We start from the raw sequence: 144,179 nt of genomic DNA on the forward strand, positions 1-144,179 counted from the left end.
GGTTGGGATTCCTCTGTTTATCCTATGATTGCCATTTTCTGCTGGTGGTGGGGAGAAGAGTAATTGTTCTCATTTTCTTGTCTACGTCAAACCAACATATCTGGGGGGCTTCCAAGCTAACATGGGAATTTTGCCCTTAAAAGCCTCAATGAAAAACCAAACAGCTAAGAATTGGCATGAATCTTTTCAAAGGCAAGTAATAGAGAAAGCCCTTTTTAGCTGGAGGCAGAATATCTCACCTCTGTTCTGAAGGCAATTTTCCCCTCCTTCAGATAGGGCAGTCTTTGGAGGTGCTGGAAGCTCACCCTGCCTACACATGCGAAAACTTCCTTCCTTTGAGATAATGTCTACAGACTTTACTTGGATATGCATGGGGATATCTGCTCTTGCACTTGTGCCAGTGGAAGTGGGACCCTCAAAATTTCAAGTTTTAAGAACTTACAAAAGCAGGAGAATGATGACCTAGGTCTATAATCTCTAGAGTTTAGAAGAATGAGGTGATCTCGTTGAAGCATACAAAATTCTTAAGGGGCTTGACAAGGTAGATGCTAGGGCCATGTTTCCCCTGGTTGGAGAGTTTAGGTTTAGGAGTAGGAATTCTCTACTGCAACAGATTTTTTGATAAGGAATCAGGTAATATGGAGAATGTGCAAAGATGTAGCTGAAGAGTTGCTGTTTGTTATCAACTGGGCATTCACAGCTTTCTGCAGTCTGCCCAAAACACAACAAAAAGCTGGGCAATTAAATCATAACATATGTATCTGTAATGCTGCATTCCTAATTGTTATTTGAAGCTGTATAAATTACTACAGTCAAGCATCAGCTTGATTGTACCTTAAAAAAAAATCCATCTTTGGGAGGTGCAGCTACAAGGCCAAAATAGGTACAGACTACTGCCAGAGGTGGTTGGGACTTCACATTTCCCCTGGAGAACAGGTGTGACATTGGCAGGGTTAGCTTCTTGCTGTTTCTTGTGGAAATCACACACAAAATAGAGTAAAATAAGTCAGAAAATTGGATTTGACTTCCAGTAGAAACTATTATTTTACTAATTATGGCAATGGGGTTGTCTGCTGTATCATACTATGAACCTGTAATTCCTGTATTCAACACTTCCTTTCTTGGTCAGTCACCAGCATTTCATGGCTCTCCCACCTTCAGCTTCTATCACCACCTTCGGAATGCAAATGTGTGGTGGGTTGTCTTGATACACATTAATAGGTGCTGGAAATGCATACCTGCTGTGAGGCTCTGAGGTCAATTTATGCAAAGCTGAATAAAGGAATACTTACACTGCAGGCCCATGAACATTGGAAAGGTGTTTCATACTACAAAAGTACTATTTACAATTAAAATCCTCGTTGAGAACAGATACTGCTGAGCAATCCAGCCACCAATCCTTGTCATGCCTGAAAATGGGCAATATTCTGTTCCAATCACTATCCTTTCAAATGTTCATGTCAAAACAAAACAAGTTCAAAAATTTAAGGTCACGTTAAAATTCAAGTTTTTTTATTGTTATAATTGCACCAACAGCTCACCACACTGGTGTATAGTAAAAGTAGATATAAAACTGGCAGCTTTTGAAAAATGATAGCTTTAATTTTTACAGTATAAATTATCACAGTAGTTTGTTTTAATCAACCAGAGTTGTTTAAATATGTCTCCATACAGTACATAGAAATCCTGAAATGTAAAAGCAGCTGCCCATGTTTTCAACTGAGGCAGTTTAATTTTCATGGAATTTCCATCTCTCTCTCTATACCAACATATTTAAGGGCATCAGCTTGACTGTACCTAAAAAAGAACAAAAAAATGAAATGATTTGTAACTGCGATCTGTTAAAGTCTAGCCATTAAATGTAACAGCACAGGATTCCAATTTGGCCAAATCTGCAACAGCAATTTTTTGAGCCCAATCTTGGTGCCTCTCCCATTAATATTCCTTTCCTTTAATTTTTTTTCAAACAACTGTTCATTTTCCTTTTGAAGTACTCATGGACTCTACTGCAATACCCCCTTTGATTTTGTGATCATAAATTTGTGACCCTTTGGTGTTATTTCACCAACCAGTGGAAATACTTGCCGTTTATCATAAGCCTTCATAGGAGAATAGGAATTGCTAGATCAAAAAAAACCCTGTTCCATCAGGTCATCACATGACACAATAATAAAGCTATTGACTAATCACAGAGTACTGTATAGGATTTTGGTCCCCTTATCCAAGGAGGGGTACAAAAGTTCACTAGATTGATTCCTGGAATAAGGGAGTCATCCTATGAGCAGAGATTGAGCATCAAGACCCTATATTCTTTGGCATTAAGAATGAGGGGTGTTCTCATTGAAATGTACAAAATTCTGAGGGGGCTGGATGGGGTAGATGTTGAGGTGTAGTTTCTCCTGCTTGAAGAACAAGAAATCAGTCTTAGGATTGGCTATTGAGGACGGAGGAAAACTTAGCTAACTAAGTTGAATTCTCTACACTGGAAGGTTGTGAATGTTCAGTCATTGGGTATATTCAAAACTGAGTGATAGAATATTGGGCAGTAAGGGAAAGAAATGAGTTGTGGTAAAAGATCATCTCGCTGAATGGTAGGACAGGCCTGAGGGGTCATAAGGCCTACACATATTTATGTAAAATGTTCTAGTCAGTTTGTGTGCAAGGGATGAGAAAAATGATAGTGAGAGCATACACGTCAGTTCAAATGGAGGAGCATCAAATCAACAATAACTCAATGTTTGAAGAGTTAAATCTTTACTTTGATACTTACCTCCCCTAGCAGCAGCCCATCCCCACCTAGAAGTTATCACCCTTCCCAAGGTATTACATTTCTACCTGCCCAAATGTAACACCTCTTAAAGAAGAGGAAGTCAGAAAGCAGGAAACTAGACCAGTTAGTCTAACATCTGTCATTGGGAAAATACTGGAATCCATTAAGGAAATAGTTGCAGGAAAATTTAGAAATTTCTGATTTTCTAAATGTCTATTTAAAATTTAATAAAACCATATTGACTCTGCTTGATTGTATGAAAGTGAAATCATGTTAGACAAATTTGTTCTTTAAAGATGCAACAAGCAAGGTGGATAAAGGGGAACCAGAAGATGTGGTGTACTTGGATTTCCAAAAGGCATTTTATAAGGTGCCACACCAAAGGTGACTACATAGAGTAAGAGCTCATGGTGTTGGGGGGGTAATACCTGTAATTGGCAGGTTTGTCTTGAGGAAAGGTTGGACAGGCAAGGCTTGTATCTGCTGGATTTTAGAAGAGTAAGAGACAATTTGATTGAAACATACAAAGGTCCTGAGGGATCATAACAGGGTGGATGTGGAAAGGATTGTTTCCTCTTGTGGGAGAATCTAGAACTAGGGGTTACTGTTTAAAAATAAGGTGCCGCCCATTTAGAAAAGAAATTAGGTGAATTTTTTTGTCCCAGAGAGTCGTGAGTCTTTGGAAACCTCTTCCCGAAAAGGTGGTGGAAGCAGAGTCTGAAAATTTTTAAGGCAGAGGTGGCCAGATTCTTGATAAGCAATGTGGTGATTCAGAGTAAGCGGAATGCAGTTTTGAGGTTACTATCAGTTCAGCCATGATCTTATTAAATGGTGGAGCAGGCTCAAGGGGCCAAACGGCCTACTCCTGCTCCTTGTTCGTCGGTTATATAGTAGCATGAATAGAGGATTGGTTAACTGACAAGAACAGAGGTTAGGATTAAATGGGTCTTTTTCAGGGTGGCAAACTAACTAGTGGGGTGCCAACTATTTCCAGTCTTTATGAATGACTTGGACGTAGAGCGCGAGTGCATTGTAGCCAAATTCCTGACAATACAAAAGATAAGTAGGAAAGCAAGTTGTGAGGAGGACAGAGTCTGCAAAGGGGTGGACAAAAATTTGTCAGTTGGAGTATAATGTGGGGAAATGCAAGGTTATCCACTGGTGACAAGAATAGAAAAGGTTATTATTTAAGTAGGCTGCAGAAAGCTGCGGTACAGAGGGATGTGTGTGTCCTTGTATATAAATCAAAGTTAGCATGCATGTACAGCAAGTAATTAGTAACACAAATGGTGTGTTAGACTTTATTGCAAATGGGATGGAATATAAAAGTAATGAAGTGTTGCTACAACTGTACATGGCATTTGAGAGACTACACCTAGTTAAGGAGGGATATACTTGCAGTGGAAGGGTTTAGAATAATGAGAAGTGATCTTATTGAAAGATAGAAGATTCTGAGGGGGACTTGACATGGGAGGTGCTGAAAGATATTTCCCTCATGGGGGAATCTAGAATTAGGTGCAGTTTCAAAATAAGGCGTCTCCCACTTAAGATTGAGCCGAGGAGAAATTTCTTCTGAGAGTCATTGATCTTTGGAATTCTCGACCCGAGAGAGCAGTGGTGCTCCATCTTTGAATATATTCAAGGCTGAGTTAGACTGATTTTTGATCTACAAGGGAGTCAAGGGTTATGGTGGGCAGGTAGGAAAACAGAGCTGAAGCCACATTCAAAGAATGGGGTTGAGAAACTTATCAGCCATGATTGAATGGCGGAGCAGATTCGATGGGCTGAATGGCCTAATCCTGATGTTCTTAAACAGCCAGCATAGCTGCAGCAATACCTCTGGGATTACTCAGTTCTATCCTTGGCCTCCTTCATTTGCTTCATGCTCACGATCAGCTTCCATATTTACCCTGATGGCATGCAGCTCCATTTATCAACACTATCTCTTTGCTATTTGACCTCCTGATTAAAAAAGGGAATATTTCCTCTAACTGATTAGGAGGTTCAGAACAACCATTTTCAGCTTCAGTCAGAAACTTTGCTGCTGATTCCATCCTTCTCAGGAATATGCTCAAGTTTTGTTTGTTCGAGAGTCAGGTTTCAAACCCCTTAGCCTATTATTCATAACCAAAGAGTGCTTAATTTTACCTCAACAATTCTGCCCACCTCTGCCTCACCTACTCGTCCTACAGATACCATGCTCTAAGAGAGCATTGGCGACCATGGATTTCCATTGGATTGGTCCATGATTAGACCTGACAAAATTACTACCTTCTGCAGCCTCACCTACAGGGGTGCCAAAATCCTAATCCACCATAGTCACTTATAGATTCCTCACGATCATTCAGTAAAAATAATACCAATGATTTTTTAAATTGATATGAACTGTATGCTGGATCCCTCAATAAAATGCAACTAGTTCGAAACTTAGTTACTCCTGTCTTGCTCATCTGCCACCCCTGTCTCCAACAACCTATACTTATGTCCCTCAGTACAATCAATTTAAAATTGGGGCCTGTCTCTTTAAATCTCTTGTTGGCATTGCCCTCTTTTTACCTTGCATTCCACCTGTGGTTCTTCCAACTATGGCTTTGTGTACCCATCCTGCCCTTTGTCTGCAACTGGAAGCAGAGCCTTCTGCTACCTCAATCACCATTCTTCAACTTATCTCTCTACCTGAAAAGATGTTAAGTTTTCAGTCTCCTCTACCAACTCTTCCTTCATGGCTCAGCAGCTATTTTTAAAAAAATTTTCCCTGAAAGCACCATAGGATATTTTTCTCAATTAAAGGCACCTTTATAACAAAAAAATAGCTTACATTTAAAGGTTTTAAACCACACTAGACAGATCTGGGCTGAATCATTCAAAAACCACTGAAAGTTTGATTATATTCAAAAAGACCTAACTTTACTGCAGCAATATTTGTGCCTTTAAGTACAACAGGGTTGGTGGTTCAGTCATTACTTATCATATTAAAAACTTTAGGTTTGGGTTTTATTTTTGCCTGGTATAAATTTATTGCAACATTTACATCAATAACACTTAGACACCTTGTAAGTTCGGATTCATGAAGCTCCTCCCTCAAGCAAAATAGTGTCTGATGTAAAATGGATAATCTAAGCAGTTCTATTACTAAGACACAAATAAAAATTTGCATAATTACAAAAGCAGCTATGCCATTGTGACAGAAAAGCTCAATAAAGAACATTTTCAATAAAGGGGCCTGAATTTTCCTCAGTGTGGAGTTGAGAATTTCTATGAAGGTAGATTCCAACCACCAGGCTGAGCCTTTTATAACCTTGCCTGCCTGATTTTTATGGTTGGCATGGGGGTATAAATGTGTACAAAGGGCAGGTCCTCGTACCAATAGCATTACTCATTAGCAGTATGCCTCTCAATGGGGAGGAAATCAAGAGCAGCTGGAGCATTTCAGGGTGAAATGAGTTAAATCAGTATCTGACACTGCAAAAAAAAATGTTGATGGGCAGGGCTGGAAGAAGAAAAGCCCAGCCAAAACAAAAAGAAATTGAGGTTATGAAGGATTTTTTTTTCCTGCCCAGCAATCATGAACTTCAGCAGAAATGAAGGATTCCAGATAAACCCTGTCCTACTCATTTTCATGTAGCAGGGCAACATTGGGCATGCAGTGAGACCAGGAAACAGTTGTGGAGATTCAGAGGTCATTTTCAGAATGGCCTCACAGCATTCCATTACCCACATTAGGAGTACTGACAATATTTATAAGGTTTCTGCAGCTCTTCCAGAGTTACTGCTGATATGCGTGATCATCCCTGGGTTGAATTACATTATTTCTAGTTGACCATTTTCAAAGGGAAACTTGAGAAAAAAATCAAATGGTCACATCTGTGAAGAAAGTGCATTTAAAATTTCAGGTGACAATGGTTAGAAAGGCACTGAACCCAACAGATGGTTTAAGCTCAACCATTTTGATGCATGATTCAAATTAAGATTTAACTATTCAGGTTACTAGCTCTTTAAAAAATGACAAGCTATTTAGCATTGAGTGATAGTACCGCAACATAATTGTTTTCTGCCCCCCCAAAGTAGAGGGATTTTACAAGAAAAATTCTGTTTCAAGTTGCTAATTTATTCCTACCTTTAGATGTCACTTATAAATGCAATAGTAATACCTATGTCACGATGAAGAAATTTTAAGAAATATTGCAAAAACTAAATTTACAGTGATTTATCTATTTCAAAATTTATTTCATGTCAACACTTACACATTAATCATTACTTCTAATTGGATGATTTTAGCAATGGTTTAACAAAATGTGAAATACAAACATAAAGATGTACATCAAAACATTATTTCTAAAACATATGAAAAAGAAGTCTTATTCTCCCAAACACTCATGTTACAAAATAGAGGTGATCATACCTGTAGTCAAAGAATAATTCCTCTCCAGTCTGGATCGCTCTTTTGGCAAAGATGCCAATTCTATGGTCTCCATTAACCATCATTACTAAAATCCAAGAGAAAAATATTAAACTACTTTGCTTATATTCCAGTTATACTGCCAGTCGTGGCTCAGCTGGTGACACTCTTAGCTCTGAATCACAAAGTTCCAGGTTCAAGGCCCACTCCAGGGTTTGAGCACAAAAATCGAGGCTGACACTCCTGTGCAGTAATGAGTGAGTGCTGCATTGTCAAAGGTGCTATCTTTCAGATGACATGTTAAACTGAGGCTAGCCTCTCAGGTGGACATAAAAGATTCCATGATAGTATTTTGAACAGCAGCGGGGGGAGCTAGAGCTATCCCTGATGTCCTGGCCAATATATATACCTCAATTCACATACCCACTGCAATGTGGTCAATTCTTAAGTGCCCTCTAAAATTGCCTAGCAAGTCACTCAGTTGTACTAAACCACTACAGAAAAGTCAAAAAGGAAGAAAACTCAAGAAATAAAACTGGATGGACCATCTGGCTTCGAATTAAGCACCGCAAATTACAACAGCACACCCAGCCCTCTCGACCCTGCAAAGTCCTCTTTATTAATATCTTGGTTGGGGCGGAGGGGGGAGAGAAAAGAGAGAGAGAGAGAGAGAGGGGTTTGTGCCAAAATTGGGAGAGCTGCCCCATGGACTAGGTAAGCAACAGCCTGATACAGTCATACTCACAAATCATACCATATAACTGATGCCCCTAACACCTACACCAACCCTGGGTATGTCCTGTTCCAGCAGGACAGACCCAGCAGTACAAGTACTACACAGTTGGGAGGGAGTTGCTCTGGGAATCCTCAACATTGAATCTAGACCCATGGCATGAAGTCAAACATGGGCAAGGAAACTGTTGTGAATGATAGTGGACAATTAAACAACAGAAGGAGGAGGTTCCACATGTATCCCAATGATGGGGGGCCCTGCACATCAGTGCAAAAGACAAGGCTGAAACATATGCAACTGCCTTCAGCCAGAACTGCTGAATAGATGGTCCACTTTGGTCTCCTGAGGTCCCCAGAATCACAGATGCCATGGCAACTTGATGATCTATCTCTGCTTCTTGCTGAGGTCCCCAGGGTCACAGATGCCAGTCTTCAGTCAATTCGATTCACTCCAAGTGAAGGCACTGGATACTGCAAAGGCTATGGGCCCTGACAACATCCCAGCAATAGTACTTTAGAACTAGCTGCACCTCTAGCCAAGTTGTTCCAGTACAGCTACAACACTGGCACCTAACCTGACAATATGGAAAGTGCTCAGGTTTGCCTGGTCCACAACAAGCAGGACAAGTCCAATCCAGCCAATTACCACCCATTAGCCCTCTCTTGACCATCAGTGACATGATGGAAGGTGTTGTTCACAGCACTGTCAAGCAGCACCTATACAGCAATAACCTGCTCACTAATGCTCAGTTTGGGTTTGCCAGACCACTCAGCTCCTGATCTCATTAGAGCCTTGGTTCAACATGGACAGGCCAGGTGAGAGTGATTGCCCTTGACACCACGGCAGTATTTGACTGAGTTTGGCATCAAGGGACCCTGACAAAATTGAAGTCAATGGGAATCAGGGGAAAACTCTCCGCTGGTTGGAGTCATACCTAGCAGAAAGGAAGATGGTTGTGGTTATTGGGAAGTCAATCAGCTCAGTCCAAGGATATTACAGCAGGAGTTCCTCAGGGTAGTGTCCAAGGCCCAACCATCTTCAGCTGCTTCATCAATGACCTTCCTTCCATCAGGTGGTCAGAAATGAGGTGGTTCGCTGATGACTGCACAAATTTCAGTGCCATTTGCACCACTTGGATACTGAAGCAGTCTGTGCCATATGCAGCAAGACTTGGACAACATTCAGACTTAGGCTGACTAGTAGCAAGCAACATTCGCACCACACACACAGCGGAGTTCTATGTTCAGATACTTAGAAGGGAGTGCATGCATCTTGCTTTAACTGTCACAATCACACAAAAAAAAGGTTTGTATGTTTCAGTGGGCACAACTTCTTTTCATAAGCTTAAAAGAAAGCAACATGATACCTTTGGCATAACAGTTAGGATTGACGGAATGGTTTGCAAAACGTATTTTGTTACCCTTGCGCGTTGCATCAACAACAAAGTCTGAAAAAGATGAAGAAACATTATAAATAACGGTTTCTACATTATCACAACTCTTTGAACGCACTTTTATTTATTCAGGTCACCTAAACTGAGAATGTTCATACATACCATTGTTCAGGTTGAAAAGGAAGCTACACATATATTTGTCGTAAACTTTGCCACGACGATCAGCTTCATCCTGAGATATAATCTGGAAAACAGCTTGGATTAATTAATACGTCACCTACATATTACAAAATGAAATGCTGCTTCCTCATTTGTTAGATGTTGCTGGGCATCACATCTGTGGCCTAAGATAGCTCAAATGCATGTCTAAAGTATAAAAAATACAACATAGAAAATTAACAACATTTAAAGTGGATTTTTTTAGCAAAGTCACATGCTACACCCTCCATACTTAACTGTTCCATTTCCAACTGTTTTACCATTTTCCTCCCAGTTCTATAGGAATAGCAACATTGTCACTTATGACCATTAAAATTACAGTGTATAACTAGAATATATTCATCTTCAGAAATGTCAGACTTAAATGTCCAAAGAAGTTATACCAGTACTTAGGAAAGGACAACAAATACTGAAATTGAGTATTTAAGTTGTTTTGTTACTTGAGTAAGAATTTTTTTCAAAATTTGTTCAATACTGGTTTTCAGCTTTCCAAAGATCTACTATAGCTGCCAGAAAGACTAAAGAATTGTACCCGAAATTCAATGCAATGAATAAATGTAATAAAACTTGATATGAGCTTTGATCTTTTTTTTTCAACACAGGAAAGACTATGAATTAAACAAGATCCTGACCCCAAAAGTGAACCAATTGTGTCTAAAAAACAGGCCCCACGTATATACAAAATCAAGACCACTAACACAAATTAATGTTGGATCCCTCATACAAAGAACAAGACCACCAGAGGCGAAAGTGGCACAGACCCTATATCTATTTTAACAAAAAGCAGGATTCCAAAAAAAAAATCAAAATCTAACTCTCCATACAAAGTGAGATCCCCCCTCCACCCTGCCTAACATACACAAAAGGAATCCCACCAGAACCTTACACACCCTAAAATGAGGCCATGTAGAAAAACATCCTTCCAATATACTTTTCCCTCCAATGCCCAATTAAGGGCCTCATCATGCCTCCACTCCGATATAACAGACAGTGCGAGAGGCCTGCACCCAACATGCAGCCCAGTAGATTTGACCCTGCCAGCTGCTGGTCAGTGAAAGGGGGGTGGGGTGGGGTGCCTCCTTCCTGGGCTACCTACACCAATCAGAGCCCCCTGCCCACAGGTTTACCTTCCAAAGTCCACCTTACCCTCCTGTCCTATCCAACATACCCCCACTCCTCCTTGCTGTGGCCTGTCAGCCTGGTCCTGGAGTGGTCTCAGACTCACTCAGCCCTCAGGTCCACTGCTGAGTGCCATCTCCTGCCCGACCTGCAGCACCAGCAGTGCGACCAATCCTACTAGGCCAGCAGCTCTGAGGCAGGACTTCCTCCTGGAGACAGAGGGAAATCCTGCTTCATACTAATTAAAGAGCCACTGCCTGAAAAATTAAAGCAGGGTGAGCTGGCTAAGTAGAGGGGGGCTTACCCATGACATTTAAGCTGGGGTGCAGGGAACCCACTGTTAGTATAGTATCAGTAAAATCCAGCACCACATGTTTTAGAAATAAAAGTTTTAAGTTGTGGATTGAAGTTTTTAGAAGTATGAAAATGGGAGAAAACCTAGGCTTAAGACACTGGTAAACACCTGTAAGATAATTACCATACAAAGGATGGCCCATGTTTATTTAAAAGGGGTTAGAGTTAGAAGTGTGAAAACAATAAACAATAGACGGTCCTCTCATAGCTTTGGAATGGAGCCAGTAAATTTGGTAGGATTGAAGTTGCCCCCGCTGGCGCTATAAATTACTAAAATGAGTTCCAGATAAAACAAGGAAAAATCTTAAAGTATCCATCTGATTTTTAGATCAAAGGTCAGATTTAAAATTGAAGTTAATTAATTTAAATTTCTATCTGGGACATCCCAGGTGTACCACATTGCGGTGGGAATAGGTTTCAGTGAACAACCCTTTTGTGTTGGGTTTATCTGTGTGTTGCCTCACAGAAACCATTAATTAGCTTGGAAGGCATGGAGGCATTAGGAACCAGAGAATCACTAAGCAGGAATTGCAAATGGGGCCCATGCTTGGAATGCAAAATCCAAATTCATAGGCAATTAAAATTGTCACATCTGCCTGGTGGAAGAGATTGGCAATGGAATCCTCAGAGTGAGAGAGAAGTCTGGAAGTCTAAGTGCCAGATAGGAAAACAGCAGAGAGTCAAAGTGAACGCCTGAGATCTGTGGCACACCTTCATTTGATCCCAGGGGAAGTGAAGGAACTCTCATGATCCTGTGACGTATAGGGAAACTACTGAGTAGAAATGAAAATAAGAAAAGGAATATCCTGTTGAGATTTTCAGGCTTAAAATTGAAGGCTTACTAAATATATTGGTGGTAGATGGGAATGTGGAACTCGAAACACATACAGATCAGCCGTGATCTTATTGAATGGCGGAGCAGGCATGAGGGGCTGAATGGCCTACTTCTGCTCCTATTTCGTATGTTCGTGTGTAAAGCCCGAAAATCTGGAAGCTTCAGACCTCAAAATTCTTGGGCCCGAAGGACTGATAAATATTGCTCCCTGAATGGTCAAAAGCCATCAATGAGTAGGCTTCTCCAGTCCTCCAAGCCTAGGAACTAAAACAGGCTGAAATCCAAAGACGCTGAAGATGGCTTTGTGTGTGGGACCAGTGAAAGTTACGTAAGACAGATCAAAGCAGCTTACATGCTGCATTCCGCTTTTGAGCCAGAAAAAGAGTCACCTCTAGGCTATGAGATAGATAGTAAAGTGTTGGGGTAAAAAGATGCTTTTCTCGGCAGAAGAGTGGCTTGCTGCAGGCAACTGTGCTGTGATTTCATTTTCTGTTTCTTTAAATTGATTTGGCCATAGGCAAAAGGAGAATGAAAGTTTTCTGAAAATACAAAATGTAGGGACATGAATGGAAATAGTATGCAGAGAAACCAACACATTTCCTTTCCTCTCAAGTCCTTGAATGTACTGTCACCTCCCAAATTCATTCCCATCTTTCCCAGAAGTCCCATGTTTGAATCCTTCTAATCAGGTTTCCCTACTCTGCCACAGCACTGAAACAATTCTTATCAAGTCACAAATCTGCTTGGCAAGGTTAAACTTTCCCTTCCCATTCTTCAAAACCTTTGACACTGTTGACCATGCCATCCTCCTCCAACGTCTCTCCACTGTCATCCAGCTAGGCAGGGCTATTCTCACCTGGTTCCATTCTTATCTAATTGTAGCCAGAGTATCACTTGCAATGGTTTCTCTTCCTACTCTGACAGGCCCCCAAGGATCTATATTTGGCCTTCCCTATTTCTCAGCCACATGCTGCCCCAAAGTGACATCATCCAAAAGCACATGTACTTTTTCACATGTAAACTGATACTATCCAGCTCTACCTTAACATCACCTCTCTAGACTCCTCCACTGTTGCAAAATTATCAAACTGCATATCACCATCCAGTGCTTGGTGAGCAGGAATTTCCTCCAATTAAATATTACAAAGACTGAAGCTATGCTTTTGGTCCCTGCTCCAAGCTCTGTTCCCTAGCTACTCACCCTCTCCCTCTCACTGCAACATCCGAGATCCAACCTTGGTGTCACATTTGACCCTGACCTACCGACCTGACATTCGCAGCATCATTGAGACCACCTGTTTCAGCGTCAGTAACGTCACCTGACTTTGTCCATCTCGGCTCATGCTGAAACTCATGCTGAAACCCTCATCCATGCCTTTGTTCATTTTAGACTTGACTATTCCAATGCACTCCTGGCTGGTCTTCCACATTTTGCTCTCTACAAACTTGGGATCAAGCAAAACTCTGCTGCCATTTCTTAACTTGCACTAAGTCACACTCACCTATCACACCCCTGTTGTCGCCGACTTACACTGGCTCCGAGTAAAGCAACGCCTCAATTTTGAAATTCTCGTCCTTCCTTTCAAATCCCACGATGGCCTTGTCCCTCCCTCTCTCCATAATGTGCCTTTGCCTGGTCTGGATACATGTGACTCCAGACTCTCAACAATGTGGTTAACTCTTAAATGCCCTCTGAAATGGCCTAGCAAGGCACTGTTATAACAAACAGCTACAAAGTCACAGAAAAGGAATGAAACTGCAGACACCCGGCATTGACTTAGGCACTAGAAACGACAAAGGCAATCGCAGCCCTGTCGACACTGCAAAGTCCTCCTAACTAACATCTGGGGGCTAGTGCCAAAATTGGGAAAGCTGTCTCACAGACTAGTCAAGCAACAGCCTGACATAGTCATCCTCGTGGAATCATACCTTACAGAAAATGTCCCAGACTCCACCATCACCATCCCTGGGTATGTCCTGTCCTGTCAGCAGGACAGGCCCAGCAGAGGTGGCGGTAGTGGTATACAGTTGGGAGGGAGTTGCCCTGGGAGTCCTCAACATCGGCTCCAGACGCCATGAAGTTTTGTGGCATCAGGTCAAACATGGGCAAGGAAGCCTCCTGCTGATTACCATGTACCACCCTCCCTCAACTGATGAATCAGTGCTCCTCCATGTTGAACACTACTTGGAGGATGCACCAAGGGTGGCAAGGGCGCAGAATGTACTCTGGGTGGGGGACTTCAATGTCCATTACCAAGAGTGGGTCGGTAGCACCACTACTGACCGAGGTGGCTGAGTCTAGGAACAGGTCTAGGAACTCAAGACTGGGCATCCATGAGGCATTGTGGGCCATCAGCAGCAGCAGAATTGTGCTCAACCAAAATCTGTAACTTCATGGCACAGCATATCCCCCACTCTATCGTTACCATCAAGCCAGGGGATCAATCCTGGTTCAACGAAGAGTGCAGGGGAGCATGTCAGGAGAAGCACCAGGCATACCTAAAAATGAGGTGTCAACCTGGTGAAACTATAACACAGGACTACTTGCGTGCCAAACAGCATAAGCAGCAAGTGATAGACAGAGCTAAGTGATCCCACAACCAACGGCTCAGATCTAAGCTCTGCAGTTTTGCCACATCCAGTCGTGAATGGTGGTGGACAATTAAACAACTCACTGGAGGTGGCGGCTCCACGAATATCCCCATTCTCAATGTTGGAAGAGCCCGGCACATCATTCAAAAAGATAAGGCTGAAACATTCACAACAATCTTCAGCCAGAAGTGCCGTGTAGATGATCCATCTCGGTCTCCTCCAGAGATCCCCAGCATCACAGATGCCAGTCTTCAGCCAATTCGATTCACTTCACGTGATATCAAGAAACGGCTGAAGGCACTGGATACTGCAGAGGATATGGGCCCTGACAATATTCTGGCATTAGTACTGAAGAGCTGTGCTCCAGAACTTGCCGCACCCCTAGCCTAGCTGTTCCAGCACAGCTAAAACATTGGCATCAACCCGGTTAAGGGGAAAGTTGCTCAGGTATGTCCCGTACACAAAATGCAGGACAAATCCAACCCGGCCAATTACCGCCCCATCAGTCTGCTCTCGACCAAGAGAAAGTAATGGGGAAAAAAAGGGGGTCATCAACAGTGCTATCAAGTGGCACTTGCTTAGCAATAACCTGCTCACTGACACCCAGTTTGGGTTACGCCAGGGCCACTCAGCTCCTGACCTCATTACAGCATTAGTTCAAACATAGACAAAACTCCCGAGGTGTGGTGAGAATGACTGCCCTTGACACCAAGGCAGCATTTGATTAAGAGCGGCATCAAGGAGCCCTAGCAAAACTGAAGTCAATGGGAAAACTGTCCGCTGGTTTGAGGCATACCAAGCAGAAAGGAAGATGAATGTGGTTGCCTGAGGTCAGTTATGTCAGCTCCAGGACATCACTGCAGGAGTTCCTCAGGGTAGTGTCTTCAGCCCAACCATGTTCAGCTGCTTCATGAATGACCTTTCTTCCGTCATAAGTTCAGAAGTGGGGATGTTCGCTGATGATTGCACAATGTTCAGCACCATTCATGACTTCTCAGATACTGAAACAGTCCTTGTCCAAACATAGCAAGACCTGGACAAAATCCAGGCTTGGGCTGACAAGTGGCAAATAACATTCACACTACACAAGTGTCAGGCAACGGCCATCTCCAACAAGAAAGAATCCAACCATTGGCCCTTGATGTTCAATGGCATAGCCATCTTTGAATCCCCCACTATCAACATCCTGGGGGTTACCATTGACCAAAAACTGAACTGGAATAGCCATATAAATACTATGGCTGCAAGAGCAGGTCAGAGGCTAGGAATCATGTGACAAGTAACTCACCTCCTGGCTACCCAAATCCTGTCCATCATCTACATGGCAAAAGCCAGGAGTGTGATGGAATACTCCCCACTTACCTGGATGAGTGCAGCTCCCACAATGCTCAGGAAGCTTCATACCATCCAGGACAAAGCAGCCAACTTGATTGGCACCACATCCACAAACATTCACTCCCTCCACTACCGATGCACAGTAGCAGCATTGTTTACCATCTACAAGATGCATTTGAGGAATTCACCAAGGCTCCTTAGACAGCACCTTCCAAACCCACGACCACTAACATGTAGAAGGGCAAGGGCAGCAGATAGATGGGAACACCACCACCTGGAAGTTCCCCTCCAAGTCATTCACCATCCTGACTTGGAGATATATTGCCATTCCTTCACTGTCACTGGATCAAAATCCTGGAACTCCCTTCCTAACAGCACTGTAAGTGTACCTAAAGCAAATGCACTGCTGCAGTTCAAAAAGGCAGCTCACTGCCACCTTCTCAACTAGGGATGGGCAATAAGTGCTGGCCCAGCCAGCAAAGCCCACATACCATGAATGAAATAAAATTTAAAAAATCTCCTCCAGCCCCATTTCCTTAAATTGTGGTTCGAGCACCCCCCCAGTTTAAAATTGTTCCACCATTGTGACCAGATGTTCAGTTGCCTGGGCCCTAAGCTCTGGAACATCCTCTCTATGCCTCACCAACTTGCTTTCCTTCTTTAAGGCACTTCATAAAGTTTATCTCTCTGACCAAGCTTTCAATCATCTGACCTAACAGCTCCTTAAGGCTGTGTCATATTTTATTTTATAGAGCTCCAGTGAAGCGACTTGGGACATTTTATCATGTTAAAGGCACTATATGAATATTAGCTGTTAACAGAGTGGGCAGATAGGTAGGTGCAGGGGAAGCCGGTGACATAGTGGTAACGTAACCAGAATAGTAATCCAGAGACGCAGGTTAATGCTCTGGGGGCACAGGTTCGAATCCCACCATGGCAGCTGGTGGAATTTAATTAATATATCTGGAATTTTAAGGAAAACTCTGTAATAGTGACTATGAAACCATTGTCAATTGTCATAAAAACTCATCTGGTTCACTAATACCCTTTAGGGAAAGAAATCTGCTGCCTTGCCTACATGTGACGCCAGACCCACAGTAATCTGATTGGACTCTTAAATGCCCTCTGAAATAGCTTAGCAAGCCACTCAGTTGTATCAAACCACTACAAAATCTACAAAGAGGAATGAAACCAGATGGAACACCCAGCATCGACATAAGCACCAGAAACTACAAAGACAAACCCAGCCAGATCGACCCTGCAAAGTCCTCCTAACCAACGTCTGGGGGCTTGGGTCAAAATTGGGAGAGCTGTCTCACACAGACTAGTCAAGTAACAACCTGACATAGTCAAATTCACGGAATCATACCTTACAATGTCCCAGACACTACGACCACCATCCCTGGGTATGTCCTGTCACACTGACGGGACAGACCCACTAGAAGTGGCAGCACAGTGATATCTAGTCATAAGGGAATTGCCTTGGGAGTTGTCAACATCAACTCTGGACGCCATGAAGTCTCATGGCATCAGGTCAAACTTAGGCAGGGAAACTTACTGCTGATGACGATCTACCGTCACCCCTCAGCTGATGAATCGTTACCCTATGTTGAACAACAATTGGAAGTTCGGAACAGCACAGAATATACTCTGGTTGTGGGATTTTAAATGTTCATCACCAAGGGTGGCTCAGTAGCACTAGTAAGACCATAAGACCGTAATACATAAGAGCAGAAATTAGACCATTCGGCCCATCAAGTCTGCTCCGCCATTCAATCATGGCTGATAAGTTTCTCAACCCCACTCTCCCGCCTTCTCCCCGTAACCTTTGATCCCCTTACCAATCAAGAACCTACCTATCTCAGTCTTAAATACACTCAATGACCTGGCCTCCTCAGCCTTCCGTGACAATGAATTCCATAGATTCACCACTCTGGCTAAAGAACTTTCTCCTCATCTCTGTTCTAAAAGGTCTTCCCTTTACTCTGAGGCTGTGCCCTCGGGTCCTAGTCTCTCCTACTAATGGAAACATCTTCCCCACGTCCACTCTATCCAGGCCTTTCAGTATTCTGTAAGTTTCAATCAGATCCCCCCTCATCCTACTAAACTCCATTGAGTATAGGGCTAGGGTCGTCAAACGCTCCCCATAGTTAAGCCTTTCATTCCTGGGATCATTCTCGTGAACCTTCTCTGGACCCTCTCCAGGGCCAGCACATCCTTCCTGAGATACGGGGCCAAAAATTGCTCACAATATTCTAAATGTGGTCTGACCAGAGCCTTATAAAGCCTCAGCAGCACATCCCTGCTTTTATATTCTAGTCCTCTCGAAATAAATGCCAACATTGCATTTGCTTTCCTAACTACCGATTCAACCTGCAAGTTAACCTTAAGTGAATCCTGGACTAGGACTCCCAAGTCCCTTCGCACTCCAGATTTCTGAATTCTCTCCCCATTTAGAAAATAGTCTATGCCTCTATTCTTCCTACCAAAGTGTATGACCTCATGCTTCCCCACGTTGTATTCCACCTGCCACATCTTTGCCCATTCTCCTAACCTGTCCAAATCCTTCGGCAGCCTCCCCACCTCCTCAATACTACCTGTCCCTCCACCTATCTTTGTATCATCTGCAAACTTAGCCAGGATGCCCTCAGTTCCTTCATCTAGATCATTAATGTATAAAGTGAAAAGTTGCGGTCCCAACACTGACCCCTGCGGAACTCCACTAGTCACCGGCCGCCATCCTGAGAAGGACAACCTTAACCCCACTCTCTGCCTCCTGCCAGACAGCCAATCTTCTATCCATGCTAGTACCTTGCCTCTAACACCATGGGCTCTTATCTTACTGAGCAGCCTCCTGTGTGGCACCTTGTCAAAGGCCTTCTGGAAGTCCAAGTGGATAACATTCATGGGCTCTCCTTTGTCTAACCGGGCTCTCCTTTGTCTAACCTACACGTTACCTCCTCAAAGAATTCTAACAGATTTGTCAGGCATGAGCTCCCCTTGATGAAACCATGCTGACTTTGCCCTATTTTACCATGCACTTCCAAGTATTCTGAAATCTCATCCTTAATAATGGACTCTAAAATCTTACCAACCACCGAGGTCAGGCTAATCGGCCTGTAATTTCCCGTCTTTTCCCACACTCCCTTCTTAAACAGGGGGATTACGTTAGCAATTTTCCAGTCCTCTGGGACCCTCCCTGACTCCAGTGATTCCTGAAAGATCACCACTAACGCTTCCACTACCTCTTCAGCTATCTCCTTCAGAACTCTGGGGTGTAATCCATCTGGTCCAGGTGATTTATCCACCTTCAGACTTTTCAGTTTTCCTAGCACCTTCTCCTTGGTAATGACCACCATACTCACCTCTGCCCCCCGACTCTCTTGAATTTTGGGGATGTTACTCGTGTCTTCCACCCTGAAGGCTGACGTAAAGTACCTATTCAGTTCCTCCGCCATTTCTTTGTTCCCCACTACTACTTCTCCAGCGTCATTTTCCAGTGGCCCAATGTCCACTTTTGCTTCTCTCTTACCCTTTATATATCTAAAAAAACTCTTCCAATCTTCTTTTATATTACTGGCTAGTTTACCCTCATATTTAATCTTCTCCCTCCTTAATTCTTTTTTAGTTGTCCTCTGTTAGTCTTTGTAGGCTCCCCAATCCCCTTGTTTCCCACTGCTCTTCGCCACATTGTATGCTTTCTCTTTAGCTTTTATGCAGTCCCTGACTTCCCTTGTCAGCCTTGGTTGCCTCATCCTCCCTTTAGTATGCTTCTTCTTCCTGGGGATGAAATTTTGCTGTGTCTCCCAAATTACTCCCAGAAACACCTGCCATTGCTGTTCCACTGTCTTTCCTGCTAGGCTCATCTCCCAGTCAATTCTGGCCAGCTCCTCCCTCATGCCTCTGTAGTTGCCTTTATTCAACTGTAATACCGTTACATCTGATTCCAGCTTTTTCCTCTCAAATTGCAGGGTAAATTCTATCATATTATGGTCACTTCCTCCTAAGGGTTCCTTCACCTTAAGCTCCCTTATCAAATCTGCCTCATTACACTCACTAAGTCTAGAATTGCCTGTTTCCTAGTGGGCTCCACCACAAGCTGCTCCAAAAAGCCATCTCGTAGATATTCCACAAATTCCTTTTCTTGGGATCCACTACCAACCTGATTTTCCCAGTCTACCTGCATATTGAAACCCCCCATGATCACTGTAACCTTGCCTTTCTTACACACCTTTTCTACCTCCTGGTGTATCTTGTGCCCCACATCCTGACTACTGTTCGGAGGCCTGTACATAACTCCCATGATGGTTTTTTTACCTTTGCGGTTCCTCAACTCTACCCACACAGATTCTACATCATCTGACCCTACATCATTTCTTGCTATCGATTTTAGTTCATTTCTTACTAACAAAGCAACCCCACCCCCTCTGCCAACCTGCCTATCTTTTCGATAGGATGTATATCCTTGGATATTTAGCTCCCAATCCTGATCCCCTTGCAGCCATGTCTCTGTGATGCCCACCACATCATAACCTGCCAATTTCAATCTGCACCACAAGCTCATTTACTTTACATCATATACTGCGTGCATTCAGATACAACACTTTCAGTCCTGTATTTCCCGTCCCCCTTCTCACTGTCGTCCCTTTATCTGATGTGCTTGAAGTTAGATTCCTGGCCCTTTCCAAACACTCTGTCCTATTTTGTGTTCTGGGGACTTTAATAGCCTCTCCTGGGCTTTCCTTTCTCTTCATTTTTTTCATAATTTTCCATGAAGTTGAATCCACCCCCCCCCAGATGCTAAGCTGCTGCTTTGTTTCCCCATTAGTCATACTTGGAGTTTTACAATTCCCTCCCCCCCCCACTTTCTAGTTTAAAGTCCTGTTGACTACCCAATTTACCCTTATCGCTAGAACATTGGTCCCAGATCGGTTCAGATGGAGACCATCCCAATGGTACAGATCCGTCCTGTTCCAATACTGGTGCCAGTGCCCCATGAAATGGAACCCCTCTTTCCCGCATCACTCCTTTAGCCACGTGTTTACTTCCCTTATTCTCGCGTCCCTATGCCAATTTTCATGCGGCTCGGGTAGTAATCCGGAGATTATAACCCTTGAGGACCTGTTCATTAATTTAGTTCCTAGTTCCTGATAATCCCCAAACAGGTCCTCTTTCCTAGTCTTACCTATGTTATTTGTCCCGACATGGACCACAACAACTGGATCGTCCCCCTCCCTCTCCAATATCCTTTCAAGCCGGTCAGAGATTTCCCTCACCCTGGCGCCGGGCAGGCAACATACCATGCGGGACTCTCGATCCTGCTTACAAAGGATGCTATCAATTCCCCTAATTATAGAATCCCCTACAACTACCACTTGTCTTTTTGCTCCCCCCTCTTGAATGGCCTCCTGTGCCACGGTGCCGTGGTCAGCTGGCTCATCCTCCCTACAGCCCTGTTCCTCATCCACGTAGGGAACAAGTAACTCGTACCTGTTGGACAAGGTCAAGAGCTGAGGCTCCTCTGTTCCTGAGCACAGGATCCCTCTACCTGCCTCACTTGCAGTCACACCCTGCTGACCCTGACCACTGACCGAACTTGAGGTACTTAATCTACCGGGTATGACCGCCTCCTGAAACAAAGCGTCCAGGTAACTCTCCGCCTCCCAGATGTGCCGCAGCGTCCGGAGCTCGGACTCCCGCTCATCAATTCTGAGCCGGAGTTCCTCTAGCAACCAACACTTGCTGCAGATGTGGTCACTGCGGCTCGCAATGGGATCTGCCAGCTCCCACATCATACAGCTACAGTACATCACCTGCCCAGTCATCTCGACTTAGATAATTAATTTATTAATTAGCTTGGCAGTGTTTCTTTTTTCAAATTTGGTGCAGATTTCCTACCAACCAATCAGGTCTCAGCTTTCCTGTGATATCACTTTTTCAGTTTTGGCTTCAGTTACTCTGTGCCCCGAGGTCACCGCTCCGGTGCTCCTCCCAGAATTTACTCACCAATCAGCTGCTTTTTCTTTAAAATCGACTTTCAGAAGAGTGTCCCTCGCAGGTCTGGTGCACTCCTGAAGGCACTGCCTCTTCCTCTTTTTTTTTAAGGTTTGAGGAGGGAGGGAGGGATGGAAACACTACAGCAATGTAATATTTGAGGTTATTCTGTTCTTTGACAGTGGGTCCTCCTCAATTCCCTCCTGATTTGTGGTGTCTGCAGTGACTTCTCCCAGAATGCTTCAGTCACTTCTCACCAGCACCCTCTGTTGGATGCTCTTCCTCCTGTTGAGTGCAAGAGTCCTTCTCCTCGATTCCCTCCTGAGTCGCGATGGCTGCAGTGACTTCTCCCAGGATGCTTCAGTCACTTCTCACCAGCGCCCTCTGTTGGATGACCAGGCTGGCCGAGTCCTAAAGAATATAGCTACTAGGCTGGGTCTGTGGCAGGTGCTGAGGGAACCAACAAGAGGGTCACTCACCAACCTGACTTGGAAAGATATCACTGTTCCTTCACTGTCGCTGGGTCAAAATCCTGGAACTCCCTCCCTAACAGCACTGTGGGTGTACCTACAGTACATGCATTGCAGTGGTTCAAGAAGGCAGCTCCCCACCACCTTCTCAAGGGCAATTAGGAATGGGCAGTAAATGCTGGCCCAGCCAGTGATGCCCAGATCCCAAGAATGAATAAAAAAAGAAAAAGAAATGCAGTCATGATTGGTTTTGGACAATTAAGGGGGCGGCTCTACAAATATCCCTATCCTCAAATGAAGGGAGAGCCCAGCACATCAATGCAAAAGAAAAGGTTTAAGCATTTGCAACAATCTTCAGGCAGAACTGCCAACTGAATGATCTATCCCAGCCTCCTCCTGAGGTGTCCAACCTCAGAGATGCCAGTCTTCAGCCAATTTGACTCACACTACATGATATCAAGAAACAGCTGAAGGTACAGTACATTGCAAAGGCTATGGGCCCCGATAACATTCCAGCAATAGTATTGAAGACGTGTTCTAGAATTAGCTGCGCCCTTAGCCAAGCTGTTTCAGTACAGTCACGACACTGGCATCCTACCCAGCAACATGGCAAAGTACGTCCTGTCCACAAAAGCAGGACAAATTCAACCCATCAGTCTACTCTCGATCATCAGCAAAGTGATGGAAGGGGTCGGTGACAGGGCTATCAAGCGGCATTTACTCAAACAACCTGCTCACTGACAGTCAGTTTGGGTTCTGCCAGGGCCACTCAGCTTCTGACCTCATTACGGTCTGAGTCCAAACATAGACAAAAGAGCAGAGGTGATGCGAGAGTGACTGCCCTTGACATAAAGGCTACATTTGACTGAGTGTGGCATCAAGGAGCCCTGGCAAAACTGGAGTCAATGGGAATCAGAGGGAAAGCTCTCCACTGGTTGGAGTCATACTTAGCACAAAGGAAGATGGTTATGATTGCTGGAGGTCATTCATCTCAGCCCCAGGGCAGTGCTACAGGAGTACCTCAGGGTTGTGTCCTAGGCCCAACCATCTTCAGCTGTTTCATCAATGACCTCCCCCCCCCATCACAAGGTCAGAAGTGAGGATGCTCACTGATGATTGCACAATGTTCAGCACCATTCATGACTCCTCAGTTACTGAAGCATTCCAAGCCCAATTGCAGCAAGACCTAGATAACATCCAGGCTTGGGCTGATAAGTGGCAAATAACATTACATACAAACTAGGAGGAATAGGCCGCTTGACCCCTCGAGCCTGCTCCACCATTCAATAAGGTCATGGCTGATCTGATTGCAATCTCAACTCCACATTCCCACCTACCCCTGATAACCTTTCACCCGCTTGTTGCTCATCAAGAATCACCCGCTTGTTGCTTATCAAGAATCTATCTAGGTCTGCCTTAAAAATACGCAATGATCCTGCTTCCACTACCTTTTAAGGAAGAGAGTTCTAAAGACTCACGATCCTCAGAGAAAAAGTTTCTCATCTCTGTCCTAAATGGCCACCCTCTCATTTTAAGCAGTGACCCCTAGTTCTAGACTCTTCCACATTGACCCTGTCAAAACCCCTCAGAGCAACCTGTCCATTCCAGGTATTCGCCTAGTAAACCTTCTTTGAGCCGCTTCTAATGCATTTACATCCTTCCTTAAATAAGACAACCAATACTATACAGAGCACTCGAGATACAGGTGCCCTGTATGACTGAAGCATAACGTCCCTACTTTTGCATTCAATTCCCCTCACAATAAACAATAACATTCTATTACTGTACCTGCACACTAAAATTTTGCAATTCATGAACTATGACATCCAGATTCCTCTGACCATTTAGATAACATGCTTCTATTTTTATTCTTCCTGCCAAAATGGTCAATTTCACATTTTTCCACATTATACTCCATTTGCCCACTCACTTAATCTACCCACATCCCTTTGTAGCCACCTTATGTCCTCTTCACAACTTAGTTTCTGACCTACCTTTATATCATCAGCAAATTTAGCAACCATTCCTTTGGTCCCTTCATCCAAGTCATTTGTATAAATTGTAAAAAGTTGAGGCCCCAGCACTGATCCCTGTGGCACACCCCTCGTTACATCTGGCCAACTAAAAATGACCCATTTATGCCTACTGTTTCCTGTTAGCTAGCCAATCTTCTAACCATCTCAATATGTTAACCCCTACAACATGAGATTTTATTTTCCACTATAACCTTTGATGCGGCACCTTATCAAATGCTTTCTAGAAAACTAATTACAGAACATCCACCCTTAATCCACAACACATCTTACTTCTTCAAGAAACTTCAATAAATTGGTTAAACATGATTTCCCACTAACAAAACCATGTTGACTCTGTCTGATTACTTTGAATTTGTCTAAGTGCCCTGCTATAATGTATTTATTAATAGCTTCTAACATTTTCCCTATGATAGATGTTAAACTAACTGGCCTGTAGCTTCCTGCTTTCTGTCTCTCTCTCTTTGAACAAAGGAGTTACATTTGCTATTTTCCAATCTAATGGAACCTTCCCTGAATCTAGGGAGCTTTGGAAAATTAAGACCAACACATCAACTATCCACTTCTTTTTAAACCCCAGGTTGAAGCCCATCAGGACCCAGGCGCTTGTTACTAAGCAAAATGTTGCAGCTGCGAGCTGACACTTCCCTGGTAATTGTACTTTTCTTGAGTTTGTCCCTCCCTTCCACTTCCTGATTCACAGCTGCTTCTGGGGTGTTATTTGTATCCTCTATAGTGAAGACTGGTGCAAAATACCTATTCAATTCATCTGTCATCTCCTTATTATCCATCAATTCCTCAGACTCGCATGCCATAGAATCGACACTCACTTTGCTAACTCTAGCTAGCTTTCTCTTGATCTAATTTTTCTCTCCTTATTAGTCTTTTAGTCATTCTCTGCTGTTTTTGTGTATTCTGTCCAATCTTCTGACCTGCCACCCATCCTTGCACAATTATATGCTTTTTCTTCAAGTTTGATACTAACTTATAACTTTTTTTAGTTAACAACGTATGGTGGGTCCTCCCTCTGGGTTTTTCCTCTGGAAATGTATCTGTGTGTATTCCGAAACATACCCTTGAATGTCTGCCACCGCATCTCGTTTGACTTATCAATCAACCTAATTTGCCAGTTCACTTTAGCTAGCTCTGCTTTCATGCCCACATAATTGCCCTTGTTTAAACTTAAAACACTAGTCTTAGACCCACTCTTCTTTTCCTCAAACAATGTAAAATTCAATATTATGATCGTTGCTACCTAGAGGCACCTTCACTATGAGGTCATTAATCAATCCTCTCACGCTGCACAATACCAGGTCTGCTCTCTGGTTGGCTCCAGAACGCGGTGTTCTAAGAAATTATCCTGAAAACATTCTATGAACTACTCAGCTAGGCTACCTTTTCCTATCCTTTTTCCAGTCTATATGTTAATTAAAATCCCCCATGATTCACGCCACACAAGTGCCAGGCAATGACCATCTCCAATAATAGAGAATCCAACCAACTCTCCCTGACATTACCATCGCTGAAACCCCCACTATCAACATCCTGGGGTTACCATTGACCAGAAATTGAACTGAACTAGCCATCTAAATACTGTGGCTACAAGAGCAGGTCAAAGGCTGGGAATTCCATACAGGGCAACTCACTTCCTGATTCCCTAAAGTCTGTTCACCATCAACAAGGCATAAGTCAGGAGTATGATGGAATACTCTCCACTTGCCTGGATGAGTGCAGCTCCAACACCACTCAAGGAGCTCAACACCTTTCAGGACAAAGCAGCCCACTTGATTGGTATACCATCCAGCACCTTAATAATCTACTCCATCCACTACAGTGGCAGCAGTGTGTAATATCTACAAGATATACTGCAGATACTCACCAAGGACCCTTTGACAGCACCTTCCAATCCACGACCTCAACCACCTAGAAGAACAAGGGCAGTGGATGCATGGGACCACTACCACCTGCAAATTCCCCTCCAAGCCACACACCATCCTGACTAGGAACTAGATCACCATTCGTTCACTGTTGCTGGATAAAAATCCTGGAACTCCCCCCTAACAGCACTGTGGGTGTATCTACACCACATGAATTGCAATGGTTCAAAAAGCCAGCTCACCACCACCTTCTCAAGGGCAATTAGGGATGGGCAATGCCTAGCCAGCAATGTCCATGTGCCATGAAAGAATTTAAAAATTGTAGAGAAACTGTAAAATATTCTGAACAGCAAGTAGAGGAACAGATCAATTTCTCCATTTTTTTCTTTCATGGACTGTAAAATCCATATAAGCCTATTGTCTTACTCTGCCATTTGTACTTGTGAGCATGGGCCCAGATTGTTTGAATGGTGTTGCATTTTTCTGATTTCTTTTAGCTCAGAAATAATTTCAGCAAACTTACTCATTCTTTGTTTAACCTAAAAAAAACATGTCTGAGTAATTCTCTGCAACCTCTGCACATAAATATTTGGACACTTAGAGAATTGGCAAAACACATCCTCTCTAAGTTCCTTAAAAAAAAACCTTTGTTACAGTCAAATGAGGAGTGGGAGACTAGGGAACTCATTTCACCCCTCCTCACCTGGTCATAACAGCAGTGAGTTAAGATCTAGAATGCACTGCCTGAGAGCATGGTGGAGGCAGGTTCAATCAAGGCATTCAAGAGGAAAATGGATTATTATCTGAATAGGAAGATTGTATAGGGTTACAGGGAGAAGGCACAGTAATGGCATTAGGTGCATTGTTTACCTAGAGAGCTGGCACAAACATGATGTGCCACATGGCCTCATTCTGTGCTGTAAAAATCTGTGATTTAGTCACCATTCAGCAATTCAATCATCAAGTGCCACCTAATTCTGTGGTAGTTACATTCATTAATCCTGGAAGCAACTTGAACAGAGAATGCAGGAAAATAGAGTGGGTTCAGCATGCATTTATTTCAGCTTTGGCAGTTGTACTGAAATCCAGCCACATCTACTGAGATGAATCTTTTCTAGATCTATTGTCAATAGTTCTGAATATTGTGAAGCAACCCAATTCCTAGTTGGTATCAGTCAACAGCATGATTTGAACAAACTGGTAACTGCTCAGAGGCCTAAGGTTGGGTGGTGTACAGCAGAGATCCCTCAAAAAAAGTTTATACCTGCCTCAGTCAAATTTAATAATCTCTCTAAATTAATTCCATCAATTAGATGATCAACACTTCATGTAAACACAAGTGGTTAAAAAAAAGATAAAAAAGTTAACATCTCATATTTGTAACCAAGTTTCATAAGCATAATTGCATTTATTTGAGACTTCTAGCATTTTATGCTAAAAGCTGCCACACATCCCACACAAAATTATCCAAAAATGTGCATGTTATGCTCCAATTCAAACATATTATAAATCTGAACAAAAAGATATAAACCTAGTTAAGCCCATTTTAAAATGTGGCTGGAAGTATGCAATCATTTGACAAAGCCAATTAACAAACAGTTAAACTTTTCTCACTGCCACAGAAAATTCCAATACTTGACCACCAAAGTGCATGCAACATTACAACTAACCTCTCCACAATATTCAGAGATGAATTCATTTTTCTGCACTGGCTCTTTGATGAAGATGCCCCATCCTGCAACGTCAGATGGTGCTAGTAGTAAGTGCTATTTTATAGGAGAAAAAAAAGTTAGAACAGAAATATTTCAGTTTGGTGTATAAAATGACTTATAATTCAAGTGGAACAATGAATGAAACATATTAAATTGTCCATTCAGCAATGCTCACAATATCCAAAACTAACAGCGGCAGTGGAAGCAATAAATTTGTGGTGGAGAGCTAGATGTAGTTAGGATAATTGTAACATCGCTATATAAAAAACAGGACTGGCAATTAAGTGTTTCAGGACATAACGTTTCAAAAGGAAAGTGAGGAAGGTGCAGAGGTTGATGGGTTAGCTGCACTAGTAGAGATAACAATTCTAGTAGAAAAAGAGACAAATAACAGTCAGATAGAAATATCCATAAGGGTCAAGGTAAAGGATAAGAAGAGATCAATCATACTATTAGGGATATTCGAGAGACCATTAAAATTGGAAGGGAAAAAATAGATTCACGTATTTCATCTATGAAATGAGTAAGAGAGAATAATCATAGAAGATTTCAATTACTCCCAAATAAAAAGGCTAAAAGAAAGGGAATTGGAGTTTTAAACAATGCATTCAGGATTCTTTGCTCATCTGGTATGCAAGAAGCCCAAAGAAATTAATCACTCTTGGATCCAGTATTGGAAATGAACCAGTGCAGATAAGAGAAATAAAATATGGGGGAGCATCTAAACAATGATGATCACGAGGTAATAAGATTTAAATAGCAACTGAGGAAGACTTCAGACAAGTAATAGACTGGGGTAAGAAACTAATTGTGGTGAGATGAAAATAGAAACAGGGAAGGTAAACTGGGGGGGGGGGAGGAAATTGACAAAGAAAACAAGTGGAAAATATTCTTTAAAAAGATGATCGTGAGTGTTCAGGAAAAATATATTTTGCTAAAAGGCAAAAATGACTATTCAATAATCAAACACCAAGGGCGATTAAAGGGATCAGGGTAAAACTGAAGCTAAAAAATAAGCTCATAGAAGTACCGATCATAATTTTTCAAACATAATATGCACCCAAATATGCACTCTGATTTTCATGAACATTGCATATTATACACAGCATAGTCTTTTGCAATACTGCAGTCAGTGACCCCTTTATTGAGAAAAAGTAGTGAGAAAATCCGACTATGCTAAAGGCTCCTTTCCCTAGTTTGTTGAGTGACCAGCTCCTACACCCATGCAAGATGCAATACTCAAGCAGACTGAAGTAACCAAAAAGAGTCTATCAATTGATCAAACAAAGCAAGTGACAAACAGACAAGTTTCTCAAAGGTGGGATTCTTCTTACTAACATTTTGAATTAAAAATTTAAACTGTTAACACGGCAGAGGAAAGAGCAAGTTACACGGCAGCTGCCTAAACTAACCGAGGATAGTGACTCAGACACAGCATTTGAAGATTTTACTGAAAACGATTTGTGGCTTTGAATATTAAATGTAATGGTAACTAGCTTTTATTTCTGAACATTTTTAAGTGTGCTATATATGTAAATAAACGTAAAAAAATTTCAAGAAGTTTATAAATGCCTAAAATGAATGAAAACAAGATGATTCTCATTTATGGCTTAAAAACAGGCATTCAGAAAATATGCCACAGAAACATAATGTTTCTAGTAGGTATGCATTATCATTCATAACATGCCTGGAAAAGATACTCGTCACCAGCTGCAAAATAAAATCATTTTCATTTGTTGCCATGTGTAAATACCCTAACTTCTAGATACACTTTTAGGGAAACACATGGGAATTATAATTGGAAAATTACAGTAGGCACTAAAATCAGGGACAGGGCCACTAAGGGATGCACAAGGTGAACTCTCGGATAGTGACAGAGAAATGGTAGAAATACTGAAGCTATTTTGCCTCAGTATTTCCCAGGGAGGCCAAAACGTGAACACATCATTTAAAGAGGAAGATGTTGGAAATAGATAAACTAATCAAAAATGGAGGGGCTAAAATCCCTGGTCTGTATGCTTGAATATGAAGGAACCGCGGGTTGCTTGCAATGGAATTTTTTGCTTGTTTAAACCCAACTGAACTAATGTCCAAAGGAGAAATGAATTAACAGAATGGTGCTGTATGAAATGGAGGCAGAAGGTCATTGCATATTCTGTTCAAGATACCAAACTCTCAATGTGTATTTCATGGCTCTTTGCATTTTGTTGACAGCTTATTTATTTGTGCTTGAAGGTTGATTGAAGGAGAAAATATAATTATGGGCTCAAGTTTCTAGAAAAAATGCTTACAAAAATGGCGTTTATATGGAAAACATTTTAAAAACAATCCTACAGAGCAATGAGTTTAAATATAACCTGAATAAACATGCTAACAGACTTTACAGAGGTGTAAGTAACAATGTAAAATGGTAGAAACTGTTGATAATCACCTTTTTGGATCCTCTCTGGATGCTGCAGTTTTTGCAGGACACATTCTTACTATCCCAGTGATCAGCAGCTCCACAGGTTTGGCACAAATCAGGATCACATTCACGCACAGCAAGGTAACAAGGACATTGCTTAGTGTTGCATTGGGCTTTGCAACGACAACCGGGAAATCTGTTCTGACCTAATGGAGGAAGATTTTGCTGAATGAAGTATAACTGTAGTATTTAAAGCTCATAAACACCATATTTTGGATGCTCTCTCATCTTAATAGCTTCATTGTGCATTAATTTGTCATACCAAGGTGGTCAAATGATTAAATAAAGGATTAGTTACTCTACTTCAGCATACAAATAAAATCCAAATTGAAATCCTACACCAGTCAGGATGCACTAATTTCCCATTGTGAGCAATCAAAGTAATTCAATCAATATTCATAGGATTTCAATTTCAGGGCAGCAACCAATAAATAAAATGAAAACAGATATATACTGATAAGTATGCATGTATAATCCATCACAAATGGCATATAACTGCGGTAGATTCTTGCAAAAAGGGCATTGGTTATTCTAAATTATTTTATTTATTAACTTGATTCACTGAACATGAATTCTACACCATCTTAAGAAAATTTCAAGTCAACATTTTGCTATTTCATAATCAGATTCAAATTTTATTGTACTCAATTTGTTACACAATCCGCAATCTGCTATTAGATTGTCTTATAGCGAAGGTGGAATTCCTGCAGATCCATTATTGTTGGCGAGCTACAGACTGAATGCTGGATGGAAACGAGCTAAAAGCACTAAACGCTACAAGATTGTAAATTAGATAGACTTATTTTATTATTTATTTGATTTCCTCTCCCACTAATGTAATTACAATGATATACTTTTTTCTGGTACAGAAAATACCCATGATCAGTTTGAAATAGTGGAGGAACTAATCTGGTTTATTAATATTCTTTTGGGGAGGAAATCTACTGTCCTTACTTGGTCTGGCCCATATGTGACTCCAGATTCACCACAATGTGGTTGACTCTCAACTGCCCCCTGAAATGGCCCAGCAAGTCACTCAGTTGCAGCAAACTGCTACAGAAAAGTCAAAAAAGAATAAAACTGGATGGACCACCCAGCATTGGCATTTGGCACTGGAAACAACAAAAGGTACACCCCTGCCAGTCCCTCTCACTAATATCTGGAGACTTGTGCCAAAATTGGGAGAGCTGTCCCACAGACAAGTCAAACAACAGCCTGACAGTCATTCTCGCCAAATCACTTCTGTGAGAAGGCGGGACTTTGCCTCCACAAGGACTGTGCAGTGGTTACTCTTGTTAATTCTGTCATAGATGGTGCATCTGTGACAGGTGGAGAGGTGAGGATGAATAGGCTTTTCTGCCAACATCCCAGTCACCAACAGCACATTCCCCCAGAGTATGTCCTGTCCCAGTGGCAAGATAGACCCAGCAGAGGCAGTGGCATAGTGGTATGCAGTTGGGAGGGAGTAGTCCTAGGAGTACACAACCTTGACTCTGGACCCCATGAAGCCTTGTGACATCAGATTGAACATGATCAAGGAACGATTCTGCTGATTACCACCTAATGCCTTTTTACTGCCTATGAATATGTCCTCCTCCATGTTGAGCACCGCTACTAAGCTGGCGGAGTCCTAAAGGACATTTCTGCCAGACTAGGCCCGTGGCAGGTGGTGAGAGAACCAACAGGAGGGGAAAAGCCTATTCATCCTCACCTCTCCACCTGTCGCAGATGCACCATCTATGACAGAATTAATAAGAGTAACCACTGCACAGTCCTTGTGGAGGCAAAGTCCCACCTTCTCAGAGGACACCCGTCATTGTGTTGTATGGCACGACCAATGTGTTATGTGGGATAGACTCAGAACAGATCTAGCTTGCTCAAAACTGACCATCCAAGGGCCACTGTGGGCCATCAGCAGCAGCACTGCATTTAACCACAATCTGTAACCTCATGGTCCAGCATATCTTGTACCCTATCATTGCCATCTAGCCAGGGCATCAACCCTAGTTCAATGAAGTGTGCAGAAGACCATGCCAGAACAGCACCAGGCATACCTAAAATGAGGGGCAACCTGGTGAAGTTACAACACAGGATGGCATGCATGCTAAAAAGCAGAAGCAGCGTGCAACAGACAGAAATGAGTGATCCCACAGCCAAGGGATCAGATCAAAGCCCTGCAGACCTGCCACATCCAGTTGTGAATGGTGGTGAATAATTAAACAGCTCCAGAAGGAGGCTCCAGAAACATCTCCATCCTCAACGATGGAGGAGCCCAGCATGTCAGGTGTAAAAGGCAAGGATGAAACATTTGTCATCATCTTCAGCCAGAAGTGCCAAGTGGATAATCTTTCTCTGCCTCTCCTGAAGTCCCCACCATCATTGATGCAGGTCTTAAGACAATTCTATTCATTCCACATGATAAAGAATCAACTGAAAGTATTAGATACAGCAAAGACTACCATCCCTAACAGTAAGCTGGCTGTAGTACTGGCGAAGTGAAGGCTGGTGCTCTAGACTAACCGTGCAATTAGCTGTTCCAGTACAGCAAAAGCACAGGCATTTACCCAATAACGTGGAAAATTGCCCAGGTATGTCCTGTACAAAAAAAGGACCCACCAGTCTACACTCAGTCATCAGCAAAATGACATACGGTGCAGCCAACAGTGCTATTTGCTGCACTTAGCCAGTACCAACCTGCTCAGCAATGCTGTTTGGGTTCCACCAGGGCCACTCAGCTCCAAACCTCAAAGTCTAGGGCCAAACATTGACAAAAGAGCCGAATTCTGGAGGCAAGGTGTGAGCGACTGCCTTTGACATCAAGGCAGCATTTGACCAAGTGCGACATGAAGAAGCCATAGCAAAATTGAAGTCAGTGAGAATCTATGGGAAATTCTCCATATCTAAAACAAAAACAGAATTACCTGGAAAAACCCAGCAGGTCTGGCAGCATCGGCGGAGAAGAGTTGACGTTTCGAGTCCTCATGACCCTTCGGCAAAACTGAGTGAAGTTAGGAGAGGGGTGAAATATATGATACTACCTTCAAAAACAGTTCCTCTGACATGTCCTCCTTCTTCCTTAACCGAGGTTTTCCACTCACGGTCGTTGACAGGGCCCTCAACCGTGTCCGGCCAATCTCCCGCGCATCCGCCCTCACGCCTTCTCCTCCCCCCCAGAAACATGATAGGGTCCCCCTTGTCCTCACTTATCACCCCACCAGCCTCCGCATTCAAAGGATCATCCTCCGCCATTTCCACCAACTCCAGCATGATGCCACCACCAAACACATCTTCCCTTCACCCTCCCTGGTGGCATTCCGTAGGGTTCATTCCCTCCGGGACACCCTGGTCCACTCCTCCATCACCCCCTACTCCTCAACCCCCACCTATGGCACCTCCCCATGCCCACGCAGAAGATGCAACACCTGCCCCTTCACTTCCTCTCTCCTCACCGTCCAAGGGCCCAAACACTCCTTTCAAGTGAAGCAGCATTTCACTTGCATTTCCTCTAACTTAGTCTACTGCATTTGTTGCTCCCAATGCAGTCTCCTCTACATTGGAGAGACCAAACGCAAACTGGGCGACCGCTTTGCAGAACACCTGCGGTCGGTCCGCAAGAAAGACCCAAACCTCCCTGTCGCTTGCCATTTTAACACTCCACCCTGCTCTCTTGTCCACATGTCTGACCTTGGCTTGCTGCATTGTTCCAGTGAAGCCCAACGCAAACTGGAGGAACAGCACCTCATCTTCCGACTAGGCACTTTACAGCCTTCCAGGCTGAATATTGAATTCAACAACTTTGGATCTTAAACTCCCTCCCCCATCCCCACCCCCTTTCCGTTTCTTCCCCCTCCATTTTGTTTTTTCCAATAATTTATATAGATTTTTCTTTTCCCACCTATTTCCATTATTTTTAAATCTATAACTATAATACCCTGTCAGTATTTCCACCCCACCCCACTAGAGCTGTACTTTGAGTGTCCTGTCATCCATTCTTAATTAGCACATTCTCTTAGATAATATCGCCACCTTTAACACCTCCCTGTTCCTTTGTCTGTAACATCTTTTGATTATCTGCTCCTATCACTGCTTGCTTGCCCATACAACACCCCCCCCCACACCGACCTTAAACCAGCTTATATTTCACCCCTCTCCTAACTTCACTCAGTTCTGCTGAAGGGTCATGAGGACTCGAAACGTCAACTCTTTTCTTCTCCGCCGATGCTGCCAGACCTGCTGAGTTTTTCCAGGTAATTCTGTTTTTGTTTTGGATTTCCAGCATCCGCAGTAGTTTTTTGTTTTTACCTCCATATCTACCCTGTCACACTTATCACAAAAGGAAAAAATGTTGTGGTTTTTGGAGACCAATCATCTTAGTCCAGGACATTATTGCAGAAATTCCTCAGGGCCATGCCTAAGATCCAACCATCTTCAGTTACTTCATGAATGACCTTCCCTCCAACAGAAAGTCAGAGTGGGGGTGTTTGCTAGTGATTGCAGAGTGCTCTGTATCACTCTCAATTCCTCAGTTAATGATGCAGTTCATGCCTGCATGTTGCAATACCTGGACAACATTTAGGGCTGATAAGTGGCAAGTAACGTGCAAGCAACATATGTGCCAAGCAATGACCATCTCCAACAAGATAGAATCCAACCATTTCCCATGACGTTCAATGACAATTGCTGAATTTCCCCATCAGGAACATCCTGGGGGTTACCATTGACCAAAAACTTATCCAAACTAGCCATATAAATATGTGGAATGGAAAATAAAAGTAAGGAAGTCTTGCTACAACTGTACAGGACATTGGTGACACCGCATCTAGAGAACTGTATACAGTTTTGATCTCTTGGACATTGGTGACACCGCATCTAGAGAACTGTATACAGTTTTGATCTCCTTACTTAAGGAGAGATATACATGCATTGGAAGCAGTTTAAAAATAAGGTGCCTCCCATTCAAGACAGAGAAGAGGAGGAGTTTCTTCTCTCAGAGGATCATTAATCTTTGGAATTCTCCCCAGAGAACAGTGGAGACTGGGTCATAGAATACAATCAAGGCGGAGTTAGAGATTTTTGATCGACAAGGGAGTCAAGGGTTATGGGGGACAGGCAAGAAAGGAGTTAAGTCCACAATCAGGTCAGCATGATCTTATGGAATGGCGGAGCAGGTTCGAGGGGAAAAATAGCCTACTCCTGCTCCTACTTCTTACGTTCCACGGCCTCACCACTTCCATATCAACCTCTTCTAGCTCTAAAAGCCTTCAATATCTCTGCACTTCTACAATTCTGGCCTCTTGCACATCTCCAATTTTAATCATTTCATCATTGGCAGCTTTGCCTTCATCTGCTTCGGCCTTATACTTAGCAACTCTCTCCCTAAAGCACCCTGCCTATCTATTTCCCTCTCGGGTTTTAAGACACTTAAAAATGAAATCTGTCTAACCTTTCGGTAATTTACCCTCTTATCTCCTTGAGCAGCTTAGTGTCAAACTTATGTTTGATATCACCTCCTTGAAGTGCCTGTGACATTTTATTACAATAAAGACACCTTATAAATGCAAGTTGCTGTTGTAAATAAACACTGGGTTAATTACAGTGGTCAATTAAAAAGGTTGGAGTGTACTTGATTCTAATATGTTCTACAGCTGGAGAGTTTGCACATTTCAAATGACTGCTTAACTTCCTCTACATTTCTTTATTCTATTCAAGACAGGAGGGAGGGGGAATTCAGGAAACTACAGGCCAGTTAGTCTGACATCATGCGTTAAGAAAATGCTGGAATCTATTATTAATAAAATGATAATAGGGCACTTGGAAAAATATATTAGGCAGAGTTGATATGGTTTTATGAAACGGAAAATCATTTTTGGCCCATCTATTAGTCTTTTGAGCACGTAACTCGCAGGATAGATAAAAGGGAACCAGTGGATGTAACATATTTGGTGTTTCAAAAGGCAGTTAACAAGGTGCCACAAAAAGGATTGTTGCATGAGAAAAGAGCTCATGAAGTTCAGGGTAATGTATTTGCATGGATAGAGGATTGATTAAAGGGCAGGAATAAATGAATAATTTTCAGGTATGAGCTTTTCCTGGTGAGTTGCAAAAATTAAGTGTTGGGGTTCAGCTATTTACAATCTATATCGCTGATTTAGATGAGGGAGCAGAATGTAACATATTCAAGTTTGCTGATGATACAAAGATATGAGGGAAAGTAAGCTGGAAGGAGAATGCAGCAAACTGAAATGGGATATAAACAGGTTAAGTAAGTGGGCAGAAAGGTGGCAGATGGAGTACAACATGGGTAGCCAGGAGGTGAGTTACTCGTCACATGATTCCTGGCCTCTGACCTGCTCTTGTAGCTACATTATTTATATGGCTAGTCCAGTTCAGTTTCTGCTCAATTGTAAACCCCAGGATGTTGATAATGGGGGACTCATTTAGGACTGAACTGAGGAGAAAATTTTTTTCATTCAGCAGATTGTGAATCTTTGGAATTCACTACCCCAGAGGGCTATGAATGCTCTGTTGAGTATATTCAAGACTGAGGTCAATAGATGTTGGGCACTAAGGGAATTAGGAATGAGGATAGGGCAGGGAAGCAGAGTTGGTGTAGAATTTCAGCCATGACTGAGGAGGCTTGAGGTGCCACATGACCTACTCATGTTCTTATTTCTTATGCTTTTTATACTGCTGCATCATATAACAAATTTCTGTCAGAAGGTGACATCAGACAGGCTTGGAGGTGAAATTGGATAGTAGGCTGCTAGTCGAGGGAACGATCCTGTACGATAGCAGATGGCACCGTGTTGTGCTCTACAGTGGACTTTGGGCCTTATTTAAACATTGTAGTGGAGTGGGGGACAATGCTGATGAGGGAGGAGTGAAGTGAGAGAACTTCTGCTTCTTCCAGGTCTACATTCAGTTAAGTTCATTTTTATAACTCACTTTTTTGGTGGAGGCCTTCAGTAGACTCAGTAAGAATTGCTGTTTAAGGCAGCATGTACACTTCATTATCCTGAATACAGTAGGCCCACTAAATTCAACGGAGCCCAATTTTGGAAAAGGGTCCTGAAACAAGCATTAAAACACATGCAAAGGACCTACCACCTGTTTCAGGTGCAAGCCCTACATGCCTGTACTTTACCAATAAGGTGGGCAGAACAGTTTTAGTGCAGAATGCCCACCAGATACTGCTTTCTGCCTGTAAAATGAGTTTGAGTGAATTTCTGGACTCTGAAGTGTGACACAAAAAAGAAAAAAGCTGGAGAAAGGGAGATAAGATTTAAAGTAACTATTGGCCTCTCAGGGAATCAAGGGATATGGGAACAGGCAGGAAAGTGGAGTTGAAGCTGGAGATCAGGCATGATCATATTTAATGGCAGGGCAGGAACAACAGACCACATAATCTACTCCTACTACTATTTCTTGTGTTCTTGTGTAACATGACAGAAACGTATTAGTTGGATAGTTGCATATGACAAAATAAAGGCAAAATATAGTGCACGCTATATGCAACACACACAGCCTCTCCCGATACAGATATGATGCAATCACAAACACCATTTGCTGACTACTTAATCTCACCCCCAGGTATGGCAAAAAAAATCCCTGGAAAAATCTCTACACACAGGCCCCTATTCAGTGAGCAGGAGTTAATCAATATAAAGGGTGCCCCTTCCAAACTAAATGGGATGCAACACCAGTGAACAGGTTACATGTCAATTGAAAGAACTTTCCATGAAATTCTGGTTCACTTTAGTTTGTCACAACTACCTTCACATGCTGCCCCTGATCAGTAGTTGCACTAGAGCTAAGAGACCACTTCTGCTGTGATTTCACCAATGGCCATAGGTGCATTAGGAATATGCAGTTGCGTTTTTTTCCTTTCAAGTCCATGTGTTGAAGCTGATCTGATCAGCCATTTAGAAATCAGATCTGCATTATCAGTGATCTGATGAGCATTCTCCTATAAAAGTATCTCCTGTCTCAACAACAAATACAGATGTATGGACAGCTGGTCAGATCAGTTGGCTCCTACAGTGAAGAGTTCAATACAAGTACAGTGCTGAAAATTACATTTTATCAGTGTTTTAGCAATTGGTATACCCTTCGGCTTTTTAAAATTAAATTTGACCACTTTCCTGTTACTTTCAGGGGTGATGTCCAAGCAACAACAAAAATTGCCATGCAAAATTTGAAAAATCAGATTGATAATAATAGTCATAACATCATTTTACCTAGACATCATGGTCATTACTAGCCATGTGGAAGGCAGTTGCACTGGATGGAGGGATTTGGAAAAAACCCACAAAACTGTCATCCAAAATGATGTTATTTCTATATGTTATACTTACATTCAGAACTGCATTGACAGAACTTTTCACAGAAGTTTTGAGCCATGACACAAGGACAGGAACTGTCACAGGGCTGACGTGGGTGGTCACAGGGCTGGTAGTTGTAAACATGATTGGATGAACCATCTAGGTAAAACAACCAAAAAGGCAGTCAGCAAACTGTCAAAGGGAAAAATGCAGATTGCTCTGGGTTTTCTTTATGTAAGAGGAAGTTTTGCGTATAAAGATATTAATTACAGATTACTAACCTTTCTTTAGTTGTATTTTTCTACAGTGTGCAGCCCACAACCTGAAACAAACAGAAACAACCTTTTGATTGATATATATATATATATATATATACACATATACATACACACATGTATATACATACATACACACACACATTTATAGCAGTAAATAATGCCCACAATATCATCCATCTTGTTCACTCCCAAACATGACATATACTACTTAGTTGTTTAAATGTTGGTAAACAAATTTCCCAATGTTTTCTACTAAATGAAGCATTTTTCTACGTTGGCTACAAAATATAACTGCATTGTCAGCTTTGATAAAAATACTTCCATTCTTATTCTGGAAGTATGCTGTGACCAACTAAAAGAAAATTCAGCAGTTTAGAGACTAACGAAGCAAAAAAAACATAAAACACACTATCTGAGGACTACCTTATACAAATGCCAAACCACAGAAAAGATAATAATGGTAATGAGAACTAAGTTGAAATATAATAGTATATTAAATATTAATAAGTTGAATTGAAATAATCAGTTTGGCAATTTGGTCAAGAGAGAAAAAAAATTGCATTTATATCGCACCTTTCACAACCCAAGTGCTTTCCAGCCAATTAAGTTCTTTTAAAGCGTAGCCTGTGTTGTAATGTAGGAAACACGGCAGTTTGCATACAGAATAGTCCCAATTACAATAAGATAAATGACCAAATAATTTGTTTGAGAGATAAATACTGGGCAAGACACTGGAAAAAGCCCCCGCTCATCTTTGAAATACTGTCATAGGATCTTCTATGTCCACTAGGGAAGGCAGACAGGGCCTCAGTTTGATGCCTCATAGGAAAGAAGGCACCTTCAACAATGCAGCACTCCCTTAGTACAGCAGTGGAGCGTCAGCCTATATTTGTACTCAAAATCTCTGAATTAGAGCTTAAACACACTCAAGAGGCTAGAGCTACCTACTCAGCCACATAAGAACATACAGAATATATATTAGTTGCTTTTCTGCAAATAACTTTCATGAACCCATATAACAATCAACTCAAATTCCTGCAAGTAATAATGTAACAACAGCCACATAACAGTGAAATAAATTATTATGGTTCCAAAACGCTGAAGGAAGTGAGAGCAGCTTCGATACCAAGCACATCAGTTATCCTGGCACTAAAGGACAAACCAATTGTTTTGATGTAGCTTATTGTGATGCCAATAATGTATCTACGATCAAAGAGAAACCCTTGCAGTTAGGCCTGTCTCTCTGATGGGTTAAGCCATGAAATTAAAAGTAAGGAGCACTGTGTCACATCTGACTCACCGTCTGTGACAACAGGTCCTGTTTAAGGTTGGCCAACACTCAACGTTTAATGGGTCTGAGAACCAAGTCTTCCTCAGCCAGTGTAGGGTTTTAAGGATTACGGTCATCTCCTGCGCTTGAATCTTGCAAATGATCCCAGCTATAAAAAGGAAACAGTGGGAATGACAATTTATTTGCACTGCTTTTTGCTGCAAAATTACAGCAGCTGTTTTGAAACTTTCCAGTGAGATTTATCTGTGGATAATCACACATTACCTCATATTTCTTTAGGCGATGGCCCATTGCTGAGATAGTATCCTGTTCAGCCAGACCCTTGCATTCATGCCAACCAATTGTGCTTGACAGGGACAGTCAGCATTTTATGAGCATTATGCACTTGTCTGCAGATAAAACCAGCAGCACTCTTGGGCTATCTCCACAGAAATACTTTGCAATTCTCACCTCCTGTTGCTATTGACTGTGAATGCTGCTGCACAGTTGGGAACTCTTGCAAGAATCAGGTCCCACCAGCGAACAGCAACATTCAAAACTAGAACAGCAACAGCCAGCAGAAATCCCCCAGACTGCTTAGCAAAGAGTTCAAGAGCAGCACTCGAGGGGGAAAGAAGGTGGAAGGCAGTGTGGCCCTTCTGGGTGGAGGTTTTGGGCACAAAAACAGTGTGGAAGTGGAGTTCAAGAGCAACCCTGGGAAAGTGGGAGCCACAGAACTATGCTGACCAGTTGTAAGATGAGGAATGTGCAAATGTGAACTGGGTAGAGACAAAAGAGTGGCAACATAAATTAAGGACTGGGGAGGGTGCAGGAAAGGGAGATGAGGACTAGCATGAACTGGTTGGGTTAAAGGAAGGAAAGAATGACTCTGAACTGAATAAAGGGAGCAGCTGGAGTGAGTGTTTCTCTAAACCGGAGCAGCAATAGGCTAGAAGCCAGTGAGACTATGAACTGAAATGCATCATATTTAATTTTTTTCCTTTAATATAAAATTTAAAAATTCTTAAGAAACAGTTGAGGTTGTTGATTTTGACCACCACCAGTACCAATACATTGAAATCCTTACACTTGCCTATGCCAAGCAATTCTGAACATGCCATGAATGTACCACTGACTGGCAGTAGTCAACAGTTGATACTAGTTGTCAGATTTAGCATTTTAATTTGTTGGTCCATCTTTGGTAACATTTCTATTAGAGGCAAAATCTATGTGGGTTCCAGAGTCTGTGGATTGCAGCAAGGAACATCCAGCTGGGCCTTTGGATATATTGCATCAAAAACAGTGAAGTTAATTTTAGCATGGTAACAAGCAAGTCCCAGGTTCATCCAAGGATCAAGAATGCTTAACTAAGTACCCTTACCTATGCTTTCTCTTCTTTTTTCTAGGGGGTGTATCAGCATCCTCCGCAGGGACACGGGCCATGATATTAGATTCTTTCACTGCAAACTCATACACCTGAACAAGACAATAGCCAGCCTCAAAGCTTTACTCATTAAATGCAGTACTAAATTAAACATGCTGATACTTAGATCCTAAGAAACCCAGCAGGCATGAATAATGAATACCTGGAGAAAATTTATGGCAAAAATATAAATTTACTGTTTCAGGCAATACTGAATCAAAATAAATTCCGACTGGCTTACAATAGCAATCAGAATGTCCCTAAATTAACAGTCCGCCTTTGGATAGCCTTCCTTGTTACCTTTGTAATTTTATTTCCATTTGCAAAAAGACACCATGCTCAGTTTTGGATCCATTTTCTCTTCTGAAACATCAGTTCACTCAATGCCCTTGGTACATGGTTGCTGTATTAATGACTGCTTATGTAATCAAATGCAGATGCAAGGAAAATTTCTAATCACGTAAAAATATTTGGAGAATCAGTAATTGTTCTTAAACATGGCTGAAAAGGAATTCTAAGAATTTGTAGCATTTGTAAAGGGACCAATTATAATTTTTGGATCGTAAGAAATACTGATCCATGTGAAAGGGCAACCCATAACCTTGAAGCAGTACCAGAAAGGAAGTTAAAATATGGGGGCCATGTGGCTGGCAGACAAGAACAGAAAGACCAAGAGAAGAGAGGAGCTGAGAGTTGAGAAGGTTTCGGAAAGATTTGTGCAACTGCATGGAAGATTGCATGAACGGAACCTTGTCTACACAAACACTGCTCCCTGTGAAGAATTGGCTATGTCCTTGAAGGAAAAGGAATGGAATTCTGTTTGGAAGAACTGTGTTGCTGAAACTGGGCCCATACAGGCAGAATAGACTGCCTACTATTTCTTTCTTTCTTGTATCTGCTATTTCATGGACCTTCACTTCATTTATCATCAAGAAGCTGATAGGAACTGGGCCTGCCCTGGAGCACCTAAAATCGGGAGCCTTCAGGAGTCAGTGTGCGCTGACCAAGTATAAGAAAAGTAAAATCAAACAGTGACATCACAGGAAAGCCACAAGTTGATTTGTTGGTGAGTAACTGCCATTAGGGATAATCTCTGGATTATTATCTGAGCCAAGAGCAAATTGTCATTGAGCAAATAAAACTAGGGAGTTGAATATATGGCTCAAAGATTAGTATGGGAAGAATGGGTTTCAATTCATGGGGCACTGGCACCAATACTGGAGAAAGTGGGAGCTGTACCATTGAGACATGCTTCATCTGAAGCGTGCTGGGACCAGTTTTCTGGTGAGCCATGTAACTAGGGTGGTAGGGAGGACTTTAAACTAAATAGTGGGAGGGATCCTGTAAGGGAAGATGTGGTAAATTAAAGGGGAAAGGACAAACACTAGAGCAATATAGCAATAAGAGTAATGATAATCAGAGTGGCAGGAAGGGATGGAGCATACAAACTCAAGGATGCGCCAGCAGATAAGGCCAGTTTGCAAAAATAGTAAAAAGACAGAACTAAAGGCTTTGTACCTGAATGTGCATAGCACTCACAATAAAACGGATTAATTGTCAGCACAAACAGAAATAAACATGAAATAGAAACAGAAAATGCTGGAACTCAGCAGGTCTGGCAGCATCTGTGGAGAGAGAAAGTTAATGTTTCAAATGGACTCTAAAATGTTTACTCTGTTTCTCTCTCCACAGCTGCTGCCAGACCTGCTGAGTTCTTCCGGCATTTTCCATTTTTATTTCAGATTTCCAACAACCACAGTATTTTGCTTTAAGAAATAAACATGTTTGGCCTGGTAGCCATTACAGAGACGTGGCTGCAAGGTGATGAACCAATGCTGGGACCTGTAAAATCAAGGGAACTATTTCAGGAGAGGAAGCTAGGAAAAGATGGCGGGGCAGCTCTGTTAATTAAGGATGGCATTAGTACAATAGTGAGAAATGATCTTAGTTCTAAAGATCAAGACGTAGAATCAATTTGGGTAGTGATAAGAACTAGCAACGGTAAGAAGTCACTTGTGGGAGTATTTTATAGGTCCCCCTAACAATAGCTACACACTAGGACAGTGTATACAGGAAGGAATAATGGGAGATGCAAGAAAGGTGCTGCAATATTCATGGGTGATTTTAATCTATGTATAGATTTGACAAATCAGATTGGCAAAGGTAAGCTTGTAAGATGAGTTCATGGAGTGTATTTGGGATAATTTCTTAGAGCAGCACATTCTAGAGCCATCCAGAGAGCAGGCTATTCTAGACCTGGTAAAGTGCAATGAGACAGGATTAAGTAATGACTACATAATAAAGGAGCATCTAGGTAGCAGTGATCATAACATGATTGAATTTCACGGTCATTTGAGGCTGAGAAGTGTGGGTAAGACCAGTTTGCCAAAAGTATAATAATTTTCATAGTATTTTTCTGGTTCATTGTGAAGTAGGTTTATGGAGTAAGTATAGTTGGGTTGTTCTGTGCGATTTAGTTACATTTGGAGTGAAGTAGACAGCAAGCTTGAAATCATCAAAAGCAGCTAGGTGCTTGACATGGTAATGAGTAAACATGGATGCTGGCTTAGCATGTAAAGTGTGAAGGGAATTTGCATTTTTAGATTTAAAAATTGGAGATTTGGATTTCAAAGGGATCTTAGTCTGTTTACAAGTAGCCAGATAAACGAGGCCAAGGAGTGTACTTATTTTTCCCCAAAGGTTACTAACAATATTGGCAATATGGAAGTTTTTATATTATGAGGAAGATACAGGTTCAAAGACATATGGAGCAATAGAATTTACATATTAAAAAAATAGAAACATATATAAAGGAGAATGAAAGGCTATGTGGGAGAAGGCCATGTAAGATCTAACAGGGGTATGTAGAATAGCCTTAATGAAGCCTCCAGCCATTTGTGCATATGTCTGCTTTATAGCGAAACTTAAGTTGGGGAAAAGCCTTTTGGAATTCCACTGTCAAGTCGGTATTGTGTTAACTTGCTGGTTCTGTTTTAAATCTAAAATCTATTTTTGGACTGTTGCCTTAAAGGGGGTGTAATTGGGAGTCAGGTTAATTAGGAATTTTAATAAGTAATTGTAGTCTTATGTATGTGCTTGAAATCTTTTATTTTGTTAATAAATGTTTGAATTTAATTTTTAAAATGTCTAAAGGTCTTGGTTGATTTATTACTTCTGAATTCAATGCACATCTTCTCCTAATAAACACAAATTGCAAAACTGTTGTGATAGCACAACCAAATTTCCCTTGTGGATTTGGTTCGCCTGGCACACATCATCTGCCACATCATAACGCCAGTGTCTTAAATATAAAGAAAGGTAATTACAAGGGTATGAAGGCAGAGCTGGTTAAAGTGAACTGGGAAATTAGGTTAAAGGGTAGGACAGTAGAAATGTAATGGCGGACAATTAAGGAGATATTTCATAAACACAAAAATATAAGACACAATTTTACTTCCTGCAGGCAGGCGCATGCCCGACCCGATCGGGCGTAAAATCGAGAGAGATGATGTCAGGTGAGCATCCCAATGTCATTGCGCACTCGCGTGATATTTTGCTATGCAGGAAAAAGTTGGAAGCACACCCGTCAACAATTAAGTGGGCAATTAAGCCCATTAACGGTGCAGCTGTCTGTGATTTTTCATGGCCTGTCCAACCTTACAGTTGTTGGACAGGCCAATCGACCAGACGGCTTTTACATTTTTCATCAAACCTCATCCAAGGTTGGGAAGAAATTTCAGTTAGGAAAAAAAAAGATCGATCTGGGGGCAGCACTTTTATGAGGTATGCTTTCAGGTGCTTGATTGCGATGAATGAACATTCTTTTGCAGCTTTTTACAGATTTCATTTTTTGTAGGTCTTCAGCTCCCCGAGGCAGTTGTCTGCCTTCAGGGAACTCGCGAGTAATGCTCATCCGTGCCCATGTCATCGCCTGCCCTCTTCCCACCCCCACCCCGGCAGCGCTGAGCTTTTCAGCATGCATTTCAAGCTGGCTGGCTGCTAAATGGCCAGCCAGTATGAAATCGTGGTTAGGGGTCCATTTCCCAGCCGCTCCCAGGCACGCCTAGCAACCGAAAAACTCAGGCCATAGTCTTTCTTTCTCACTTGAATGCGAGAAGAACACACCATCCATGGCTAACTAAGGAAGTTAAGGATAGTATCAAATTGAAAGAAAAACATACAATTCTGTGAAAATTAGCAGTATATTAGGAAATAGAGATAGTTTAAGTAAGTTATATTTGTATTTGTGGGTGTTAGGAATAAATTTTAGTTTTAATATTTAAGTTTGATTTGTACATCTGTATGTGTGTGTTCAGAAAAGGTCAAATTGAGTTTTAGTTTCACTTTAAAAGGTGCCTGCATTTCTAATGAGAGTTTTACGCCTGTTGAAGCTAAGTTAAACAAACAAGAGTAGAGAAACTGGGCTGTTGCCTAGCAACAAGGGTCCAGAGAGGCAGGTCCCTCCCACAGACACACAAAGAAGAAACTAGAAACACCAGTTTGATTTGGAAGCTGGTTGAGTTCAGTTGATTTTGAAAGTAGCTGCCAGGAGAGACTGGAGAAAAAGAGACAGATAGCCAGTCCCAAGCTAAAGGAAAGGTCCCAAAATCCAGGGGAGTTGAACAGGAGAAAGTCCCAAGTCCCAGGAAGGACAGGAACCTGAAAAAGGTCCTGTTAAGTGAAGAGTGAGGGGCAGAGAGAAAGGCACCAAGCTTCAGATCTAAAGAGACAAAAGCAAGATCTGCTTACAAGAGGCCAGAAGGTCCAAAGAGACAGCTGAAGGTCTGTAACTCTTTGCTAAGGGCATGTGAAGCAGTGGTGTACTGTTGATGGCCGAGTCAGTGAGAGTGCGTGGAAAGTAGCTTGAATGCATGCGGTGACCCAGGGGTGGGGGGAAGAGTTGAGGAGAGATCCATAGCATCTGGCTGAGGTGGCATCTGTCACTTGGTTTCAGAGCGTGGTGTATCTGAACACAGGTTGCCTTACTTACGGTGTACTTACTGTGAACATTAGAGCATAAAGATAGTTTTTGTAACTTGTGTTATCCTTACAAATCTGTATATATGTCAAGGTATAGTCGTGGGTGAAGGAATGTTGTAATATAGTTCATCTTTTCTTGTTTAATAAAATGTTTTGTGCTTTTGTTAAAAGTTCCTTAGCTGACTCTAGTGATTCTGTTCAGTAGCCCCTCTCCACCTATCTAAACAAACAAATTAGAAGTTAGGATCTATCAAGCGGGGTTCCACTCTGAGATCAGTGGTAACATAAACTGGGGATTATAACAGGTAGGCTAAAAGATTGGACAGAATTAAAAGACCCAACGAAGAATGACAAAAAAAATTAATGAGCGAGAAATTAGAGTAGGAGCCAAAACTAGCTAGAAATGCAAAAGCAGATAGTATTTAAAAAAGGAAAAAAAAGTAAAGTGAGCTTTGGTCCTCTAGAGTGTGCCTGGGAAATTAATAATTTGAAATAAGAAAATGGAAGACACACTGAATAGGTACTTTGTGTCTTTCTTCGCTGTAGAAGATTGCATCAGATCAAAGGAAGTGGCTTGTAAGGTTACCAGAAAAAGTGGTAAGCCCGAGGATTGGGAGCAATTTAGAATCCAGCAAAGGAGGACCAAGAAACTGATAAAGGGAAGAGAGAATATGAATGCAAGCTAGCGAGTAACATAATGGCGGACTGTAAAAGCTTCTTTAGGCATGTAAAAATTAGCAAAGACAAAAGTGGGTTCATTAGAAGTGGACACAAGAGAATTTATAATAGAGGATAAGGAAGTGGCAGAGAAAATAAACAATTACTTAATAAAGGAGAACCAACGGATATGGTGTATTTGGATTTTCATGAGGCTTTCGATAAGGACCCACTCAGGGGCTTAATAAACAAAATTAGAGCACATGAGATTGGGGGTAATAGACTGCTATGGATGGAGAATTAGTTAACAGACAGAAAACCGAGAATAGGATTAAACGGGTCATTCGCAAGATGGCAGGCTGTTACTAGTGGGGTCCCACAAGGATCAGTGCTTGGGCCCAAGCTATTCACGATCTATATAAATGATCTGATGTGGGGACCAAATGTAATAATTCCAAATTTGCTGATAACACAAACGAGGTGGGAATGCAAGTTGAGAAGGATTTAGATATGCTAAGTGAATGGGCAAGAACACGGCAGATAGAATATGTGAATAAGCGTTACCCACTTGTTGAAAAACAGAAAGGCAGAGTATTTCTTAAATGGTGAGAGGTAGGGAAGTGTCGATGTGCAAAGGGACCAGGCTGTCCTTGTTCATGGGTCACTAAAAACTAAGCATGCAGGTTCAGCAAGCATTGAGGAAGGTAAATGGTATGTTGGCCTTCATCGCAAGGGGATATGAATACAAGAGTCTTGCTGCAATTGTATAAAACCTTGGTGAGACCACGACTGGAGTATTGTGTATAGTTTTGGTCTCCTTATCTAGGAAGGGTGTACTTGCCATAGACAGAGTGCAACAGAGGTTTACCAGACTAATTCCTGGGATGGTGGGATTGTCTTATTAGGAGAGATTGAAGAAACTGGGCCCAAGTTGAGGGATGAGAGGTGATCACATTGAAACTTACAAAATTCTTACAGGACATGACCAGGTAGATGTGGATAGGATACTTTCCTTCGCCCGTGAGTCTAGAACCACGGGAAACAAACAGTCTCAGGATAAGAGGCAGGCCATTTAAGGCTGAGGCGAGGAAGAATTTCTTCACTCAGAGTGGCGAATCTGTGGAATTTATATCCCAGAGGACTTTGGAAGCCCAATCATTGAGCGCGTTCAAGACAGAAATCGATAAGATTACTGGATACTAATGGCATCATGGGATAGTGGGGGAAAGTGGCGTAAAAGGTAGATGATCACTCATGATCTGTTTGAATAGTGCAGCATGCTCCATGGGCCAAATGCTCCTATTTCCTATGATCCCAGAAGATACAAATAACTTCCCAGAAATACTTGTAAATCAAGAGGTGAAAGGGAGGGAGGAACAGAAAACAATTATAATCATCAATGAAAAGGTACTGAGAAAACTATTAGAACTAAAGGTTAACAAGTCCCCCAGGACCTGATGGACCTAGGGTTTTAACAGAAGTGGCTCCTGAGATAGTAGTCCCATTGTAATTTTCCAAAATTCCATTGGTTATGGAAAGGTCCCAACAGATTGGAAAAAAGTGAATGTCGCTCCTCTATTCAAGAAAGGAAGGAGGCAGAAAGCAGAAACTACAGGCCAGTTAGCCTAACATCTGCTATAGGGAAAATGCTACGATCCATTATTAAAGCGGTTATAACAGGACAAAACTCAATGTGATCATGCATAGTCAACATGGTCTTGTGAAAGGGAAACAGTATTTGACTAACTTTAAGGGTTCTTAGAGGAAGTAACAAGCAAGATGGATAAAGGAAAGCCTGTAGATGTGGTGTATTTGGATTTCCAAAAGGCATTTGTTAAGGTGACACATCAAAAGTTACCACACAGAATAAGAGCTCATGGTATAGGGGCTAGCATATTAGCATGGATAAAGGATTGGTTAGCCAACAGTAGGGATAAATGGGCCATTTTCAGGTTGGCAAGTTGTTACCAGTGGAGTACCATAGGGATCACTGCTGTGCCCTCAACTATTTACAGTCCATATCAATTACTTGGATGAAGGGACCAAACGTATAGTTGCTAAATTTTCTGATGATACAAGGATGGGTAGGAGAGTAATTGCGAAGAGGACAAGAGTCTAGTAAGGTTCAGAGAGTAGACAAAAAATTTAGCAGATGGAGTATAATGTGGGAAGATGTGAACTTGTCCACAGGAAGAATAGAAAAGTGGTATATTATTTAAATGGAACGAGACAGAAGAACTCTGTACAGGGGGATCTGGGTGTCCTGGTGCACGAATCACAAAAAGTAAACATATCAATACAGCAAGTGATTAGGAAGACAAATGAAATATTGGCATTTATTACAAAGGGAACAGAGTACAAAAGTAGGGGCGTGTTATTACAGCTGTATAGAGCCTTAGTGGGGCCACATCTGGTATACTCAGTACAGCTTTGGTCTCCTTAAGGATATAATGCCATTAAAAGCAGTTCAGAGAAGATTTATTCGACTGATTCCTGGGACAAAGAGCTTATTTTATGAGAAAGGTTGGATAGCTTGGACCTGGAGTTTAGAAAAATGAGGTGATCTTATTGAGACATAAGATCCTGAGCGGATTTGGACAGGGTGGATGTTGAGAAGGTGTTTCCCCTTGTGGGAGAGATTAGAACAAGGGAATATAGTTTAAAAACAAGAGGTCTCCCTTTTAAGACAGGTTTGGAGAGAAATTTTTTCTCTCAAGAGGGCTGTTAGCCTGTGGAATTCTCTTGCCCAGACAGCAGCGGAAGGCAGGGTCATTGACTCCCTTACCAATCAAGAATTTATCTAACTCAGCCTTAAAAATACTGAAAGGTTATAGGGGGTAGACAGGAAAGTAGAATTGAGGTCACAATCAGATCAGCCATGATCTTATCAAATGCTGGAGCAGGGTCGAGGGGCCAACTGCCCTACTTCTATTCTGAATTTTTGTGTATAGTTCATACTGAATAAGATTTGCTTGTTAATTCATGGTTAATTTGTGTTGTTTCCGATCCATATTAAAGTGATTCTGATTCATGTTAAAGTAAAGTTACAAATTGTGAAATCTTGTCTGGCAATTTCTTCATTCGGGGTAGTTCAGTAAATATGGTTATTTTGGTTAACAGATCCCCACGTGCATAGCCTTCACGCCTGAAACTCCAACACAGTTTAAATACTTATAAAAAAAACAGACAATTTGATTATCAATTGTAGGTATTGTGTAAACTATAATTAGTGCAAGCACTCCTAAAATTTCGGCCATTCAAGTAGTATACACACTGGTTCGATGCCTTCCAAAAATAGTATTTTCTGAAAAAGAATATGTCTTTTTTACTTTAAGGGCATTATGCATCTTTGGGAATATTTTTCCAAAGTGCAGAATAAGTCCCTCATCTAGTTTTACTGACTTTGCAATGAATTATTGATTTTTACCTGTCCACATGTTTTGGTTCCCAATAACTTAGCTATAGCACAGAAGTTATTGTAGTAAGTGCCATGTAGAACTCGGAACAGCGAGGCTTCAGCTCCACTCCACTCCACATCAGAAAGATCAGATGTCAACTTCATCTTAACAGGGGTTTGACATCTGGAGTTTGCCTCTGGATGAAAATAGTAAAAGCTTATAATCAGAAAAAAGGTTTTGTATTGAAAATTTAATAAACCGCAGACTAGTGGGATGTGAAAAAAAAATAGCGATCTTATATATTCAGATTTAGCTTTTGCTTCAAATGTTATGGTAGGCAAAGGTCAAAAAAAGGCCCAATATTTGTTCATCTATTCTTACTGATGAACACATTACTAAATCAAACTGGGGGCTGTAATTAATTAAGCCATTCATTTTGAAAGGGGTGCACAATGCATTTTTAAGATCCACATCATAATTTATATGTGACAGGTGGGACAAAGTAAAGTTAAGGTCAGCACAAGCTTCATAGGCCTTCATAAATATTAAACATGGAAGAAGCAGAATATATTAACCCAGTAAAAATCAAACTTATAAAGTTTGAGGGCGCATTAGATTGCCTTCTCATCTGGCTTCAAAGAAGCTGAAAACAGTCTGAGCATTACTCTCTTCACAACCACAGTTCATAATGTCAAAAAAAAGGGTAGTCTGGTAATTGGAATATAATGCAATTATCACTCAAACATGAATGATAGGACAAGTGGCACAATTATTGCTATAACCACAAGATTTGTCCAAGAATGTAGGTAGCAATACTAAATACCCAATGCTTGCTCAAGTTAAAACAAGAATGAAATGTTTATATTGGACTGAAATGTGATCCATAAGAGCAACCTGTATGAGACTTAACACCGAAATAAATATTTGATTTCCAACTGAATATGCAAAGCTGTTTTTCTGATGTGCCATTATTCAAATTCGATTGCCTAGAGATACTACACTGTGACCAAAGATTGGCAGCTCTGTCAAAAATCCTGAGTTTCAATGTATTCAAGAAATGCAGAGTATAGCATTGCGACAACTATTTCAGGGCTGGCATCTGGAATGATCTGTCTCCCCCAATTCCTGAGAAATTTCTACTTGGAGAAAACCCAGAATCAGTGTAGATAGTAAACACAGATAGCCTGCAGGCCTATGTGAGGAAGAGATTGCTACTAAAATAAACAGTCCCATTAGTCAGAACAACAAGAGCTGCTGGATAAGATGGACGGTGGGGAAGGGGGTGAGAAAAGTATCAGCAACAACATTTTAATTACTTGCAATGGTATGCACCATCTATCATCTGATTATTTACCTTAACCTGGATTTTCTAACTGAATTATAGACTGGTTACAGCACAGGAGGCAGCCATTTGACCCATCCTTTCCATGCTTGCTCTCTGAGAGTGCTACTTGGCAAGTCCCACCCCCGTCTTTTCCTTGTAGCCTTGCAAACTTTTCTCTTCAGATAATTCAATTTCCTTTTGAAATCCAGGATTGCATCAGTCTCCAAGATAATCCCAGGCACTGCATTCAGAGATCCTAGCCAATTGCTGCAAAAACGTCTTGCCTCTGGTCCTTTTGTCATTCCTTAATCAGTATCCTCTGGTTTTCGACTCTTCCACCAAGTGGAAGTTTCATTCAGACCTCTCATGAGTTTAACAAATCTCCTCTCACCTTTCTCTTCTCCAAGGGGAACAGTCCCAGCTTCGCCTATCTATTCATGTAATTGAACTCTCTAATCCTCAGAACCATTCTGGTTAATCTTTTCTGCACCCTCTCCAATGGCTTCGTATCTTTTCTAAATTGGAATTGACAATACTCTAGTTGAGGCTAAACCAGCGTTTTATAAAAGTCGAGCATTACTTCCTTACTTTTGCACTCCACGCCCAGGATCTCATCTGTCTTATTCACCGCTTGCTCAGCCTGCCTCGTCACCTTCAACAATTTGTGCACATGTACCCTTGGGTCCCTGTGCACCTGCATGTGCTTTATAATTGTACCTTATAGTTTATCTTTCCTTTTCTCATTCTTCCGGCTCAAATGCATCACTGCATACTTCTCTGGATCAAATTTCATCTTCCATGCGTCCACCCATTTCATCAGCCTATGTCCCCTTGAAGACCCCCTCAAAGTTCACAGTACTTCCAGGTTTTGTCTCATGTGCAAATTTTGGTGCCCTGCACATGCAAGTTTAGGTCAATAATCTAGAAAAAACAGTAGTCCCAACAATGATCCCTGAGGAGCCCCACTATATACCTTCCTCCAGGCGGAAAAACAACCATTCACCACTGTTTCCTCTAACTCAACTTTATATCCATTCTACCACTGTCCCTTTTTATCCATTGGCTTCAGCTTTGCTGACAAGCCTGTTATGTGGCACTTTATTTAGTCCTAGATTATCATTTCTAAAAAACGTTCCCACCATTGAGGTTAAACCAACTGGCCTGCAGTTGTTGGGTTTATCCTTGTTCTATTTTTTGAATAACGGGGTGACGTTTGCAATTCTCCGGTCATCCGGTACCACTTCTGTGTATAAGGAGGACTGGAAGATTAGAAGATGGCCAATGATTTTGCAATTAGAGGGTAGAAGTGCAGGTGCATTCCTTGCTTTCCAAGTGCTGATTTTTTAATATTCATTCATGGGATGTGGGCGTTATTGGCTAAGCCAGCGTTTATTGCTGGCCTAGCCAGCAGAAGTTAGTGGTGAGCAGCCTTCTTGAACCACTGCAGTACATGCAGTGTAGGTACATCCACAGTGCTGTTAGGGAGGGAGTTCTAGGATTTTGACCCAGCGACAGTGAAGGAACGGTGGTATATTTCCAAGTAAGGATGCTGAGTTCTTAGAAGGGAACTTCCAGGTGGTGTTCCCATCTGTCTGCTGCTCTTATCCATCTAGATTTGGAAGGTGCTGTCTAAAGAGGCTTAGTGAATTGCTACAGTGCATCTTGTAAGTGATACACACTGCTGCCACTGTGCATTGGTGGTGGGGAGAGAATGCTTATGGATGGGGTGCCAATCAAGTGAACTGAGTTGTCCTGGATGGTGTCAAGCTTCTTGAGTGTTGGAGCTGTGCTCATGCAGGCAAGTGGAGAGTATTCCATCACACTCCTGACTTGTGTCTGTGGACAAGCTTTGAGGAGTTAGGAATGAGTTACTCGCCAGAGGATTCCTAGCCTCTGACCTGCTCTTGTAGCCATGGTTATATGGCTCGTCCAGTTCAGTTTCTGGTCAATGGTAACCCTCAAGATGTTAATAGTAGGGTATTCAAGGATAATAATGCCGTTGAATTTCATGGGGAGATGGTTAGATTTTCTCTTGTTGGAGATGGTCATTGTCTGGCACTTGTGTAGCGCGAATGTTACTTGCCACTTGTCAGCCCAAACCTGGATATTGTCCAGGTCTTGCTGCATTTGGACATGGAATGCTTCAGTATCGGAGGAATCGCAAATAGTGCAATCATCAGCGAACATCCCTGCTCTTGACCTTATGATGGAAGGTCATTGATGAAGCAGCTGAAGATGGTTGCACCGAGGACACTACCCTGAGGAACTCCTGCAGTGATGTCCTGGAGCTGAGATGACTGACTTCCAACAACCACAATCATCTTCCTTTGTGCTAGGTATGACTCCAACCAGTGTAGAGATTTCCCCTGATTCTCATTGACTCCAGTTTTGCTAGGGCTCCTTGATGCCATGTTCGGTCAAATGCTGCCTTGATGACAAAGGCAGTCACTCACACCTCACCTCGGGAGCTCAGCTCTTTTGTCCATGCTTGAACCAAGGCTGTAATGAGGTCAGGAGCTGAGTGGCCCTGGTGGAGCCCAAACTGGGTGTCAGTGAGCAGGTTATGGCTAAACAAGTGCCGCTTGATAGCACTGTTGATGACCCCTTCCATTACTTTACTGGTGACCGAGAGTAGGTTGACGGGCGATAATCGGCCGGGATGGATTTGTCCTGCTTTTCATGAACAAGCCATACCTGGGCAATTTTCCACATAACTGGGGAGATGCCAGTGTTGTAGCTATACTGGAACAGTTTGGCTAGGAGCTCGGCAAGATCTGGAGCACAAGTCTTCAGTGCTATTGCCGTAATATTGTCAGGGTGCATAACCTTTGCTCTATCCAGTGCTTTCAGCCGTTTCTTGGTATCATGTGGAGTGAATCGAATTGGTTGAAGACTGGCATGTGATGCTGGGGACCTCAGGAGGAGGCTGAAATCGATCATCCACTGGGCACTTCTGGCTGAAGATTGCTGTGAATGCTTCAGCCTTATCTTTTGCACCGATGTGCTGGGCTCCCCCATCATTCAGGATGGCTATATTTGTGGAGCCTCCTCCTCCAATGAGTTGTATCATTGTCCACCACCAATCACTGCTGGATGTGGCAGGACTGCAGAGCTTAGATCTGATCCATCGGTTGTGGGATCCCTTAGCTCCGTTTATCACTTACTGCTTATGCTTTTTGGCATGCAAGTAGTCCTGTGTTTATAGCTTCACCAGGTTGACACCTCATTTTTGGGTATGCCTGGTGCTGCTCCTGGCATGCTCTCCTGCATTCTTCATTGAACTAGGGTTGATCCCCTGGCTTGATGGTAACGGTAGAGTAGGGGATACGCCAGGCCATGAGGTTACAGATTGTGTTCGAATTCTGCTGCTGATGATGGTGCACAGCGCCTTAGTCTCAAGTTGCTAGCTCTGTTCGAAATCTATCCCATTTAGCACAGTGGTCATGCGATAGAGGGTATCCTCAATGTGAAGGCGGGACTCCATCTCTACAACGGCTATGCGGTGATCACTCTTACTGATACTGTCATGGACAGATGCATCTGCAGCAGATAGGTTCGTGGGGATGAGGTCAAGTATGTTTTTCCCTCTTGCTGGTTCCCTCACCACCTGCCACAGACCCAGTCTAGCAATTATGTCATTTAGGGCTCAGCCAGCTTGGTCAGTAGTGGTACTACCGAGCCACACTTGATGATGGGCATTGAAGTCTCCCACCCAGAGTACATTATGCACCCTTGCCACCCTCAGCACTTCCTCCAAGTGATGTTCAACATGGAGGATCACTGACTCATCCACTGAGAGAGTGCAGTTTGTGGTAAATCAGCAGGTTCCTTGGCCATGTTTGACCTGATGCCAGAGGTGTCATGGGATCCAGAGTTGGTGTTGATGATTCCCAGGGCAACTCTCCCCGACTGTATACCACTGTGATGCTACCTTTGCTGGGTCTGTTCTGTTGGCGGGACAGGGCATACCCAGGGATGGTGATATCTGGGACATTATCTGTAAGGTTTGATTCCGTGAGGATGACTATGTCAGGCTTGACTAGTCTGTGAGACAGCTCTCCCAATTTTGGCACTAGGCCCCCAGATGTTAGTAAGGGGTCGACAGGGCTGAGTTTGCCATTGTCGTTCCGACGCCTAGGTCGATGCCAGGTGTCCGTCCAGTTTAATTCCTTTGGGACTTTGTAGCGGTTTGATACAACTGAGTGGCTTACTGGCCATTTCGGAAGGCACTTAAGGGTCAACGACATTGCTGTGGGTCCGGAGACACATGTAGGCCAGACCAGGGAAGGATGGCAGATTTCCTTCCCTAAAGGGCATTGGTTTCATGGTCATCACTCGACTTTTAATTCCAGGTTTTTATTGAATTCAAATTCCACTACCTGTCATGGTGGGATTTGAACCCTGGTCCCCAGAACATTACTCTGGGTTTCTGGATTACTAATCCAGCGACAATTCCACTATGCCATCAGTCGTGAATGATATTGAACACTATGCAATCATCAAACATAACTATTTCTGAGCTTACGATGGAATGAAGGACATTGATGAAGCAGCTGAAGATGGTAGGGCCTAGGACACGACCCTGCGGAATGCCTGCAGCAATGTCCCTCAACCAGACTAGATTCCATACCCTTGCTACCCTCAGTGCTTCCAAGTGGTGTTCAACATTGAGCAGTACTGATTCATCAGCTGAGGGGAGGTGGTAGGTGATGATCAATAAGAGGTTTCCTTGCCCATGTTTGACCTGATTGCATGCGGTCAAAGTCAATTTTGAGGACTCCCAGGATAACTTCTCTCAACTGAATACCGGCGATATGTCCTGCCTGTGGGACAGGACATACCCAGAGATGGTGATGGAGGTGTCTGGGAGGTTGAAAGGCATGACTTACTGAGTATAATTATGGCAGGCTTTTGCTGTGGGACAGCTCTCCCAACTTTTGTACAGGCCTCCAGATGTTAGGAAGGAGGGCTTGGCAAGGTCAACTGGGCAGAGTGAGCTGTTGTGGATTTGTGCCTAGGTGAATGCCAGGTAGTCCATCCAGTTTTATTCCTTTTTGATTTTTCTGTAGCAGTTTGGTACCGCTCAGTGGCTTGCTAGACCAATTCAGAAAGGCAGTTAGGAGTCAACCACTTTGTGTGAGGCTAGAGACAACTGTAAGCCCTACCAGGCAAGGATAGCAGATTTCCCAGCCTGAAGTACATTAGTGAACGAAGATGGGTTTTTTTTTTGACAGTATGGTAGTTCTTGGTCACCATTACTCAGAATACCTTTAAATTCAATTAATTAATAAATCTAGAATTAAAATTCCACCAGCTCCAGTGGTAGGATTTGAATCCATGTCCCTAAAGCATTAACCTGGGTCTCTGGATAACAAATTCCAATAACATTAACCAAAAAGAGGGAATGAGGTAGTGGTAGAGCGGTTATTACAATACTAACTTCATTCTATAGACCACCAAATGCGAAACATACTTCTCTTGTGCAGTAAGGTTGGTTGAACTAGCAAGACATTTGCTGCTCCCAATGCAGTCTCCTCTACATTGGATAGACCAAACGCAGACTGGGTGACCGCTTTGCAGAACACCTTCGGTCTGTCCGCAAGCATGACCCAGACCTCCCTGTCGCTTTCCATTTCAACACACCACCCTGCTCTCATGCCCACATGTCCGTACTTGGCCTGCTGCAATGTTCAAGTGAAGCTCAACGCAAACTGGAGGAACAGCACCTCTTCTTCCGACTAGGCACTTTACAGTCTTCCGGACTTAATATTGTGTTCAACAATTTCAGATCATGAACTCTCTCCTCCATCCCCACCCCCTTTCTGATCCCCCCTTTTCTAATAATTTATATTTTATTTACAAATATATTTTTCTTTTCCCACCTATTTTAAAATTTATTTCGATCTATTGTTTCATCTCCACCTTTTAGCCCATTTCGATCCCTTCCCCCCACCCCACCCCCCACTAGGGCCATCTGCCACTAGCTTGCCTTGCTTGCTACCCTAAATGCCCCCATTAGCACATCCTTTAGATATCACCACCATCAACATCCCTCTGTCCTTTTGTCTATGACATCTTTGGCAGTCTCTTCTTGGCCTTCACCTATCACTGGCCCCCTATCGAGCTCCTCCTATCCCATCCCCCTCTATCAGCTTACATTTCATCTCATTTCTATATTTGTTAGTTCTGATGAAGGGTCATATGGGCTCGAAACGTCAACTGTATTCCTCTCCGCAGATGCTGTCAGACCTGAGTTTTTCCAGGTATTTTTGTTTTTGTTCAAGACATTTAATAGAATGCAATCACATTGCAACCCTGCTGCGAAAATAAAAAATCTAATTTTAGCTCAAAATTTTTAATCTCTGGCATATTTAACAACTTAATCCACCCTTTCTCTGTCCTGACGTTTGACTAGAACCACTCAACATTTTATCTTTTGATACAAGTGGCAAATAGTTTCTGTCTTTTCAATTTTGACTTTTAAAAAAAAGTCATTTTCCTTTACCAGAGGAGCTTGTGGTATCATCCTTTTTGTCCTCTTCATCTTTGTCATTTATCTCGCCTCCAGTATCTGTCCCAGCCTCTCTGTCACTGTCTGTATCTTTAGCCTCATATTGGTTTATTGTTGGTGTACTGGGTCGGCTTGTGCTATTTGGATGACGTCCTCTACGGCGCCCACCTGGACGCTTAGGTGGTGTTTTTATTCGCTCAGCTGTCAAGGCCACTGCAAAATCCTTCGCTCCATCCTAAAACAATATAAGCATAATATAGACTAAGGCTGATTTATTTGTGTCACCGTGGGGATGTATGCCTCGCACTTCTAATTATTGCATTGATATACTGCCTTTGACATAAAAACCATCAAGATGTTTTGCAAACAGAAAAAGATATGGAACTCAGAACTGACATGGAGTTAGATGAAGCAAGTTCTTTTACAAAACGGTTATCATGAAATGTAGTTTTGTGCTGATAATCCTTCATCCTTAAAGTTCTTTTTTCAATTAAGCCATCAGGACATGGTAGGCATCGCATCTTGGTTAAAAACAGTCCAGATAGGAAACTTTCAAGTCAACCTTCTAGAGTACCCATAACATATATTTTAACATCTTGAAGTTTCAAGTTTTAAAGTTAACTTTTAAATATATCATTTGCTTCAACATTAAAACACTACAAGATACCATTGCCAGTCCTTCAGCAAGAGTGCATCTAACTTAAAGTGGGCAGACATTAAATGTACCATACAGTAAACGTAGTTTTGTAGGTGGACAATTGTCAGAAATGGGCCAAGTTTTTGTAGCCCAGGAACCAATGAGGCTTTCAACTGAACTTATGCAAAACACAAGCTGGGAGTTGAAAGGAAATTATTCAAAGAGACAGGCATGATAACATGACTTCATGAATGTGTTGACCAAGATATAGCTGATGTAATCATATCACACAATGGTATGTGTTTGTTCAGATTTAAGTGGCATCTAGGTCGTTGAACTCCTGTGCCAAGCTGTAAATAGTACTTAAAGCTGCTTTAACAGCTGTGGTTCCATTACGCCTGGGTCAGCATCCCATCCCTTAGAAATGCTAGTCCCAAAACTGCTTCAGAGGGTAAAACTCATACACCAATCTGATGATGCTGATAAGACCAGAATACTCCCCGTCAAAACACCTTTTAAATGTCAATGTGCTATTTGCAAACCCAGGATGAGGAATTGATACAAGATTTAAGATCTTACAATCAAAAAAAAGTAGGGGGGTGGGGTTTGCATCAATCATTATTACGGGCGCTATACGAAGTGAGACTGCACTATTAGGGACAAAGGTACAACCTGCAAGGATAACTATGGACAGGATTGATCATCCACACTGATGGAACATATCCTGACCATCACTAAAGGAGGTGAGTGTTGTTTGAAAATTAAAATTTAGAAGTGAACAGCATGTGATTATTGACAAATTCAAGGGAGCAGGGTAATGACACTTGTATGTTAGCATGAGTATAATAAACAGTTAAAAGAATACCAAGTTATATTGAGTTGCCAGCCTTGACCATTTAATCCCAAATGGATGGGTTCAGGTTGGACTCGAGTGCAAGTGGGGAGATGAGGGTTCACCTGCCTACAATGTTAAACAGGGTGGAAAAGCCTCCTACCAGAAACAAACAGCAGTCTGGTCCACATTGTTCTGTCTCCGCTCTGGTCTCAGGAGTTTTACGTTTGTACGTATTAGGAGTAGCATGAAAAGCTGCATCAAAAACAAAATTCAGCACCAAGAATTCCTTGAGAAGTTTTAATATGGCAAGTCTAGACTAAATCTTTAACAAATTTAATCAGGCTTAACCAAAACTAAACAACTTTTTTCCCCAAACACAGAATGACAGGAATAATAGGCCGATAACTTTTTAAAATAAATTCAAATTCCCAGTAACCAACTTAATTGATTTGCACAAAAAGATTTAAAGTTTAAGAGTTTTACTGTAAAAAAAAAACTAAAAGCAACACTAACAAAATTATTTCAGTAGGCAATGTATACTCTAAACAATAGAAAAGATCCCCCAATTAACATTTAATACAACAATGGTTCTACTTTACCGTTCCTTAATAGGGCAGTTAATTTGCAAGGGACCAATCCAAAGGGATTCTCAGCACCTCTCCCCTTTCCCAGCCAGATAACTTCTAATTCCCCAAACTTACTTTAGGTCGGGTTACCCTGGAGTTCTCTCCCTCTAGCCAAAGCTAGACAAATCTTCCAGGTTCATTTAAACCTTCACAATCTTGGTCTCTTCAATCCAAGCATGAGCTCCCACCCACATTTTGTGTGGTGAATATAGACTTGGTGCCTCTATCCCTGCTCTCTCCTGGACTCTTGCAAACTGACCATGTCTGTGAGGTTCAGTGATATTTTTACAAAAACTAGTAACCCAACCTTACAATGGCTTGCTATAGACCCTTTCCCCTCTCAAAGCCCATCTCCCTTGCAATGTGAATCACATGGGCCTTATATCCAGGTAGAACTGTTAATTATCTATCTTCTAGAACCCCTAACTCCATAGACAGATTAAAGTATAATTGTTTATGAAATCTGGCATTTATGACACCTCATTGGGATTTGGAGACTAGGCGGAACCGTCCCAGATTTGCACAAAGTGCAGTAGTGGGCAGGAAAAAAGTCATTTGGCATGCGATGGCAGGTTTTCACACCGTATTGTCCAATTCCTGCCTCATTAATTATGCAGCCACAGAAAACAATCTCGCTAGCAGGCAGCCTCCAATTTGCCCACTGCACCACTTCCTCACACAAGGCGCCATATTTAAACTACAGCTGCGTGCACACTTCTCAATGCTTACAGCTAACGAGCCACGTGCTAGTGAACATAAGAATAGGGAGACTGAACAGTTCCAATACGTGGCTGGAGCAATGGAGTAGGAAGACGGGCTTTAGATTTCTGAGGTGTTGGGACCAGTTCTGGGGCTGGGGGGACCTGTACAAGGATGACGGGTTACACCATAACAGGACTGGGACTAATGTCCTCGCAGTGAGGTTTGCTAGTGCTGTTTGGGGAGGGTTTAAACTACACTGGCAGGGGAATGGGAACCTGACAGGAAATTCAGAGTGGAGGGGAGAAAAACTGGCAGTGGGAAGTAAAGAGGTATCAACTGAGAATGAGAACATATCAGAGAGTAGCATCAAGGTAGATAGAATACTTGGAAAGTTTGATAGAATTAGAGTAGGCAACACTAAGTCATTAGATGGGGTCAGAGTAAGGGGGGAAAAGTGAAAAAAGCCTATATCAGGGGTAATGTGTATGTATGTGAACACACAGAGTGTGGTTAATAAGATTGGTGAACTGCAGGCACAGACTGACAAATGGAATTATGGTGTTATTGCTATAACAGAAACCTGGCTCAAAGAAGAGCAGGACATTAAATATTCCTGGGTACAAGGCGTTAGGAGAGACAGGAAAGGAAGAAGGGCAGGGGTAGTGATTGATGAAAGATGGCATTATAGTACTGGAGAGAGAGGATGTTCCAGATGGGGTCATGGTCGGAATCTCTCTGGCTAGAGGTAAGGAATGAATATGGTGCAATAACATTGACTGGTATCATATAAAAAGACCACCAACTAGTCGAAGGGATGTGGATTATAGAGTAACCATAATGGGGGACTTCAATTATCCAAATATAGATTGGGACAGAAATATTACAAAAGGACAAGAGTGGCAAGAGTTCCTGGAACATCATCAAGATAATTTTCTGCAGCAGTATATTTCCGGTTCAATGAGAGGACATGCATTTTTGGGCCTGGTTCTGGGAAATGAGTTGGTCAAAGTGGATCAAATATCATTGATCCAGACAGCCTCTAGCAGACAGTAATCATTATATCATAAGGTTTAGGTTGGTCATGGAAAATGACAGGGCACAATCCAGAGCAGAAATAATTTATTAGGGAAAGCCAACTTTGATGGGATGAGTATGCATCCGAGTCAAGTGAGTTGGAACCAAATGTTCGCAGAAAAGGTGGTGGCTGAACAATGGGTCACCTTCAAAGAAAAAGTATTGCAGGCAATGTCAAGGTATATTCCCTTGAAGGGAAAAGGTAGGACAAATAAATCCAGAGCACCCTGGTTGACGAGAGAGATTGAGGTGAAGATGAAAAGGAAGAAGTGCACGTATGACAGATGTCAGGTAAAAAATACAATGGAGAATCAGGCTGAATATAGAAGGACCAGAGGAGAAGCGAAGAAGCTAATAAGAAAAGCAATAAGCGAGCCTGAAAAGAGGCTGGCAGCAAAGGGAATCCCAAGGTCTTCTATAAGTATGTAAATAATAAAATGCTGGTAAAGAGACATTAGAGTCAATTAGGGACAAAAGAAAAAGGGGACTTGCATGTGGAGGTTGGAGAAATAGCAGAAGTATTGAACGAGTACTTTGCATCTGTCTATACAAAGGAAGAAAATGCTACCCAGGCCGAGGTGAGGGGGGGGGGGGGGGTAACCGGTACACTAGTAGAATTTACAATTGAGGAGGTGATGGTGTTAGAAAGGCTATCTTTACTTAAAATAGATAAAGTACCAGGGCCAGATGAGATGCAACTACAGGCCAGTCAGTTTTACCTCAGTGGCAGGGAAACTTCTGGAAACTACAGTACAGGATAAAATCAATAGTCACTTAGACAAGTGCAGGATAATTAAGGAAAACTAGCATGGGTTCATTAAGGAAAAACCATGTTCAACTAACTTGGGAGTTTTTTGAGGTAGTAACAGAGAAGATTGATAAGGGAGACACTGTTGATGTTATGTATATGGATTTTAAAAAGGTATTTGATACAGTGCCACATGTCAGACTTGAGAGCAAAATTCTAGGTCATGGAATAAGAGGGAAAGTAGGCACTTGGATAAGCAATTGGCTGAGTGACAGGAAACAGAGCAGTGATAAATGGCAGTTTTTCAGATTGGAGGAAGGTTTGTAGTGGAGGTCCCCAGGGGTCAGTGTTGGGACCCTTGCTCTTCCTGATATATATCTTAATGACCTAGACTGCGGTGTGCAGGGCATGATTTCAAAATTTGCAGATGATACGAAGATTGGAGATGTCATCAACTGTGATGAGGATAGTCTTGAACTTCAAAAGGACATAGACATGTTGGTGGATTGGGCAGACAAGTGGCAGAAGAAATTCAATGCAGAGAAATGCAAGGTGATCCATTTTGGCACGAAGAATATGGTGAGACAGTATAAAATAAAGGGAGAGACTCTAAACAAGGTACAGGAACATAGCGACCTCAGTGTATAGGTACATAATTCATTGGCAGAGCATGTTGAGAGAGCAGTTAGTAAAGCATATATCCTAGGTTTTATTAGTAGGAGCACTGAGTACAAGAGTAAGGAGGTCATGTTGAACTTGCATAAGATGCTAGTTAGGCCTCATCTGGAATACTGCGTCCTGCTGTGTGTGCCATACTTGAGGGAGGAAGTGAAGGCATTGAAGAGATTCACAAGAATGATTCCAGGGATAAACAACTGCAGCTATGAGGATAGACCGGAAAGGTTGGGACTCTTTTCCTTGGAGAAAAGGCTGAGAGGAGGCTTGATAAAGGTATTCAAGATCCTGAGGGATATGAACAAGGTTCCCACTCAAGAGAACACATTCAAAATAATTGGCAAAAGGAGTAAATGTGATGTGAGGAAATTTTTTTCCACCCAGAGGGTGGTTGGAGTCTGAAACAAACTTCCTGAAAGGATGGAGGAGGTAGATTTGATCAAGGTATTCAAAAGGGAAATGAATGTGCAAGGTTACGGGGATAAGGGGCAGGGGAGTGGGACTAGATGGAATGCTCTTTCAGAGAGCCAGTACAGACTCGATGGGCCAAATGGCCTCCTTCTGTACTATAAAGATTCTGTGATTCTGAGGAGAGCACCAGTGAAGACATGGCCCCAAAAGCCAAGAAGGGTGCAGCACCCCGATTCAGTGATGCATCCCTGAGACGCTTTATGGATGCCATGGAGGCTCACCACAACATTTCCTAGCCCCACTCTAGCCGTAGGAGGCCCATCAGTCTCATCACTCTGGCTTGGTAGGTGGTGGCCAGTGCCAATGCTGCACACAAGCGGTTGGCCATCCAGTGCAGGAAATGAATGAATGATCTCATCTGTGTCGCCAGGCTAAGGCGGCCATCTTATCACTCCAAACTCTCACTCAAGGTCATCACATATTCACTGGCATCTCACTTACTGCCAGCTCAAGAGGCATCACCACTCTTTCCCTGTCTCTCACATACACACTCTCGCATCTCCATCTGGCCTCATCTCCTCTGGAGACCGCCTTCTCAGCCCTCACCATCTTGAGGCCACTTGCACAGATCAACATGTGCCCCACACACACCCTGGGATGCCCCCTTCCCCAGTACAGCCCTCACCCTGGAGTCTCTTCCCTTGCCTGAGGCCACTTCTCCCCCTTCCCCAAGCAAGCCCTAGACCTACAGCTGTTGAAAAGCCAACCCTGCCTTATGGCTAGTTTGGTAGGTAGAAACCTGACCATGAGCCCCCCTAAAAGTGATGTGGTGCTGCCTGCAAAGCCTGGCATTGATGACCACGAGTGCTGCCTGAAGCAAGGTAGGCAAACAAACCTCAAAGTCCTGAGCGAAGTGCAGCTCGCTTGGTGCGCATCGCTTAAGTACGGTTGTGAACTAGGTTGGCGTGACCCGGACGATCCAGCATGGGGGATGATTCCTGCGAGCAGGGCTTATAATGAGATGCATATGTATTTAAATGATGTCCCTGATATGCGGCAGCGGGAAATGCGGCTCACCACTGACAGGCAGAGCAGACGATCGCAAACTGGTTTGACAACAGCGTGAAACCGATTTTTGGCCTTCTTGGCCATATTGTCCGCTCACGCCAAACACCAACAGGGACAGAAAATTCTGCCCTAAAAGAGAGTCTATCCACCGACAGCGTAGCTGCTCGTCAGTGTTTACAGGTATGAATATATTGCACCTTCTTCCCAACAAAACAACCTGGGCCCCCCTTTAACAACCAAACCCATCTAGGCTTGTTGTCGGCAGAAGTCAGAATAGGTCACATGACCCCTTAATTTAGGGCAAAATGGGGCGATTAAAGAAACAGCCAAAACACAGCAATCTCAAAAACCTTGTATTTGTAACAATAGCCTATTCCAATGTTATAACTGTCCTACCTTTATAAAATCCCCTCCTTCTTGCGCTTTATACTAATTTACCTCATAAGCAGTTTCTTGTCTTCTTATTTTTTCAAAAATGGTACATTATACCAGGTTAACCATTGGTCAATATTCCAATACCACAAACATGTTCATCAAATTCACGTGTTTATTTTAATTATGTCTCACCCCTTTTTAATAGAATATTTTGAGAAAGCTACATAATTTATTATACATGCAAGAATTGTTAGTTTTACTCGGACATGTCAATCAAGAAATATCATACTCACGATGTAGGAAACAGTCATATTTAAAGCAGCGTCTACAGAACAGAGTATGGAATGAGTGCAAGCTCTGTTCTCGTTGAACCGATTTGGCATTTGGTCCATCAATATTTGGTGTACACTCTGGAGGAAGTGCTCCAGGAAGCTGCTGTTCTGTCAATTCTTTGTACCTTTATCAACAACAGGAGAATCAGAAAAGTTGCAGCGCTTTCATTGTAGAATTTTTATTCTCCTTATGGAATTTCCTGCAACATTCTGAAAATGTAATCTCAGGTTGACAGTATAATTGTGAATCAATACACAGATCTTTAGCCTCAGTTTAAGAGATAGTTGGATGAGTCAGTTTCCTTCCGAGAGGAAGGATATTAAATGGCATACCATATCATCAAAATAATATAGCAAATCACTGAAAAGTTCACAAATAAAGAACACTACTACCCTCACTGTTAACAATTACAAAGCAGCAATTCTGTAAGGTGCCTGGTTTAATTTTACTAGGAGTAAATTGGAGTCAGGAGTAGGCCATTCCATAAGATCATGGCTGATCTGATTGGTCTCAGCTCCACCTTCCTGTCTACCCGGACTCCCTTGTCTATCAAAAATCTAATTCAGCCTTGAATAAATTCTATGACCCAACCTCCCCTGCTTTCTGTGGAAGGGAATTCCACAGACTAATGACTCGCAAGCCTGCTCCGCCATTCAATTAGATCATGGCTGATCTGATTGTGGCCTCAACTCCACATTCCACCTTCGACTCTCTTGTTAGTCAAGAATATATCTACCTCTGCCTTAAAAATATTCAATGACCCTGCCTCCACTGCTCTCAGGGGAAGAGAATTCCAAAGACTCACGACCCTCAAAAAAATTCTCCTCATCTAAGACTTAAATGGGAGACCCCTTAATCTTAGTTTCTCCCACAAGAAAAAACATCCTTTCAGTATCCACTCTTGACAAGCCCCTCAGGATCTTGTGTTTCAATAAGATCACCTCTCAAGCTTCTAAACTTCTATGGATACAGGCACAGCTTGTCCAACCTTTTCTCATAAGATAGCCCCAACCTTCATTCCAGATAGTCAAGTGAATCTTCTCTGAACTGCTTCCAATGCATTTATCTCCTTTCTTAAATAAGGAGACCAAAACACAGTACTCCAGATTGGTCTCACCAACACCCCATACAACTGCAGCAAAAATTGCCTACTTTAAACAAAATACAGAAAATGCTGGAAAAACTCAGCAGGCCTAGCAGCATCTTTGGAGAGAGAGAACTGCTAGACCTGCTGAGTTTTTCCAGCATTTTCTGTTTCAGATTTCTAGCATCCACAGTATTTTGCTTTTATTTCCCCTACTTTTACATTCCATTCCCCTGCAAGAAATGACATTTGATTTACCTTCATAATCACAGAGAGAGATAGTTGAATCTCTCATTTAGGAGAAGATCACTGCATGGCATGAATGTTACTTTCCATGTATCAGCCCATGCCCAAGTGTTTCCTAGGCTTTGCTGCATGCAGGTACTGACTGCTTCAGGATCTGAGGTGCTGCTGAACATTCTGCAATCACCAGCAAAAATTGCAGCTTCTGACTTTTATGTTAGATGGATGGTCATTGATAAAGCAGCTGAAGATGGTCACACCAAGGACACTATCCTCAGAAGCTCCTGCAGCGTTGTCCTGAGGCTGAGATGACTGGCCTCCAAGTATCTTCCTTTGTGCCAGTGACTCCAACCATTGGGGAGTACCCCCAACTCCCATTGGCTTCAAATTTGCTAGGGCTCCTTGATGCCACACTCAATCAATTTCTACGCAGATGTTAAGGATAGTCAATTTCACCTTGCCTCTGGCATTCAGCTTTTTTCCCCCATGTTTGGAGCAAAGCTGTAATGAGGTCTGGAGAACCCAAATTGAGCAAGGTATAAAAAAGTGTTGCTTCATAGCACAACTGATGACACCTTCCATCATAAGACTGAGGATTGATTGAGAGAATACTGATGGCGGTTTGGGCCGGGGGGGGGGATTGTATTTGACCGAATTGGATTTGTCCTACTCTTTGTAGGCAGAACATTTTCGCACAATTTTTAAAAATTCATTCATGGGATGTGGGCTTTGCTAGCTTGGCCAACATTTATTGCCCATCCCCAAATGCCCTCGAGAAGGTTGTGGCGCTCTGCCTTCTTGAACCTCTTCAGTCCACATGGTGTAGATACACCCACAGTGCTGTTAGGGAGGGAGTTCCAGGATTTTGACTCAGCAACAGTGAAGGAACAACAATATATTTCCAGATCAGGATGGTGAGTGGCTTGGGTGGGAACTCCCAGGTGGTGGTGCTCCCATGTATTTGTTCTTGTCCTTCTAGATGGCAGCAGTCGTGGGTTTGGAAGGTGCTGCCTAAGGAGCCTTGGTGAGTTTCTGGAGTGCATCTTGTTGATAGTACACAGTGCTGCCACTGTTCATCGGTGGTGGAGGGAGTGAATGTTTGTGGAAGGGGTGCCAATCAAACAGGCTACTTTGTCCTGGATGATGTCAAGCTTCTTGAATGTTGTTGGAGCTGTACTCATTCAGGCAAGGGGAAGAGTATTCCATCACACTCCTAACTTGCGCCTTGTAGATGGTGGACAGGCTTTAGGGAGTCAGGTGGTGAGTTATTCGCCGCAGGATTCCTAGCCTCTGACCTGCTCTTGTACCCATAGTATTCATACGGCCAGTCCAGTTCTGTTTCTAGTCAATGATAACACCCAGGATGTTGATAGTGGGGGATTCAGTGATGGTAATACCACTGAATGTCAAAGGGAAATGGTTAGATTCTCTCATGTTAGAAATGGTCATTGCCTGGCACTTGTGGTGCGAATGTTACTTGCCCACTTGTCAGCCCAAGCCTGGATATTGTCTAGGCCTTGCTGCATTTGGTCATGGACTGCTTCAGTATCTGAGAAGTTGCGAATGGTGCTAAACATTGTTCGCTGATGATTGCACATTGCCACTTCTGCCCTTATGATGGAAGGAAGATTATTGATGAAGCAGCTGAAGATGGTTGGGCCTAGGACACTACCCTGAGGAACTCCTACAGTGATGTCCTAGAACTGAGGATGATTGATCTCCAACAACCACAGCCATCTTGCTTTGTGCTAGGTGTGAGTCAAACCAGCAGAGTGTTTTCCCTGATTCCCATTGACTCCAGTTTTGCTAGGGCTCCTTGATGCCACACTCGATCAAATGCTGCCTTCATGTCAAGGGCAGTCACTCTCTTTTCACCTCTGGAGTACAGCTCTTTTGTGCATGTTTGCACATTGTTAGGCAGATGCCAGTGTTATACTGTAACAACTTTGCTGCGGATACAACTAGTTCTGCAGCACAACTTTAGTTCCACCGCCATGATATTTTAAGGGGCCATAACCTTTGGATTGAATTGAATTGGCTGAAGACTGGCCTCTGTGATGCTGGGGACCACGGAGGAGGCCAAAATGGATCATTCATTCAGTACTTCCGACCGAAGGTCATCACAAATGCTTCAGCCTTGTCTTTTGCACAGATGTGCTGGGCTCCAGCATTGAGTACGAGGATATTTATGGAGCCTTCTCCTTTGGTTAGTTGTTTAATTGTCCACCATCAATCATGACATGAGTGTGGCAAGACTGCAGATTGTTGGCCCGATTTGTGGTTGCGGGATTGCTTAGCTGTCTATACCATGTTGGTTCTGCTATTTAGCATGTACAAGTTGTAACTTCACCATTATATTGTAACACCTGGAAATTTCTTATAGGCATTTAGTTCTCAAGGTTCAGCGTTCCATTGCTTTGGCTGTACTACCAATGAATTGTTAAAAATTATTTAATTGTGTCTGTGAAGTGTCCAAATTGTTAAGTTAAACTGATATGAGCTAGCTATTTTTAATTTGCATTCATTTTCAAGAATCAACTGTATGTAACCAAAAAATATGCCCCGTGGAAACTCAATAATGTAACTTTCCAGCAAAAACTCTAAAGTGCTTACTTTTCTTTCAGCTCTTCTGGTGTACCTTTATCTGGGAACATGGATGAAATTGCTTCAAATATCTTGTCACACGGTTTTTTCTTCCCTTCATCACATTCTTTAACTGTAGACATAATGGAACCAATGATTGCAGATGTGAAATATTAAATATTACTGAATCTCAATTGCTATAAAATATATCACTCTGTAAATTGAGAACACATGTTCATATTGTTAACAGTAAATCCACAATCCAGTGAAAACAACTTTTTATTCTGGTATGGACTTGTTAAAACAAGATTATTCAAGAATCAGCGAATGCTTTGGCAAGAAAGAACTAAAATCCTTTCTCTCTGCTTCAAGGCAAGTCACTAATCCTTCAGTAACAAATCTGCTTTCCAAAAGACAGGACTTCCTAAAGAGGAACTTCATTTGGCTACTTCAGAGAATCAAGAAACCAGGGATAATTGGAACTTCTCAAAACTATTTTCCCATCTGTCAAATGATGTTTTCTGTGGTGCAATAAAACCCCTTACACCATACAGCCAAATTTATTTCTAGCAAACTAATTCAGAAACAGCTTTTTAAAACATTCTTTTCAGGGGCTGGGCAATGCTGACACAGACACATTTATTGTCCTTCCCTGGTGGCCTTTAGTATTGTTAGCACTAACTTTATCACACACTTATCTGACTCAGGTAAATTGGAATCAAAGAATTGAACAAAAGGCTGCCATAAAGAGGAGATAGTTCAAAGTACAAGTGAGCTACATTGCCACAAGGGAGAAAGGGACAAACAAAGCCAGTGCTCCCTGGATAACAAAAAGAGATAGTAAAATGAAGCAGAAAAATGGTGTACATGACAGATGTCAGGTTGGAGAACCAGGCAGAATATAAAAAGGTTCAGGGGGAAAGTGTAAAAAGGAATAAAAGCAGCAAAAACAGATTGTGAGAAGAGACTGGCAATCACCATAAAGGGGAATCCAAAAGTCTTCTATAGGCATATCAATTTTTAAAAAGGTGGTAAAAGAAGGAGTGAGGCCCAAGTAGGGGACATGAAGGCAGAGGTGCTAAGTGAATACTTTGCATCTATCTTTACCAAGGAAGATGCTGCTGTCAGAGTAATGAAAGAGGGGGTAGCTGAGGCATTGGATGGGCTAGAAATTTGTGAAGAGGAGATATTTGATAGGCTAGCTGTACATAAAAGTTGATAAGTCACCAAGATTGGATGGGATGCATCCAAAAATACTGAACAAAGGGTGGAAATTGCTGGGGGACTGGCTATAAACTTCCAATCTTCTTTGGATGCTAAGGAAGGTGCCAGTGGACAAAAGAATTGCAAATTTTACATAATTGTTCAAAGGGTGTAAAGGTAAGCCTAGCAACTACAGGCTGGTCAGTTTAACCTCGGTGGTGGAAAAACTTTTAGAAATGATAATCCAAGACAAAATTAACAGTCACTTGGACAAATGCAGGTTAAGGAAAGCCAGCACGGGTTTGTTACAGGAAAATCATATCAAAAAACCTAATCAAATTAAGTGAGGTAACAGAGAGGTTTGATGAGGATAATGCGGTTGATGTGGTGCATATGGATTTCCAAAAGGTGTTTGATAAAGTGCCACATAACAAGCTTGGTAGCAAAGTTGAAGTCTATGGAACAAAAGGGACATTAACAGCACGGATAGAAAGATGGATCAGTGACAGGAAATAAGCTTGTTTTTTTGGACCAGATTTGCTGGTGCTCCCCAGGAGTCAGTATTAGGTCTGCTACTTTTCTTGATCAACATTAATGAACTAGAATTTTTTCATTATTATTTCATGGGATGTGGGCATGTCTGGCACAGGGCACAATTTCAAAATTTGTGAATGACAAAAAAACTCAAGTATTGTGAACTGAGGACATGGAGATTGACAGCCTTCAAGAGGGTTTTTTATTCATTCATGGGATGTGGGCTTCACTGCTGGGCCAGCATTTATTGCCCATCCTAGTTGTTCTTGAGAAGATGGTGGTGAGCTGTCTTCTTGAACCACTCCAGTCCATGTGCTGTAAGTACACCCACAGTGCTGTTAGGGAGGGGATTCTGGGATTTTGACCCAGCGACAATGAAGGAATGGCGATACATTTCCAAGTCAGGATGATAAGACACTTGGAGGGGAACTTCCAGGTGATGGTGTTCCCACCTATCTGCTGCCCTTGCCCTTGTAGATGATAGTGGTCATGGGTGTGAAAGGTGCTGTCTAAGAAGCCTTAATGAATTTCTGCAGTGCATCTTGTAGATGGTACACACTGCTGCTACTGTGCTTTGGCGGTGGTGGGAGTGAATGTTTGTGGATGTGGTGCCAATCGAGAGGGCTGCTTTGTCCTGGACAGTGTCAAGCTTCTTGAGTGTTGTGGGAGTTGCACTCACCCAGGCAAGTGGGGAGTATTCCATCACTTGTGTCTTGCAGATGGCAGATTAACTTTGTGGAGGATTCCTAGCCTAGGATTTAGACGGTGGATTGGGCAGACATGTGATAGATTAAATTCAATGCAGGGAAGTATGAAGGCAAGAAGAATGAAGAAAGGGAAAACAAAGGATCAACTCTAAAGGAGTGCAGGTGCATAGAAATCTGGGGTATATGTGCACAAATCACTGAAGGCAGGTTGAGAAAGTGGCTAATCAAATCATCCAGGATCCTGGATTTGGTTAACAGAGACTTAAGATTACAAATGGAAGGAAGAAATGAACCACCTTTATAAAACACTGGTTCAGTTTCAACTGGAGTATTGTGTCCTGTTCTGGACACCACACTATAGGATGGATATGAAAGCTTTAAAGAAAGAGTGCACAAAAGGTTTGTGAGAACGGTTCCCCGAGGTGAAAAACTTCAATTATGTGGATACATTGCCGAAGCTGGGACAGTCCTTCTTTGAGAAGAGGGTTGGGAGGAGAAGTGTTATAAGTGTTCAAAATCGTGAGGGGTCTGGACAGAGCTGATAAGGAGAAATTGTCCCCATTTGGGGAAGGGTTGAAAACCTGCAGGACATAGATTTAAGGTGATGGCAAAAGAATCATAGGAAAAACTTTATTTATGCAGCGAGTGGTTTGGATCTGGAATGTCCTGACAAAGTCAGATGGAGGCAGATTCAATCACAAGAAATAGGAGCAGGAATAGGCCATTCAGCCCTTTGAGCCCACTCTGCCATTCAATGAAATGATGGCCAATCATCTACTACAAAATCATTTTCGTGCACTATCCCCATATCCCTCAATGGCTGAGCCTCCACAACCCTCTGACGAAGAGAATTCCAAAGATTCACCAGCCTCAGTGAAGAAATTCCTCCTCATCTCACTCCTAAATAGCCTGCCCCTCATTCTGAGATTGTGCCCTAGTTCCAGACACCCCAGCCAGGGGAAACATCCTTCCTTCATCTACCCTGTTGAGCTCTGTAAGAATTTTGTATATTTGAATGAGATAACCTCTCATTTTAAACGACAGGGAATAAAGGCCCATTCTATTCAATCGCTCCTCAAAGGACAATCCCTCATTCCCAGGAATTAATTTAGTGAAAATTCACTGCTTCGTGGCTTGCAAAAGGGAAATTATCTAAATTAGATAATTATCTGAAGAGAAAAAAAATCAGAGTGCTATGGGGAAAAGACAGGGGAGTAGGCCTCACAAAGAACCAGCATGGTCATGATGGGCCAAATGGCCTCATTTTGTGCTGTAATCTATGATTCGATATGACAAGATAAGAGGTTTAATAGTGTTGATTGAGGGACAAGTGTTGGCCAGTGGAAACTCCCTTGCTCCTCTTAAAATAATGCATGGGATCTTTAACATCTACTTGGGAGAAAAACAGCAGGGTAGGGAGTGGTGGTGGAAGCAACTTCAGTTCCAAATCTTATTTGAGAAAAAACACATCTGATAAAGCAGCACTCTATCAATGCCGCATAGAAGATCACTTCTCTCATTGAATATTGCACTTTTCTGACGTGTATCATCCAAAAACACTAAAATGCGAACTGTGGGCAGAATTTTACGTCCTGTGGGCAGGTGGGTGCCCAGCCCAATCAGGCGTAAAATAGCACACTATGACGTTGGGTGAGCATCCTGACGTCATGGCGCACATACGCGATATTTTGGTTGGCGGGCGCGCTGCCAACTCTCGTTCGCGCCCACCGACAATTAAGAGGCCTATTAAGGCCATTAAAGTTTCAGTTGGAGGTGATTTTTCGCTGCCACGTTACAGTTGGCGAGCAAGAGAATCCACCAGGTGGCCATCGGATTTGTGAGGAAACTTCATCCAAGGGCGGGATGAGGTTTCCAATATGCTTTGTAATAAAAGAATAAAAATGTTTGGGCAGAATTTTTATTATCTATGTTTAGGTGAGTGAGTCCAATGTGTGGACATTTTTTTCCTGCATTTTTACATCCTTATTTCTTGGTTTTAAATTCTTCAGCTCCCTGAGGAAGCTCTTTGCCTTCAGGGAGCTTTCATTGCACGCTACTTGCGCCTGTGCTGACTTCAGTGCTCGCACTCCTGCCCCCACCCCGCTGAGCCTTTCAGCGCGCCTTTCACGCTGGCTGACTGCTAATTGGCCAGCCAGCATGAAATTGAGGTCGGGGGCCGAATGCGGGGCATTTCCTGGCCGCTCCTGGGCCCGCCCACCCAACGGCCCAAAAAATCCAGCCCTGTGATTCTTAGTTGAAGCAAAATAGAACCTGTATTCCTGGCCAAGTCTGCATTCCTGCTACAATCCATTATCATTTTTCGAGACAGATCAGTTTTATTTGAAAGTGAGGATCAATATGTGGTCTTGTCCATGATACATGATTCTGCCATTTATTAATGTAACCTAGGCCCAGAGACATTTACTTATTTACAACCAATGATTATTGTACACATCCACACTGGTTAATTGTTTTAAAAATTTCCAAGCCTTGCATCACTAGCTTAAAATTCCTAAAGCCTTAACTCTAGGAGATATACTATTTCAATTGGCTGCATATTTAAATAGCCATGTTGACCAGACTAATCCCTAGGATTCTTTTGAGGAGAGATTGAGGAAACTCGGCTTGTAGTCTCTAGCGTTTCGAAGAATGAGGGGTGATGTCATTGAAACTTACAAAATTCTTACAGGACGTGACAGCGTAGATGTGGATAGGATAGATGCGGCAGGTGAGTCTAGAACCTAGAGACAGAGTCTCAGAATAAGGGGCAGGCCATTTAAGGCCGAGACGAGGAGGAATTTCTTCACTCAGAGGCTGGCGAATCTTTGGAATTCTCTACCCCGGAATGCTGTGGAAGCTCAATTATTGAGCATGCTCAAGACAGAAATAAATAAGAGTTCTGGATTCTAACGGCATCAGGGATATGGGGATGGTGGTGAAAAATGGTGTAAGACGTAGATGATCACCCATGATCTGTTTGAATGGCAGAACAGGGCCGAATGGCCTACTCCTGCTCCTGTGTCCCTAAAGACTGTAAAATATAAGAGAAACATAAATTCTACCCTTACCATCCATATTGATCTCCTGATAATCTTTTCTGGAATCATTGCTTTCTTCTTTGATGTCACTTCCATCTGTCTTCTCAGATTTGTTCTCTTGATCATCATCATCATCATCCTCCTCTTCATCATTATCACTGTACTGGGTCAGAGCATTTACCAGCTCCACAAAGATCTCATCATTGATGAAACCACATTCTGCAATATTGAACAGGCATCACGTAAAGGCACTAGGAGCCAAAGACTGAGAGCCAAATGGCAAAGAGTTAAATCTTGCTTTTTAAACTTTTGCCTTAAAAAAAACCTTTTTATCTCTGTGAAACATCTTTGCTTTTGAGACAATTTTCTGATGTTATTATATATATTCTGAAATTCAGCATCACTAATTATTCCCATAACTAGGTCAGGTTTTTCTAGAAGTTAATGCCAAGGATAAATCAGGGTCAATAGTTCAACTGGAAATATAGAAATGTGCTTGCTTTATATATCTGGGCAACTGTGATGTTGGTTGCAAATTTCAACCCCCAAAACAAAAACATGCATAAAAGGAGCACAATATCAGAATAGGGATGCAAGTTTGACATCAACGATATTTTTTCTACTCACGACAACCATGTTGTGAAATTTGCATTATAGTTTGGAAACTGCAACAAAAAGTCATGTTCCTATCGTATACACATTTACAACACTAAAATATCAAGGCACAGGAGGATAAAGTTATGAAGAAATCATACCCAATTCAAAAAGTACTAGTATTATTAAATCTGTTACATTTCTATGTTAACTAATTGCTTTGGAAAAATGCTGAATGAATACCTGGAACTTAAGGTTATGAAAAATTAACACAGATTTTCAAAAAATAAAGTACAGCATAATGCAACTGCTTGGGGCAATTAAATGCTACAAGTAGAGTGCCACTAGACAATCAGTTTCACCCAAATTAACTTTGGCAATCAGGAAAAAAATCAGACCCTCTAATTGGAAGTTATTATACATGGACTTCAGGGTCCCAATGTTCTCATTTCAATCCTTTGGAAAACTTAAAAACATGGTAGAACTAACAAGTTCCTATGCAGACTAAGGATAGTCTTACCTCTGTCTCCGTGCACCTTTCCATCATAGTTTTTGATCAGTTCTTCAATGAAAGTCCCATCTTGATCCAAGATTTCATCTCCCATGTAAGGGATGTTATGTAAAACAGTTTCATCTTCCACCTTAAATTTAAAAAAGTCCTTAACATCTAGTCACAAAGGCAAAAAAATGGCAAACATTTGGAGCTGTAAAGTTTACCAATATATTTGTGGGCCGCCTCAAGTGTCTTCTAAACAGATAACGTTATAATAAAAGCCCAAATGCTTTTTTGGGGTTGGGGGGGTGGGGAAAGGAAGCGTTACAGTAAGGTTGCAAAGTCCAAGTTCAAAAGCATGATTTTCAGTAACGTTAGCAAGGTCAAAATCTATTCTTTAAAGTAGAAGAGTCTCAATTGTCTATTTAATGTAAACGCAAGTTTCTGGCATTGTGTCACATATTAGATAAAGTTTGCAAAGAACTTGCATGAAAAGTATGTCACTACATTAATTAATTAATGTAATATGAACTGATGTTTATTACAACATTAACTTTTGGATACTCAGTTTTGAAAAAAACAAATCAAATGAAAAGATTCTCCCTTTGTCCAAATAAAAATACAATATTAAGAACTTTTAAGTGGTAAAACTACTATCCATACATTGCAAATAAACAAAAATTGAACACAATTTTGCTAATGCTTGAACCACGTACCATGAAATTTTGCTGAAGGGGAGACCAGGAATACATAACCGGGATTGAGGCCACTGCATTCAAGGTCTTCAAGGGAATGACCTGCTTTGGAAACTCTGGGAATCCGCTCTCCACAGCACACTAGAAATGAACAAAAATAAATAAATAATTCTTAGGACAGATTGTAGAAATATATCAGTCATGAAACTAACATCCTATCTCACTTAACTACAGTATAAAGCTAGAATGGCATTACAAGGTTACAATACAATTGTGGATTCATATCACACCAAACTATAGAAACTTACAGCATAAGATGCGACTATTTGCCCCACTATCAAAATCAGTTTTTTGATGGAACAATCCAAAATTGATCTCAATTCTCTATGCCCTGGGTTATCATCCTCTGCTTCAAATGTTTATTAAAGGATACAATGATCACTCTTAGCCATTCCCTATGGCAAAGCATTCCATGCTCCAACACTCTGCATAAGCCAATTTCTCCCAACCTCTCTTCATTTGCAGTCACTGTTCCCTCTCATATTAAAACAAGGGATAATTAACAAGGTGCACTGCTTAAGGTGTTTATGTGCTATGAAATCAAAAAGTCTAATAAAAGGTGAGACCCCAGCTTATACTTATTGAAGTCTTCAGTTTGATTTCTCTTTTTAGTGAGCACACTTGATCTGGGAGGTGACTGAATCCAATTACTTTGAGAAGATTGCGTTTCTGAATGATATCTACTACTGGTCCCTTCGAAATTACCATAAAACGTAGAAGCATAAGTAGGCCATTCAGCCCATCATGGCTGATCTGATCATCCTCAACTCCACTTTCTCACCTTTTTCCCCATAACCCTCGATTCCCTTACTAATTAAAAATCTGTCTATCTCAGCCTTGAATATACTTAACAACCCAGCTTCTACAGCCCTCTGTGGTAAATAATTCCACAGATTAACTACCCTCAGAGAAGAAATTCCTCCTCATCTGTTTTAAATGGGCGACCCCTTACTCTGAGATTATGCCCTCTGGCCCTAGACTCTCCCACAAGGGGAAACAACCTCTCAGCATCTACCCTGTCAAGCCCCCTAGGAACTTTATATGTTTCAATAATGCCGCTTGTCATTCTTCTAAACTCCAATGGATACAGGCCCAACCTACTCAACCGCTCCTCATAAGAAAATCCCTCCATACCTGGAATCAACCTAGTTAAATGGCTGTAGAGGGGAATGTGCAACGAGACCTGGGTGTTCTTGTAAACCAGTCGCTGAAGGTAAGCATGCAGGTGCAGCAGGTGGTAAAGAAGGCAAATGGTATGTTGGCCTTCATAGCGAGAGGATTCGAGTACAGGAGCAGGGATATCTTGCTGCAATCATACAGGGCCTTGGTGAGACCACACCTGGAATAGTGTGTGCAGTTTTGGTCTCCTTATCTGAGGAGGGATGTCCTTGCTATAGAAGGAGTGCAGCAATTCCAGACTGATTCCTGGGATAGCGGGGCTGATATATGAGGGAGAGATTGAGACGGTTAGGATTATATTCGCTGGAGTTCAGAAGAATGAGGGGGGATCTCATAGAAACCTATAAAATTCTAACAGGACTAGACAGGGTAGATGCAGGAAGGATGTTCCCGATGGTGGGGGAGTCCAGAACCAGGGGTCACAGTCTGAGGATATGGGATAGGCCATTTAGGACTGAGATAAGGAGAAATTTCTTCACCCAGAGTGTGGTGAGTCTGTGAAATTCGCTACCACAGAAAGTAGTTGAGGCCAAAATATTGTATGTTTTTTCAAGAAGGAGTTAGATATAGCTCTTGAGGCGAAAGGAATCAAAGGATATGGGGAGAAAGCGGGAGCAGGCTATTGAGTTGGATGATCAACCATGATCATAATGAATGGCGGAGTAGGCTGGAAGGGCCGAATGGCCTACTCCTGTTCCTATTTTCTATGTAACCTTCTCTGGACTGCCTCCAATGCCAGTATATCTTTCCTTAGATAAGCGGACTAAAACTGTTCACAGTATTCTAGGTGTGGTCTAACTAGTGCCTTGTATAGTTTTAGCAAGGCTTCCCTATTTTTATACTCCATTCCCTTTGAAATAAAGGCCAATATTCCATTTGCCTTCCCTATTACCTGCTGAACTTGTATGTTAGTTTTTTGGGATTCATACACAAGGACTCCCAAATCCCTCTTGCTGCAGCCTTCTGCAGTCTTTCTCCATTTAAATGTTCAGCTCTTCTATTCTCCCTGCCAAAGTGCATAACCTCACATTTTCCCACATTATATTCCATCTGCCAAGTTTTTGCCCACTCACTTAACCTGTCTATATCCCTCTGTAGGCATCCTAATGTCATCCTCACCACTTGCCTTCCCACCTATTTTTGTATCATCCGCAAATTTGGCAATAGTACATTCACTTCCCTCATCTAAGTCATTAATATATACTGTAAATAACTGAGGCCCCAACACTGATCCCTGTGGCACTCCACTAGTTACAGGTTGCCATCCAGAAAACACCCCCTTACCCCAACTCTGTCATCTATTAGTTAGTCAATCCTCTACCCATGCTAATATACTACCCCCAACACCATGGGCTCTTATCCTATTAAGTAGCGTTATGTGCGGTACTTTATCGTATGTCTTTTGGAAATCCAAATACGTTACATCTACTGGTTCCACTTTATCTATCCCGCGAGTTACCTCCTCAAAGAATTCTAATAAATTAGTCAGTCTTTCTTTTCTGACACTGCAACCACCAAGAAATGGCAAGGGTCAAATAGCAGGAATCTGCAACTTGTACAGTAATGTCCCTCACACAGCAGAAAATTAACCGAAAAAAAAAATCGCTGATCAGTGTGTGGATGACAGGACGCTGAAGCGTCTGGTGGCCAATGTCATAATGGGAGAAATATCCAATGCTCATTTCTTGCTCTCTGGTAAATCCACTTCACGTTTTTCTCTCAAAGCCAGCACCATGCTAGTGACCTCCACGTTCTGACAATCACAATTTTCTGCTCAGAGTTTCACAGCATCCCCTACCCCAAATTTCCCGCTTCCCACAAGCCGCCTTTCTTTCTTTCATGCCACTCATTCTTTTCCCATTTTCTCTGGAAGATAGAAACACTTTAAAGTAACTCTCACTTGTGTTATTGAATGATGTCAGTAATTGTGATACAGGCTTGCATCACTGAACCTACTTTGTTGTGCATTTAAAAGTGAGCCAGATGATGCAATAGAATTAAAATCAGTAACAATTCTAAGATTTTATCTTACTGTAAGAGGGAAAAACCCACACTTCATTTGCCACTTCCCTTTAGCAAAACATTCAAACTTGATAAATCAGCAACATGGACGCAGCGGAATTCAATTTGTGTTCCAAATTTGTGTCGTGATTTCCTGGTGTTTCCACATCTCACCCGCAGAAAAAAAAACTCAGTTTAGCCTCAAACTCATTGTGCATTCAAGGATTTAAAAAAAATAAACAGGATAGACAACTTAAATGTATACATGCCATGGGGTCTTTTACATTCACGTGAGAAGGCATACAAGTTTAACATCTCATCCAAAAGACAAAGTAGCTGCATTATTTTATAACCTTATTTTCACCCCATACGGATGAAATGCCAAATATCAACTAACCTTAAGATTATTGTTGGTCTTAATAAATTGCTTGGAAAGACTAACTCCACCTGTGGAGGAGGTTTCATGAAAAATGCAAAGTCTGCCCGGCTGATTCGCCCGTCCGCCAACCGCAAGGTTGGACTGACCACGAAAAATCAGCGACAACGCACCTTTAATTACCATAATTGGCCTCTTACTTTTCGGCGGGTGCACTTCCAACTTTTGCATGTGCTCACCAACCAAAATATCACACGATTTCACATCTGATCAGGTTGGTCACACACCCGCACGCCAAGCTAAAAATTCTGCCCTTAAAGTAATTCACTGGCTAACTGCTTTGGGTTGCCCCACGTAATGAAAAGTAAATTCTCTCTCTTTCTAATAATAGGCTCTTAAAGTTAAAAGTTCTGTTTTAGTACATTTCTTGCCATTTGAAAGCTACAAACATTTGGATGCAATAGTCTTAACATGGTGAAAAACAATTTCAATCTTGGTTCAGTCATGAAATTCTGAAATAAGGGCATAACTAAAGGGCTGGAGGATGGTTTCTCAGTTTGAAACAGTCCAAAAGAGAAGTTAATAATTGCCAATTACCCTTGCTTAACAACGCAACTATGCAAACTACTTATAGAATACTGATCTACAGGTCCAAATCTCTCGTATGCAGTAAAGGTCTTTATCATGTTCAAATCAGTTCATAAGATTTTGAAGCATTGCATGCAAAAAGGTAGGCAGTTTCCTTTCTACAGGGAGAATGCACATATAACTTTGTGTTTATCAAATAGGCTTTACCCTGTCACCAAAAACTGTATCATACCTCTCTGGTACCACGCATTGTGCTCACAGAAGTCATAATGTGAACAGGTTGTATCCTGTGCTGCTTCCAATCCTGGTTCAAGATTTCTGTTTTTTCTTTGATTTTTTGGCGATTTGCATTGAACATACTCTGTGAAGAGAATTAATTGTTAAATTCAATTTATATTGATCCAGACAAACACATTACCTGTATATGCACCCCATCTTCCATCCAACTTAAATGGAAAAGAAATAGGGACCACATACAAAAAGAAAATTGCTCATTATCACCATTCACAAAAGGTGTTGAATTTGACAAGCAGACAAAATAAATTGCTTTCAGTATTTGTTAGGGAGCCACTGACCTTAACTCCAACTCTACTATTCTTCTCCCATTGTTTGAGTGAAACAAAGGCTAGCTACTCCATGTCAAAAAGCAAAAGTTAAAGCCACAAGAACAGAAATTATGCATCACTCTTAATTGCCTACAAGAACAACAACATGAAAATATATACATTTTATTTACTCTAGTAACGAATGGGTGGCCTCAAGCCTTGCACCCACTACATTGCAACCTTACATCCATGTGTCCCAACATAACTATAGGCCTGGAGTAATCTTTTTTCCTGGAGTTCTCCCTATAGCAACTTCTGTGATGTCTGGGCTACCACTGAATTTTTATATTGTGCATTCTTTGCATGCACTTAAACATATTAATCAGGGAATCATGGATGCTTACGGCATAGGAGGACGCCATGCAATCAGCCAACCTCAAAGAGATAGCATGCTTTGCCCATTTCCCCTCTTTTTGCTGGTAACCCTGCAAGTTCCTTTTCAAGTATCTTTCCACTTACCTAAAACCTTATTATGCAACATTTAACCTTCTCTGTTCATGGAAAAGCAATTCTAACGTTTCTAACCTTGCTGCATAACTGGAGTCCCTCGTCCCAGGTAAAACATCCTCTGTGTCTTTCCTAATGCCTCTTCAACTTTCCTGAAGCATGGTGTCCAGAATTATCCACAATACTCCAGCTGAGGCCTAAGCAGTGCCTTAAAAGTTCTAGTATCATCTCTTTGCTTTATATTCTACTCTGAAGTAACCCATATAATCTTTTAACTGTCCTCCGAAATTGCCCTGCCACGTTTAGAGATGTGTGCCAAGATTTCCTTATTCATCTACACTTTTCAAAATCCTGTCGCTTATAGTATGCTGTCTTTCCTCGAGTCCTCCAAGGTGCATCACTTCACACGACTTTGAACTGAACTCCACTTGACATGCTTCTGCCCATTTTACCATCCTTCCTAAATAATCCTAAAGCCTTTAATTATCCTTATCCTGATCTACCACATTGCCAAGTTTTCTATCATCTGCAAACTCTATAATGCTTCTCCCTACATGCAAGCCTAGGTTCATGCTGGGTCTCCTCGATTAAGCCATGCCGTTTCAAATTAAAGATTATTTTGTTCCAGAAAATGGTTTCCAATAACTTTTCCACCACTAATATTAAGCTGACTGGCCTGTAGTTTCTTGGTTTATCTTTCTTCTCTTTCATGAAGAGTGATATAACATTAGAAATTCTCCAGCACTATTCCTGTATCCAATGAGAATTAAAAGATTTACTAATCCTTATATTTCTATCTTTGCATTCCATCTGGGCCAGTTGACACCCCAACTTTGTGATGATAAATTTTTTAGCACATTTTCTCTATTATCCTGTCCATAATCTCCCCATATCTTTCAGTGTAACCTTCCCATCCACTTCCTTTGTCAAGACAGATGTGAAGTACTCATGTAATATTTTTGTCATGTCCTCTGCCTCTACATGAAGATACCCCTTTGGTCCTTAATAGGCCCAACCTTTTCCCTAGCAAACTGTTGACACTTTGATATGTTTACAATATATTTTAGGGTTTGATTTAATTTTGCCTACAAATCTTTTCTGGTAATATCTCTTTGCCTCCTGTTCCTCCTGCACCTTCTATAAACTTGCTGGTTATTAACTGAATCTTGCTGGCATTCGTCATAAGCCTCCCTTTTATGTTTTATTTATATGCATGTATAAACATTTCCTCGAGTTCTTACTGTCATCCTTATCACTGTCACTAGGTCAGAATCCTGGAACTCCCTTCCTAACAGCACCACCACCTTCTCAAGGGCAATTAGGGATGCGCAATAAATGCTGGCCTAGCCAGCGACACCCACATCCTCTGAATGAATAAAAAAAACAATTATTTTCCTTTTATGATTTACTACACTAATAAACATTGATATTCAAAAATGGAGAAAGAGAGAAGAGAGGAAACTACAGGCCAATTACCTAGAAATCAGTTGCCAAAACTGCTGGAATTCGTTGTGAAGGAAGTGATAATTAGGGCACTTCAAATCATAATACAATTAGAGAGAGTCAACATTGTTTTATGGAAATGAAATAGTGTTATACATTTGTTTTTGAGGGTGTAACTTGCAAGATAGATAAAAGGGAAATCAGTGGATGTAACTGATTTGGATTTTCAAAAGGCATTCAATAAGGTGCTACTCAAAAGGCTGTTGCACAGGATAAGGGGTCATGGAGCCGAGGTGACAGCATTGCTTAAGGGTTAGTCAAAGGACAGAAAGTATGAAAAAGGCTGGTCCTTTTCAGGTTAGCAAGCTGTTAACTAGTGGGGCACTGCAAGATCAGTGCTGAGGCCTCAGCTACGTACAATCTATAATCAATGACCTTAATGAGGGATCGATAGTATTGTATCCAAGTTTGCTGACTATACAAAGCAAAGTGGGAAATCAGGCTAAGAAGATAGTATGCAAAGGGATATATTGAGAGGCTAAGTGATTGGGCAATAGTTAGCAGATGGAGTATAACAGAACAATGTGGGGGAAGTGTGAGGTTATTAATTTGATGAGGAATAGAAAAACAACAAATATTTAACTGGTGAGAAACTATTAAAAAGCAAAATACTGCAATATATTAAAGGTAGATGACATTCCATTAGAACTGAAGTAAGCTAGAGGTGTAACAGGTTAAAGCCTGCACGGAGCAGGAAAAGGGTGTCTGTGTGAGTGAGTGTGTGGTTGCGGGGGCGGGCGGGTGGTGGGGGGGTGGCGCCTTTGAAGATAACAAAAGATGTCTGTGAAAAGTACGAGAGGTTAAATGTCAAAAGGGATGATGATGCAAGGCTAAAGGAGATAGGAATGAGTCTCGTAGACAGATGAAAGATGGGTTGAGGTGGTGTCAATGGGGGAAGCAGAATCATCACAATATTGGTCATTCAAAAGCAAAACTGGAGTTTAGAGTTGGAGGGGCATCGACCTGAATGTTTACCTAAACACAGATGGTGCCAGGCTGACTGAGAAACTATTAAATGTTGTTGTTGAAAGGAACTTGTGTGTCCTTATACATGAATGAAAGTCAACAAGTATGCACAGCAATAAATTAGCAAGGCAAATGGTATACCAGCCTTCAATGCAAGAGGGATAGAATATAAGAGAAAAGAAGTCTTAGTGAAACTGTACAAGGTTTTGGTGAAACCATATCTGCAGTACTGTATGCAGTTGTGGTCTCCTCACATAAAAGGAGAATAAACTTCCCTTAAAGAAGGTGCAATGAAAGTTCACTATTTTGACCCCTGGGACAAGGGTTGGCCTGTGAAGAGAGTTTGAAAAGAATGGGCCTATACTGTCTGGAGTTTTTTTTTGGAATGAGATGTGATCAAAATTCTGAGAAGTCTTGACACAATTGATGCTCAGAGGCCGATTCCCCTGGCTAGAGAGTCTAGAACTGGGGGCACTATTTCAGGTTAGGGGTTCAGCATTTACCACTGCAGTGGAGAGAAATTTCTTAATTTAGCCATAAAAAAAAACTTTTGAGATTTACCAGGCTCAAAATATTCATTACTTTGTCTTGTGCTAAAGCAAAGGACAAATAAGCTACCTCAGATAGTTCAACTGCTGAAACTAGTGTTTGATGCAAAGTTCAACCAATTGTTAAAAGGAGTTAATGTTGTTCAAAAATTGTTTCTGATCAGTTCTTTCATATACTCTGTCCAGGGAGTTGGACTTGTTACAATATGGTTCTTGACATGTGTACAGTAACTGTGCTAAAACAAAAACAGAAGCAGCAAAATTTAGGCAAGTTCCATTATTTACAAAGTGTGCAAAAACAAACGTGCTAATAGAACACACTTTAAAACAGGGATACCTGTAATCAGGATAGCATCTTCATAATACTGAAATTCAGCATTGGATCTCTCACGTTCTCTCTTCCCATCAGATGGCCTTTATTTTCTGGATTTCCCTTTGGATGTCAGTCTAGAGCTGTTGGAATGCTGCCTTCTTGACTTGCCACCTTATCTTGTCAATGAAGGCTGCTCATTTTTGTTTTAGGTGGTCACATATTTCAGCGTCATTTTAATCTAACCAGTCTGGTGACAACAATGCTCAAACCCAATGGTCTGGGCACAGGATCTACAGCTGGCCTTATTTGATCCCACTGTTCTGGAATTGAGTTGGATGTGTGAAGATTTTTCAGATTGGTCATGAGCTGCACTTGGAATTTCTCTCTTCGGTCAGGCTCCTTTCGAGTTGAGACATTGATCTCCTTTCTCTTGGACTTTTGGGCTTGCAATGTCTTGATGCTAGGTGGCTGTTCATTACCACTCAAACAAATCTATGATCTGCCCAGCAAATGTCAGTCCCCTGCTTGGATAGAGTGATACAGACACCACTTAGATCTTTGACCCAATCAACGACATAATCCAGGAGGTGCCAATGGTTTGATCTAGGATGCCACCATGTGATTTTGTATTTGTCCTTCTGGAGAAAAGGGGGTTTGTTATGAGGATGTACTGAGCACACTGTCAGCAGGAGGACACCATTTGTATTGGCTTTTCCCACCCCTCCCTTATCCCCCCAGTAGTGCTGCTCCAGACACCACAGCCACGCCTGGCATTAAAGACCCCAGAAGGGTAATCTTTTCTTTTGGGATGGCAGCGAGGACTTAATCAAGTCAGAATAAAACTTTTTCTCAGCATCTTTACTGGAGTCAATGGTCAGGGGATAAGCGCTGATGACGGTGGCACATTGGTTACAGCTGAGCTCTACGTGAAGTGTTGAGTCTTTCATTTATGCAATTGGAAAGTTCTGGCAGTGCCAAGACCCTTTCATTTAGGGCAAAACCAACTCCGTGGGTACGAGGGTCACTGTCAGCTTTTCCTTTTCCAGTAGTTTCTTCCTTCAGCTGTCCCTCCCCAGAAAGTGGGGCAGGGGGGCAATTGGCGATGTCAATTTGGAGTCTTGATAACCCACATGATACAACTGCAGTTCTTCTTTTCAGAAAGTCACGCTTGAGATTATCCAAGAGTGTGATCTAACATTCCAAGCTACAAAAAAAAATCATGACGTGTTAAGCTATTTTTTTTGAAGCCACCAGGGGCATGCACAGATCAAGGTGAAATGGTCAAAATCTCCTTCACTCCCAAGATGGTGCTTCTCTTCTTAAGGATGACAATGTCATCTATCAACGCTGGAAAGAACATTTTCAACAACTCAACTGTGAACCCACAGTGGAAGCTGTCAACTCTCCAGGCCTGTGGCGGAATCCATGGATGAAGTACAATCAATGGGAGAGCTACAACAAGCAAACAGATAAAGCCTGTGGCTCCAGCCTGACATCAAGGCTCCATGCTCTCATTGTACAGATTTGGGAGGAAAAAACTACCACCACCAACTTTAAGAATGCGACAATTGTAACTATCTTCAAAAAGCAAGATATATCATGCTTTGGAAAGTACCGAGATATTTTCCTTCTGTCCATAGAAGGGAAAATCCTGAAACATTTTCCTAAATTGTCGACTTCCTGTGGGTGAGGAAATCCTCCTAGAGACACGCTGTGGGTTTAGACCTTCAGGTGGAAGCTGCAACATTGTCATCTTTGCCAGAGGAATCCAAGACAGATGTGAAGACCACAGGGGGCGCTTTATTCGTCATGCCCCAAAAGGATGCATAACGAGCGGGCGGGAGCTGGGAAGGCTGCCCTGAAGGTCCGGACCGTGGGCGTGCATGGCTTCGCACGCACCACAGGCACAGGCGCACGCGCACACACACTATTTACAAATGTTCCTGACAGTGGCTATTCACCTCAAAGATCAACTACTCTCTGGTGTCAGTATTAAATACCACCTAGGTGGAAAACTCTAATCTCAGTCACCTCCGTGACAAAACTAAACTGAGTAACATAGACATCGTCGCAGTTTGGGAATGACTGTAATGCTGGACCAGATTTTCAAATCACTCTTGGATCTCTCAATTTCTGCATACACAAAACTCTGTTTTGGCAACATTCAAGGACAAGCAGCACTCGTATCAACCCACACTTGGTCAGTCAAATATCCCAACTCCCATATATGTTGAAGACACCACTCTGGAATATGTTGAGGACTTCCCATACCTTGACAGCTACCTCTCTCAAAAGGCCACCACTGATGAGATCCAACACCTGATTAGCTGGGCCAGCTCCCTCTACCACAAACGACGACAAGTGTTTGATGACAAAGGCCTCAACTCATCGAAAATTCTAGTGTACAGAGCGTTGTCACCGTACTCCTGTACTGCAGTGAGACCTGGACTGTGTATCAGCGACATATAAGAGGGCTAGAGAAATTCTATCAGCAATGCCTCTGCCACGTCCTCCAGGTTTAATGGGAGGACTAAACAAACGCTAGTGCCCTTCTTGAAGCCAGCTCCACAAGCATTCCACAAAACTCTGGCAAAATCAACTTGGGGAAAACAAAGAAAACGCTTCAAAGACAATCCAAAGTGCTCCTTGAAGCGTGGCACAATTGACATTAATGACTGGGAGGAGATTGCTACCAATCATTGAAAACGACGACAACTTGGCTGTTAAACTGCATCATGCTTAAGTCACAACATCTTTGATGAGGCAGAGAAGAAAAGGATGCAAATCCTGCACTCCTGATCCCACTACCTCATGGGACATCCTGCCCTATGTGCCCAAAGATCTGTGGTTTGAGTCAGCCCGTTCAATCATCTAAAGGCCCATGGCAGAAACTCAGGACTGAGTAGAAGTCATCCCTAAGAGGGTCAGCTGACAATGATGAATACTGAAATATCCAACATTAACATTAATAACAACAATAACATTAGTGTGCACCATAAAAAAAAGTATCAGGATTTTAAAGAAATGAGGAAACAACAACAATTTAATCAGATTATCAAATCTAATGAAAAATTAAAAAAAAACTTTTGAACACAAGACAAATAAATTCCAGAGTAAAATAAGTGCAGGAATAAAATGGAAGTATTTTTTTAAAAAAAAGAAAAACTAAAACTAAACATTAGGGGAGAACTTGTCAAAATAAATCAATGTATGTTAGAAGTCCAAAGAACACCTTTGAATATAACTAAAGGTGTTAAACGGTTCTGAAAAGAGTCCCCTTGTACCATGGGTAACAAAAAATCAACTCAGGGCAAGCCTCCTGTGGTCTGCCAACCATTGTGCCCACACCTCCACCATAACCACCTTGCCACCTCATTTTACATTCGCGTACCCTCAGATACCTAGCCGCCACCAATTTAATGCTTTCCCCAGAATAACCACTACCCTGGCCGAGACCTGGAATGCACTTGGTTGATCACCAAAAATAAAAAATTGTAACACCACTTTATCTTCATGTTCAAACAGCTTATAAGTCCAACCTTATCAGTGAAGCAAATGATATGCCTGGACTGTAATAAAGGCATCAAATTTTGGATTGAATAGGGGAAGAGAAATGAAGGCTAATAAAAATTTTCAGTAGTAGCAACATTGTCAGCATCCTTCCTTCTATGTTAGATGGACATGCAGTAAATCCATTGGCAATCAGATTGTTTCACAAAATACTGGAATTGGAGATCATCAGGTGTCATTGTGGGACACTGTTTTGATGTTGGTGCCTCGTCAAGCTGCTAATTGCCATGGTGGCACATGACGGCCCATGAGTAATGCTGCTATTTCTCTCTGCTGTTGGTTGGTGCCTCCAAGTGTGAAAACTTGACGATTAGAGCCTTCAGGTCACACTTGCCAGCATCCTTGAAATGGAGCTTTGGGAGTCCTACTAGTCTTCTGGCTCCTGCAGCCTCCCATACAGGGTTAATCTTGGAAATGCCCCCATTTGCCATCCTGCAAACATGCCCAAGCCAGTGAAGTTATCTTTGCTTAAAGGGTGCTAGAATACGTGGGAGATTTGCCTTTGAGAAGACTGTCGCATTTTGTGATTGTCCTTCCACGAGAATCTGCCAGACATTGAAGGTGGAGATTGTTGAGCTTCCTTTCTTAATAGCCAAGTGCTTTACAACCATACAACAAGGTGCTAAGAAAACACCACATAAAGCAGCATCCTGGTCCTTGTTTTTCCATACATGTTGAGAATTGGTCAACTGGTGTAGCTTTCCTTTTGCAGGTGACAAGTTCTGCCTCAAAAGTCAGCTTGTCTGTCACTGTACACCCCAGGCAGCAGGACTTGCTAACCACTTCCGGCAGCGTATTGTTTCGTGTGATCGAGGGCAGAGATGTGGCACCTTGTCCCATACCCACAGTTTTCTTGATGCTTATAGTAAAGGAGAACAAGTTATACGCATGGGAGAGATAATCCACGAATTTTTGTAGTTTGGTTTCCATGTGAACAACTATTGCAACATCAGTGTAGAGGAGTTCTCTGATCAAAACATATTGTATTTTTGTCTTCACTTTCAGTCCAGACAGATTGCAGAGCTTGCAGTCTGACCTACTATACAGGTAAACTTCCACATCTGTAGGGAAGACAAATTTCAAGAGCTTAGAGAAAAAATACCAAAGTGGGAGAAAGGACACACTCCTCTTTCACTTCATTCTCCACCTTGAAGCTATCAGAAGTGATGCCTTCAAGCTGTAAAGAACTGTACATGTTTTCATGAAAGGATTGATGAGATTAAGGAGCTTTGGTGGACAGCCAATTTTCTCCAAAATCTTGTACAGTCCTGCTCTGCTGACGGTGCCAAATGCTTTTATGAGATCTATGAAAGCAAGGTAAAGAGGTATGTCCTGTTCCCTACACTTCTCTTGTTGCTGGAGTGCGAAGGACATCATGTCCTCTGGAGATCTGCCACCATGGAAATCATACTGTGCTTCTGGATACACTCGGTCTACAAGTTGATAGAGCATTACCCTAGCAAAAACCTTCACATGGACAGAGGAGTGAGATACTCCATTGTTGTTGCAATCTCCTCTCTCAGCTGGTTTTTGTGTCACATGTGCTGTGGAAAGGATACTGCCCACCAACAGGAGGCAGTCATGAAGATGTGGTGGTATTTGGGATTTCCATGCCTGAGCAGTTCAGCTGGAATTCCATCCTTACCGAGTTTTACGTGTTAAGGAAGCAATGTTCTTTTCAAGCTTAAAGTGATGAGAGTTTTGCATCTAACTCGACGTTCCTGCAGCCTTCTAGAATGGTTAAGTACAGACTGGGAAATGTACATCTCCAGGGACCACAGCTCAGTAGTATTCAACCCAGCGGAACATCTGTTTGCTTTCAGTTGATTTTAGTGGGCAACCCTGGTAATGGTGGAGCCTTGCACCCTCTTGATCCCATTGTACATAGCACATAGATGTCCAATATTACAGGTAGTTTGGATTTCTTGACATAGGTTGATCCAGTGTTTATTTGCACAATATGTCCCTGTCTCTTGCACAACTGCCATGGCCACTTTCAAGTCATGCACTGTCCTAGCTGTTGGGTTTTTGTTATTCATCAGGTAGACTTTGCTGTTTGCTTCAATGACAGATGTCATCCCTGCTGAGTAGGTCTCAAACCTGTCTCTGTTGCGGGTTCTGCCTTGACCAAATGTTGTCGCTGCTGTGTCTCTGATGATTGAACTCAGCAATTTCGAAGCTTCATCAATGTTAACATAAGTATTTAGCCTTTAGCAGGTAGCAATTGCTTGACCCTTGACCACCTGCAAACTGCATTTGGATGTTGATGGTGGTGGACCGTTGTATTTGAAGCTGTGAAATATTAGGGCTGCATCTTCATTTTGATGCTGGGGCAAAGTGTTCTATGATAGGTGTGGGTATGCAGAACACTGGGCTGATCAATTATAGTGAGACAAAATTAAAAACAAGGGATGGAGTGAGACAACTGAAAACGTGCCAATAAAGTCAAATGGCAAAAGTATGTTTTTTCTTTTGGTTCAGTTGTCACCAGAGGAGATAGGCAACTCATTTCATCTTGCCAAGTAAATAGAGGGCATTGCAGGATTCAACTGCAACACTATTCATATTACCGCCAGTTTGGTTACTTAACAGCAGTACAAACTTATGAATAAAGCTCAGCAGCCAGATAAATGGATCCAAGTATTCTTAAGGAAATAAGGGAGGAGAATGTCTGAACTCTGGCACAAATCTTCTTCCCCCCCGCCCCCAAAAAAAATCACTAAAACTAGAGACATGCTTGGGGACTGGAGCAAAGTTGACATTACTATTTCTTTCATTTTAAGGTAGCAAAAGTGTCTTAGGAAACTATAGACCAATGCATTTGACATCCATTATAGGTAAAGTTATGGAAACCTTTGTTAAAGATAAGGTCATGGAGCATCTGGAATGAAATTATAAAATATAACAAATATGGGTCAAGAAGGGTTGGTATGAAAATGGAGCTTGACAGGATAATGTGTGGTGTACTTGGATTTCTGCAAAGCCCTCGTTACAGTTCCTCTGGTACTGAAAAGCAGGAATCAGTGGAAATATTTTAAAATAGATATGTAACTGGTTGAACTGTAGAACTCAAAGGACAGTGTTACAGGACTGTCATTAGCCTAGACGAATGTTATTGCTGCAGCCTCACAGGGACCTCTTTTGTTTAAGATGATCTGGAGCCATTACAAGCAGAGTGATTAAATTTGCAGATAATATTAAACTAATGAAGGTGGTAGATTCCAAAGGTTAACAGGATAAGCTACTTAGGAATTGCACAGGGAGGTGGCTAATGAAATGCAAAGAATGCTTTATATGAACAAAAAATCCAGGAAGGGATTAACACAAAATGGAAAACAAAAATAACATGCACAGAAAATCAGCTTGGGCTGACAAGTGAAAAGTAATGTTTGCATCACATAAATACCAGGTAATGCCCATCTCCAACAAAAGGAAATCTAACCATCTCTCCTTGACATTCAATGGCATTACCATTGCTGAACCACACCACTATCAACATGCTGGGTGTTACCATTGACCTAAACTGAACCATACCAGCCATATAAATAATGTGGCTAAAGGAGCAGGTCAGAGGCTGGGAATTCTACAGAGTAACTCACCTCCAGACTCCCCAAATCCTGTCCACCATCTACAAAGCACAAGTCATGTGTGATGGAATACTCTCCACTTACCTGGATGAGTGCAGCTCCAACAACACTCAAAAGCTCGACACCATCCAGGACAAAGCATGGTCAATTTCAATCTGAAATAGAGAGGTAATCCTGCTGCTTTATAAATCATGGGTCTAACTGCTCTAAGAATATGGTGCACAGCTCTGGTCGCCACAAGTCAAAAAGGATTTTTTTAAATTATATTATTCATTGATGTAGGCTTTGCTGGCTAGGCCAGCATTTATTGCAGATATTGACAGGATACAGAATAGAGTGAAAGGAATGAGTTGAGAGAATAGAGGAATTGGTTTATGAGGAGCAATTAAGAAAAGTGGAAATGCTCTCACTGAAAAAGAAAATGTTGAGTGGCTGTTTTTAGGATTGTAAAAAGGACTAATGTTGTCGATCATGGAAAAATGTTTCACCTCATCCAGAATAGCAGAACCGAAGGATATAGCCTGCACTTGAACAGGGGCAAATTCTAAACTAATTCACAGAAACAATATTTCAATGAGTAAGGATAGTTGTATTAACTTATTCAAATGGAAAATGCAAAGTCAATCATTTCTTCCAGAAAATAATATTTTGGGATACAGTAGATGAATAATTTGGGTCATGACACATGCCAAGTGCAGCATGCTTGGGAAGAAATGACTACAGATCTATGACTCCCAAAGCTCTCCACCATTGGGCTTTATTTCATGTCATTTCACAATCTGCTGCAGACTAATAGAGATTGATTGTGTCATGTCAATATCAAGATCACAGAACGTGAGCCAGGCACATTTTATCTCTTCCATCTAACAGTTTCTATGCTCCAATGAAAGCAGAACTAACTTCCAACAAAAAACCTTAGTCCTCCTTGTTCCACATCCATATCTCCTCATAATAAACTCCAAGAGATTCATGGGTCTTTCCCCCACTCCAGATGTCCAGAATCAATGTCTTCCAAACGGCTGCTTCTGCCTCCTCTCATGGTCAAATCATCCTTACTGCATTCACTAGCATCCAGCTCTCCTCCATTCTGTTTTAATGCATTCCATCTCCTTCAAATCATTCATTTTATATTTGAAGTCAGACAACTATTCCCTCAGTCCTCTTTATTCTGACCCAACTGATTAGTTCCAAATTTTTCAGTGTTGCTTTTCATACTTGCTCAAGTCAATCTTCTGCAATCTTAGAGTTACCACTTCCACCTCATTCAAATAGTCATTATTGTACTCATGCCTAACCAACCGCTACACTGTTTACTCCAGCTACTTCAATTGCTACCCATGCAGCCAGGAGCAAGCATTCTGAAAGTTGCATTGCTGTCTGGAGCCAGGGTTAAAGACATCCCCTCTGAGTGGGGGGGGGGGGGGGAGAAAGAGAGAGAGGGAGAGAGAGAGTGAGAGAGAGAAATCAGTTGTCATGGTCCACTTAGGAACCAGTGACACACGTAGAACCCAACTATATGCTGCTGAGACAGTTTCAGCAATTTGGGTCCAGTTTAAAATGCAGAATCTCAAAAGGTAAAAAGCCTTGGTTAGACAGGAAGGAACAGAGCGTTTAGGTAAAATTGCATCAGTGAATAAGATCAAAGCAAGATTAAAGTCTCTTGCACTCAGCATGTGCGACTAGGTAGATGAACTAGTGACACAAAGAGAGATAAATGAGTTTGATATAATTACCATTAAAGATGTGCTACAAAATGACCACAGTTGGGAAATAAATATTCGAGGTACACAACATTTCAAATGAATAAGCGGAATAGTAAAGGAAAAGCAGCAGCCCTGATACTAAGGGGTGTTGGTAGGGCAGTAATAAGAAAAAGGACCTTGGCTCAGAACATCATGAAGTAGAATCAGTATGGGTGGAGATAAGAAAAAAAAGTCAGAAAATGCTGGTGGGAGAAGTTTATGGCACCTTAACAGTAGTTCTACCTTTGGGATAGAGTATTACGCAAGAAATAATTAGAGCTGTAATAAAAGTAATGTAATAATCTTTGTACAGACTCAAAAAATCAAGCTGGCAAACTTAGTCTGGAAGATAATTTTGTAGAATCAACGAGAAACAAAGCTACTTTAGATCTAGTATTGAAAAAATGATCAAAGTACAACTGAATTCTTTATTAAACTCAAGACTGACATACTCAAGTCCAAAACAAGAATCTTAAACTTAAACAATGCCAATTACATAGTTATGAGGGGAGAGCTGGATTAGGTTGACTGAATAAATAGAACAGGCAGGTGGGAAAATTCCTAGAAACGATTCAAAATATATTCCATTAAAGTCAAAAATCAGCAAGACAGATCAGTGGCTTACTAGGGAAGTGACAGATAGTATTAGACGAAGAGAGGCTTATGTTGTGAAGAAAAGAATAAGCCCAGTAAAGGCCAACCAGAATGTTAATAAAAAGGAAGTGCAAAGGAAATAAATAGAATGAGAGTAAACCAGCCAGGGGTACACAACCAATCTGTAAGCACTTTTACAATATTTAAAAAGGGGGGGCCAGTTAAAGTAAGCATTGGCTCCTTAGGGAGAGAGACGCAAGAAATCATCATGGAGAATGAGGAAATGGCAGAGATGTTGAACAAACCTTTTATGTCAGACATAAGTTACATGCCAGAAATATAAGGTAACCAAGCAGCTAAGACGGAATAATTATGAGAGAAAAAATATTAGAAAAACCTTAAACAGACTAAAAGCTGACCAATCCCCTGTACCTGAAGACCTACATCCTAGAGTTTTAAAAGGGATAGCTTTATTTTTTAAAAATTCTTTCATGGGATGTCGATGGCAAGGCCAGCATTTGTTGCTCATCCCCAACTGCCCTTGAGAAAGTAGTGGTGGACTGCTTTCTTGAACTACTGCAGTTCACGTGGTGTAGGTACCTAACAGTGCTGTTAGGAAGGGAGTTTCAGGATATTGATCCAGCCACGTGTGAAGGAACCGATACAGTTCCATGTCAGGATGGTGTATGGCTGAGAGGGGAACTTGCAGACAGTGGTGTTCCCATATGTCTGCTGCCCTTGTCCTTCTAGGTGGTAATTGTTGCTGGTTTGAAAGCCTCAGGCCGATCATTTAGGACTGAGAGAAGGAGAAATTTCTTCACTCAGGGGATCTCCAATCTTTGCAGATTCAACCAGAGGGTTGTGAATGCTCCATCGTTATATTCAAGGCTGGGATATTGATCTTTGATCTCTCAGGAAATCAAGGATTATCGGGAGTGGGCAGAAGACCTGCCATGATCATATCAGATGGTGGCACAGGTTTGGGAGAGGACAGTCTGTTTCTCACTCACTTGAGCCATAAGATCATGGGTTTAAGCCAAACTTCAGGACATGTGTATAGTATAGGCCAATACTTCAACATAGTACTGAGGGAGTGCTGCAGTCATTATTAGAGATGTTAAATCTAATCTGCCTATTCATAAAAGATGCCATAGGAAAGGGCCTGTAGTAACAGTAGTCAAGGAAACAATGTGGTGAAACAATTAAAATGGTATTGTGCACATTACCAAAACATTAAGACAAGTCGACAGAACATGTTAAAGCTTCACACCAAAGTTAGAATATGACATTCAGTTTTTGCCATCATAGCACAAATGTATATACTGCATTAAAAAGTACAAGGAGAAGTAAAGTCCTAAGAAGAAATCAGCTACAAAGAAAGATTAGGAAAACTTAAGGTAGAAGCCTAGTCAAGGGGAACCAAATTATGAGGTGATGGCTTGGTGGTATTGACGCTGGACTAGTAATCCAGAGACCCAGGGTAATGCTCTGGGGACCAGAGTTTGAATCCCGCCATAGCAGATGGTGGACTTTGAATTTGATAAAGATCTGGAATTAAAAAAGTGTAATGATGAAACCATTATTATTACATTATTGTTGTAAAAACCCATCTGGTTCACTAATGTCCTTTAGGGAAGAAAATCTGCCATCCTTACCTGGTCTGGCCTACATGTGACTCCAGACCCACAGCAATGTGGTTGACTCTTAAATGCCCTCTGAACAAGGGCAATTAAAGATGGGCAATAAATGTTGGCCTAGCCAGTGACGCCCACATCCCATGAATGAATAAAAAAAAAATTATGCCTAAAAAATTGAACAGTATATTCTGAAATTATTTTTGCTTGAAAAAAATATTAAATTACCCAGGAGCTTGTTATTTGAATTACACACTTAAGACTCCAAAGCCGCTAAAAAGAACATAAAACATCCAAGCAACCGTCGATTATGTCATGAAAAATTGAGCACTATACAAACTTCGCAATGCATTGCTCTGTCATTTTTCAAAATACTGCAACTTTGGATTGTATCTAGCAACAGCACATCACTTTTAACTTTTAAGATGGGGAGGAGGAGGGAGGGACACACAAAACTTCTCCACACCACATGCCCCTCGCCCCAAAGAGCCAGCATAGACATGACAAGCTATAAGGTCTGTTTCTGTGCTGTAAATTTTTATGACTTCTATGATATATTAACCTGAGTCAGAACTCAAGATGGCAACATTTTGAAGAAATAATTTGAGTGGTGTGATTACACAGAGTAGATGCTGCTGCAAGATCAGAATTTTTTTTTTAAAATTGAGAAACTGAATCAGTTGATTTTATAAGCAGTATTAGTTTGTAATTGCTAGTATTCTTAATTTATATTATCTTGATAAAATCAATAATAATTTAATAGATGATGTTATTTGGTTAATTAGAAGTACAAATGGTGGATTTCTCTCCACCACCACCTCCACCACCCCACCCCACACACACACTGGGCAGACTTAATGAAACACTCTACACATTCATAATGTGAAAAGTTACGCACAAGGCTCAAATATATAAATAAATTAAGGGCACCCTCTCCTGGTGCCACAAAAATTGCAATTACAGTCTGGTCATTTGAGCTACTTCAACTCAACCAAAATTACCCTTACCTTAACTTCATCTGCTCGTCTAAAGCGCTTCAGCTGTCGAAGACGCATATATTCAGATTTGACCCGCTTTCGCCAGCAAACCGGTCCTTTTGTAGATTTCTTACCACTAAAACCCATGGTTACTCAGTAGAGGTATTTTTCAATGATATTCACTAATATTTGCACTTCCATCCAGCACAATAATCCTGTAAAAAATAAAAATGCAATAAAAATAAAAAACACATTACACATCTTCCCCAATATATTAAATGTCTTGTCTGGAGAAGATTTTCATGCCACTTTCATGCTCACTTTCCATGGTGCAATTATTTATGATAACCCCAGATGCCAATTCTTTTAAAATGGAAAAAGCTTATCTGTTGGTTACACTATCACAAGGTAGTTGAAGTCAACCACCCACATTTTCTTCAGCACCTAATTCGCTGTTCTTCTGGCCTACAAATTAGGTGCGTAACACTTGTTTCTTTTTAAAATCAAATGAGATGGGCACCCGGGATGTCCCTGAAGCCATCAACTCTGCTCACTACACCCATAGTTTTGGGTCTTAGCGCAACAGTCCTGTTTGTTTTCTTTGGTAGCAGGCTAGCTGGCCGTAAAACCACCTGTCACACGCTTTGCTAACTGCCAGATTGCCATTGTGGCCATCCCATACTTTAGCTATTAAGATGGTCATGTCTCAAACGCTGCCCGACATTCTACTTTCTGAACCGCCGGAGCTCCCCCTCCCCCGACAACTTACTGAAAACACTTCTCATCCCCCTCAGTAACTATGCCACCACCAAACTGCTGAACAAAAAAGTTCTTTGCAATGTGTTTAAACTCATGCTGTACAATTACGCAGGAACATGAGCTGTTTAACTGCTTTGGCAAACAGCTGAACAGCCTTTTTTAAAAAAAATCAAAGCTTAAACAGGCATCTAATTTTCTTTTCAAACTTACATTACCTGTCCTGTTGTGAAAGGTAACAAAATCCGCAAGCAGGGTGGTGTGGGGATAAGGTGCTCTTAGGTAATATTAAGAAAACCTATTTTATAATAGTTATGTGGCGAAGAATTATGCAGGAGGCATTTTGTGTTTTCAAGTTACTTTTTACATCAATGCAAGATCTGCCATTAATGTGTGGCAGAAAAAGCAACCATGTCAATACTGTTAACCACATTGCTTAGAACAGGCAATTATCCAAATACGTAACCATAACTGAATTATGGATTAGAATAATAAAATGTTGAATAAAAAAAAAGACATTAAATAGGAAAACAAATTTCCTGAAAGGAAATTAAATTCTGGAAAATGAAACTGTCCTTCAGTGGGTTGAGTGCTGGTGCGAGTTTCCCAGATTAGGTACTTACCCAAATTTTCCAGAATAAACTATAATCTGTTTGTGACAGACTTCCCCAGTTCAGAAATTATGGTTTTTTTTAATTGTTACAAAAGTTCTTCATCTCTTCCTCAATTTTGAATTTCACATCTTTACCTTTCAATTATATTTCCAAATTATTTCTCAAAAGTCAGCTCCTCACGCAATTTCTCCCTTTAAAATGTGGTCTTCCAGAACCAACCGGAACTGTTTCGTTTGTTTAGTTTTATTATTCAAAATCATTTTCAAATTTTGTTCAGCCTAAACTTGTTTCTGTGACTAAAATTAACCACAGCCACCTCTGCCAAGTGGTATGAATCCACCAAGTTGAATAATACTTTGCCAACTGCTTAAACTGCAAATAAACGACAAGTATTTTGAAAAAGTCCTGGTTAGGCCACAATTAGAGTATTGCGTCCAGTCTGGTCTTTAGAAAGGACATGAAGGTCCTTGAGAAAGCACCGAGGAAATTTACCAGAATGATTCGGGGGATAAGGTTAGATTGGAGAAGCTGGGGTTGTTTTCCTTGGAGCATAGGGGCTTGAGGGGAGATGTGATAGAGGTGTACAAGTAAATAACAGGTTTAGATAAGGTAGATAAAGTAATACTGTTCCCATTAGCTGATGGCACAAGAGACTAGGGAACGCAGGAATAAGATTTTAGGCAAGAGATGCAGGGAGTGTGAGGAAAATCTTTTTGACGCAGCAAGTGATATTGACCTGGAACACACTGCCGACCAGAGTGGTGGAAATGGAGCTAATGGTTTCAAAAGGATATTGGGTAAGCACATAAGGGAAATAAACTTGAAGGGCTATTGGGATAGAATGGGGAAATGGACAGACTGGTTTGGTTTGGTTTAGAGAGTGCCAGCATGGACTCACCCAGCCAAAATGGCCTCCTTTGTGCTGTAATGGTTATGATCTCTGTGGTTAAATAGACTATTACCCTCACATTACGCAGAATAAAAACACAGATGGAGCATCTTATCTATGGAATGCTACTACCAGAAATGGAAGTAGAGAACAGGAAAAAATCACCCAGTCTAACACAAGCACAGTAGAATATTGTACCCAAACTAAATAAACATTCTCCCCCCCACCCCATATTTATAAAAGGCTTACATGTAGCAGAAGTTGGTCACATCTGAAAGTGTACATCACACTTGTTCAAATTTATTCCTAAAACTAGTAGATCCCAGGCATGACAATTGTGACACCCACAAGTGAGAAAAATCACAATACAGGTGAGAAACAGGAAATGTACACAGATGCAAGATTTGTATAATATACTGTTTATAGCTAGATAGAGGGGAAGAGATTCATGTGTACCACATGTGCACAAATTTTCTTTCAAGCTATAAATATTATTGGCAAATTTGTGGTTGATTAAGCCAGTAAGACATCACACTATCAGAAATCAAACAAATGCTTAATTATAGTTTTATATTTCTACAGCCTTTTAGACACTTTGCAGTCTGTTCCATTCAACAACACCTAAGACTCCTCAGTCTGCACTTGTTGCCGCTACAGCTCCAATTGGCAATAACTTCCCATTCCTTACTCACCCTAAGTAATCTGCCAGCTAGATCACACTCTTACTGTTATAATAGCCACTACATTTCCAATCTATTCCCTTCTTTGCACACTCAGGTCATGTCAGGTCTGTAATAGGGCAGAAAGAGGAAGACATTAAATAACAAAAGGACTGGTGGGGCAGAGTCAAAGGGAGTGGGAATGGCACAAGTAAGGAAACAAATAACGTGTTCCAGGGAGATGTGAAACAACTGCCGCCAAAACAAAACCATGGTCAAGACTGACACACGCAAAGAAAGGGAAACAAAAGCAGGGAGTCAGAGATTGGGGTCTGAAATTGTTAACTTCAATGCCGTGTCCAGAAAGCTGTCAGTTCACTAATCGATAGATGAGGTGCTGTTCTTTAAGCTTTACTGGAACACTGTAGTAGGTCTAGGACAGAGGTGTTAACATGGGAGCAAGGTGGAGCATTAAAATGGCATGCCACCAGAAGTTCACCCAATCTGTGCTTGGTCTCCCCAATGCAGAGGAGACTGCTTTGTGAGTAATATATTAAATTGATAGTACATGTAAATCACTGCTTTACTTGGAAGGAGTGTTTGAGGGCTTGGATGCTGAGGAGAAAGGGTGTAAAAGAACAGGTATTACATCTCCTGTACTTGCATAGAAAGGTGCCATGGGAAGAGCAGACAATGCTGTAGCGGAGGGAACAGCCCCTTCAGAATGCTGAAAGGGGAAGGGAGGGGAGGATGGGCTTAGTGACGGCAACACGCTGAAGGTAGCAGCAATGGCAGATGATGATCTATTGAATATAGAGGTTGGTGGGGTGGAAACAGAGGACAAGAGAAACCCTATCGTGGTTCTAGGAGGGGAAAGGATGAGGGCAGAAGGGTGAAAAATGGGTCGGACACTGTTGAGGGCCTTGTCAACCATGGTAGGGAGTAAAATCCTCGGCTGAGGCAAAAAGGAAGACACATCAGAAGTGCTGGTATGAAAGGTTGCATCATCTGAACAGATGGGAGAGAGGTGGAGAAACTGGGAGAATGGAATGCAATCCTTGCAGGGTGCAGGGCATGTGGAAGTGTAGTCAAGGTAGCTGTGGGAATTAGTGGGCTTATAATGAATATTTGTTGATAGCTTATCCCCAGAAACAGAGGTGACAGAGAAGTCAAGGAAGGGATGAGAAGAGTTGGGAGACACACCATGTAAAAAAGTGAGTGAAGGGTGGAAATTGGAAGCAAAGTTGACGGTGTTTTCCAATTCAGGGTAAGAGGAAATTAGCACCCACACAGTCATTAATATACTAGAAAGAGTTGAGAGGAGGGTGGCTGCCAAGTTGGACTGGGAACAAGGGATGTTCCGCATACCCATAAAATGACGAGCATAGCTAGGATTCAGGCAGGTACCCATTGCAACACCTTTTATTTGGACGCAGTGAGATGAGTAAAAAGAGAAGCTGTTAATGAAAGAACAAGTTCAGCTCAGCGGAGGAGGGTGATGGTGGATGGAAACCGGTTGGGCCTCCATTCAAGGAATAAATGCAAACCCCTCATGTCACCCTGGTTGGCAGGGGCAGTCAGGAAGAAATGAAGGTACAGAGACATTTTATATCCATAGTGAAGAGGAGATGGTTAGAGCCAGGAATCGGAAACTGTTAAAGTGATATTAGGCATCAGAAGCGTCATGGGTGTAGGCAAGGAGAGACTGGACCAGGAGAGGAAGAAAAAGAGAGTCAAGGTAAGATCATATCAGTTCAATGGGACCAGAGCAGACTGAAACAAGGTCTCCTAGGGCAGGAGATAGAAGCAGGCTGTTCAGGGTTGGAGGACGATGTGGTGGGAAGGCATGGAGGCAAGGTCTCTGGAGGAGGTTAGGTCAGTGACAGCACTGGAAATAATGGCTGGATGTTCGGTGGTTAGATCATAGTTCACGGGGACGTAGGGAGTGTCAAGAGTTTGCATTCAGCCTCTGCCAGGTAGAGGTCAGTACGCCAGATAACAACAGTGCCACCCTTTCTAACAAATTTGATAACAATGTGGCGTTGGACCTGAGAGAATGGAGTGAACCAAGTCAGAGGGGAAACAATTTAAAGTGAGTGAGGGAAGCAGAGAAATTAAGAAGGACAATGTCATGTCTGCAGTTCTCAATGAAAAGATCTAGAGAGAGTGAATGGTCAGGAGGAGGGGTCCAGGTAGAGGAAGAACACTGGAGATGGGTGAAAGAGCCCACTGAACAAGGAGGAAGTGAACACCTGGGCAGAGAAATGAGCAGAGGCAAAGGAAGAAGAGTCCAATGTCTTGCCAAGCTCAAAATTCATTCAGGTAAGGGCGTAAAGGGAAAGGCGAGTTCTATGCTAAGGACAGATCGTTCAGCAAAGGGTGGAAGGTCAGAGAGTATGGTGAATACATGGCAAGACATGAGATAAAAGGTGCAGTATAAGGGTCTGGCACATAAAGACTTAATGTGGAACTGAGTACAATACCACCCACATAGAGATGTAAGAGAACACATGACCTACACCTAGAGGTCAGTGTAGTGTCGGGCAGAGCAATTTGTAGAAGCAAGCATGGAGACGGCTTCTAGTTTGGACCTTTACTGTCTGGAACAACTCAAAAACCTTGCAGCCTTCTGAAAATCCAAATACACCACATCTGTTGGTTCTCCTTTAACTATACTAAAAGTAGCATCCTCAAAAAAACCCCAACAAGTTTGTCAACATAACTGGGGCTTCAGCTCGGAATTGTCTTCTCTCTTTACAGGGCAGGTTTGCCCACTTTCATTACAGGTGCCAGAGGCCCCACATTGGTCTGCCCAGCCAACCACTCAGATGGTTACTACAACACCGAGTAGATGACAGTCAAGAGAGTAACCAGCAACAACAGGAGCCACAACCCCTGGCTCCGATGCCAGTTGGATAGATTAACCCCAAGACTACAGCTGCAATCCCCAGCCAACATGACAACACCACAAACTATGTTAGAGCCGAGATGACAGCATACCACATGGCCAAACACAAAAGTCAGCTTACTACCAAGAGCCATCTTCTATCCCAGTGTGTGTCACAGTGATCGCACAAAGGAAGAAGAGAAAAACACTGCAGAGGCGAACCCAAAGTTCGTAAACAGTGGGATAAACCAACCGCCATCTAACTCTATAATTGGGGAATTGACAAAGAGCGATTCGATGCCAAAGAATGGAAAGGGAGGATGAAAAGATGCCCCGATGCCAGAACAATCACCGATTCAACAAAGTTTACCTGCAGTGACAGAGCCTATTACTCCTCTGACAACACGGAACACAAGATATGCGAGGGTTACAAGGCCTCTAGTCCACCTGAAACTATGAACTCAGAGACTTGGAGTGGGGTGGGGGGAATGGGGTAGTAACAATGCTATAAATACATGGGGTAAACTGGGATAACTTGCAAATACAATAGATAAACACTTGCAGGGAGGTGTAGTATAAAGGTCCGGCACATAAAAGGTTAACATGGGACTGAGTAAAGTACCACCCCCACAGTGATGTAACCAAACACATGACACCATGGGGTCAGTATAATGTTGGACATCATTCATCTTTTCTGCGTGTGTGCCAGAGGAAAATATTAACTGTGACTAATCGCTATGTAAAGAAATGATGAGCACCAGTAAAACATAATGTTTTTCTCTACCTACACTGAACCAGATTAGCACAAGTCCCGAGTCATCCATGGCATTTTAAAACACCTTCAAGTAGTTCTGCAAAAAGCAGCCCCCATACCAGCAGAAGCTAACCCAATATGATTTCCTATTGCAGCTTATTCTTCAAATATGAACCCATGCCAAAAACAAGCTTAGAACCTGTCTGTATTTTCACACACCAAAGGCAGTGAGGGAAAACCAAAGTGGATTCACAAAATGCGCCAACTTCAGGTTACATTTTTTAAAAATCTGAACAGAGTATTATAATCATTGGGAACTCAACAATCTTTAAAGAATGATGGTTAAAAAGTAATCCAATAACCAGACACCAGATAAAAATCGTACACACAATTATGTGAAGTTTAAAGAAAAAACATACTGGAAATCTGTAATTAAAAAATTGGTTAGATTGGTGTGAATTTTCAATGTTTCATGCCTGCAATTTAAAAATAAATTAGAAATCACAAGGCATTACTTACGCAAAAAATAACCATCACCTTGAATGTTCTGGCCCAACTATGACTGCCAAAATAGCTTTCAGTGTTATGATCTCATTGCCCACACTACACCTTGGGAAGTCTTGGTAAACACATTGAAGATTCACCAGTTAGCCCCCTCAAAATTACCAAGCACATGATGGTACCAGACATCAGGCAAAGAAGGGACCATCAGAAAGTATGCCAGATATATGACTATCTACTTAGTCTGTGCTGCAGTTGATGACACACCCTCTGATTCATTCCATTTGACTCAATGTTTCCCAGAACACTTTTCTCCCACCCTGTTCGAATTAACAACTTTTTCTTTTATCATATAAAGCTATTTACTCATCTGCTGATGAATGCAAGTATAATTCAGCTACTTCTTTCAGATCAAGCATTCAGTGCATCAATTATTTGTGCATATCATGGTACTATAATTAAATACAACCATCTCCATACACTTGTATAGGACAAAGCTTTATTTCTTCCAAACTTCTGCATCTCTTGAATTTAAACAGCAGCTACCATCTATTGGTATTATGCCAACTATTGATACAGAGTGATGGTGTGCCTTTTCATACTGGTTCTCCTTGGAGCATAAAAAAGCAATACTGTTAAAAGATTGCATTTTATCAAATTTGAGTTGAACTTAAGACAGCTAGAATGAAGTACTGATAGTCATTGTAGTTTAAGATAATGAATACAGAGAATCACACAGGAAGAACAAGTATTGTGGGATAATATAGATAAGTGGCAAATAACTAAGCTATCACAAAAAAAAATGTGAAGCAGAAGAGCATCGCGTTGATCTTTTTTGTAACTGACCAAGAACAAGCAATAGGTTTCAAAAGGCTCCTCAGATACTATGTTATGGTGATCTAGAATGCACCACTTGAAAGGATGAGAGCACACCAGGAGGACTGCGCTTCGTTTTGGTCTCCATATTTAAGGAAGCATATATTTACATTGGAGGTGGCACAGTGAAGGTTCAAAAGATTCTGAAGGGTTTTGACAAGGTAGACAGAGATTGTTTCTCTTGACTGGGCAATCTAGAACACAAGGCCACAGTCTCAGGATAAGGGGCTGATCATTTAGGGCTGAGAAAATACTTCACTCAAGAGGTGTGAAACTTTGAAATTGTCTAATCCCAAGGGTTGTGGGTTGCAGAACCAGAAAATTAAAATAGTGCAAGAAGGGCGAGTCTGAGATAAACACAGTAAATTGTAATGTATATAGGAATTATTCTAAATTAATATAATTAAAATAAATTTGCATATAAAGGTATGTCAATGCAGCTTGGCCATTTGGAATGGGCATCTTGCAGGATGTGGGAAGTCGCGCAGGCACAAAGTGCCCTCAAAGACTAAATCAGGAAGTGTCACCAGCTGCAGAAACGTGAGCTCCGAGTTGCAGAGCTTGAGCAGCAGCTGCATTCACTGTGGTGCATCCACAAGGCTGAGGATTACGCGGATAACACGTTCAGAGAGGTGACCGCAGCTAAGAAGTACACAAACAGAGATGGAATGGGTGACCACCAGAGTATCTAAGAGGAACAAGCAGGTGATGCAGGAATCCCCCTGAGGCTATCTCACTCTCTAACTGTTTTTCCATTTTGGATACTCATAAGTGAGATGGTTCCTTAGAGGACCGTAGCAAGAGCCAAGTCCATGGCACCACAGGTGGCTGAGCTGCACAGGAGGGGAAGTGGAAGAGCTATAGCAGTAGGGGATTCCATAGTTCGGGGAGCAGACAGGCATTTCTGCAACCACAGACATGACTCCAGGTGGGAATGTTGCCTCCCTGGTGCCAGGGTCAAGGATGTCATAAAGCAGCTGCAGGACATTCTTTTGGGAGAGGATGAACAGCCAGAGGTCATGGTCCACATGAGGTCCTGAAAACAGATTTTAAGGAGTTAGAAAGGGAATTAAAAAGCAGGACCTCAAGAGCAGTAATCTCAGGATTACTCCCCTTGCCATGTGCTAGTGAATTTAAGAATAAAGAAGCTTCAGCAGTTCAACACGTGACTGAAGAAACGGAGTAGGGGGTGGGGGCTTTAGATTTTTGAGGCATTGGGATTGGTTCTGGTGCAGGTGGGACCTGTACAAGGAGGACAGGTTACACGTTAACAGGACTGGGACTAATGTCCTCGCAGGGAGGTTTGCTAGTACTAGATTGGCAGGTGGATGGTAAACTGGAGTACAGAGGAGAAAAACTGGCAGTGGGAAATAGTGAAGTATCAACTGATAAAGATGATATATCAGAGAGTTGCATCAAGGTAGAAAGAATGCTTGGAGAGTTTGACAGAATTAGAGTAGGCAACAGCAAGTCATTAGATGGGGTCAGAATAAGCAAGGAAGTAAAAAATCTTAAATCAGGACTAACGGGCATGTATGTGAATGCACGGAGTGTGATTAATAAGGTTGGAGAACTGCAGGCACAGGTTGACAAAATGGAATTATATTATTGCTATAACAGAGACCTGGCTCAAAGAAGGGTAGGACTGGGCGTTAAATAATCCTGGATACAGGATGTATAGGAAAGATAGGACAGGAAGAAAAAGGGGGTGGAGGTGGCAACATTTGTTAAAGGCGACATTACAGTACTGGAGAGAGCAGATGTTCCAGGAGGATCAAGGACAGAATCTCTCTGGCAAGTGGTAAGGAACGGGAAGGTGCAATAACATTGATTGGTGTAGTACATAGGCCACCAACTAGTGGAAGGGATGTGGAAAAATAAATTTGCAAAGGAATTATGGCAAAGTGCAAGAGTTATAGAGTAATCACAATGGGGGACTTCAATTATACAAATGTAGACGGATAGGAATAGTACAAAAAGGGGCAAGAGTTCCTGGAATGTATTCAAGATAATTTTGTACAGCAGTATGTTTCTAGTCCAATGATAGGGCATGCACTTTTGGACCTGGTTCTGGGGAATGAGTTGGCCCAAGTGGATCAAATATCAGTGGGAGAGCCTCTAGGGAACAATGATCATTGTATCATAATGTTTAGGTTAATTATGGAAAAGGACAGAACAATTCAGAGCAGGAATAATTAATTGGGCGAAAGCCATCTTCGATGGGATGGGAATACATCTGAGTCGAATGAGTTGGAATCAAATGTTGGTAGAAAAGACAGCGGCTGAACAATGGGCAACCTTCAAAGAAAAGGTATTGCAGGCAATGTCAAGGTATATTCCCTTGATGTGGAAGGTATGACAAATAAATCCATACCACCCTGAATGACAAGAGAGATAGGGGTGAAGATGAAAAGGAAGAAGTGTGCATGTGGCAGATGTCAGGTAGAAAATACAATGGAGAATCAGACTGAATATAGAAGGACTAGAGGGGAAGTGAAGAAACTAAAAAGAAAAGCAATGAGTGAGCATGAAAAGAGGCTGGCAGCAAACATAAAAGGGTCTCCTATAAGCATGTAAATAATAAAAGGGTGGTAAAGAGTATGACCGATTAGGGACCAAAAAAAAAGGGGACTTGCATGTGGAAGCTGGAGGTGATGTTTGAAAGGCCATCTTTACTTAAAATAGATAAATCCCTAGGACCAGGTGAGATGCATCCAAGGGTACGGAGGAAAGTGAGTGTGGAAATTGCAGAGGCACTAGTGATAATCTTCCAGTTTTCCTTAGACAAAGAAGAGGCAGGTGCTAGAGGACTGGAGAATTGCGAGTGTTACACACTTGTTCAAAAAGCGGTACAAGGATAAAGCTGGCAACTACAGGCCAGTCAGTTTGACCTCAGTGGCAGGGAAACTTCTGGAAACTACTGTACGGGATAAAAATCAATAATCACTTAGACAAGTGCAGGATAATTAAGGAAAGCCAGTTTAGGTTCATTAAGGGAAATTTATGTTTAACCATCTTGGTGTTTTTTGAGGAGGTAACAGAGAAGGTCGATAAAGGAAACACTGTTGGTGTGCCATTTATGGATTTTCAAAAAGCATTTGATACAGTGCTACACAACGGACTTGTGAGCAATATTCTAGGTCATGGAATAAAAGGGATAAACTTGGATAAGAAATTGGCTGATTGACAGGAAACAGAGAGCAGTGGTAAATGGTTGTTTTTCAGATTGGAGGAAGGTTTGTAGTGGAGTTCCCCAAGTGTTGGGACCCTTGCTCTTCCTATATATATTAATGACCTAGATTGCGACGTGCAGGGCATGATTTCAAAATATGCAGATAATACATAGATTGGAAATGTCGTCTAAACTGTGATGAGGATAGTCTTGAACTTCAAAAGGACATAAACATGTTGGCGGATTGGGCAGACAAGTGACAGATGAAATTAAATGCAGAGAAGTGTGATGTGATTCGTTTTGCCAGGAAAGATATGGTGAGACAGTATAAAATAAAGGGAGGGCCTCTAAAGGAGGTGCAGGAACAGAGCAACCTCGGAGTATACGCACATAGGTCATTGAAGATGGTTGAGACAGCAGTTAATAAAGCATATAGTATCTTAGGCTTTATTGAGTACAAGAGTAAGGAGGTCATGCTGAACTATTTAAGACACTAGTTAGGCCTCATCTGGAGTACTGCGTCCAGTTCTGGGCCCCATACTTGAGGAAGGGTGTGAAGGCATTGGAGAGAGTACAGAGTAGATTCACAAGAATGATTCCCAGGGTGAAGAACTGTACCTGTGAGGATAGATTGAAGAGGTTGGGACTCTTTTCCTTGGAGAAAAGGTGGCTTAAAGGAGACTTGATAGAGGTATTCAAGATCCTGAGGGGTATGGACAGGGTAAACAGTGAGAAGCTGCTCCCCCACAGAGAACATCAAGAACTAGAGGGCACAGACGCAAAATAATTGGCAAAAGGGGTAAATGAGATGCGAGGAAAATTTTTTTCACCCAGGAAGTGGTTGGAGTCTGGAACAAACTTCCTGAAAGGGTGATGGAGGCAGATTCGATCGAGGTATTCAAAAGGAAATTGGTTTGCTCTCTGAAAAGGGAGAATGTGCAAGATTGCAGGGGTAAGGGGCAGTGGAGTGGGACTAGGTAGAATGCTCTTTCAGAGAGCCAGTGCAGTTTCAATGGGCTGAATGGCCTCCTGCACTGTAAAGGTATTGTGATCATTGAATATATGTAAGACTGAGTGAGAGACAGACAGACTTTTGGTCTCTCGAGGATAGAAGGGATATGGGGAGGGAGCAGGCAGGAAAGTGGAACTGAAGCCAGAGATCAGCTATGATCATATTGAAAGGTGGAGCAAGCTCAAAGGGCCACAATGGTCTACCCCTACTCCTATTTCTTATGCGTGGTGAAGCAGAATCAATAGAGTTTCAAAATTAAATTGGATAAATAGCTGAAAGAGTGAGATATGGAGAGCTATAATGAAAGAGGATGGGGGTGGGATCAATTGGATAGCTTTCTCAGGCATAATAAGCCAAGGGGTAACATGGGAGCTCAAATTCAGAGGCTGTAACCAAATGTCAGATTACCAAGAAGGGCAACCAACAGGGTGACATTTTGTGGGAGCTCCATCTTCAGTGGTGATGACAAGGTCAAGAATACCAGTTATGTTAGCATTGTCTTTACAGTAACCCTCATTATCTTCAGTTTCACTAATAGAAAAGTCAAGAATATCAATACATAATGTTGGATACAAATAAGGTAGCCATTCTACCAAAACCAAAAATACCTGGAAAAACTCAGCAGGTCTTACAGCTTCTGCGGAGAGGAATACAGTTAACGTTTCAAGTCCGAATGACTCTTCATCAGAACTAAGGAAAAATAGAAAAGAGGTGAAATGTAAGCTGGTTTAAGGGGGGGTGGGACGGGTAGAGCTGGATAGAGGGCCAGTGATAGGTGGACTTTGCCAAAAGATGTCATAGACAAAAGGTCAAAGAGGTGTTGACGGTGGTGATATTAGCTAAGAAATGTGCTAATGGGGACATAAAGGGTGGAAAGCAGGATGAGCAAGGGACAGATATCCCTACTGGGGGTGGGGTGGGGGGAATCGAAATAGGCTAAAAGGTAGAGATAAAACAATGGATGGAAATACATTTAAAAATAATGGAAACATGTGGGAAAAGAAAAATATATATAAATCATTGGAGAAAGGGGGTGGTGAAGGAGGAGAGAATTCATGATCTAAAGTTGTTGAACTCAATATTCAGTCCAGAATTCTCAGACCCAGACCTCCTTGTCGCTTGCCATTTCAACACACCACCCTGCTCTCATGCCCACATGTCCGTCCTTGGCCTGCTGCAACGTTCCAGTGAAGCTCAACGCAAACTGGAGGAACAGCACCTCATCTTCCGACTAGGTACTTCACAGCCTTCCAGACTGAATATTGAGTTCAACAACTTTAGATCATGAACTCTGTTCCTCCTTCCCCACCCCTTTTCCAATAATTTATATATATTTTTCTTTTCTTTTCCCACATACTTCCATTATTTTAAAATATATTTCCATCCATTGTTTTATCTCTACCTTTTAGCCTATTTCGATTCTCCCTCACCCTACCCCAACTAGGGCTATCTGTCCCTTGCTCGTCCTGCTTTCCACCTTTAATGTCCCCATTAGCACATTTCTTAGCTAATATCACCACCGTGAACACCTCTTTGTCCTTTTGTCCATGACATCTTTTTGGCAATCTCCACCTATCACTGGCCCTCTATCCAGCTCTACCTGTCCCACCCCCGCTTAAATCAGCTTACATTTCACCTCTTTTCTATTTTTCCTTAGTTCTGATGAAGAGTCATTCGGACTCGACACGTTAACTGTATTCCTCTCCGCAGGTGCTGTCAGACCTGCTGAGTTTTTCCAGGTATTTTTGGTTTTGTTCTAGATTTCCAGCATCTGCAGTATTTTGCTTTTAGCCATTCTACCAAGCTGGTTTAACCTTCCATAGAAACTTAAAACCCCACCCATGTTAAGACTACCATCTTCTGATACATGTTTAGGCCATTCAGCTTTCCGGATCTGCTCTGAGATTCAATGGCTGATATACAATGGGGACTCTTCGAATGAATATTTAAATTCCCTTCACACTTTTCCCTTCCTCCGGTTATTTTACTTTGCATTTTGCTTTAAACTTTGAGTAGTCAGTAATTAATTTAAAACTATCTGAAGGGAACCACAATATTTCAGACTGCTATACAAAGTCCAAATAGGTTTAAATCCCGCGCTCAACCGCAGAACTTGTTAAAAATCTTGAAGCATTCATGTTCCTCAGGTCTACTTTCCAATCCCACTGAGGTAATTAATAAGAACACGGGAAGAAGGCATAATTACATTAGGAAGAAGTGGAGACTGCTCAATCCCTTGAGCCAGTTCTGCCATTCAATCAAATCACAGTTGAGCTGCACCCCAACTCCATTTACTGACCATTGATTTGTATCCTTTGATACTCTTATCTAATAAGCATCTATGAATTTCAATCTTAAATTTCCATTAACCTAGCACCAACAGGAGTACTGTTCCAGATTGCCAGTATTGTGTGTGAAATAGTGCTTTCTGACCTCACACGGATCTGCCCCAGCTCTTATAGTATGTTCGCTTGCTTTGGAGCTCCTCCATCTTTGTGCCTCTATTATAGAGACCTCTCCAAACTCAAAGAATCACAAAACAAACCTAAATGATTTAGGACAATGCCTGAGTAAAGTCATGCCCACACAAGCTTTTCCTATTTCAAGTTCCACTCTGACGCATTTCAACTTCAATATCCATGGCTTTTTGATCCTGAACAAAAAACAAACAGTAACCATCCATGGAAATAGGCCATTTGGCCTAACCAATGCTGGTGTTTATACACCATAAGTAGCCTCACTCATTCCAACTGCATCACCCCAGCCTTGTAGTACATATTTCTATTCCCAATTTCTAGTGTACTTGTCCAGTTTCCTTTTGAAAATATCCAAGCTATTTACCTCAACCATTTCCTGGGGTAGTGATCACTGAATGTCACCAAGTGCTTAACAATTAATTAAGTAATTTTGCTATGTAGTTGCTGTTATAATGAAGGCCTGGACACCATTCTTGTTTTGAAAATAGTGCCATGAATGGATCTATTACGTCACCAGAGAAAGCAGACAGGGCTTGCTTTAACATCTCATCTGTGACCCCCAGTTTTGCATTCTACAGGTGGAAATATTCCACATCTGTCCTGTCCAAATTTTAGAAATCTCCCAGATCATCTCTATAAGCCTTGTTTTCCTAAAAAATAAGAAAAGCTCCAACTTGTTCAATCTTTCCCAGTAACTGTAATTACTCAGTTCTGGTATCGTTCTCAAATTGTTTTCGCACTCTCTCCAGTACTTCTTTGTACTTTTTATAAAAGACACCAGGCACACAGTGCTCTAAGCAAGGCCTGACCAGAGGCCTATACAATTTAATGTGATTTCATTACTTCAGAATTTCATGCCCCTGATATTTTATCATTTCTAATCATATTGATGGCCTGTGATGTTGCTTTTAATGATTTTGTCACCTCCATTCCTAGATTAATTTCTTCTTCTACCCCAGTTTATTTTCTAAGATGTAGGTGATGTTTCCTACCTGATTTTTCCTACCAAAATGCATCATCTCATATTTATCTGTGTTAAAATTTATTTGTCAATTATCTGCCCATTTTGCAACTTTTCTACTGTCTTCTTGTATTATGTTGCATTCTTGCCCTGTTAACTGTACACCCTAGGTTGATATCATCTGCAAACTGATATTGAGTTCCTTTAGTTTAAACCCTATCATTTATTTAAATTATGAACAGCACAGATTCAAGTGGAACACTACTTTCTACGTTCCTCCAATCTGAATAACTACCCTTGACTGTTTTCTATATATTCCAATTTGTTCCCTGGCTCCACATGCCCAAACTTTTGTCATGAGTCAGTGTTTACCCTTCTGAAAATCCTAGTATGACATCTACTGCATTACCCTTGTCCCCTCTGTTACCTCTTAGACTCATTAAGCAGAATCCATGCTGACCTTATCATATTTTATGTTTCTTGATGTTCTATCACTTCTATCGTTAAGTTGACTGGTTTGTCAACCCCATTTTGCTTTTAGCTCCCTTTTCTGTATAAGGAGGCCATTCAGTTCATCATGCCTGTGACTGCTTTCTGAAAAAAAGTTATTAGTCCCAATGTTCTGTTCTTTCCCCCGCAGCCTTGCATTTTTCCCCCTCCTACCTATCGCATCCCACTTGATGACTCTGGGCTTTGTCATGATGCCTCTGGTACCTAGTTAATCACCATGCCCTAATTCAATTGCCACAGGAGGAACAGTATCTCCCGGGGTACCTGGGAGCCGCAGAAATTACAGGGGGAAACCAATTTCTAATACATAGAAAAGTTTATCACCAATTCGTTTGGCTAAACTGGCCGCTGATAAAAGGGGAGTTGATTGGAAAGACTGAACCCTTCCCCTGAGTGAGATTAAGTAAATGGTGATCTACAGGCAGTCTGATCGGATCAGTCCTCACCCGTCCCCTTATTCATGATTATTGATGGAGAAACATGTCCCTGGAAAGGGCGCCGATTCTGCACTGTCCGGGGGGCGGGGCGGGGGTGTTTGGGGGGGGGGGGGGGGAGGGAGAGAGAGAGAGAGAGAGAGAAGAAACGTGGCGAGCGCGCGGATTCCAAACGCTGCCCGCGAGCGGCGGCCGTTTGAATTCAAACCCCCCACCGCCAGCTCAGAGCTTCCATTCTTTACAAACACCCGAACTGGTCAAGGTCCTAACCACCCGGTAGAGACCGAAAGGGAAGAGTAGAAAGTCCAAGCCGCCTCTTTCTTACCTGGAGAGGGAAACTGATCCTTGTTCTCCTCCTCCACTGCCGCCGAGCGCCGACAGCGGGGCTAACTTGTAGCCGAAACTTTGGAAGAGTTTTATCGGGTGAGTTTGCTGCCCGGTTAGGTTGATGTCAGTGCGGCGGTGGGGTTAGCAGCTGGTACTTTCGCTCCCCGCCTGTCTGTCTGCGCCCCACTCCTGCTCCGCGCCGGGCTTCTCACTCTTTTCTTTCTCTCTTTTGTCTTCGTTCTCCGCCCGGCTACACAGATAGGGCGCGAAAAGAGCGCGCCCAATCCAATCAAACTTTACTGAACCCCACTAACAAGACCTGCTTCCATTGGGTGACGACCACCCACTTCCTTCCAATCCGCATAAGGCTCGCACTGGAGTGTGGGATGTGACCATGTGGTGTTTCTTTGTGTGTTTTTTAGGGTAATTTTTTTTTGGTTATGTTAAGCGTTGAGTAACTTGAATTTAAGAAACTTGGGAGTGTCAGGATGGAACTACCATGAGACGTGGCATAAAGAGAGACCTCAGACTATGTGCATCTAATCTCTAAATGTAACGTGCAGGTTTCTATTTATAGTTCCTTGTTTCCCTAGCCTGAAATCAAGACTCCGATGACCATTGGCTGCTTGGCACCGATTGTTGCTGCTGTTGCATTTCCAGTTTTGAGCAAGTTGCGGTGGTGAAAGATTACTCACTTCATGTTCCGAATCCACCCTGTGTTTCAGATGTGGATGAACATAATGATATGAACATTTTTTACTTTTATATTAAAATGAATTTCATTTGGTGGGTGTTTGCAATCAGACTCAGTTCCCCTGGGTTTGGGAGTTCCTGCTTTATCTGACTTCTGCTGAAAAATCTGTATGTGGTCGGATCGCGATAGGATCAGATTTGACTGTGATTCTCTTGGTCGAATTGTTTGACACTTAACTCATAAGTGAAGAATGCTACTTGTAGGAGGGATGCCAGCACGTGTAGAAGCATATGCTTGCAAGTGTCTACCTTCAGGAGAAAAGGAAATACGTGGGTTTAGCTTAAGATATCTTTATCCTATAGTGCAGCCATATTCTTAAAATGTTTAGGTTAAAAACTAAACCTATTTTATGCAAGCATTTATTTCTGTGTATTAATTGAGCATGTTGCAATATTTCACTGTACTTAGATTGGTGCTTTCTTACAATTGACTTGTTTTCAGACTTTTTCAGTTTTCTGCCTGAAGGCAGGTCTGACCCACAGCCTCGACCACGGAGGAGGGCAATGAGGCAGGTCCACATCCACCCCAGGTAGAATAGGGATTGAGTCTTGTGCTGTTGACACCAATCTGATCCACACCAGCTGTTGAGCCAACCAGCAACCCCCCCCCCCCCCCCCACTGCCAATTGGAGTACCAGGTGCATGTTGTAGCCTGGAGCTATGGATAGTGATGGAAGATGGTCTAATTGCTTTCCATCACATTGCTGACCAGGAATTTCTCCGACTCTTACCACCTGGTTTGTTGGTGTGTGTTGGAAGGATTTACAAGTTGATACGCAACCTGTTTGGCCATGTTGTGAATGCCCCTCCCTTGGCCATCAAGCCCTGAAGTAGGACTTAAAACAGGAGCTTTTGGTTCAGAGGCAGAGACACTACCCACTATTTTTAAATTGACTAAACAATCTTATTGACTACCAAAATTCTGCATTTTATTTCAAACTTCAAATCTTCTTGGGGGTAGACAGGAAAGTAGAGTTGAGACCACAATCAGACCAGCCATGATCTTATTGAATAGTGAAGCAGGCTTGAAGGGCTGAATGCTTGCTCCTGCTCCTAAATCCTATGTTCCTATGGATTTTATTGGTTCTTTATTCTTTACTGGGGAAAATGTGGATTCCATATTCTGTGCAAGCTCCTAACTAAAATACAAATATAGAGATACTTCCTACAAACACCATTTTCTATGTACACCTTTGGAGCGCCTTGTCCAACGTTCACTGTGTGGTTTACACATAAAGATTAGACACTGAGGAGGATAAAAGCAAAATACTGCGGATGCTGGAAATCTGAAACAAAAACAAAAATACCTAGAAAAACTCAGCAGGCCTTACAGCATCTGCGGAGAGGAATACAGTCGACATTTCGAGTCCGTAAGACTCTTCGTCAGAACTAAGGAAATAGAGAAATGAGGTGAAATATAAGCTGGTAGAGGGGGGTGGGACAGGTAGAGCTGGATAGCGGGCCAGTGATAGGTGGAGGCAAAGAAGAGATTACCAAAGATGTCATAGACAAAAGGACAAAGGGGTGTTGACGGTTAGGAGGTACTGGAGGCCCATTGCTGTGTGTTGTGCTCTACTCTGAATTGTTGCTTGAAGACAAAAAGATGGAAACAAGCAAACAAATTAGAGGCTGAGCTTTAATAGCTTAGGGACAGTTTATGACTGAACTTTCTAAGAATAACAATCACTTAACAATTACTCTAAAGCTCAAGAGGAAGATCATTTAGTTCATATTAGTTAATTCACCAGAAGCCCCCTGCTGAGTCTTCCCCCCCACCCCTCCCCATCCCATTGTTGTATCTTATTGTTTTCTTAAATGCATCTAGGGCTTTACCTCCAGCAATCTATCTGGAAGTTTTTCCCAAGAATTGAATACTGTCTGGGTGAAAAATAGCTTCTCCTTTTCAGTCTTAAAGTTGTTTTTTATTGGTTTGAAACTATGTTCTCTGTTGCAAATGTCTAGTTTATGGTCCATGCTAATATTTTAAAGGTAATGTTTAGTTCTGTTGTTGTAATGGTAAGGTAATTAAAATGTTGGGCTTTAGGAATTGTCAGGACATCTAAAAAATGGTAGTTCAAAAGGTTACTCATGATTGTTCATTATAATAGAGTTTGAATAGAAGAGATGGAGCTATAAAAGAACAAGTGGGGTACTTAGCTGGAGAAATTGTAAATTAAGGATAATTGACTTGGCAGTCAGTTTGAGGATAGCCTAGAGCAGGCTACGTCATCGTGGAGATAGTTGGAGCTTACGGAGGCTCTCTGGTTTCAATTTATCTGAGTGTTTGCTGGGACAGGTTTGTAGTTGCAGTTGGGCCTTGTATAGTTTGCAGCTCACTGAGAGAAGTTAGCTGAAAATAAACAGTTAAACAGACCTGCACTGTAAGCAGAGTAAAACACTAACTTCATTATTGACTGCGTGGAAGGTGAGTGAAGCTTAATCTCAGTTTGAAACCTGTGAGAAACATAAACTGGAAGATTGTCTAGTTTGAAGCTAGTGGGAGAATCTACAATAGGCCTCAGTGTCTTATTGCAAAAGAAAGTTAGTAGTAGATTAACTTGGAAATATTCTAAAAGTAACCAGAACAAGGACTGAGGCTCTACAGTCAAGAGAGGGTAAATGAAAAATTTACTCTTGAGACTAGCTGGAGCTGAGAAAAATTCTCCAGAGGACAGTGGCATACATATGGGTGGTCTCTACAGAAGTAAATAACTGTAATTGATATATCTTATAAGGGAACTCTTGGGGGGAAGCAGGAAGCAAACCTGAGTGCATAACATATACTTAATATTGTTAAGTTTGTTTTGTTTAAATCTTTTATATGCAATAAAATTTGTTTTATTTTTTAAAAAAGTGAAATCTTGCAATGTAATTCTATTGGGTAAAACAATGTTTTTGTATCGCTTTTTAAATGTGAATGGTCCCTAATACCTCTTGTACCAATCCTAAAATTTCACCTAAAGTAACAATCTAGATTTACTCTTTCCTTTATATTTCTTATTTTACATAAGATCATTTTTGAGGTGCTTACCCTTGTTTGCAGCATGAAAAGCTTAACTCTGTAGTCTCCTTGTATCTCAAACTTGGCATCAGTTTGTTGGCTCTTTTGCATCACCTCCAGTGTTTGTCTCTCATGTCTTGGTGAACAGGCAGGAGATAGTACTCAAGCTGTTGTCTAATCAGAGCACTATATAGTTTGATTATGACTTCCTCTGACCTATATTCAACAGTTTAGCAATGTATTTCAATAAGGCATTGGCTTTATTGATTGCTGCTCTGCATGGATTGTTTAGCGTAGTGTTTTATTAAGAGTCCTTAGTCTCCTTCCACTTGATTCTAAGCTACTCCAGCTCCATTCGTGGAGTACATGTGTTCTGAGCTAGTTTGTTTAAGTCATTGAAAAACAATAGTGGTCTCAGCTCCACATGCTGGGGCATTTCATTCAGGATGAATTTCCATAACTTAGGGTCTAGACGTCTGAAGGTACAGCCACCAATGGTGGAGTGATTAAAATCAGTGATCTTCAAATGACTGGAAGTAGAGGAGCGCGGATACCTTGGAGGGTTATAGGGCAAGCAGAGATTAGGGAGATAGAGGTTGAAATCACAGAGGATGAGAAGTTTGTTGATGCAGAGGCTGAGGAAGGAAAACAGTGAAGATAGCTCATTGAGAAAATTGGCATAGTACTTGGGCAGGTGCAAAGAGCCAGGATTTTAAATGAGAGGCATGGAACAAGGTGAGATGCTCAAAGGAGGAGAAATGTTAGAGGAATAAGGGGCCAGACCAAGATGAAATTTGGTTATAAGAGCAACACCACCATGAGGCAAGTGGTGAAAGGTAAAACCAGGAGGGGAGGCTTGAGTTAGGCAGTAGGTGTCATCATCCCTCAGCCAGGTTTTCATCAAGACCATGTTGTCAATGCAATCATCCACAATAAGCTCATGGATGGCAAGGGCTTTTGTCACAAGCGAATGGACATTCTGGAGGGTGATGTGATAGATGGACCATTGGCAGAGTCCACAGAATCAGCACTGGGGAAGGGTGAAATGGACAGGGAGGAGATTGGCAAGCTCAGCCCCCAACCAGTGTACTGGCCAGGAAGGCTGGCAGCAGAGTAGAATGGGGCAGTTGGGGCTGTTTGTGAGGAGGCAGCAATAATTGCTTTGGAGATTGCCAAGAGGGACACAGAGGGAAGTTAAGAGGCAATTAAGCCTAGGATGGCGGCAGGAAAGAAGGAAGTTTGAGAACTGTTGAAGGGTTGGGGTAGAAATTTGGGAAGCTAGAGCATCCAATGGGAAGAAATGAAAGGAAGCATAGCAACAAGAGAGAAGGGTCTGGGAGGAGTAGAGAGAGGAGTAAGAAGAGGGAGGAATATAATGTAGTGAAAATGGATGTGATGGACTTGGGTCTGAAGCTGCAACCAAAATGTGCATATGAATGGACAAAGGGAAAATTTGTTAATTAGGATGCCTAAATCCTTGTATCAAGGGTCAAAATCTTTTTTAGGCCTCATTTTGAGATTTTCTCAAGGCGTAGTTTTTGATTTTTGGGGGATCCTTGAAGGTAAAGCCTCCGTTTAAAGGATATTAAGGAAAAAAGAGACTCAGTCCTGGGCAGGCAGCCAGGAATGCAACATTCAACCCTGACACCATGTCCACCCCACCCTGTTAACCTCCGCCAGTGGCTGATATTAAAGCAAACTCAAGGTCTGGAAGGTTGGGCTCTTTTGGATTGACTGGATTTACAACTTTTTCTTTAGAAAACACACACAGGCAGAAAAAAATTGTTTACAGACATTTTTATAGCGGAAACATTTAAAGAAAAATCTTAAAGGAAATAAAAACTGGATTTCCCCCATGATATTTTTTCTCCCTCTATGCTCGATCTCTTTACTTTAAACTTTTACTCACAAAATAGGACAAATAGAAAAGAGGAAGAAAGCCACTGGAAAGGATTTAACTTTTTCCTTTTTTGTGTGGTTATTGTTGGTCCAGCAATAGTTTGTAAACTTAAAAGCTAGGCCCAGGAGGAGGGTTTTAGAAGGAAATGTAAAGATATTTTTAGAAAAGAGTTGGGAAATCATACACATAAATAAAAATAAGCTGTAAGTGTAAAAATGAACAATGTTGCCTCCTGCCCACAACACCCCCACCCCCTCTCCCCCTCTCTGTCTCACCCTGAGAGGCCTCCTTTTCCCCCCCAATCAGCCCCCTCCTTCCTTGACCTCTCTCTCTTCCTCTCTCTGTCTCTTCCTTCCTCTGGCATCTCCTCTCTCTCAGAGACACAGCCAGAGCCGCTTTACCTGTACTAGATCCTCTGGCACCTTGGCCCCCCTCTCCTCTGGATCCGTCAATGGCAGTGCCGAGATCCCAATTCTCTTCCTTTACTCTTCCTTTAATTTTTATATTGAAATAGAGGGTTGTTGTAACTGGGAGTGGGGTGCAGAGGGGACTGTTTATTTATAACTAATTAAAGAAAAGACTCACCTCAGTGCATCCTCCACAGCAGCAGCAAGAAAGAGTCCCCTTCCCCCTCAATAAGAAAACACACACTTTTACATCACCATCTCTTGTCACATCCTGCACAAGTCGCATCTTCAGCCCTTACATAGGTCCACTCCGCACACACAAAAGGCATGCATGCTTATCATATGCTTTGGCATCCGTTCTGCTCACAATCTTTTCATCTGTCTTTATGCAGGAAAAGATCATCCACAACAATAGAGAGAGAGATCCCAGACTGGAGGGGGATTGCCGGAGCTCAGGCCTCTCATCTCCTTTGGGGAACAGGCAGCAGAGCTGGCTGGTGAGGACTGGGACCATTCCTGTGCTGCAGGTGTCCCCAGACAAGCCAGTGAGGCTCTAGACTTCGCCCATCTGCTGAAACTGAGTGCTCTTTAATGTAGGTAATTATCCAGCCAATCAACAATTACCTCCTCTCTATTACAGCCACCAGCAAGAAAAGGAGGAGCCAAACTGCTAGCCAGACAATCAGCTCCAGCCCCCAGGCCACCTTGGATGAGGATCCTGAGGACCCGCTAGGTGTAGATATGTCACTGCATTCACCTGCACCCTCCACCAGCACAAAGAGACCCACCTCAGTGGGACCTAGTTTTAGAGCAAGCTCGGGGTCACCATCTGGTGAACACAGCACAGATTGCACCCACAGCAGGGAGAGGCAGTGACAGCCAAGGTAGCCGACACTCAGAGGACCGCTGGAGGCTAGGTTCTTGCTGAATCCGAGCCCGATGATGAGCCTCTGGAAGTAGCCCTCAGAGAGTTGTTGGAGCTCCAAAGGCAGGCAGGGGCACAGCAAGCAGGGTTGTCAGAGGCCATCACCAGCTTAGAATGGAGGATGGAGGAGTCTGTCCATGTTCTATCGCATGCCAGTGCATCGAGGTCACCATTGAAATGGTGGTGACAGCCACGGAGACTTAGGTCCAGCTGTTTGTGCTGGTTATGTACTCGGACCTGCGCACCCTCACCATAGCCATGAGTGGGATCCATCAGTGATTATGCGAGAGTGGGGCGGGGCACCTCGATCTCCCCTCCAGGAGCCCCTTCTCCTCAAGGAGTCAGGGAGGGGTCGTTAGGCACCCACGAGGAGGAGGAGACTCAGCCAGACATCCCTGGCCAAGCCACCCAGGAGTCTCCTGGGCTGACCAGCCACTCCAAGTCCCCTCTGCCTTTGAACCCAGCAACACGAGCTGCTCAAGTGGAGGAAGATGCACCTGCCCACAGCAGGAGACCCAAACAGGCTGGGGCCCTCGAGGTCTCAGTCCTCAAGGGGATGCCCATCAAGATCATCTCAGGCATCAGGGCATAGCAGTCAGCTGGCTGCCTCCACCTCTGCTGCAGATGTTAGGGAAGCATCTGGACATAGCAGTAGGGTAAGAAAAATTAAATATTGAGAACATAAAGGTGGCTTGAGTGCTCACTCACTGTACATACTTTGCACATCTGTAAATATATTTAGCTCATCTGAAATTCTCATTCTATTTGATGTAATGCTCTGAGGTCATACAAGTGTAACAGGTGCCCCCCCCCCCCCCCCCCATCCCCCCTCACTTATCTCCCATTGTGTGTCTCAGGCCTATGGTACTTGTACAGTCTCAGTACAATGAGTCGCCTTTCTATCTGCAACAATGACATGAGCAAAGCTTCTTGATCTATTGACATGGTGGTTGGGCAATGCATGTCTTAGACTTGGGTCAGAGGGTCATATCATGTGGCCTCAGAGTATAGATTTTACAGTTTTGTTTATTCTCCTGATGCTGCTGCACAGAAGACTGGTCTATGTGGATCTTATAGGTTTTAATGGCGACCCGCTTTGGACTCAATCTAACTCGGTGCATCTTTAAATGGCCTCCATGTAATGTCTGTCAGGCTTGAGTGTGGGTTACATTTCAATTTATTATCAGGGATCTTAGGCGCTCAATGCAGCCTGTAACGTGACATTGTGACCGTGTGTACAGCTAGACATCACCCCTAGTTCCCATTCTCCACTTTTATGATGCAGAGCTGTGGACCTAGCTAGCACTTTGTGACTCCTGAAATGTCTGCTAGATAACAGCGCCTTTGCGAGATCAGAGATGTGTGTCTAGGCCCCAGATGCCAGATTATTAAATGGGAGGATGCCACTCTGGACCTGAAGGTTTAGCTAGTGTGCCTTGACATAATCCCTGAGCCAGCTCTTCAATGGGCAATCGGCATGGTTATCAGAGCGATGTAGGAGCAGAAGTAGACCACTCGGTCCATCGAGTCTGCTCTGCCATTCAATGAGATCATGGCTGATCTGATAATCCTCAACTCCACTTTCCTGCCTTTTCCCCATATCCCTTGATTCCCTTACTGATTAAAAATCTGTCTATCTCAGCCTTGAATATACTTAATGACCCTTTTACAGCCCTCTGCGGTAAAGAATGCCACAGATTGACTACCCTCTGAGAGAAGAAATCCTTCTCATCCCTGTTTTAAATGGGTGACCCCTTACTCTGAGATTATTCCCTCTGGCCCTAGACTCTCCAACAAGGGGAAACAATCTCCCAGCATCTACCCTGTCAAGCCCCCTAAGAATCTTATATGTTTCGATAATGTCGCCTCTCATTCTTCTAAACTCCAATGAGTACAGGCCCAACGTACTCAACCTCTCCTCATAAGAAAATCCCTCCATACCCAGAATCAACCTAATGAAACTTCTCTGGACTGCCTCCAATGCTAGTATATCCTTAGATAAGGGGACCAAAACTGTTCACAGCATTCTAGGTGTGGTCTAATTAGTGCCTTGTATAGTTTTAGCAAGACTTCCCTATTTTTATACTCCATTCCCTTTGAAATAAAGGCTGACACTCCATTTGCCTTCCCTATTACCTGTTGAATTTGTATGTTAGCTTTTTTGGGATTCATGCACAAGGACCCCCAAATCCCTCTGCGCTGCAACCTTCTGTAGTTTTTCTCCATTTAAATAATATTCAACTCTTCTATTCTTCCTGCCAAAGTGCATAACCTCACATTTCCCACATTAAATTCCATCTGCCACTTTTTTGACCACTCACTTAACCTGTCTACATCCCTCTGTAGATTCCTTGTGTCATCCTCACCACTTGCTTTCTCACCTTCACCTGCAAATTTGGCGATAGTATATTCACTTTCCTCTTCTAAGTCATTAATATATCTTGTAAATAATTGAGGCCCCAGCACTGATCCCTGTGGCACTCCACTAGTTACATGTTGCCATCCTGAAAATGCCTGCCTTATCTTAATTCTCTGTCTTCTATTAGTTATCCAATCCTCTATCTATGCTAATATACTACCCTCAACACCATGGGCTCATCTTATTAAGTAGCCTTACCTACAGTACCTTTTTTTTCTCTTATTGAACGCCTTTTGGAAATCCAAATATATTACATTCACTGGTTCCCCTTTATCTATCCTGCTTGTTACCTCCTCAAAAAATTCTGATAATTTTGTCAGGCATGATTTCGCCTTCATGAAGCCATGCTAACTCTGCTTGATTAGATTATGTAATTCTAAATGCTTTATAATAGACTCTAATATTTTCCCAATAATGGATGTTAAGCTAACTGGCCTATTTTTTGTCTTCCTCCCTTTTTGAATAAGGGTGTTACATTGGCAGTTTTCCAATCCTGTGGGACTTTTCCAGAATCTAAGGATTCTTGGAAGATTACTACCAGTGCATCCATTATCCCTGTAGCTACTTCCTTTAATATCCTAGGATGCAACCCATCAGGCCCTGGGGACTTAACAGCCTTTAGCCCCATTAGTTTCCCTAGTACTTTTTCTCTAGTGACAGTTATTGTATTTATTTCCTCCCCCTCTTTTGCCCCTTGATTATTTAGTATTGGAATGCTATTAGTCTGTTCTACCGTGAAGACTGATGCAAAATATTTATTCAGCTTCTCAGCTGGTTCCCCATTATTATTTCCCCAGCCTCATTCAGTAAGGGGCCTACGTTCACTTTGGTCTCTCTCTTCCTTTTTGTATATTTAAAAATGCTCTTTCTGTCTGTTTTTATATTACTTGATAATTTACTGTCAAAGTTTATTTTCTCCCTCATTATTATTTTTTTGGTCATCTTTTGTTGGTTTTTATAACTTTCCCAATCCTCTAGCTTACCACTAATCTTTGCCACATTGCTTATCATTTCTTTTAATTTGATACTTTCCTTAACTTCCTTGGTTAACCATGGTTGGTTTATCTCCTCCCTAGAATCCTTCTTCCTCGCTGGGATATATCTTTGTTGTGAGTCATGAGCTTTTTTCTTAAACGGGTACCATTGTTCATCAACCACTTTTTCTGCTAAAATCCTATCCCAGCCCACTCCAGCCAACTCTGCCCTCATTCCTTTGTAATTACCCTTATTTAAGTTTAGCACAATTGTTCCGACCCAAGTTACTCACTCTCAAACTGAATGCTAAATTCTACTCCGTAATGGTTACTGTTTCCTAGGGGATCTTTTACTCTGAGATAATTTATTAAACCTGCCTCATTACACATTACCAGATCCAAAATAGCCTAATCCCTGGTTGCATCCACAACATATTCACAGAATCACAGAATCTCACAGTGCAGAAGAGGCCCTTCAGCCCATCGAGTCTGCACCGACACATGAGAAACACTGTTCTAGGAAACTCTGGAATACACTGTTATGAATTCTTGCTCGTGGCTACCGCTGCCAATTTGATTTTCCCAAACTACATGAAGATTAAAGTCACCCATGATTAGTGTACTGCTTTTTTCACATGCCCTCATTATCTCCTGATTTATTCTCTGTTTTACAGTATGGCTACTGTTAGGGGACCTATAGACCACTCCCACCAGCATCTTCTTCCCCTTGTTATTTCTTACCTCCACCCATATGGATGCTACATCTTTCGATCCAAGATCCTTTCTTGCTATCATACTTATTCCATTTCATACTTACACATCAACCCCACCACCCTTTCCTTTCTGCCTGTCCTTTCGAAAAGTCAAATACCCCGAATATTTAGTTCCCGGCTTTGATCTCCTTGTAACTACGTCTCCGTAATGGCTATAAGATCATACCCATTAATCTCTATTTGTGCCGTTAATCCATTTATTTTCTGAATACTACGTGCATTTAAGAAAAGAGCCATTAATTTTGCCTTTTTACCATTTTTTCCCCCTTTGACCCTATTTGCTCCTTTTTTTTATGTTTGTACACTCTGTCCCTTTCTGTTACACTCTGGATATCATTACCTAAGTAGCTGCCCTGCAAGGCTGCCATATCCATTTGCTTTATAAGCCTACGTATCCCCTTTCCAGAACCCTCCTTCCCCCCCCCCCCCCTCTATTTAGTTTAAAACCCCCTCTACAGCCCTAGTTATTTGGTTCACCAGGACACTGGTCCCAGCACAGTTCAAGTGAAGCCCATCCCACCAGAACAGCTCCCTTCTCCCCCGGTACTGATGCCAGTACCCCATGAACTGAAACCAATTCTCCTACACCAACCTTCGAGCCACGCATTTAACTCCTTGACTTTATTTACCTCATGCCAGTTTGCCCGTGACTCAGGTAGTAATCCCGAGATTATTACCTTGGAGCTTCTGCTTTTTAATTTAGCTCCTAACTGTTCGAGTTCTTTCAGCAGAACCTCCTTTCTAGACCTATCAATGTCATTGGTACCAACATGGCCGACAACAACTGGATCCCTCTCTTCCCACTCCAAGTTCCTCTCTCCTGCCCTGAGGAGATGTCTTTAACTCTGGCACTGGGCAGGTAACACAGCCTTCGAGACTCACGCTCACGGCTGCAGAGAACAGTATCTATCCCCCTAATCATACTGTCCCCAACCGCTACCATGTTCCTATTTGCTCCCCCAACTTGAATGGCTCCCTGTACCACAGTGCCAAGGACAGTTTACTCATCCTTCCTGCAGTCCCTGTTCTCGTCCACACAGCTTGCAAGAACCTCGTAACTGTTGAACAGTTGCAGGGGCCAAGACTCCTTGAACGCTTCCCCCTGGGCTCCCATACCTGCTTCACCTGCAGTCACACCCTCCTGTCCTTGATCACAGACCAAATTTGAATTACTTAATTTGAGGGGTGTGACCACTTCCTGGAGCAAAGTGTCCAGGTAACTTTCCCCCTCCCTGATGTGGTGCAATGTCTGCAGCTCGTACTCCAGCTCCTTAACTCAGAACTGAAGCTCCTCGAGCTGCAAAACCTGGTACAGATGTGTTCGTTCTGGATCACCTTGGTGTCCAGCAGTTCCCAAATGTTGCAGCAGCAACACATCACCCGTCCTGCCATCGCTATCGTATTATATTCAAATTATTAATGAATTACTCTAGCATCCTCGCTCTTTACGCTTTATTATAATTATTTTTTATGCACACCAGTATTGATCTTATATTTAACAAACTATCTATAAGAAAAAGAGAAAAAAAGACTAGAGACCTAAACACAAATTAAGGACCTTAGCTTTACTTTAAAGCCTAGAAATACACCAATCCTACTCACTAATCAGCTGCCCTTTGTGCTCTTTTCCCTCTCGCGCTCTTTAATGGTCTCTCACTCTTCTCGCATGCTCTCACTGTTAAAGGTCACTCTCCTCTCACTCTCTCACTGTTAAAGGCCATGCTCCTCTCACTCTCTCACTGTTAATGGCCATGCTCCTCTCACACTCTCTGGCTGTAAATGGCCCTGCTGCTTTTCACAAGCTCCATGGCTGTTAAAGGGCCCACTGCTTTGATCGTGACAATGCCATCAGTGTGCCAGGTTTCCTTGTGTACATCTGAAATTGCTGGAATAAAAATGTGGAGGTCTCAAATGGGTTCAGAGCGCAGCTCCACTACATTGGATGTGTACTTATTATCAACAAAGTTACTAAGTAATGCCTAAATGCATTGTTAACATTTTCTGGGCCACAAATGCCAAGGCAATGTTAGACATGACCTTAGGCAGCTCCATACGAAGGCTGGATCATGACTGCTTGTCAATGATCAAATAATAGTGCGGCTGAAGCTCTCTCTGGGCACACAAAGGTGATCTGATTCGCAGGCTCGCATCCATGACTGAAAGTGACAGATCACTGCGTCCTAAAGAACGATCTCATGCTGGGGACCCAGTATGAGGATGAGGCCAGAACATTACTCTTACATGAGGGATGGCCTGTGGAGAGATGGCGCAGTCTAGATTCAGATCCGTCCTCAGACATTCATGCGTGAACCAGGGATTGATGATTGATCTCCTCGAAGCGCCTTGCAATGCTCCAGGCATACTGCCATGAGTGCATTGAGGTTTGTGGTGCTGCCCCTGGCTCTTAAAGGCTGCCATAGGCAGTGAAATGTTGGCGCGATGCTTGAAAAGACCACACCATGTCTAATTTCCTTACAATGCGCGCTGGTGAAGTTCTTATCCCATAACAGAATGGCCGCATGCTCCAGAGGCTGCCTAGCATTCCAAGAATGAGCCCATCGTCATGCAAGATTGTGACTACTCATTCTGAGATTGATGTCCTTCATTGAGATGCTGAGGATAGCAAAGAAGGTGTTAATGTCGAGCATGCATGGAGAGGACAGATGCAAGAGGCTCGTGTGAGCTATTCAGCTTCATTGTCCTGGAACTTTGTGGCTATAAGGATCTCATGGGCATGTCTACTGCATCTGGCCCATGCTATGGCCTCTTCCTCTGGGGCCCCAACACCCTGGCCCTCATCGAGCTCATCCCTCACAACGTTCTCCTCAGCGGAAAAGACATGCAGCTCCTCCATCTCTCTCCATCCGGCAATTCACCCCCCCTGCCTTTGGAGCACCAGGCTCTGTAAAGCACAGCAAACCACGATGATGCGGAACACCCCCTGGGGAGAGTACTGGAGAGCACTGCCTGACCAGTCCAGACATCGGAAATGTATCTTCAGTATGCCAATGGTCTGCTCAATCAAGGAGTGTTTCATGGAATGAGCAGCATTGTGCCTTTCCTCTGAAGCACTCTGTGGCCACTGAATGGGCGTCATTAGCTACGTCTTTTGGGGATAGTCTTTGTCACCAATGAACCAACCCTGAATGCACTGAGGGTCCTTGAAAATCTGTGGCATCTGGGAGTGACTCAATGTAAAGTTGTGCGAGCTCCCAGGGTACCTCGCACAGCCTTGCGTAATCTGCTTTTGGTGGTTACAGATCAGCTGCATGATGAGAGAGTGGAAGCCTTTTCTATTGATGAATTATAGCGGCTGGTGCCAAGGGGTTCTTAAAGCAACATCTGTGTAGTCAATAGCGCCCTGCACCTGAGGGAAGCCGGTGATCACTGCAAATTCCTCTGCTCTGGCAGCCTGGCTGGCTACATCCATGGAGAGCTGGCTGTAATTGTATGCCTTACTGAGTAAGGCATCAGTGACCTCTCGTATGCATTTATGAGCGGAGGATTGTGATATCCCGCAGAGATCCCCAGTGGAACCCTGGAACGAGCCACTCACAGAAAAGTTGAGTGTGGTGGTCACCTTTAGAGCCACTGGCACTGGATGGCCTCTCAAGCTGTGCGGCATCAGATTCTCCTGAAGAATTTGGTAGGTGAGAGCCACCACATCCCTTGACAAGCAAAGGCATCTACAGCACTGTCTCTCACTCCTCTCCAAGTATGGGAGGCAGCCAACTCCAGCGCGCGCCCACCGAAAGAAATATCATGATGACCTCGGGGCACACAAGGACATTGGATCAGTTAACGTGGAGACAATGACAAAGTGCATCCCTGTACCCTGGATCATTATGCACTCATCCTTCCATAAGCAATGATCAAGCCATGTTGCCAAATTAAATCACTTAACATTCAGCACTGCTTTGGCTGTTTGGAGAACAATGCTGACCTCACTGCTGGGCATATATACCTTGTCGTGGCACCCCAGCCTCACCGACACCAGTGGACCTGGGCGCATGGCGCCTCTCCAAATCCAGGGCCTCCTGCTCAAACCGGCTGAAAATTGCTAACTGCGCCTGGCTGCCGCCAGTCCTTGCGCGCTCTGCAGCATTATGAGCATTCTTCTGAAAATGAGAGAAGAGCATTGATTTGTGCAAATTGTACATGGACTCTCTTCGCGCACAGCCCACCCCAACCAGAGTGGGACACATCAGGGCTCCAGTGCCCCCTCACCCCGCTGCTGCCGAACACTCTCACAAAGATGCTAGGCCTGTTCCCCACCCTGGGAACTTGGGGGGCTCGGCCACATGCTGCCTACATCACATTAGGCACCACACGGTATGTCATTCCATAGCAAGGAGGCGCAAGCACGTGGAGCGCAGAAGGCAGCAGATGGTTCGTTGCCACGCCACCTTGAAGCTCCCCTCCCAGCATGTCATCATCCTGACTTGGACATGTCCTGCAGTTCAAGCACAGCACCTTGGTGCAGCTCCTCTAGGTTGCCCCCAAAACAGTTATGTGGGTCTCAGTGTACCACATGCTGCGGGCGCAGAACCCATCTCTTCACTACCATCTCAGGCTGACCTCGGCATGGGCAATATCTGCTGGCCCACCCAGAAAAAGACACATGCCATCAGTGATTCAATGCAGCCACTACACTCAGACTTTGGGAGGTGGGTGCAGTAGGGGGGGAAAGCCAACCTGCTGGGTTAAGTGACCAATGCCAACATTGTCCTCACCCTTCCAGAGCGCAACAAGTCATTGAAGCGCTTGCAACACTGGATCCAGGTGCGCTGCACCACATCGCGGGAGCTCACCACCTTCTCCCAGGCACATTTTGTCATGTGGGGAGCCTCCTCTTCCCATCCTGAGGAACCAGCACCTTCCGCCGTGCTGCCACCTCCTCGAGGAGGGCAGCAAGGCGGTCATTGGAAAAATGAGGGGCACACTACACTCTGCCCTGGCCTGCCCCGATGGCCTGGCCTCTGGACTTGAGTAACCTCCATTGCCCCTCTGCAGAGCCCTTCACCCAGCCATTGTGAGCAGCCTTTCCAAGGCTTCCAGGCCACTGGGTCACCATTGGACCCGACGGGCTTATGTGCGCCTGCCGCCACCCACCTACTCCCACTATGCACGGGAGTCGTGAAGCACCCTGGGCGGGCCTTAACTGCCCTGCCCGCGTAAAATGACGGTGCGGACCTGATCACGAGGAGCAATCGAGTCTGCGCCCGCTCCCACTCCGCTCTCTCTCTCTCTCCAGCGCCCCCCCCCCCCCCCCCCCCCCCCCCCCACCATCCAAGAAAATTCTGCCCTAGGAAATGGTGAACATGCTGAATTCCTTTGCGTCAGTATTTACTTTTTAAAAAAATGTTTTATTCATTCACGGGATATGGGCATCGCTAGCTAGGCCAGCATTCATTGCTCTTGAGAAACTGAGTGGCTTGCTGAGCCATTTCAGAGTCAACCACATTACTGTGCATCTGGAATAGTTTGTAGGCCATACCAGGTAAGGACGGCAGATATCCTTCCCTAAGGAACATTTTTTTTATTCGTCCATGGGATGTGAGCATCAGTGGCTAGGCCAGCATTCATTGCCCATCCCTAATTGCCGATGTTCAGAGGACATTTTAAGAGTCAACCACAATTCTGTAGGTTTGGAGTCACATGTAGGCTAGACCAGGTAGAGATGACAGATTTCCTTCCCTAAGGACATTGATGAACCAGATAGGTTTTTACAAAAATTGACAATTGTTTTATGGTTATCATTAGACTTTTAATTCCAGATTCTTATTGGATTCCAATTGGGATTCAAACCTGGGTCCGCAGAGCATTCCTCTGGGTCTCTGGATTACTAGTCCAGTGATAATACCACAACACCATCACCTCGTCTATCAAGGCAGTGGTCAGCATACCAGATATCCCACGGAAACTAATATTGAATCAGATACTGTAACTCATTAAATTGACTTGAGCAAAATAACAAGAAAAAAAATTCAAAGCTAAGGGCACTATATCTGAATTGGTGAAACATTCACAGCAAAATACGTAAATTAATGGCACAGATAGAAATTAATAGGTTTGATCTAACAATCACTAAGGAGACCTGATTGCAAAGTGACCAAGGTTGGGAAGTAAATATGTCAAGGTACTTAACTTTTAGAGGAAATAAGCAAAATGGAAAAGGAGGAGTAGTAGCCCTAATAATAGAGAATGGGATAAAGACAGTATCTTAGCTCAGAAATCAAGAAGTAAAATCAGTTAGGGTGGAGCTAAGGAATGGCAAGGGGCAGAAAACATTGATGAGAATTGTTTATCGGCTCCCTAACAGAAGGTGCAGTGTAGGGCAGAATATAAATGAGGAAATTAGAGATGCATTCAATAAGGGTAATACCATAATGGGGGAATTTTAATCTTCAATTAGAATGGGCAAGCTAAATTTGCAGTAATAGTGTGGAAGACGAGTTCATGGAATGTATACAAGATAGTTTCTAGGTCGCTATGTCAAGGAACCTGCTAGAGAATAGGCTATTTTGGATCTAATATTGTGCAATGAGAAAGTGTTTATTAATAACCTGTACTAAAGGTGCTTCGAGGGAAGAGTGATCATAATATGATGGAATTTTATATTGAGTTTGAAAGTGATTCAGTGAAGTCTGAAACTAGGCTATTAAATCTAAATAAAGCAAACTACAGGGTATGAGGGACAAGTGGCTTAGATTGGGAAACTGCTGCTATAACTTATATTTGTATGGCACTTTTAAAGTAATAAAATGTCCCAAGATGCCTCACAGGAGCATTATAAAACAAAATACGACAATGAGCTACATAGGAAATATTAGCTCAGATAATCAAAAGCTTGGTCAAAGAATTTAAAGTAGTGTCCTAAAGAGGTGGAAAGGCGTAGGGAAGGAATTCCAGAATTTAGGGCCGAGGCATGTAAAGGCATGGCCACCAATGGTGGGGCGATTAAAATCAGGGGTGCTTAAGAGGCCAGAGGAGCAGATATACCTCAGAGAGTTGTTGGGGCAGAGGAAATTACAGAGATAGGGAGGGACGAGGCCATGGAAGGATTTGAAAATGAGGATGAAAATTTTAAAAATTGACCACTGCTTTACTAGCAACCGGTGTAGGCCTTTCTTTAAAATCCTTTCACAGGATGTGAGTGATGTTGGCTAGGCCAGCATTTTTATTGATCATCCCTAATTGCCCTTGAAAAGGTGGTGATGAGCTGCCTTCTGAAACTGCTGCAGTCCATGTGGCGTAGGTACACCCACAGTGCTGTTTGGGAGAGAGTTCCAGAATTTGGATCCAGCAACAATGAAGGAACGGCGGTGTATTTCCAGGTCAGGATGATGTGTGGCTTGGAGTGGAACATGTTAGGTGGTGGTGTTCCTGTGCATCTGCTGCCCTTGTCCTTCTAGGTGGTAGAGGTTGCAGGTTTGGAATGTGCATTGAAGGAGCCTTGGAGCATTTCTGCGATGGTGGAGTGAGTGGATGTTGGAGGCAGTGGATGGGGTGCCAGTCAAGTGGGTTGCCTGTTAGCACAATGGGATGGGTGAACAGAATTTGGTATGAGCTCAGACAGAGGCATCGATAAAAAAACCCATCAAATTAAACATAATTTGCCCTTATTAATTCATGTTGGCTTTCCTTAATCCACACTTGTCCAAATGACTGTTACAGTACAGTGCCTCAAATCTGGCTATACAAAAACCAGAATTGTCCAAAAATCAGACATTTTTAGAATGTGCCATCTGTTAATTTTAATTGAGCAAAATAAAAAATAAGCTTACCTGGGCAATTTGGCCAGTCGCTGCATTGGTGTGGTATGGCGCCTGACTCATTTCCCCTTTCGTCACTTGTGTGCCAGTCTATTCCCGCACTCTGAGAACCCTTGGCCCCACCAGACCCTGCTTGACCCAAATGACCCAATCAGAAATCCAGCCAAATCTAAAATCCAGCCAGTCCAGAAGTTGCCAGATTTGAAAAGCTGTGCCTATAATTTTGCCTGTGATATTAAATTCAGACAGGTGACCATGGCTGAGGGTGTCTCTTTTCTTCTGCATGTGTATGGTTTCCAAAAATGTTATGAGTGCTTTGTGGGACATTCAGCTTTATTAACAAGGCCCTTAGTTACTGTTCCTAACTTTGTCTGAGATTATAATTTCTAAAAACTTTCACACCACTGAGATTAAGCTGACTGGTTTTTAGTTGTTAAGTTTATCCATAAGACCCTTTACTGAACAAAAGTGGAACATTTGCAATTTTACAGGTCTTCTGGCACCACCCCTGTATTTAAGGAGATTTGGAAGGTCATGGCCAGTGCCTCCACAATTTCTTTCTTCCCCTTACTTCCCTCAGCATCCAGTGTCTTAACTTCTCCCTCTTTCACTATGACAAAAGTTGACATTGCTGTGGCAGCAAATAGTTTTTATTCATTGTTCTCTGGGTTATGGGACCATCACAGTTCCTCTGGTGAAAGGTGAAATTGCCACTCTGCTCACATAAGATTCAAGAAGTCTCTCTACCTCCCTACCTAAGGAAGAACTACTTGCCCTAGAGGGAATGCAATGCAGGTTCAATGAACTGGTTCCTAGGAAATGACAAGGGTGGTGCTGTTGTTGTCTGGCGCACTGACCTCTACCTCGCGGAGGCTGAGCGTCAACTCGCAGACACTTCCTCCTACCTCTCCCTGGACCATGACCCCTCCACTGAACATCAAGCCATTGTTTCCAGGACTGTCACTGACCTCATCTCCTCTGGAGATCTTCCTCCCACAGCTTCCAACCTGATAGTCGCCCAACCTCGGACGGCCCGCTTCTACCTCCTACCCAAAATCCACAAACAAGACTATCCCGGCAGACCGATCGTGTCAGCCTGTTCCTGCCCCACGGAACTCATTTCTCGCTATCTTGACTCCCTTCTCTCTCCCCTTGTCCAGTCCCTTCCCACCTACATCCGTGATTCCTCTGACACCTTACGTCACATCAACAATTTCCAGTTTCCTGGCCCTAACTGCCTCCTCTTCACCATGGACGTCCAATCCCTCTACACCTCCATCCCTGAGGGCTCTCAGCTGCTTCCTCGAACAGAGGGCCGAACAATCCCCATCCACCACTACTCTCCTCTGTCTGGCTGAACTTGTTCTCACACTGAACAATTTCTCCTTTAACTCCTCTCACTTCCTCCAAAAAGGTGTGGCTATGGGTACCCGCATGGGCCCCAGCTATGCCTGTCTCTTTATGGGGTATGTGGAACATTCCTTGTTCCAGTCCTACTCCAGCCCCCTCCCACAACTCTTTCTCCAGTACATCGATGATTACTTCAGTGCTGCTTCATGCTCTCATCGGGACCTGGAAAAATTTATTAATTTTGCTTCCAATCTCCACCCCTCCATCATTTTCACATGATCCATCTCTGACACTTCCCTTCCCTTCCTTGACCTCTCTGTCTCAATTTCTGGTTATAGACTGTCCACCAATATCCATTACAAGCCTACCGACTCCCACAGCTACCTCGACTACAGCTCCTCACACCCCGCTTCCTGTAAGGACTCCATCCCATTCTCTCAGTTCCTTTGCCTCCGTCGCATCTGTTCTGATGATGCTACCTTCAAAAACAGTTCCTCTGACATGTCCTCCTTCTTCCTTACCCGAGGTTTTCCACCCACGGTAGTTGACAGGGCCCTCAACCGTGTCCGGCCCATCTCCCGCGCATCCGCCCTCACACCTTCTCCTCCTTCCCAGAAACATGATAGGGTCCCCCTTGTCCTCACTTATCACCCCACCAGCCTCTGCATTCAAAGGATCATCCTCCACCATTTCCGCCAACTCCAGCATGATGCCACCACCAAACACATCTTCCTTTCACCCCCCCTGGCGGCATTCCGTAGGGATCGTTCCCTCCGTGACACCCTGGTCCACTCCTCCATCACCCCCTACTCCTCAACCCCCACCTACGGCACCTCCCCATGTAAACGCAAAATATGCAACACCCACCCCTTCACTTCCTCTCTCCTCACCGTCCAAGGGCCCCAAACACTCCTTTCAAGTGAAGCAGCATTTCACTTGCATTTCCCCCAAATTAGTCTACTGCATTCATTGCTCCCAATGCGGTTTCCTCTACATTGGAGAGACCAAACGCAGACTGGGCGACTGCTTTGCAGAACACCTTCGGTCTGTCCGCAAGAATGACCCAGACCTCCCTGTCCCTTGCCATTTTAACACTCCACCCTGCTCTCTTGCCCACATGTCTGTCCTTGGCTTGCTGCATTGTTCCAGTGAAGCTCAACGCAATCTGGAGGAACAGCACCTCATCTTCCGACTAGGCACTTTACAGCCTTCCGGACTGAATATTGAGTTCAACAACTTTCGATCTTGAACTCCCTCCTCCATCCCCACCCCCTTTCCGTTTCTTCCCCCTCCCTTTTGTTTTTTACAATAATTTATATAGATTTTGCTTTTCCCACCTATTTCCATTATTTTTAAATGTACTCCACCCATGGTTTATTTCACCCCACCCCCACTAGAGCTACCTTGCTGGTCCTGCTCTCCAATCTTAATTAGCACATTCTTTTAGATAATATCACCAGCTTCAACACCTCTTTGTTCTTTTGTCTGTGACATCTTTTGATTATCTGCTCCTATCACTGCTTGCTTGTCCCAACAACCCCCCCGCCCCTTCTCTCTCCCCCCCCCCACCCTTAAACCAGCTTATATTTCACCCCTTTCCTATTTCTACTTAGTTCTGTTGAAGGGTCATAAGGACTCGAAATGTCAACTTTGTTCTTATCCGCCGATGCTGCCAGACCTGCTGAGTTTTTCCAGGTATTTCTGTTTTTGTTTTGGATTTCCAGCATCTGCAGTTTTTTGTTTTTATTTTTGTTTTTATCCTAGGAAATATGGATTGTCTTATAAGGATAAAATTACTAAACTAGACCTGCATTCCCTACAGTTAGAAGAGTGACAGATGATCTAACTAAAACATATAAAATTCTTAAGGGACTAGGGTAGATGCAAAGAAAATGCTTCCCCTGGTTGGGAAATCTAGAACACAGGGTCACAGTCTTAGAATAAGTGATCAACCATTTCAGACTGAGATGAGAAATTTCTTCACTCAAAGTGCTGTGAATCTTTTGGAATTCTCTACTCCCTCAAGCTGTGTATGCTCAGTCATTGAGTATATTCAAGACAGGTTGTAGAGTTTTGGATACTAAGCGATTTAGCAGATATAGGGAAAGTGCAGGAAGGTGAAATTGGGATAGAAACATAAAAAATAGGAGCAGGAGTAGGCCATTTGGCCCTTCGAGCCTGCTCCGCCATTCATTATGATCGTGGCTGATCATCCAACTCAATAACCTGTTCCTGCTTTCTCCCCATATCCTTTGTTCCCTTTCGCCCCAAGAGCTATATCTAACTCCTTCTTGAAAACAATGTTTTGGCCTCAACTACTTTCTGTGGTAGCGAATTCCACAGGCTTACCACTCTGGGTGAAGAAATTTCTCCTCATGTCAGTCCTAAATGGTCTACCCCGTCTCCTCAGACTGTGACCCCTGGTTCTGGACTCCCCCACCATCAGGAACATCCTTCCTGCATCTACCCTGTCTAGTCCTGTTAGAATTTTATAGGTTTCTATGAGATCCCCCCCCTCATTCTTCTGAACTCCAGCGAATATAATCCTAATCGATTCAATCACTCCTCATATGTCAGTCCCGCCATCCCTGGAATCAGTCTGGTAAACCTTCGCTGCACTCCCTCTATAGCAAGAACATCCTTCTTCAGATAAGGAGACCAAAACTGCACACAATATTCCAGGTGTGGTCTCACCAAGGCCCTGTATAATTGCAGCTAGACATCCCTGCTCCTGTACTCAAATCCTCTCACTATGAAGGCCAACATACCATTTGCCTTCTTTACCGCCTCCTGCACCTGCATGCTTACCTTCAGCAACTGTTGTACGAAGACACCCAGGTCTCGTTGCACATTCCCCTCTCTCAATTTATAGCCATTCAGATAATAATCTGCCTTCCTGTTTTTGCTACTAAAGTGGATAACCTCACATTTATCCACATTATACTGCATCTGCCATGCATTTGCCCACTCACTCAGCTTGTCCAAATCACACTGAAGCATCTCTGCATCCTCCTCACAGCTCATCCTCCCACCCAGCTTTGTGTCATCTGCAAATTTGGAGATATTACATTTAGTTCCCTCTTCTAAATCATTAATATATACATTGTGAATAGCTGGGGTCTCAGCAGTGATCCCTGCGGTACCCCACTAGTCACTGCCTGCCATTCGGAAAAAGACCTGTTTATTTCCTGTCTGCCAACCAGTTTTCTATCCATCTCAATACACTACCCCCAATCTCATGCGTTTTAATTTTACACGCAAATCTCTTATGTGGGACTTTCAGAAGGCTTTTGACAAAGTCCAAATAAACCACATCCACTGACTCCCTGTCATCGACTCTACTAGTTACATCCTCGAAAAATTCCACTAGATTATAAGAAAAGTAATAGGCAGAGAAATCAAGGGCAAGAATCAAACAGGGCCTCAGTGAATAATAGTGGGAACGGGGCAAGTAATGTTAAAAAGACAAGCCTTCAGGCTTATTGCCTTTATGCGAGGAGCATTCGTAATAAAGTGGATGAATTAACCGCGCAAATAGATGTAAACAGGTATGATATAGTTGGGATTACAGAGACATGGCTGCAGGGTGACCAGGGATGGGAACTGAACGTCCCGGGGTATTCAGTATTTAGGAAGGACAGACAAAAAGGAAAAGGCGGTGGAGTTGCATTGCTGGTTAAAGGGGAAATTAACTCAATAGTGAGGAAAGATATTAGCTCCAACAATGTGGAATCTGTATGGGTAGAGCTGAGAAACATTAAGCAGCAAAAAACGTTAGTGGAGGTTGTATATAGACCCCCAGACTGCAGTGGTGATGTTGGGAATGGCACTAAACAGGAAATTAGAGATGCACGCAATAAAGGAACATCTGTAATTATGGGTGACTTTAATCTGCATATAGATCTGGCAAATCAAATTAGTAACAATACCATAGAGGAGGAATTCCTGGAGTGTATACGGGATGGTTTTCTGGACCAATACGTTGAGGAACCAACTAGAGAACAGGCCATCCTAGACTGGGTATTGTGTAATGAGAAAGGAATAATTGGCAATCTAGTTGTGCGAGGCCCCTTGGGGATGAGCGACCATGATATGATAGAATTCTTCATTAAGATGGAGAGTGACATAGTTGATTCTGAGACTAGGGTCCCAAATCTTAATAAAGGAAACTACGATGGTATGAGGTGCGAGTTGGCTATGATGGATTGATTGACTATGATGGAAACGTTACTTAAAGGGATGATGGTGGATAGGCAATGGCAAATGTTCATAGGCAATTGCAAACGTTCAAAGAGTGCATGGGTGAACTGCAACAATTGTTTATTCCTCTCTGGCACAAAAGGTAGATAAGCCATTGTTGAATGGATGAGCAGGCTTGAAGGGCCCAATAGCTACTCCTGCTCCTTTTTCTTATGTTCTTGTGCTTCTTATGTAATACTGAACAGTTAAAAAGACTTGGCTTTTCCACAAGTGAGAATAAGTAATCGGTAACAGTAAATTATGAGAAGATAAATTAATCCTATGAAGTATGAATCCATTCTCTCCAGAGATGCTTGCCTGAACTGTTGAGTATTTCCATTGGACAGCAGGATTTGGTGAATGTGGAACTGTCTTCGTCTTTCTTGAACTTGTTAGAACATTAAATTGCTTCCTGCACTTAATCCAGGAACACAGTACAATATTCACCTCCTGACTCACCTTCAGCCACATCTTCTTTGTGGCAGCTGCAGGTTTCCTCCTCATATTGAAGAGTAATAGTATCACTCTCCTACTCCTTATAGCCTCCAGCAGTACATAATGGGAGACATCACTGAAGCAGGGTTTGAGCATCTTGAATCTATTATCATACTTTGTTTAATCTTGTTTCCAACTCCAAACTCCTCTAAATTTCCTTTTTGGATTGGTCCTTTAAATACTGGAGCTGAGAATACGTCATAAAGGGAACAAAATTGTGGGGCTACAGGGAAAGGGCAGGGGAGTGGGACTAGCTGAAGTGTTCTTGTGAAGTGCTGTCATGAGCTGCTTCTGGGTTGTATTCATTTTATGATTTTATGCAAGTCATCATCTTACTCGCTTTGAGAGCAAAATGATAAACTAGCAGCAGTAAACTGCATTGCAGACATTCTGAACTTAGTTACGGGTTTGCCATGCAATATCAGACCACCACTTCCCCACCCCAACACTCCTCCAAGTTAATATTGTGGCTGATGTGTCAGTGGTAGCATGATTGTTTCTGAGTCAGAAGGTTGTGCATTCAAGACCCACTCCAAAGGTTTGATGATATAATTTAGGTTGACACTTCAGTGTAGTAGAGAAGGGGTGGTGCATAATCCAAAGTGTGATCTTACAGCTGGGATGTTAACCTGAGCCCCTGTCTGATCTCTCAAGTGGACATCAAAGATCCGATGGCATTATTTGAAGAGCAGATGATTTAATATATTATTTCATGGGATGTGAACATTGCTGGCAAGATCAGTGTTTGTTGCACAACTGTATTTGCCCCTGAGAAGGTACTGGTGTTGAGCTGTCTTCTTGAACTGCTGCAGTTCATTTGGTGTAGGTACATCTAAAGTGCTATTAGGAAGGGAGTCCCAGGATTTTGACACAGTGACAGGTGTGTGTCTTGGAGGGGAACTTGCAGGTGATAGTGTTCCCATCTGTGTCCCTCTAGGTGGTACAGGTCACAGGTTTGGATGGTGTTGTAGAAGGAGCCTTGGTGAGTTGCTGCTTGTGCATCTAGTATATGATACACATTGCAACCACTGCGTGTTGGTGGGAGAGGGAGTAAATGTTTAAGATGATGGATGGGGTGCCATTCAAGTGGACTGCTTTGTCCTGGATTGTGTTGAGCTTTTTGAGTGTTGTTGGAGCTGCACTCATCCAGGCAGGTGGAGATGATTGCTCCAGCTGTTTTGGACAATATTTATCCCTCACTAGCCATAAGTAAAACTGTTTATTTGGTCACTTAGTACATTGCTTATGTGCTGTCTTGCTGTCTGAAAATTGTCATGCTGCATTTCCCAACATTACAAGCGTCTGCACTTCAAAGGTAATTAATTTGCAGTGATGCAGTATGGGAAGACTTGTGGTCACGAAAGGTACTATAGCAAAACAAATTCTTTCTGACCTTCATATCCTTTGCATCACTAAGCCCAGCTCCATAATATCACCCATTTCTGTCCTTGCCACACACTAACAGCCTCACCCATGCTTTTATTACTGATAGATTTGACTATTCTAATGCTCTCCTTGTCGGTATTGCATGTTCCACCCTCCATCAACTTGATTTCAACCAAAATTCTGCTGTACATGTCCACACTTGCGCCAAGTCCTGTTCACCCATCATCTCTGTGCTCACTGTTCTAATTGACTCCCAGTGCTTTTATTTTAAAATTCTCAACCTTGTGTTCAGATTCCTCAAAGTTCCTGCTGCTGCCTAAGTGTGTAATCTCCCCCCAACCCTCCAAGAACTTTATGTTCCTCCAATTCAGGCCTCTTGTGCACACCGATTTCCTTTGCCCCACCACTGAGGCTGTCTTCAGCTCTTTAGGCCCCAAGCTCTAGAATACCCTCTTTAAACCTCTCCACTTCTCTCTCCTCATGTAAGGCACTCTTTAAAACCCCATTCATAGGGCTTTTTGCCACTTGTCCTAATATCTCTTTATGTGGCTCAGTGCTTCTGTCTGATAACTTCTATGGATTGTCTTGGGCTGTTGAAGTACGGTAAAAGTACCATATATATACAAGTTGTTGTCAACTTATCAATCTAACTACACACAAGTGGCATGACTCAACCAATATCTCATGCAAGTAGGAAATTTCTCCATATTTAAAAATCATATTAAAAATCTTAATTAACTGTTGTTCTACTCCAGCACTATACACATACACATTAATTCTCCATCTTGACTCTAGTCCCAGTTTACGCTCCTGACATTAGGATGTGATTATTGGGCTGCATTTTGCTGGTAGTGGCAAATGAATGTTGTCAGCCATTTGTCACACTTGCACATAGACTTTCTATGGGCTTTTGTACTGGAGGCTCCTGTAAGCCAACTATCCAAGAAATGCAGCATTCCTTATGAAGCTTCTAGGACCTGTGGGAACAGTATCTCCTTAACCAATCAGATTGAAGAATCATTAATGAGCATTGCAGAGTCTGAACCAGGAACTATCAGTTAGAATATTAAATCAGGAACTGAAAGCAAAATAAAGAGTGAGAAAGAAAGGTTGAATTAAGGGAGAGATAGAGACTAAAGATCTGACAGAAACTGTGATTTAAAAAAAATGTTTTTTTAAATCTCCAACAATCCTCTAATTAGAATCTGAAGGAATGAGATACAACATCTGTGAGATGTCAGAGAGGTTGTTTGGCAGTAATTAACATTTATCATTCCATTGAAAAGGATACTTAGACTGGAATGGTCAACCCTAAACTATATCTGGTGAGTTTAGTTTGTATTTATCAGATAAGAACAGCAGCTTCACACTGTTCCATGTATTTGAATGGTGAGTTTGTCAGCAAGATACCATCGTAGTGCAGCTTTTGGAGGAACAGGGCATGTTGGACAACAACATCCTGATTTCAAGCATTTAACTGTGTAAGTGTAGTTGCCAGAAGTTGCTGTCTGTTTTCCAAGTTAATAATAGTGAGCACCATTAACATCACCTTTATTTCTATTGCAAAATCCAGCCCAACTGTATTTAAATGATAACTCCTACTTTAACTTAAATGATTGAAAGCACAACTCCTCCATTTCCTTTAGTAGTGTCAGATTCTTATAGATCAAAGTCTGAACAATGAAGCGGTATTCAAAATTAATCACTAATCAGAACTGTGTTTGGTTTCAACCAGTTTGAATTAATGTATGTAGAAACAAAACACAATAACTGTGCTCCTTCATTCAAAGTTGCATGTTTTATTTCCTGTTTTGCAGCAATAAGACCATAAGATTTAGGAGCAGAAGTAGGCCATTCGGCCCATCAAGTCTGCTCTGCCATTCAATGAGATCATGGCTTATCTGATAATTCTCAGCTCCACTTTCCTGCCTTTCCCCATAGCCTTTGATTCTCTAACTGATTAAAAATCTGTCTATCTCAGCCTTGAATATACTTAAAGATCCAGCCTCCACAGTTCTCTGCAGTAAAGAATTCCACAGATTAACTACCCTCAAAGAAGAAATTCCTCCTCATCTATGTCTTAAATGGGTGACTCCTCACCCTGAGATTATGCCCTCTGGTCCTAGTCTCCCCCACAAGGGAGAACAACCTCTCAGCATCTACCCTGTCAAGCCACCTAAGAATCTTACATGTTTCAATAAGGTCGCCCCTCATTCTTCTATACTCCAATGAGAACAGCTCCAACCTACTCGACCTCTCCTCATAAGAAAATCCCGCCATACCCAGGATCAACCTAGTGAACATTCTCTGGACTGCCTCCAATACCAGCACATCTTTCCTTAGATAGGGGGACCAAAATTGTTCACATTGTTGAGGGAGCCCAGCACATCAGTGCAAAATATAAGGCTGAAGCATTCACAACAATCTTCAGCCAGAAGTGCCCAGTGGATGATCCATTTCGGCCTCCTCTAGAGGTCCTAAGCACCACATGCCAGTCTTCAACCAATTCGATTCACTCCACGTGATATCAAGAAATGGCTGAGGATGGCAATATTTGTGGAGCCTCCTGCTCCAGTGGGCTGGTTAATTGTCTACCACCATTCACTACTGGATGTGGCAGGACTGCAGAGCTTAGATCTGATCCACTAGTTGTGGGATCACTTAGCTCTGTCTATCACTTGCTGCTTATGCTGTTTGGCATGCAAGTAGTCCTGTGTTATAGCTTCACCGTAGCCCATACTGCAAAGGCTATGGGCCCTGACTATATTGCGGCAATAGTACTGAAGACTTGTGCTCCAGAACTTGCTGCGCCCCTAGCCAAGCTGTTCCAGTACAGCTACAACACTGGCATCTACCTGGCTATGTGGAAAATTACCCAGGTATGTCCTGTACACAAAAAGCAGGACAAATCCAACCCGGCCAATTACCACCCCATCAGTCTATTCTCGATCATCAGTAAAGTAATGGAAGGGGTCATCAACAGTGCTATCAAGCGGCACTTGCTTAGCAATAACCTGCTCACTGATGCCCAGTTTGGGTTCCGCGAGGACCACTCCTGACCTCATTACAGCCTTGATTCAAACATGGACAAAAGAGCTGAACTCCCAAGGTGACTGCCCTTGACAACAAGACAGCATTTGACCG

At 42.5% G+C, this 144,179-nt stretch overlaps 1 protein-coding gene across 3 annotated transcripts; it reads right to left on the reverse strand.

Moving 5' to 3' along the window:
• Positions 1-1,495: 1,495 nt before the first annotated feature.
• On the reverse strand, positions 1,496-114,894 carry ezh2 (enhancer of zeste 2 polycomb repressive complex 2 subunit). Of its 3 annotated transcripts, XM_078538602.1 has the most exons (20): positions 114,637-114,894; positions 97,840-98,024; positions 81,556-81,684; positions 77,141-77,260; positions 76,452-76,572; positions 75,368-75,556; positions 69,886-69,988; positions 65,906-66,069; positions 60,094-60,185; positions 58,456-58,696; positions 50,656-50,822; positions 41,550-41,644; positions 38,902-38,942; positions 38,654-38,779; positions 30,267-30,445; positions 27,794-27,889; positions 9,458-9,539; positions 9,269-9,349; positions 7,173-7,257; positions 1,496-1,797 (listed from the first exon to the last, which is right to left on the reverse strand). In XM_078538602.1, exons 2-20 carry the CDS (start codon positions 97,954-97,956, stop codon positions 1,737-1,739), a joined length of 2,289 nt encoding a protein of 762 aa, XP_078394728.1. In that variant the 5' UTR covers positions 97,957-98,024; positions 114,637-114,894; the 3' UTR covers positions 1,496-1,736. The 3 variants fall into 3 exon arrangements, with proteins under 3 accessions (XP_078394728.1, XP_078394731.1, XP_078394730.1); XM_078538605.1 differs by lacking the exon at positions 38,654-38,779; XM_078538604.1 differs by lacking the exons at positions 97,840-98,024; positions 114,637-114,894 and adding an exon at positions 85,730-85,865.
• Between the last annotated feature and the right edge of the window lie 29,285 nt (positions 114,895-144,179).

The sequence above is a fragment of the Cetorhinus maximus genome, chromosome 3 (assembly GCF_964194155.1).
Source record: "Cetorhinus maximus chromosome 3, sCetMax3.hap1.1, whole genome shotgun sequence".
Taxonomy (NCBI): domain Eukaryota; kingdom Metazoa; phylum Chordata; class Chondrichthyes; order Lamniformes; family Cetorhinidae; genus Cetorhinus; species Cetorhinus maximus.

Bases quoted from the DNA above. Each gene is read 5' to 3' on its own strand.
- ezh2 (XM_078538602.1), bottom strand. From the start codon at position 97,956: ATGGGTTTTAGTGGTAAGAAATCTACAAAAGGACCGGTTTGCTGGCGA. The intron at 58,697-60,093 runs GTAGGAGGCTTT...ATATTGTTTTAG, and splicing joins CAGACTGCTGTTTGTTTCTG to GATGGAGCGAAGGATTTTGC. The intron at 9,350-9,457 runs GTATGTATGAAC...CATCTTTTTCAG, and splicing joins CCTTTTCAACCTGAACAATG to ACTTTGTTGTTGATGCAACG.